The sequence below is a fragment of the Anabrus simplex genome, chromosome 6, assembly GCF_040414725.1.
Source record: "Anabrus simplex isolate iqAnaSimp1 chromosome 6, ASM4041472v1, whole genome shotgun sequence".
Taxonomy (NCBI): Eukaryota; Metazoa; Arthropoda; class Insecta; order Orthoptera; family Tettigoniidae; genus Anabrus; species Anabrus simplex.
The window spans coordinates 268,310,641-268,454,819 of NC_090270.1; the positions used below are offsets into that span (position 1 = coordinate 268,310,641).

The 144,179-nt window shown below is 38.4% G+C and overlaps 1 protein-coding gene across 1 annotated transcript; it reads right to left on the reverse strand.

The window, feature by feature from the left end:
• Positions 1 to 21,873: 21,873 nt before the first annotated feature.
• On the reverse strand, positions 21,874 to 105,574 carry LOC136876437 (trafficking protein particle complex subunit 2-like protein). The gene is made up of 5 exons (XM_067150412.2): positions 105,354 to 105,574; positions 86,760 to 86,932; positions 59,764 to 59,851; positions 59,577 to 59,656; positions 21,874 to 22,149 (listed from the first exon to the last, which is right to left on the reverse strand). The coding sequence occupies exons 1-5, from the start codon at positions 105,414 to 105,416 to the stop codon at positions 22,104 to 22,106; spliced, it is 450 nt and encodes a 149-aa protein (XP_067006513.1). The 5' UTR covers positions 105,417 to 105,574; the 3' UTR covers positions 21,874 to 22,103.
• Positions 105,575 to 144,179: the final 38,605 nt, after the last annotated feature.

Here is a 144,179-nt window from a genome sequence, read left to right on the forward strand (position 1 = left end):
GCGTTATGATAACACAAAGAACTGTCTGATTTACGATTTTAGGTTGTTTCAGGTCAAATATTAACGATTTCATCTCTCAGAAGTTCAAAAGGTCCGCGCAACTGTACTAGTTCCGTTGCTTGATTACGTGTGGTGCTGGTGTAGTCTCGCCGTCTACTCCACTCTCGGAAGAAAGAGACAGCAAATGCAGGAGTTAACGACGTAAGGCATTCAATCTTAAAATTGCATTCAGTGGCAGACGTAGTTCTGAAACCCTCCGAACGATGTCGCTGCAATTGAAACTTGGTCAGAATTTGTCACCCCATACCCGTGCTACCCTCTGCCATCTGTTAGCAACTTGGAGAAAGTCGACATGTTTACAGCGAACGGGACACACAGATTACCCCCTAGCGAGAACCCAACGTGACGAAACTGACCAATGCCACTGGGGTGACTTACCTCCAGTGCTTACGTTGTGGCTAACTAGTGAGTTAATTCATTGTGTGTTTTGCTGATTAGTGAGTTCATTCTGTGTGTGCTGTTCCTGTGCTATTCTTCGTTTTCGGTGTTTTATTATATTTTGCGCAATGTGGTATTAACGATGGATGAGTCTAAAACGGATATAATTGTAAATCAGTTTGAAAAGCCATTTACTGGCCGTTCGTTTGATGAAAAGATGCAAATAGTTAAAGCCGCGAGACCTCTACCTTCCCTCGTAAATTTCTTCTTCTTCTTCTTAATCTGCTTACCCTCCAGGGTTGGCTTTTCCCTCGGACTCAGCGAGGGATCCCTCCTCTACCGCCTCAAGGGCAGTGTCCTGGAGCTTGAGACTCTGGGTCGGGGATACAACTGGGGAGGATAACCAGTACCTCGCCCAGGCTGCCTCACCTGCTATGCTGAACAGGGGCCTTGCGGGGGATGGGAAGATTGGAAGGGATAGACAAGGAAGAGGGAAGGAAGCGGCCGTGACCTGAAGTTAGGTACCATCCCGGCATTCGCCTGGAGGAGAAGTGGGAAACCACGGAAAACCACTTCGAGGATGGCTGAGGTGGGAATCGAACCCACCTCTACTCAGTTGACCTCCTGAGGCTGAGCGGACCCCATTCCAGCCCTCGTACCACTTTTCAAATTTCGTGGCAGAGCCGGGAAGCGAACCCGGGCCTCCGGGGGTGGCAGCTAATTACATTAACTACTACACCACAGAGGCGGACCATCGTAAATTTAAAAAGAGAAAACAAGAATTGTGTACGCACGTTCAATCCAGAAACTTACAGTAAAACCGTTTGGCTCGAGTTCACCTACATGTAATTAGGGTGAGTAGAATTGAAATTTACTTAATACATTGTGTTAACTGCATGGTTACTAGTTGCATGCCTCAGTGGAGATTCCAGGATACGCCACTGTCCTCACCCCTTTCCCCCCTCAAATAAGAAGAGTATACACCAATGATTTAACTGAGCATATTCCATTGAGCTTTTACAGTAGGCTAATTATCTTTAATTATCTGACAGTGACAGTCTGTTCACTGTGTTGATCATTGTATTTTACTTAACATCCTCATATTCTGTTTACATTTAACTATTTTTTATTAAAATTTTAAGGAGATAAAAATTAATTATCTAAAATTTGAATTAACATAAGCATATATTACAGTGTTAAAACACACTACACTACCAACCACCACAGAAATACGCAACCATGATTACATTTCCATATAAAGTTGGAGTCAGGAAGGGCATCCGGTTGTAACACAGGGCCAAATCCTCATGTACGACACAGTTCGCACCAACGACCCCACAGATGTGGGAAAAGCGGTAGAAAAAGAAGAAGATATTACATTGTTAAAGAAAAGTAGTAAAAGAAAATTACCAACATATACACAAAATTATTAACATGCAGGAGATCAATGCCACTTTTCTTCCTCACAACTCTTTCTTCTTCTTCTTCTTCTTCTTCTTCTTCTTCTTTTAAGAACGTCTACTTTCTCTCTCATGTTAAACTAACAGAGGATCTTCAAAAGGCAGAAGTATTCAGTCAGCAGTATGTAAAGATTGTTGGTTACAAGGATAATGACCAGGTAGAGGAGGAGACTAAGGCCAAAGAAGTATTAAAATTTACATATGATAACAATGACATTTACAATAAGATACAAAAGTTTGAAAACTAGAAAAGCGGCTGGAATTGATCAGATTTCTGGGGATATACTAAAGACAATGGGTTGAGATATAGTACCATATCTGAAGTACTTATTTGATTATTGTTTGGTCGGAGGAGCTATACCAGATGAATAGAGAGTTCCTATAGTAAGCCCTGTGTACAAAGGAAAGGGTGATAGACATAAAGCTGAAAATTACAGGCCAGTAAGTTTGACGTGCATGTAAGCTTTGGGAAGGCATTCTTTCTGATTATATTAGACATGTTTGTGAAATTAATAACTGGTTCACCGGGCGAGTTGGCCGTGCGCGTAGAGGCGCGCTAGTGATGGGCAGTCTGAGACGAGGTCTCGGGCACTATTCTCGCGAGAAATTTCGAGAAATCTCGAGAGGCTTGTCCCCGCATTGTGCGGCGAACAGCGTGTTGTAGGCCTACAGGTACTCGGAGCTGAATGTTGTTTGTGCGGAGTATGCGAATAGCCAACCACGGGCCTTCTCAATTTCGTAAATATGTGTCAACAAGCGACTAGGGCGTTCATTTCTACCCAGGTCTATTTTGACGCAGTATAACATAATTATAAAGGATATGCATTCTGGCATTGTTTGCACTGGTAGGTACACGAATGAGGGGTTTAAGTACAGAACCTTACAGCTACTGTAGGTACACGCACCTGGATACTAGAGACGTGCATTATTCGAACTCGAGACGAGACAACGTGCGCCTTGCTGCATATGCAACCACCATTACGCATGAGTTGAATGTGTAAGCTAAAGTGCTTCAGTTTGCTCCAATTCTTTCGACATGTAGGTGTACATCGTTATCAGACCCCACATTCCACAACATATGACCACTGCTTGTGTTTACCGATATTTTGGTGACGAAGGAAATAATTCCTTACAATGTCATAGAGAATTCGCGTCATTAAAAAAATAAAAATATTCGATATATGACGGTGCAATGTGAAATTGTGTCTAGTTGTACGCGACAACTGAAGACGGTGTCCAAAACGCAACGTTAAGTCGTGGATGTCGGTTATTTTAAAGAGATGTCACATAGCACAGCCAGCTGTGCTGCCTATTCAACAGAAGTAAAAACACGTCGGCAGAAATACTTCTGGGATGATCCGGCACTTACAAACGCATAATATCAATGAAGAGGAATATGCACAGAACACCTCCGGCCCGATCTGAATCACAAGAAGCAACCCTGCCGACAACGATTGTGAGGAATCCAGGTAGGTGTACGTTCTAATAACAGTTATTACCAAATTATACAGGTTATTCAGCTAAGAAGTCCACCTGACATAACTCGTGAACAGTTTAAGATACTGGCATTCTGTCTTCACTTCCGTTGGTATTAAGGAGCTCATAGTTCAACATGCAGTGCTTTCCTAGGCTTTTGACAAAATTTATCGTCACACACGTTTCCATATGAGAACTGCTGATGATAACTATCAAGCTGGGGTTCGTATTTACTGGGACGTCGCACAGCTCGCAGCACATGAGAATCGGTCTCGAGAGCGTTACCCATCACCCCTCGAGCATTTTAGATTACACGTTCCACTCATCTTCCCCGTCTCGGGTTCGAATAATGCACGTCTCTAGTATCCAATTAAGTGTACATCCTATCTATAGTTATTCACAAATTATGGATGGTTATTCAGCTAAGATGCCCACCACAAATAAGCCGTGAACAGTTTAAGATACTGACATTCTGTTTTCACTTTCGTTAATGTTATTAAGGGGTTCATAGTTGAACAAGCAGTACTTCTCCAGGCTTTTGACAAAATGTATTGGCCCACATGTTTTCATATAGGAACGTTATTTCATACAATTACTGCCAATGATATGCTATCAAGTTTACAGTAGTCGTTACTAGTACGTCGCACAGCTGCACTGCAGGAGGATCGGCCTCGAGATTCTCGCAAGAGTCTCGAGATCTGCGACGTCAGTCTCGAGAGTCTCGAGCGAGAGCGTTGGCCATCACTAAGGCGCGCGGCTGTAAGCTTGCATCCGGGAGATAGTAGGTTCGAGTCCCACTGTCGGCAGCCCTGAAATTGGTTTTCCGTGGTTTCCCATTTTCACACCAGGCAAATGCTGGGGCTGTACCTTAATTAAGGCCACGGCCGCTTCCTTCCAACTCCTATGCCTTTCCTCTCCCATCGTCGCCATAAGACCTATCTGTGTTGGTGAGACCAAAAACCCATAGCAAAAAAAAAAAAAAAAAAAAAAAAAAAACTGGTTCGATAGAAGGCAGTTCGGTTTTAGGAAAGGTTATTCCACTGAAGCTCAACTTGTAAGATTCCAGCAAGATATAGCAGATATTTTGGATTCTGGAGGTCAAATGGACTGTATCGCGAGTGACCTGTCTAATGCATTTGATAGGGTGGGTCATGGGAGACTACTGGCAAAAATGAGTGCAATTGGACTAGACAAAAGAGTGACTGACTTGTTTGCTATATTTCTAGAAAATAGATCTCAGAGAATTAGAGTAGGTGAAGCTTTATCTGACCCTGTAATAATTAAGAGGGGAATTACTCAAGGCAGTATTATTGGACCTTTATGTTTTCTTATATATATAAATGATATGAGTAAAGGAGTGGAATCGGAGGTAAGGCTTTTTGCTGATGATGTTATTCTCTATAGAGTAATAAATAAGTTACAAGATTGTGAGCAACTGCAGCGTGACCTTGAAAATGTTGTGAAATGGACAGCAGGCAATGGTATGATGAGAAACGAGGTTAAAAGTCCTCTCAGTTTTAATTACTGCGTTGATGGGGTGAAAGTTCCTTTTGGGGATCATTGTAAGTATCTAGGTGTTAATATAAGGAATGATCTTCATTGTGGTAATCACAAATGGGATTGTACAGATCTCTGCACATGGTTATGAGGGTGTTTAGGGGTTGTAGTAAGGATGTAAAGAAGAGGGCATATAAGTCTCTGGCAAGATCCCAACTAGAGTATTGTTCCAGTGTATGGGACCCTCACCTTCCGGTATTTCAACTTTTCCGTTAAAATTCTGTGAGCAGCGCTTCGGGAAACCTCAAGAACCAAAGTGCCGAGATCATCCAGGGTGATCCGCTGATCTTCACGCATGATTTGCTCAACCTTCACGACTGTCTCGACGGAAATTGACGGTCTTCCGCTCCTTTGTTCGTCGTGAATTTCAGTCCGACCAGCTGCAAACTCTCTACACCAGTTACGAACATTTTTGACATCCATGCACTTGGTGTTAACATCCAACAGGAGCGCGATTTTCAACGGCTGCCAAGCCAAGACTGAGTGCCTCAGTGCGGTGTGCGCATGTTTATATGCGAGCGCGGGAAACAACCCTTTACTATATTGTGACCAACAGCCACTCAAACGGAGTTCTCTATTTATAAAAAAAATAGGAGACCTTATTTTTGGGATTACCCTCGTAATTTCCTTGTTGCTTCCCTGTTCCACAGTTGTGTTTTTGATGGATTAGGTTTCAGGTGATGTTTGGCTCTTCTAAGGAACTGGTGAGATGGGATTTTACCATTTCAAATCTTGTACTTGGGAAGCCAGGGCAAGGTCATCAGCATAGATGAAGCTTCTTGTATTGCAAGGGAGTGGTGGTTGGTCATTTGCGTAGATGTTGAACAGCATGCTTCCTTGTGACAGTCCATTTTTCTGGGTTCTAATTTACTATTTTGCCCTTGAAATTTATCAACAACAAAAAAAACCCCTGCAATTCTGAAACAGGTGAATAATCCCACATTACAGCGAACAAAAGCTTTCTTTTCCCTACAGCCGTCTCCGAATAACTGTAAACCCATGGTAACTGTGTAGATTACTGTACATTATTCTGTATGTTATCCGTCCAGCTTGAGAAATTCTTTGGATTACTTATGAATTCCTAAATTTTATCGACATTGTATTCTAGGAAAATTTGCTTTATTACCGAAATCCTGCCTGTAAGTTATCCAAAAGCAAATAGAAATATTAAATTACATGCAAATTTTTAACATGATTTTACATAGGAATTTCAACAGGAATATAATTCTGTTTGAATTATAAAGAGCTGAATGTATTACAATTGCACTCAGAATTTTTTTTTTCATCTCTATGCTGATGAGCTTTTTGTCACCTTTTTTAACATTTCACTCTGACTTGTATGTGGAATGTTTGTGATGACCTCTTCTTCAGTAGTCCCTACCCACAGATCTGAACCACTATTTCGTGGCATTTCCCCAACTACTTGGAAATGGTAATGGTTGATGTCACCAAAGCGACAGTTTTGTGCGAGAACAAGTCTCGGGCAGACCCTAAGGCACTAATGTGGATTACGCTCAGTTTAACAACTGGATGCCTTTCCTGATGCCAACCTTATGTAAAGGGATATATTCTCTGCTTCTTTAGTGGTTTGTAGTGTGATGTGTTGTATGTAAATGAAGATTTGTATTTGGACAATTACAAATGTCCCAACTCCTGAGCTAGAGCAACCACCGAGATGTAGTTAAAATCACCAGCCTGACTGGGAATCGACTCTGGGGCCCTCTGAACCAACGGTTTCTACAATGACCATACAACCAGGGAGGTGAATTACCCAGAGATCTGAACAAGGGACTACCATTCTTTTGGACTGAAATTTACATTCCATGAGAGCAGCATATCTTTGGAAGAAACTATTAGTACACAACCGAGCATATGTTTTTGTTTCCAAAACAATCACATACAGTCTACTAGGTTGACACAAATTATGAGTGCTGAGAAATTTGCTCACCCTTCTATGTTTGTGTGGTTTCTCTAGATATCCATCCTTCTGTCATGAAATTTCTCATATAACTTAATTTTTCTTCTTGTTCTTTCCTGTTGCTTCTCCTGTATTTACTGCAAATGTATTTTCCTTTGTTTATGTAAATATGCATTATATAGGATGCACAATTTTTAATGTGTATATTTGTGTCCTTTGTAAATATATACCTTAATTTTAGATTAATATCTATTGGACATAGCTTGGATCTTTGTAATTTGGCGTTATGCTGTTGCTGATAATAAATAAATAAATAAATAAATAAAAATAAATAAATAAATAAATAAATAAATAAATAAATAAATAAATAAATAAATAAATAAATAAATATCTCTCGGTTATAACAGGCTCTAACATCATCTCGGCATATATCAAGTATAATCTAGGCCTACTTTTCAGATATACTCTGTTATTTTGTGTTTTCTTTTTCAGGCATTTTCTAAATTTTATTTATTCATAAATTAGTTTTGACAGAATGAAGAACCTTACAGTTATATTTTTCCACTTTAATGTGCTGTAATTATGCTGAACATAATGGGAATAGACAGTTTGTATGAAAATAAAGAAGCTTCTGTGAGAACTGGAAACTCAGAGACTCGCGTTACAAGTATCAAACAGGCAGTACGGCAAGGATGCATATTATCTCTCCTGCGGTTTAATCTGTGCTTCTGAGCTGCTCTTCAAGAAACAGAAGATGGAGAAAACATTAATGGCAGGTTGATCAACAATCTGAGGTACACAGATACTGAAGGTCTTCAGCGTCTGGTGGACAGAATCACAGCAGAAGGAGAGGGACTCAGAATTAACACCGACAAAACAAAGGTGATGGGCATTACTAGAACTCATAACATGTACATACTTATGAACATTTATGCAGAACAAGTTGAACAAGTACTGTAGCAGCTGAATTGAGAACTTGGACCTAGATTTAGGGATCCATATACGAATAGAAATGGCTCATGCTAGATTTCTGAAAATGAACAATCTACTGTCCTCAGCTTGGAGACATGTTAGAACTTCATCAGATACTATGTATATTCAGTGCTTCTTTAAGTCACTGAAAGATGGACTCTGAAATGTAACACCATTAGCAGAATAAATGCCTTTGTAAGGTGGGTTTTCCAAAGGATGTCACAGATCTTGTTGACTAAGTCTCCAATGCTGCTGTACTCAGGCACATGAGAAAGGAATGAATGTTGGCATGTGCAATCAACAATAGAGAGACAACCTACCTTGGGCATATTATGAGGAATGATAAGTAAAGTTACTAAAATTGATGGACGTAAAGGTCATGATCGAAGGAAACATTCTTGGGTTAGGAACTTAAGGGACTGAACAGGACTAGATTAAAGAAGCCTCATGAGGACAGCCAAACGTGCAGACTTCACTGTGATTGTGGCCAATCTCTAGTAATGGAGAAGGCACTACAAGAAGAATTATTATGGAGAGGGTTCCTGTTGCTTTAAAAAATTCAGCACAGGAATTAATTCGATGTCATTTTGGCTGCCTGCTTGTGAATTATGATGGTTCATTTTACTCTACTAGGTGGCAGAGAAACAAATCTGTTAGGCGATCTATGACCAAGTTTCAATTAATTCTGCCCGATATTATTATTATAATTTTTTTTTTTGCTTTACGTCGCACCGACACAGATAGGTCTTATGGCGACGATGGGACAGGGAAGGGCTAGGAGTGGGAAGGATGCGGCCGTGGCCTTAATTAAGGTACAGCCCCAGCAATTCTGCCAGATAAACACCAAATGTGTCATCAGAGGCCCTTTCCATGTGGAGACATTATACGTCATGGAATGACAAATCAACTTCTCTACCTTTCAAATATTTGACTACGTCTCTTGGGTTTGAATCAGTGATGCTGGAATCTGGAGGCTGACACACTACCACTGATCCATAGAGGGAGCTGGGAGTATAGCAGAAAGGCAGGAATAAAATTACCTTGGAATATGTGACGACAATTATTTTCACTTTCGTTTCACATGGAAAGAAGTCAATGGTGACTGGAGGCCATAGTGTGTACTGTGTATAAAAGTTCACCAGAGTGTCTGCTGCCAAATAAGCCACTTGGAAACCATCCTCACAGCATCCTCATGCTTGTTCATCTTCTTAAACCGTAGTCTCCAAACGGAGGTAGACGACCCACATGGCCAGATCCGATCTTGACGTTGCAGCCATGCCATGTGGATTTATTGGAATATCTCTCAGGATCTTTAATGCAGTGGTTTCCCGTTGCCTTCTGCATCCTAATGCCATTGACCAAACTGGTTCCTCCGCCTTTGGGAACAATTTCTTGTCCCCAGGACAATAGAGTGCCCTTACCCATACCCGCTCATCCACTCTCAAAGAGACTGTTGGCACTTGGTTTAGGGGATCTCCTTATACCGGGGGATAATCGGTCCCTTCATTCGTTAGCCGCCTGCATATAAAATATAATTTTTATATGCAGTCGTTGCCCCCTCTCTATCGCGGGGAGGTGAATGTCAGGATTTCACCGTCATTGAAAAAAGGACCAAATGGCATTTCCTTGTTTCTCTGGTTCTTTAGATAGGAATCCTCATGCTAACTGTACTAATATAATTTAGGAAGACAGGAACATGAAAAGGAACACACAATAGGATAAACACAGTAACAGGTCAGTATGGGAAGAGAACAGAAAGAGAAGATAACGACAGACATGAAAACCTGTAATCATCTTTATCTTTTAGTCTCTTCCCTTTCCCCAAGTCAAGAATGAAGATCTGTTAAGATAGTTCCTTGATGAGTGTTAAGGTTCCCCCCTCCCCATGTGGGAAGGAGAAGTAAGCTTATTGGGGGCTGAGACAAAGTGAACATGTAGGAGCTGGTACTGATGTGCAGTATATGAAGATGTTGGTCCACATAGGCTATTCAAAGGCATTTGGAAAGAAAAAATTGTGCCAGATAACAGAGTGATCTCTCTCCCTCCAGTAACATACAAAGTCCTCTCTTAGGCCTTACTAGTACAGGCAAAGAATTGACTAGACATTGTGTGTGTGCAGTGGGGGGCTTCAGGAAGAGCCAATCCTGGGCTGAGCTAATCCTCAATCTCAAAACAGTACTAGCCTGCTCCAAGATTAGAAGCTGCAAGGTGATAGCCACTTTTGTTGACTTAAGGAATCCGGAATCCCTATGACTCTATGGACAGGCAAATCCTTAGTAAATTTCTCAAAGAATTAGGACTAGACAACAAAACCTGGAGATTCTTTCTACAAACTCTGACTGACATACACTCAGGGGTTAAATTCAGAGCTGAGATCTCAGAAAGCTTAGAGTTCAAAACAGGTGTCAGACTATCCCCACTCCTCTTCTGTTGCATTCTTAAAAAAATGTTGAGAGACTGGCACAAGGAATTGATCAAACTGGGTGCCCAGCGTGGCAGGTATTGCTTGTTGGTGTTTTGAGTCAGTCTATGGCCAATTCCAGCTTGTTAATTCTCACAGAGAGGGCTGCTTTCTCTGGCAATGGCCAACAGGGGATTCAAACTCGCCTGTCTTTCAAGTACAGAACTAGCAATCATAACTGGTCATGCAGCAATGCACTGAACTAACCTGTTTGAAGAATTTAATTTTATGGTCATTTCCCTTGACTTGGGGACTAGTTATTTGTGCTGTCCCCAACATCCCTGCACCTCTTTTACATCACACACACCACCATCCTCCACCACAACACTCAGACAGGTTTTACAAGGGCTGCACCAGGCTAGTAATAGACTCACAAAATTATTATTATTATTCAATCAATCAATCCATCCAATCAATCAATCAATCAATCAATCAATCAATCAATCAATCAATCAATCAATCAATCACTACTGATCTGCATTTAGGGCAGTCGCCCAAGTGGCAGATTCCCTATCTGTTGTTTTCCTAGCCTTTTCTTAAATGATTGCAAAGAAATTAGAAATTTATTGAACGTCTCCCTTGGTAAGTTATTCCAATCCCTAACTCCCCTTCCTATAAATGAATATTTGCCCCAATTTGTCGTCTTGAATTCCAACTTTATCTTCATATTGTGATCTTTCCTACTTTTAAAGACACCATCCAAGCTTATTCGTCTACTGATGTCCTCCCACGCCACCTCTCCACTGACAGCTCGGAACATACCACTTATTGCAGGTTATAAACTTCATTTTCCCGTCCGTATTGAAGATCTACTTGTGATACAATTCCTTTAGTTTTGCCAATTGCCACCTTTTCAATACAATAAAAATATATTACGAACTTACATATTTATTATGATGTTTACATGGTACATGTTTCGCTCCTTTTCGTGAGCATCATTAGCCAAACTATCATTAATCTAAGATTGTATAAGATCATAAAACAATTCTTTTGGTTCAAGATTACTCCTATAAAACTAATTGACAATCTTATAACATTTTAAAAGTCACACAACAATAAAACTATGTCTTAAGTTAACACTTTTTGTCTAAAATCTTCTTCAGTCCAAACATTTTATCGCCGAAACTCATCCGGTGAATATCTTTTAAAACTGTTTAAAAATAAGAATAAAATAAAAAACTTTGAAATCTGGCTAATTGTGTTGGTTCCCGTTGCTTAACTTGTATAATTGTCATTAAAACTTCATAACAGTATTGAATATTTTCTGCAGTTGATAACTGTCATTATGGTCGATAGCAACAAGAACAAGTTTGTCAATTCTGCAGTTGAAATCTCCTGCAATAATTACGTTTTCTTCTGTTCTCATTTGTGATATAGCCCCTGTATTCTGCTCCACTGTGTCTTCTATTGATGTGCCATATGTAATGTACATCCCCACTACTGTAATGTCCATGGATTTTACGATTGTCATGTTTTTATGATAGATAAAACATTACATTTTATTAATTTTATGATATGTATTAATTTATTGATGTCTTTCAGTTTTTAATTGTGTGCTTAATTGAACCTTTATGTAGAGGCTAAATTAATTTTATATTTCTCAATATTTATTATGATGAAAAGTTATGAAAATTATTATAGTAAATGTTAATTCTAATGCTCTTTTTCTTCACAGTAAAGTACTTATTTTAGGTTATTAACAGTTTATATAAGGTGTAATAAAGCGACGAATTTATTGCTGCAGGCCGTGTTAATACGCGACGAAAAAGGTATAAAAGTTTCTGTAGACGAAAAATGCGTGGCTCAATTTGAATAAAACTTAGTATGTAGAGCCAATACTGCACACCCTTTCAAGCTGCTATATCATTCGTTTAAAATTTCAAATAGTAAAATACGTTGCGTGTTTAGGGCGTTCTTGTGAGCAGGTGACCGGTACGTTTTATGTGACCGATAATCTCAGGATCATAAACCATTGGACCTCATTTTTTATGCAAAATCCGAACCACTGGACGCGACTTTCACCTTGAAAATCACACATGCATTAATCGGGACTCGAACCCAGTCCGACTTGATGGTTCCAAGCAGCTTGACCGCTGAGCCATCACACCCCTTCTTTATTATTACCTACTGCAATATTAAATATACATTTATCATTCAGTGATCGTATATGATGCAGAGTTTAAGATTTATTAGCCCCTCATGCCATGTCGCCATAGCACTGATTTGCGTGTGTAATCCTGCGACGCTGTCAAGTAAACACGTGACGATTGCCTTTATATTACACAGACATTTTGCACCTTACACATTTTTTTTTTTTTTTTTTTTTTTTTGCAAAATGTACCTTTGTCCTTCTTGTAAACAGCATCTTGCCATTACCAAAAGTTGCCACAATTCGCAGAATTTAGAAAAAACGTAACGGTATGTAAAGTAAAAAGTCCGTTCCATGTAAACATCGAGCGTTACGTTTAAAAATGTATAAAATCGCATACATCACGTTTTCAACAATGAAATTTGTAGAGGTTGTTAAGTATCATCTAGACACTATTATGGATAAATCTCAATTTGTTTAGATGGTAAGTTTCATATATATGTTAAAAGGTAATATACAAATGTAAACACGCGATGCCTGGAATTGGCCCAAAGCAGATGATGGAGGCTGAGATTGGAAAACAAGAGGTAGGCCCAGACTAAGGTGGATGGACTTAATCAAGAACAGCGTAAGAAAAAAGGAAACTGGATTACAACACAGTTGGGAAGCAGGAATGGTGGATGGGAAGGGAAAGATGAAAAGGTGCCATTAAAATTCTAACTCACATGAAGCTGAAAAAAAGAAACTGACGACTCGTACTCCAACTTGCCAGAATAGATATTATGGAAAAACTATAGCAAAGTATTCCCTGCAGGATGAACAGGGTCTATAAATCCTGTATATATGATGATCTGGATGGAATGCCATTACTATTTTTGATGGACATTACCTTTAAGAACCTCCTTGGGGCTGACCCCCTGCGAAATGCACATTGTGACCATAGGGCCTTAGCTGAATCTGTATGTTGGGTATTCAGCCCGAAGGCTGGTTTGATCCTCTGCAACTCCGCCAACAGCTGTCATAAATAGCCCAGGCGTCACTGAAGAGGCATACTAGGGAAATGAGGAGTGAGGTAGTTTTCCGTTGCTTTCCCCACTGAGCCAGCCGTTACTATTACATATCAGTCTGCCAAGCCCACTGAAATGCATGCACCAACCGACCCTATGAGCGATATTTTCACACCATTCACAACAGGGACTGGCTGCATAAGGAATGGTGTTACTAGCATCACTCATACCTCAGTCACTTTCATATTGTCAAAGCCAAGGATGAGACTGAGACAGGTCAATGAAAGTAACAAATTTGATATAGCCCATACCAGAGGACATAGTGCACTTTAAACACTACATCTCGCAGCTATCAACTGTGTATTTGAGTCAAATTCTTCTCTTTTACTTACTATATTTTTTGGACTATAAGACACACTTTTTTACCGGTGAAATACAGCTTAAAGTTTCTCCTATATCTTATGGTCCAGTGGTCTGTAGATTTTTATTTCTGGCTACACAAAAGTGCAATTGTTATAATACCATGGCCTTGGGCAAGCAACTTAACAGTAAATAGTGGTAGAGGTAGTGACTAGCAAAGAGAGTGGAAGAGAAAGGAATGTTCTACTCTCTCAGCTATATTGTTGCGTTGCAGGCATGAATAACGCTGCAATCCGTTTTGAAAAGTGGTGCACTGCGATCTGTTAAGAGATGTTCATATAGTATAGCCCTTATGGGTAGAGAATACTCAAAAGAACATGACCATAGGGCAGAATGAATCTCTGGACTACCATCTACAGAGAAATCATTTAAGATGTGCCGTATCAACAAATTTGATGGTACTGAAGACAGTGTGCTTTTTGTAGAATGAGAAACTGTTAACAGAAGTGATAAAATTTTGGTTGTGAAACACGTATAAATAGATTTTTTCCTTAAATTTCCGAAAAATACGGTACCTCTTCCGACAGCCCTTAGCAAAGAAAATTAAGTTTTTGAGGCTTAAGCAGTCATTAAATTTTCCTGCCTCTCATGGCCCTCCCATTTCTTTAGCCTTTACCATTATTCCATCATTCCTCAATGGATATATTAATAATATGAGTTGAAAGTCCCTTTAATTACTGTAGATTTTAAGAGATGCCAGAGTGGCAGAAACTTTGCCCTGAAAAGGTGTATTTTTCTTTTGCTATTTGTTTTACATTGCACCGACACATATAGGTCTTATGGCGACGACGGGACAGGAAAGGCCTAGGAATGGGAAGGAAGCAACCGTGGCCTTAATTAAGGTACAGCCCCAGCCTGGTGTGAAAATGGGAAACCATGGAAAACCATCTTTAGGGCTGCCGACAGTGGGGTTCAAACCCACTATCTCCCGGATGCGAACTCACAGCTGTGCACTCCTAACAGCATGGCAGGTGTATTTTTTAATATATGCTTGAGAATACAGATTGGATAACAAAAAATGTACATTTATTTACCATAAATATATACAATTTATCATTACACGACATAATATAGCTTTCATTGCTGTATATACATAACAATAATTTATTTTTCTTCCAATATCAGTTTACCCTTCAATCAGAAAAAAATGCTTTAGAACTGGTGTGTTTATGTAATAAATCAAGTGTATGATATGATTTTGAAGATCAATAAACTGATTAATGATTACTCATTGATTTCCTGTCATTTATTACTCAGCGCAAGTATCAGTGAGAAATAATTTTTGGTATGATGATGCTCTCTATGCTTTGGTAGGTCTCAGTACTGTCCCTTCTGTTGTATATTTAAAAAAATAAAACTGCCAGGTGAGGAGCTATTTTGTGTCACTCGTTATAAGAAGAACTGCAGCTGATTAAATGTTCATTTATCCATAAATGATCAAGAAAAAGCTAACAGATGGAAAACAGCAAGTGACATGATGTAAGGAGTGACGCCTGAGCACCATCAAATGTTAACTTCAGAATCTCTAAGGGTAAAAGGTTTGGCAGATGGGGTAAATGTGGTTGTTTCACTATTAAAAGCCACTGGAAGCACTCAACCTTAACATCAGATAATTAATCCCTTTCTCCCCCCCTGCCCCCACCAAATCAACTCTTTTATACTGCAGCAATATCTTGATTTCAGCAATGGATACTAACAATCTTTTTCTATCATCAGCCGTGATGGCTTCAATCAAGAATTCTTGATTCATGTGAATTTTTCTTCTTTTAATGTTTATTTTACCAACACATTATTACCTGGTAATTTACAATTCAGTTAAGTTGATGTGGATGCCAGGACATGAGGGGATGCAGGGCAATTAAAGGGCTGACAGTTTAGCCAAGAAGGGCTCTTGGAGCTTATTAATAGTACCTGAGCCTGTATTTGGTCTTTCCTCTGGACTAGTTAAGGCAAAAGTTAAAGTATGGATGAAGAGCAGTCATAAAAAGGACTAGAAATCAGTTGAAGGATACAAGGACACAAAAGCCAAATGCAAGTAGGACTAATAATCTATTTGATATGAGCAGAAGAACTCTGGAGTGTTTCAGTGCACTGATGAAAGTTGAAAATGGTGGAGGGGGAACCAAATGATCCCCCAACTGAATTATAGCTAGAGAGGAAGTGGTTTGTATGGATACTGGTTGATTTGATACAGTCCAGATAAGTACAGAAGTTTTTTCATTATGTTAATACAGGGTCTTTTTTTTTTGGCTCGTTCTGTGTGTCAGGGGAACACGCATGGAAGGCGATATCGTAGTTCCTGTACGAATACTAATCGTGTGTTTAACAAGTAATGTATACAGTAGAACAGCATGTATTCATTGTGTTGTACTCTGCAAAGCATTCTTCTTATACAGAATGCTGCTTTCGATTCATTCACAAATTTCCTGGTATCCTCCCTCCCCATATGAGTACGGTATGTAAATTAGTAAAGAAGTTCTGCACCAACGGGTCCATTCTTAACAAGAAATCACGCGGGAGATGAACTGTTTTAACAGAGGAAAAGCTTGACAAAATAGGAGCTCTCTTGGAAAGAACTCCAACAAAATCCCAGTCGCGTCTCGCCGTACAAGCTAATGTGTCATTTGCCCACAAAGCAACAAAACTGTTAAAAGCAAAATCATACAAATCCATCCCTGTCAAATATTTAAGAGGACCTAACAGTTTCGCTGGGGTTCAGTATTGTAACTGGTTGCTTCAGTCAGTTCACGATGGGTATGTTGACCCACAACTTTTATTTTACAGTGATGAAGCACGGCTACACTTAAGTGGCTATGTAAATAGTCAAAATATGGAAATTCTAAGTTCCCATGAAGGGAATTAGATTCTTTTCCACCAATAGAGCATATCAAAAATCAGATCAAAAATTAGATGGATGGCTTTTCCGGCGTTTGCTCTATTAACCAGCGTTTCGTCTTAGGTCTGACACTAGACTCTTCAGAGTGGGATGTGTCAGACCCTACCCACTGACGCTGGGGTGTATGCAGGTGAACTTATCAGAAGCTTATTTATGAAGCACAGTCTGATAACTGCATACGGGAGATAAAACTCCACAATGGAACTAATGCCCGCCTAGCAATTCCAAATGGAAATTCTAAGTTCCCATGAAGGGAATTAGATTCTTTTCCACCAATAGAGCATATCAAAAATCAGATCAAAAATTAGATGGATGGCTTTTCCGGCGTTTGCTCTATTAACCAGCGTTTCGTCTTAGGTCTGACACTAGACTCTTCAGAGTGGGATGTGTCAGACCCTACCCACTGACGCTGGGGTGTATGCAGGTGAACTTATCAGAAGCTTATTTATGAAGCACAGTCTGATAACTGCATACGGGAGATAAAACTCCACAATGGAACTAATGCCCGCCTAGCAATTCCAAATGGAAATTCTAAGTTCCCATGAAGGGAATTAGATTCTTTTCCACCAATAGAGCATATCAAAAATCAGATCAAAAATTAGATGGATGGCTTTTCCGGCGTTTGCTCTATTAACCAGCGTTTCGTCTTAGGTCTGACACTAGACTCTTCAGAGTGGGATGTGTCAGACCCTACCCACTGACGCTGGGGTGTATGCAGGTGAACTTATCAGAAGCTTATTTATGAAGCACAGTCTGATAACTGCATACGGGAGATAAAACTCCACAATGGAACTAATGCCCGCCTAGCAATTCCAAATGGAAATTCTAAGTTCCCATGAAGGGAATTAGATTCTTTTCCACCAATAGAGCATATCAAAAATCAGATCAAAAATTAGATGGATGGCTTTTCCGGCGTTTGCTCTATTAACCAGCGTTTCGTCTTAGGTCTGACACTAGACTCTTCAGAGTGGGATGTGTCAGACCCTACCCACTGACGCTGGGGTGTATGCAGGTGAACTTATCAGAAGCTTATTTATGAAGCACAGTCTGATAACTGCATACGGGAGATAAAACTCCACAATGGAACTAATGCCCGCCAAAATAATCGCTACTGGTGTGCAGAAAATCTCCACCAGCTGCATATTCGTCAACTTCATGATGTAAAGATAGGAATTTGGTGCACAATAAGTGATTGCAGAATTATAGGGCCTATATTTTTCCGTGGAACGATAAATGGTGATCGATATATAGATCTCATTCTCAGACCATTCTCCCAAGAGCTGACGGAAGAAGAAAGGAGTAATGGTTACTTTATGAAAGATAATGCGACGGCACACACTGCCAGTTGGTCTATGGAGGTAATACGGGAAGTTTTCGAAGATGGTGTGATTAATTATCCCCCTAGATCTCCTGATTTAAGTCGCTGTGATTATTACCTGTGGGAAAAGTGTACGTGAACAACCCTCACACAAGAGAAGAACTACAAGAGAACATTACACAAGTTGTTTAGAACATCACACAGGCTGAGATTCGCTGAGTGTCTGCAAACCTATATACGAGGTGTCAGGCGTGTTTGATTGCTGAGGGACATTTTGAACATAAAATGTAATGCCAGGTAGATTTTAGACTAATAGTTTCACTAGAAATGGATTTCTATAAGTGTGAATTACTATGAGTAGCGGGGAGGAAAAGCATGCATTATCCCGGGTAGCGACGGAGTGTTATCGGGTCAGCCGTGCCGTGCTCTGAGTGGTGCTGTGGAGCGAGCAAAAAAAAAAAAAAAAAAAAAGACCCTGTACTTGTAAATTCATTATGTGACAATACTTGTTCATATTATCACTTAACACTATCATTGACAAGTTTACACAATGTAAACAATACTGTACATATATACGCGTGTTTTAAGTGATTTGATTGAATCTGAGGATGTTCTTGTAGAATGAATCATGCCATTATTTGTATAATAGTGTGTATTTTTTACAGGTATATTTAGTGTTATAATTTATATTGAAATTATTGTGTATTTGACATACTGGAAAGTTTTTATGTTACATTTTACTAAGTCAACATTGAAAAGTATGGCTTCATTCTTAACAAAAAAATTTTTCTGTCTTTCTTCTCCCTATTCAACCCACTTGTTGCAGCCTTTCAATGTAGCTGTCTTCTAGTCTATGTAACAAGCTTGGAGAGTTTTCTGAAGAAGTGAAAGTTAGGAGCAGGATCCACAAAAGCATCAGTCAACAATATATGCCTATCTTACTACACCAAATGGGTGAAAAACTGCTTGAAGATGAAAAGGTTTGTGAAAAATGCCGAGTCTGGTTTTTGAAAAGCTGGCATATGTCCGCTTAATGCAAATCACATTTTGAGTATGCTAATTGATGGTAAAACTGAAATCTTGGCAGACAGTTTGACACAATTTCTACACGACATGTGTTATGGAAATTCTGATCCTGAACCTGCCAACGTCCCACAAACAAAGAAAAAACAAGGAAACTGGAAACTGCAATCTGCTCCTGGAAAAATCATAAAAACAAGCCTTTTTAAAGATTCAAACCTCAGTTTGCCAGCAGATAAATCAACAAGAAGTGTGGAACCCTCTTGGTGCAGATTCAACAGATTCAGAAGCCTAAAGATTTTGAACTGAACAGTTATGTGCTCATAAATTTTGACTTGAAAATTAAGAAGCACTTAATTGGACAGATTACAAAAGTCTGGAAAGACTTAAGGCTACATTTATGAGAGTCTCTACCAAAATAAAAGGAGATTTTGTCATTCACAGTAGTGATAAAAGTGAGTTTGATATAGAACAGGTGATCAGTCAACTTGAACATCCTAACTTGTTGCGCAAGGGTAGAGTATTTGTGAGCATTTTAGACTATCTGGACTTCCTTACATTTTCAATTAATCAATCAATACTGATCTGCATTTAGGGCAGTCGCCCAGGTGGCAGATTTCCTATCTGTTGTTTTCCTAACCTTTTCTTAAATGATTTCAATGACATTGGAAATTTACTGAACATCCCCCTTGGTAAGTTATTCCAATCCTAACTCCCGTTCCTATAAATGAATATTTGCCCGAATTTGTCCTCTTGAATTCCAACATTACCTTCATATTGTGATCTTTCCTACTTTTAAAGACGCCCTCAAACTTATTCGTCTACTAATGTCATTCCACGCCATTTCTCCGCTGACAGCTCAGAGCATACCACTTAGTCGAGCAGCTCGTCTTCTTTTACCCAGTTCTTCTTAGCCCATAATTTGCAACATTTTTGCAATGGCACTCTTTTATCAGAAATCACCCAGAACAAATCAAGCTGCCTTTCTTTGGATTTTTTCCAGTTCTTGAATCAAGTAATCCTGATGAGGGCCATACTCTAGTTGGGGTCTTACCAGAGACTTATATACCCTCTCCTTTACATCATTACTACAACCCCTAAACACCCTCATAACCATGTGCAGAGATCTGTATCCTTTATTTACAATCCAATTTATGTGATTACCCCAATGAAGATCTTTCCTTACCCCAATGAAGATACTTCAGCATGCTATGCTAATATATTTGATTACTTGGTATGTTTAATGTGTGTTTTATGCCAATTTCATTTTAAAAATAAAATGACAGCCATCTATATAAATAATTAATTAATTTGTTTCTATTGTTGCTTATCAAAAGGAGAATGGTTTCCAAACATGTCCCAATTGGGATGCCCAAAACAGAAACAAAATTGAAAACTAAAACTGTTCCTATTCACCCTGACATTTGGGATTGAAAGAAACAATCACAAGTAATTAATTGATAGACATTATAATCTATTGGGATTTTGCTGTGTCCAAGAAAACAAAGAGAAATTCTACATGTTTCACAGAGACTTTGCTCCGCATCTTTAGAAGAGAAAATATGTCTGTCCACAACAAAGGCTTCTTTAACAATAATGGTTTGAACATGAAAAATACTTGACTATTGGTCTATTGTAAATGATTCTCTTGTTTATCAACAGATGCGCACTGTGCGCTAGCCTATGAGTGAAAAGTCACAACACCAACTCAGCTCGACGCAAGATGTTTGGGTATTTAATATGCCTGTGTGTTGCAAAACAGAGCAAGGCCATGATCTCCCATCATTAATACATACATATTTATCTTTTATATGGCTTTCTACTTCCTCCAAGAGTCCTCAATGTCTTGTGTATTATTCCCTGTTCGAGGAATGTACACCTGAACAATACCTTTTGAACTATTTTCAAACTGCATTCTCATTACCATCATCTTGCCACCAACATACTTTACAGATTATTATAATCTATCAGTTTCATGCCCGTATTGATACTTGGTATTCACAATTACAAAGAATGGGTAACTCTTTTATACTGCAGCAATATCTTGATTTCAGCAATGGATACTAACAATCTGACTAGCTGAGGATGACCTCTGTGAAGGTCGAAACTGGTACTGTATAGTATAATAAAGATATAATAAAGTATTGATTAGGTGGAAGGTAGCCATTCTTTGTAATTGTGAATACTTTGTATTTCTTTTTCAGAATTATTGCAAATCCAGTTTTAGGTGGAGATCCTCTACTGTAGAATAGCCTGTATCAATGTCTAAGTATCAAGTCTCCTTAACTCTTCCTATTTGTCTCACTTATTCCCAAAATGGCAAATGTTTTTCTCCTTCATGAAATTGAAAAGTTATTCTGTCTTATCATTCAGCATCACGACATTAGCTGTTCCATGATAATGTGTGGCTTCTAGGCTGCCACATTCGGCAAAAACAAGAAAACTGCACAGTTTGAATTTGTCATGCTGTGAGCTGGATAATCTTACTTTTTGTCACTTTGTAACTTTTGTCACATTTTAGCTGGACTCCAGGAGATGCTACAGGCCTCTAGGGTGTTTTACAGCCCTAATCTGTGACCTAATGCCCTCAGATTCCCTTTGCTAGAACCATGGTCTTACCTTCTCGTAACTCTCCGATGTTGGCAGCCCTTGTTAATTACTATACATTTCAGACGAGGTTGGATCTCTAATCCATCTTCCGTGAATACTTAATGGCAGTTTTACCAATAAAGTAAAGATTAATATAGATGGTAAAAGACTAGGAACACAGGCTAAACACAAAAGAAGAAAAGGATCCCAACAGTATAATATAAGTATTAGAAAAGAACAAACAACAAGCCACCTGGTAAGTTGTTGCTTTCTATCATTGCTTTTCTATAAATTTAATGAGATATGAAATGATATTGTAAAGAGTCTTCAATACATAAACACATTCCAATTTTCTAACTCAACAGACATTCATTTGTCCAATATAACAGGTGTCTAACAGAAAGTTGCTGATCCCTGAACACTGTCAAGTCCATATGGCAAACTTGAGGATTACACTGCACAGTACATGAAGACATGATCAGTTAGACATTTCCCAGCATGATACTCTTCACCGTATTATCAAAATTCCTGAAACACATCATGAACAATTATGTATTATAACCTATTCACACTGTATAACAATTTTCACACTTTACAATCAATATTGCAATAAATGGCAGACAATGTTCTAATGCTGTCAAGACAGAAGAAAAATAGAAAGAAAGATGAACAAATTCTTTGGCATATAAATATTAGTTCTTAAATCTTCTGAATTCAGTTCAAAACCCTACGAATTCCTAAACCGTAAGTAATGGAAAGGAACACACACATGACAAATCAATACGTATAAATATAGGAACAGGAAAGGGAACACATAATAGAACAAGCAACAATGTTGCTATAAAACATAACCATTTTTCATCCAAAGGGCAACATGTCGAGGATTACAAGCATAAATTCACTAATATTGAGAATGACATGGAAATTTTAAACATGAACCCCACAGGCCCATTGCTCAATATAACGGAAGATTTCTACATCTATATGTATCAGTATGCTAATCCCAACTTCAACCTAAACGAAATCAAAGATAAAGCAAACATTCTTTGTAACACAACCTTTCCTATTCTAAAAGATACATATCTAAAAAGAATCAGCAAACATAAATCCACACACACACAAACAAACCCCCAAAAGACACACACCAATCCACCCCACCCCCTCCACAAGATGCTTCCCCCTCCCCACTACCCTTCCGTCTTAATGCTACAACAGCCACATGACGTACACGGAACGTGTGCAGCACGCTCCCGACCATGCTCAATGACATATCAAGTTCGCACGTAAGTAACATACACGATAGTTCAAAACACATTCAACAGGCACTCTCTATTAGTTTATCTAAATTCTACCTTCCTTTTCTTCTTTGATAGATCATCTGACTTCACCCGAGTGGAACACAAGTATGAAGAGGGGAGAACTCACACTTACTTTTATTGATGTCAATACTTCATATACAGCAACTTATATCTCAACAAGAAGCTTAGTAAATACAAGCTTGTTTATCAGCAGAACAATGGACTGATGATGAGCATAAGTACCTATAAAACTAGAACATAACCCCATGTACTACTGAACATAACGTTCTTCTGCATATCTGCGGCCCAACAATGCACTCTTGAATTTACCTTGTACAACCATTGGATATAATGTTGATATTACAGCACAAGATATTTAAACTTGACACAAGGATGTCAGAGACTCTTTAGACTTTAAGAACTGTACCCTGATTTTAACATTATAGCATAATATTTTAATGGAACGTGTGGCATTCAAGTGACACAAGGATGTCAAAGCCTTTTTAGACTTCAAGAACTGTACCCTGTTGTATACAGCATTATATTTTATTGGAATATGTGGCATTCATGTTTAGTCTAAGTAATGTTTTACTCTGTACAATCGTTATTGAATAAGCAGGTTCATCAGCAGCTGGCGATGACCTAATTAACAGGTCGAAACCGGTACTGTGTTTTAATGTGATTGAAATATTTTAGACACTTTATATAATAAAGTACTGATTAGGTGGAAAACTCTCATTCTTTATACTTGTATCTCATTTTATACTTGGGTAATTTGAGCGAGTAAGACAAAATATATTAAGTCATGAGTCAATATGCTGGGAGTAGAGGTCTTACGATGTGATACTGTTTTCTGTGTATTGTTAAAGATCATTAAGTCAATTAGTGTAAGTGAAGATGAGGTATGATTTGTCAGTTTTAGTGGCAGTATTGTGAAGACACATGTGTGAAAAATACTTTACAGTTGTTTTGTATCTCCAGCCTGTTCCTGTAAATTAGTATTGAAGTCTCCAAATATTAAAATATGTTCATAAGCAGGTGATAGTCTCTGTAGAATGTCATCAATGTCAGAGGTGACCTACTTGAGGTGCCCAATAAACTACTCCTATTAGGACTTTAACTGTTGTCACAGTGATCTCGGCAAAAATGAACTCGGGTCTCGGGTCAGGACCATGCGCAGAAGTGCGTATTATTTTACATTTAATATCATCTCTACAGAACAAGGCTACTCCTCCACCTCTTTTATCTATTTGGTCATGCCTGTAAATATTATAGCCCATTATGTGAACCATACTACTAGGAATAGTTGCGTGTAACCAGCTCTCACTAACATAAGCTACGTGCGCATTGCTGTTTTCAAGAAGAGCTGTTAGCTCCTCGTGAAGGGCAGGTAGCGATTGGGAATATAAATGAATGCAGTTCAATGCTTGTGAGTTGGCCTGAAATACTGTCACTAATGAGCTCTGGCAGTGGGGTGTCTCCAGTCTCAGACAGGAGTGGTTAGGGGTAGGGGGACAGTCAGGTCCACAGCTGGCAGTGGCTATAATGGTACTTATCACACAAAGCAGAATACAAAGTAGAATATATGCTTCTTACCTTCGAATCTCCTCCGATATTGCACCAGCTTTTCATGCACTCACTCACATTCACACTAAAAAATAAAACACTATAATACAAACTTAAGCTAATTGTCACTTTCTTTTGCTGTCTGCATCTAGCCGGCTGAGGAGTATGTCCAGCTCCGCGGGTGTGTTTAAATAGTGTTTCTTCCAGTCATTGTCCATTATCACTTTTCGACAATCCTGTGACCAGGCCCGTCTTCCCACCAGCTCACGCGCCTTATTGAGCATCCCTTTCTGAGTAACAGTGAACTTAATGTCAAAATATATGCTGCAAAATTGCGTGATCATGTGTGCTCAAACCTGTCACAACAGCACATAACAGAAAGGTGGTAATTAGAATGGTTGTTAAGTGTGATCAGCGGTATAATTTCCACATGTGTAGAAAGGCGACTTCAATTGATCACTGGCAGAATCAAAAATGTAAATGTAGATACTAAAGGGTCCAATGACTGTCACAGTGAGTAACTTAAATTATATCTTATGGCTGATAAAGGGTATTTAGTTTGTCAGGTCCGAATATATTCTGCTGCCGTATGCAACAGTAGACGGCACTACCTGCGACTGTCTGGCCTAGTGTCTGGCGGCCGATACCAAACCAGGCAAACTAAGGGAAAACCAATAGCTGTGAGCAGAGGAGTTTTCCCTTAGAAGGCTGGATAAGATAAGATGTTTGTGTGGGAAATAACACATAAATTCATCAGCTGCTGCCTTGCAGTGAGGCAGGGGACTGCCAAAGGCTAAGGGAGACCACACTGAAAGAAAATACTCCAGTATGTTAGGCCTAGCAAGTCAGCACAGGAGTACAATGCAGTTGCTTTCAAAACGGATATAACCCTCAGAAAGAAACATATTCTGAATGTCGACAATACTTCAAGTACTCTTGGAACTAATGATGATGTCATGTCCGATGTTCATTCAAGATGCACAAGAAAAAACGATCATAGAAACAAGCTTCAGAATGGAACCTTAAACGTTATAACTCCTAACAGGAAAATGCAGCAAAATCACGGACTTATTGAACCGTAGACATATTCAATCCTAGGGCTAAGTGAAACCAAATGGAAAGGTTGCAACACAAGAGTGTTAGAGGATGGATATAAATTATACTGGAGTGGTAATCCTGCAGTGGCAAGGAATGGAGTTTGTTTCATACTCCATAAAGATATTGATAGTATAACAGACATCTCATTCATCAATGAGAGATTAATCAAAGCTAAAATATGCCTAAATTGAGAAACCCAAACTGTGTATTCAAGTTTATGCTCCCCAGCAGGGTTTTAGCGACAGCCAAAAAGCAAACTTCCTAGAAAAACTAGAGGACATCACTGATGAAGAAAACATAACGATAATTGGGGATTTGAATGCTCAGGTAGGAACTGATATGTCAGGTTATGAAGGAATTACTGGTCCATATGGATTTGGTAATAGAAATGAGGAGGGTGAACTTCTGTTTGATCTATGTACATGAAACCAACTTCTGGTGAAGAACTCGTGGTTTCAGAAATGGGATAGCCACAAGATAACAAGATACAGCTGGGATGGTCAGTACAGATCAGTGATAGACCGAATCATCACAGATAGTCCAAGTGGAGAAAAGGTGCATGATGTAAAAGTGATACCTAGTGAGAGCTTTGATAGTGACCATAGATTCCTCATTGCAGTCCTACGAGTCACCAAACCTATTGGTAAAGTAAACAAGAAGAAAATAACCACAAATTAAAGGTTGGAAACTGAAAGATCTGGAAGTCAAACAGCAGTTTCAAGAGGAAATCAGAGCTAAAATACCAACAACAGACACAAAGAAAGGTAATGAAGAATGGAATGATTTTAAGGCAAGTCTGGTTGGTAGTGCAGATAAAATATGTGGAAGAACAAGCAGAAGAGTTAGAGAGAAAATAAAATCTTGGAATGATAAAGTGAAAGAAGCCATAATGAAAAGGAATAAAGCCAAAAAAGTTCTTGATGTGGCCGAGTCTGACAGAAGAATCAACAGCGACCGAATAGACAACAATAAATTGGAAGAGATGGCGAAAGAATATAGATACAGGAAGTTGGAAGCCAAGAGAATTGTATGGGAAGAATTTACAACTAAACTGGAAGATGACAGTAAAGGGAATATGAAAATTATATATGGAATAGTAAAAAGTAAAAGATCAGATAAAGAAGCAATTACAGTTCTGGAGACAGCAGATGGGAATATAGTTTGCAATATGAAAGATATCAGGGATACAATGGGACAGTATTTTGACAAGCTCCTAAATGGCCCTAATGAGATCTCTGTGGAAGATGTAGGACAGAAAACAATAGAGGAAGATATCCCAATTACATGGACAGAAGTAGAGCAAGCTCTCCATATGATGAGAAGTGGTAAGTCAGCAGGAGCTGATGAAGTTACAGCTGACACGATTAAAGCTGCTGGTCCACCAGGAATATGGTGGCTGTATAGAGTTTTCAGAACAATATGAAAGGATAATGAAATACCTGAAGATTGGACAAAAGGGGTGATAGTTCCTATCTTTAAGAAAGGGAGCAGAAGGAAAAGTGAAAATTACAGATGCATTACCCTCCTATCACATGGCCTTAAAATTATGGACAAGATCACTGAAGCCAGAGTAAGGGATATACTGGAGCCTATCTCAGAAGAGGAACAACATGGCTTTAGGGCTGGAAGAAGCACAACGGATCTGATATTTGCTTAGAGGATGTTGGCAGAGAAACACTGGGAAAGAGGAAAAGACCTATTTATTGTGTTTATAGACCTTGAAAAGGCATGTGGTAATGTTCCTAGATCAACTATTTGGAAAAATCTTAGAAAACTTGGTGTACCAGAGTATCTTATTAAGAAGATCCAAATGCTATATACTAACTGCTAAAGATGTGTCAGTATTGGAGATGGTCACTCTGAATGGTTCAATACAACCAAAGGAGTACAACAGAGAAGTACCTTATCACCTCTTCTATTCACAGTAGTTACGGATACCATTTTAAAGGAACTAAAAGGAAAAGGTAATAAAGATTTTCAGGCTCTGGTGTTTGCAGACGATCTGGCAATATGGGATGAAATAGAGGAGGGAGTGCAACATAATCTGAATGCATGGTGTATGAAAATCAGCAGACATAATACAGAATGAAACACAAAAATACAGGACCACCAAGTTGAAGTAATACATCAATTCAGATATTTAGGAAGTATAATGGTTAGTAATAATAGAGCTGAGATAGAAATAACAAACAGAGTAACCAAAGGCTCTAACTTTTACAGTATTGTTACCAGACACCTACTATGGGATGAGAAGGTCCCACAAAGAACAAAAATGATCCTGTACAAGTCATATTTCATTCCCATCCTTACATATTCTCTGGAAACCTGCACACTAACATCAAAGGACTGTAGTAGGATTCAAGCCTGTGAAATGAAATTTCTTAGAACTGCCCTCCAAAATACACATCACGTGAACAATGATGACATCCGATCTAACCTAGGTCTAAACGAATTTATGGAGGAAAGACTTAGGTCATCTAGACTTAAATGGTTTGGGCATGTTAAACGAATGAAGAGCACAAGGTTACCATGATTGATTATTTGGAAAAGAGAATAACAGGTAGAAGACCAGCTGGAAGAGACATGGAGAGAAGAGGTTGGAATTGGGAATTGTTCATGGACAACAAAATCTTTTTGAATAGGCAACTTTGGAAGATGCTCACTTTCAAACACCCTACCCAGCTCGCTGGAAGGGCAAACCGATGATTATGATTAAATGGTATTAATTTGTAATTCGTGTTTAAATTTAAAGACAGCCACAAAAGGCAACAACAAGCCATTTGCTAACAGTGTGCGAGTAGAATAACACTAAAACTAATTATGATTCAAATGAGAGTGTGTGTTCATGGGCAAAATGGTTTCACACAGCCAGCAGTCTGCAATGCTCGGTTACCAAAATATTTTGAATTAATTGAATTGTAGCTGTAAAGGACTAGTTTCACTGAAGATGTTTGGTTGTGGAGGATTAGTTTGGTTAAGAATTTTGAAACTGTGGAAAATTTTATAAACATTTCTTTGAGAGTAATTAATTACTTAATTTAGGTTATTTAGGTCATTGTTACGTATAGTTAGATGATGGATCCTTTTGATTTTGGTTTACTTTTAGGAATCTTTTTACTCCAGAATAATTTTTATTAAGTATTATTTGTGCTCTTTTGAGCAGGAGTCAATTCACTTCAGCTATTGCCAATTCCAGTTATGTTTGATTTTGTTTGATTTCATTTATTTCTATTAATGTCAATAAATTTATTTGGTTTAAATCAGTCTGGGCTATGTCATTGTAGATTAGCTTGACCCATCGTTCTTAATCGAGGAACATGGACGTATCACTCCTGAGGTAAGTTTCTATGTGCACAGTGAGTATATTTCTTAGGAGCTGAAGCAAGTCTTCAAGAGGATCACTGCCACACATGCCATCAAAAGGGTACAATACAATGCCATCATTCCCCTTATTAAAAACTTTTATTCTGATAAAATTGTCAATCAACACCGATAGCACATGTTCCGGTCCCCTTTACACCACACCTACTCCCTCCCCCTCTAACCTTCCTTCACACACTCCAAGCAATAGCTTGCTGCAAGCAAGAGACAATACGCAGTGCACTACCAACAAGGCTGCAGGAAGCAGGCCCACGAGGACTCGAGGGAGTGAGTCTCAAAACTAATATTCTTTTCATTCATATTCACATTTGACAAGGCATTCTCCAACACTGTATTTTCTTCTTTTTCAGACATCATACATCTACTATACTTCACACAATAGACAAAAGTTGTTATTCTAAGGTTCACATCTATATAAGCTACAGAAATGCAATCATCAAAATCAGAGATTTTCCCTCCTCATCAAAACTACTTAAAAAGCAACAACAAATAGCAGTCGGCCAACACACATTGCTTCACAACTAGAGTTAAGACAATGTGATTGTACTTCACAAGTGTTTGACTGGTGCAAACAGTTTTAATGACCCATTTTACCAGAACATTGATTCACAACAGTAGAATTAGTTTGTGAATTTTTACGACGAAAAGGGTGACATTTTAAACATAGTGAATGCTATTTTAGTTATCAGTAATATGATGGATCAGCTGACGATGATCCATACAGATTGAAACTAGTCCTGTAATATATATTTTAAACATAAATACATATATTTATCATTATATATAGTATCAAGTGGAATCAACCAACTTTTATAATTGTGAACTGTAGAGTTATCAATACAGCAAAATGAAACTAATATTATACGAGTATTTGAGCACATTCAAAGCAAAGTTGGGGTCAGAGGCCAGCGTCTGAACCGTCATGAGCCACTCAGCCCGACAATGGTAAATTGTTCCACCACCTTATGGACTCAAAAATGATGCATCATTTATGTGTCCTTATTATCTGGTGAGCGATGAAGCATTCCCATTCAAAACTAACCTCATGTGACTAGTGTTGGACAGTCTGAGACAGGGTCTTGAGATTTCTCAAGACTAGCACAAGCACAATTTCTTGCAAGAAATTTCAAGAGATCTCAAAAGTGTTGTATCCGCACTGTGTGGGGAGCAGTGTTTTGTATGCTTACAGGTAAGACAGAGCTGAATGTTCTTTGTGCTGAGTATGTGAACAGCTAACCACAGGCCTTCTCAATTCGGTAAATACGTGTCAAAAAGTGACTATTTCTTTCATTTCTACTAAGGTCTATTTTGATGCAGTATAAAAATTATAAAGGATACACATTCTGGCATTTTATGCAGCAGTAAGTAGGCTAAGTACAGGAACTGACAGCTACTGTAGGTGTACATTGTTATTACTCATTCATTACAATACAATTACATTACTAATTATTCATTACAATATTACAATATTACTGGAAGGTATCAAATAGACTTCATTATGATTAGGCAGAGATTCAGAAACCAGGTGTTGGATTGCAAAACTTTCCCAGGAGCAGACGTGGACTCTGACCACAACTTGTTGGTCATCAAATGCCATCTGAAGTTGAAGAAATTGAAGAAAGGAAAGAATGCAAAAAAATGGGATCTAGACAAGTTGAAAGAAAAGAGTGTGAGGGATTGTTTCAAGGAACATGTTGCACAAGGACTAAATGAAAAGGCTGAAGGAAACACTATAGAGGAAGAGTGGAGAGTCATGAAAAATGAAGTCCATAGGGCTGCTGAAGAAATGTTAGGAAGGAAGATCAACTAAGAATCAGTGGATATAACTCAGGAGATACTAGACCTGATTGATGAACAACGAAAATACAAGAATGCTAGAAATGAAGAGGGCAGAAAAGAATACAGGCGATTAAAGAATGAAGTGGATAGAAAGTGCAAGGTAGCTAAGGAAGAATGGCTGAAGGAGAAGTGCAAGGATGTCAAAGGCTGTATGGTCCTGGGAAAGGTAGATGCTGCATACAGGAAAATCAAGGAAACCTTTGGAGAAAGGAAATCTAGGTGTATAAATATTAAGAGCTCAGATGGAAAACCACTTCTAGGGAAAGAAGACAAAGCAGAAAGATGGCAGGAGCATATCCAACAGTTGTATCAAAGTAAAGATGTAGATAATTTAGTTCTGGAACATGAAGAGGCTGTTGATGCTGATGAAATGGGAGACCCAATTTTGAGGTCAGAGTTTGACAGAGCTGTGAGTGACCTAAATAGGAACAAGGCACCTGGAATTGATGACATTCCCTCTGAATTACTGACTGCCTTAGGAGAAACCAGCATGGCAAGGTTATTTCATTTAGTGTGCAAGACGTATGAGACAGGAGAAGTCCCATCCGATTTTCGGAAGAATGTTGTTATACCTAATCCCAAGAAAGCCAGTGCTGACAGGTGTGAAAACTACCGCACCATTAGTTTAGTATCTCATGCCGGCAAAATTTTAACACGTATTATTTACAGAAAAATGGAAAAACAAGTTGAAGCTGAGTTGGGAGAAGATCAATTTGGCTTCAGAAGAAATGTAGGAACACGTGAAGCAATCCTGACTTTACGTCTGATCTTAGAGGATCGAATCAAGAAGGACAAGCCCACGTACATGGCATTCGTAGATCTAGAAAAGGCATTCGAAAATGATGATTGGACCAAGCTATTTATGATTCTGAAGATGATAGGGATCAGATACCGAGAATGAAGAATTATCTACAATCTGTATAAAAATCAGTCTGCAGTGATAAGAATCGAGGGCTTTGAAAAAGAAGCAGCAATCCAGAAAGGAGTGAGGCAAGGCTGCAGTTTGTCTCCTCTCCTTTTCAATGTTTACATAGAACAGGCAGTAAAGGAAATCAAAGAGAAATTTGGAAAGGGAATCACAGTCCAAGGAGAGGAAATCAAAACCTTGAGATTTGTCGATGATATTGTTATTTTATCTGAGACTGCAGAAGATCTCGAGAAGTTGCTGAATGGTATGGATGAAGTCTTGGGTAAGGAGTACAAGATGAAAATAAATAAGTCCAAAACAAAAGTAATGGAGTGCAGTCGAAAGACGGAAGGTGATGTAGGAAATATTAGATTAGGAAATGTCTTAAAGGAAGTAGATGAATGTTGTTACTTGGGTAGTAAAATAACTAACGATGGCAGAAGTAAGGAGGACATAAAATGCAGACTAGCACAAGCAAGGAAGAGCTTTCTTAAGAAAAGAAATTTGCTCACTTCAAACATTGATATCGGAATTAGAAAGATGTGGAGCGTGACATTGTATGGAAGTGAAACGTGGACGATGACTAGCTCAGAAAGAAAGAGAATAGAAGCTTTTGAAATGTGGTGTTACAGAAGAATGCTGAAGGTGAGATGGATAGATCGAATCACGAATGAAGAGATACTGAATCAAATTGGTGAGAGGAGATCGATTTGGCTAAATTTGACGAGAAGAAGAGATAGAATGATAGGACACATCTTAAGACACCCAGGACTTGTTCAGTTGGTTTTTGAAGGAAGTGTAGGTGGTAAGAACGGTAGGGGTAGACCAAGGTATGAATATGACAAGCAGATTAGAGCAGATGTAGGATGCAATAGTTACGTAGAAATGAAAAGTTAGCACAGGATAGGGTGGCATGAAGCGCTGCATCAAACCAGTCTATGCACTGATGACGCAAACAACAATATTACAGAGTATATGCGCCAGAATTACTGTAAGTACTTCGGTGTAGGACTGTGCAATGTGCGAAAGATGGCGGCAAGTGAGAGTAACTGTGTGTTTTTCCTCTGTGTTCTTTTAGGAGTTTTAGTGTCAAAACAAGTAGTGTGCGCAAAAGAATATAGTGATGTTCATCTAGATGATCCAGCCAGTGATTCCATGTGTTGTGAAATGCTCGGAAGTAAGTTTGTTCAATATTAACGGCTTTGTTTTTATTCCACGTGCTACGGCGGCTGCTGGCGTACCCAAGCCTCCCTTGCCGGAAGTATACGACTCGCCGTCTCAAGACTGAATATACCTCAGGTTGGAAACTGGTTGACTGCCGTTCGCCAGTTTCATTTCCCTTCACTGCCGACTGCAAACCTCCCTTGCATTCTTGTAGCACCAGCTTCGATTCCAGCCTCCAGTAAATTATCTCGGTTTTCTACTCGGTCTACTTTAAGTTTGTTGTTGACATTCCTACTGTTAGCTGGTGATGTGGAGATAAACCCGGGACCCGCGGCGGATAGCGCGATCTCAGTTTACCATCAGAATATCTGCTCTCTTAAAAACAAAATTACTGACTGTGAGCTCTACCTACAAGAACTATCTTCTTTCGATATTGTCGCCTTCTCTGAAAGTTGGTTAACTGACTTTGTTTCAGACACGGAAATCCCTCTTTCCAAAGAGTTTTCCATTTTCAGAACGGACCGTGGATCTCGGGGCGGGGGAGTTCTCCTGCCCGTTAAATCCAAATGGCATGCTAACCAACGTACTGATTTAAGTAGTGACTGCGAAGCCATTTGGGTAGAAGTGAAATTTCAACATTCCAAATATCTATTTGCTTGTTTTTTACAGGCCACTTCGATCAACCCTCAATTATTCTGAAAATTTTCTCTCTTCTGTAATGAAAGCCATTAATCTGAATTCTAACGTAATTATATTAGGCGACTTTAACCTCTCTATTTCTTGGAATTCCCCTACTCATGGTGTCCCTTCTAATAGCCTTGACAAGTGGTATCTCGACCATTATATTACGGGCCTAGGCCTCCAACAGACGTACTTGAGAACACCTGCGGGGATAGTCTTCTTGACTACCTGCTCTGCTCCGTGGAGCCTTCCGTTATTTCTGTGGGACGAAATATTTTTAAATCGAACCACAAGTCTGTAGAGTCTGTTGCCCCTGCCCGCCCCCCGAAATGTCATCGACCCTTTACCAGGAACTGTGTACCCTTGTGGCGGAAGGTTGATTGGTAGGCTGTCAATCACACCCTCTCTCTTCTACCCTGGCACTTGCTGCAAGTGGGTGAAGTGCAAGAAGCAGTGGACCTGTTCTATGACTGGACTCGTGCTGTGATCCGTGACCTTGTTCCCACTCGTAAAACATCCGCCAGATGCCCACCTTGGAAGAAAAGTGACACCAAAATTGCAGAAATTAATAAAACGAAAGCCTGGAAAGACTGGAAAAGGTCACCTTCTGAAGCCAGCTATAAAACTTTTTCTGACCTTCGCAAACACCATAAACAGCTTCTAAAACGGGATTACCAGGACTACATAAACTCTGGCTGCCTAGAAGTGAGAAGTAATAGCAAAAGATTCTGGTCTCTGATAAACAGCAGGAAAAATACGAAGCGTGTGCCAGACACAGTGACTTGGGGTGATAATTTAGCCAGTGGTAGTAATAGACCGGAAATTTTCAACGATTACTTTGCGTCTAATTTTGTTGCACCTGTTCAGTTCCCTGATTTTCCGTCTATTGAGTCTGTTCCTTCTCATAGTCTCAGTAATCTTTCCACCTCTGAGTCAGAAGTCTATTCGTTACTTTCCTCCCTGCCAGAAAATAAACCTACTGGTCCGGATGGTCTCAGTCCTGTGTTCCTTAAGAATACCACTACGACTCTTGCCCATCCTATTGCTGTTATATTTAACCATTGCTTCTTAGCCGGCTACTTTCCTGACGACTGGAAAATCGCTAACATCACTCCGGTTTTTAAAAGTGGAAAGAGGTCTGATGTCAGAAACTATCGTCCGATTTCTATATTACCCACTCTGTCACTCATCTGTGAAAAGATTATCCACCAGCGCCTTCTTTCTTTCACACTTCCTTATATATCGTCCCAGCAGCATGGTTTTCTTCCTGGTAGCTCCTGCCTAACTAATCTGGCTGTTCTTCTCCATCGTGCAACATCTGCTCTTAACGCCGGTTCTCAACTGGACGTGTGCTACATTGATATTGCTAAGGCTTTTGATACCGTAGACCACGCACTTCTTTCCTATAAACTCTCAGAACGTTTTAATATCCATGGTCGCTTGCTAACTCTCCTGCAGAGCTTCCTCAATACCAGAACTCAGCGTGTGGTTCTTGATGGGTTCAGTTCGACTCTTGTTATGGTACATTCTGGCGTCCCACAGGGCAGTGTCCTAGGTCCGCTTCTTTTTGTCTTATTTATTGACGATCTCATTAATTCTATATCCTCCGTTTCTTGTGAAATTCTACTATTTGCAGATGACTGTAAAATATTCAAACAAATCGATTCTTTATCTGACGTAAACTCCTTACAGAGTGGGCTTAATTCACTCTCTGAATGGTGCTCCACATGGCGTCTTAAGCCTAATCCTGCCAAGTGTTCCTCTATTTCGATCACGCTTCGTAAATCCCCTATTCTCAGTAAATACTCCCTCCTCGGTAACCCGTTCCCAACTCTAACAGAACAAAATGACTTAGGTGTGATGTTTGACAGTAAATTGTTATTTGTCCCCCATATACAAAAGATAACCGTGCAAGCAATGTCACTTCTCGGTTTGTTGTATAGATTTTCTGACATCACCGATATCCGCGCCCTCCAAGCCTACTATGTATCTTGCATCCTACCGATTATTGAATTCGCGTCTCCCATTTGGTCTACCTCTTCACCCACTAATCTGAATCATACTGACCGCGTGCAGTCATTCTTCTGTGCCATTGTTAGAGCCAGAGTATCTGATTGTCGAAACTTGAGCAGTAATCAGATACTAGACAAGTTAAACCTTCACCCGTTATCTAGTCGCAGGAATGTAGCCGACCTTAGATTCCTATATAACGCTGTTAACGGTTTATTTCGTTCTCCTGAACCTGCATCCTTCTTTTCCTTACATGTTCCAACTCGCAAAACCAGGATTACTCTGCCCCTTCATATTCCGTATTCCCGCCTCTCTCTCGTTCAAAGAAGTTTATTTATCCGCATACCAACCCTCCTTACTCTTTATCTTCTGACAGGAACTTGGACGTTTTTTCTTCGTATGCCTCCTTTAATAGATTCTTCCTTAACTTAACCTAGTTCATTTTGTTCATATTCCTTTTTTCTCTTCTCATTGCTGTCCTCTCTTTTGTACATAATATAATATTTATTTATTTTTTACTGTACTATACAATTACTTGTTATATCTGTATTTATCTTACTGTGCCTAGCTATAAGTTCTTCTCTTCGTTTTACGTTCAACAATTTTTCTCGTTTCTTTAGCCTTTATTTTATGTTTTTATATGTTGTGTCTCTAATTTTGTTCGTTTTTAATTTTTTCCTCTATTTTTATCGTTAGACGTTTTTCGTCATTATTCTTCCACTTTTCTTTATGCTTGCCTTGTGCTACTCTATTGTAAATATGTATTTCATTGCGGAACTCTGTAATTCGGCTTCTCACTGTTTTGGTTTCCCAAATAAATAAATAAATAAATAAATAAATAAATAAATAAATAAATAAATAAATAAATAAATTGTACGTGACAACTTTATGACAATATCCGAAACGCAGCATAGGTTGTCAACGTAGGATTATTTTGAAGAGATGCCACATAGCATAGTCCGCTGTGTTGTTCACAGAAAAGAAGTAAAATATGTCAGTAGAAATACTTCTGGGATGATCCGACACCTAAAAACACATAATATCACTGAAGGGGAATTGTCACAGAACACCTCCAGCCTGGTCTGCATCACAAGAAACTACCCTGTCGACAACAAATGTGAAGTATCCAGGAAAGGTGTACATCCTGTCTACAGTTATTAACAAATTACACAGGGTTATTCAGCTAAGGTATCCATCTCAAATTACTCATGAACCATTTAAGATACTGATATTCTGTTTTCACTTTCATTAATGGTATTAAGAGGCTCATGGTTGAACATGCAGTACTTTTCCAAGCTTTTAGACAAAATTTAACGGCACACAGGTTTCCATATGAGAATGCTATTTCATGCAATAACCGCTATCTATCATGTCTTCCCATTAGAATGACTAATAGAATACCTAGTGTGATCACTCCGCTCTCTTAACACTGTAATTGGTGGCCCTGCCGGAGTGTGGGGCTGTAGTTGCAATGCACCGGCTGCAACAACACATGCTCCAAATTGTCAACAAAGGTAAAAGCGTGCGTGCGTAAAGTCATGGAGATAATTTTAACGCTTTTCAAGGGAATTTCCTTATTTTAATATTTTCTGAAAGTCTGTGTTAGTATCTGTCCAGTGCTTTGTGTGTGCAATCAACTAGAAAATGTCTTACTGTTTCGTTCCTGGTTGTAAATCGAGTTACGGAAGGAAGCCTGACGATAGACGATTTTTTTACACTGCCAAAAGAAAATAATGTTTGAGAAGTAGGCGAGACTTATTCTGTGGAAATTTAAGCAATTGTTGCCCAAAAGCAGAATATGTGACATGCATTTTTCTGCAAATTTAACTATACAGGCGGACTGTTTCGTTATGAATGGTGAAAATGGTGAACTTCCTCAGTATTCAATACTTTTTAAATATTAGAGACTAGCAATTACCCACGGCTTCGCTCGCGTGGATTTTGTAATTTGATCAAAGTAATCGTTCCTCTGCATTGTACTAAGACATTATCTGAAAATCATTAAAGTATAAAAACTCACCCAAAAAACTGAGTTTCATTTAACCCAGAAATTCTTTGTAAACAATGTTTGTGGTATTACCTTTTCAGGCTAAGACGACCATGCGACATAGAACTGTACGTGTGAGAAAAATCTTCTCTCAAGTCGAAAAAATAATACAGGTTTTTTTTTTATTTTTAAAGGAGTTTCCAAAAACCTATTCCCACATCTGTAACATCTTCAGTTTTTCAGATATACATAAGTATCCCCATAAAAAGAATTCAACCGTTTGATCAGTCCTTCCCCCACCCCCACCACCATCTAAGTGATTTTCCGAAAACAGAAATATGTTTCTTTATTTTTAAAGGCGATTCCAAATACCAACTTTCACGCCTTTAACATCTTCAGTTTTTAGGATATAAGTATCCTCAAAAAAAAAAAAAAAACTATTTTTCACTTATTTTCACCCCCCGTTAAGTGCCTTCTCCGAAAACAAAAAGGTACAGGTTCCTGTATTTTTAAAGGACTTTCCAAATACCAACTTTCTTGTCTCTAATATGGTAAGTTTTTGACATATTTATAATGTAGATACACCGGTTGTTATTTTAAAAATTCACCCGCTTTTCCAATTCCTTTCAGGCCCTTAACTGGAATTTTCAAAAACAAAAATATACGTGTTTTGTTACTTTTAAAGGAGATTCCAAATACCAGTTTTCATGTCTGTACGTCTGTAACACTTTCACGTTTTGAGATAAATGCACATTCATAGGAATAATTTAACTTCTTCTTCCTCACTTCTTTCCAACCCACTCCCGCCTTAAGTGGACTCTCCGAAAACAAAAAAATACGTGTTCTTTATTTTGAAAGGAAATTCAAAATACCAACTTTTACGTCTGTAACAGCTTCAGTTCTTAAGATAATATATCCTCATAAACATATTTCAACTCCTTATTTACTTATTATCAACCCCATACCCCTTACGTCGATTTTCAAAAAAATAAAAAATTTAAAAAATGCGTGTTTCTTTACTTTTAAAGGAGATTCCAAATAAAATTTTCACGTTTGTAACATCTTTAGTTTTTGAGATGTAATTATCCTCATACAAAGAATTCAACTAATTTTTCAATTCATTCACCCCCTTTAAGTGGATTTTCCAAAGACAAAAGAACTCGTGTTTCTTTACTTTGAAAGAAGATTCCAAATAAAAATGTCCATGACTATAACATCTTCAGTTTTTTATATATAAGTGAAAATGAAAACCTACAACCTGTTTTCCAGTCATTGACCATGTCAGGGATGTAATGAATGAAACATATATAGGCTGTTATTACAATGGGGTCGCCACTCCCAAGGTGATTTAATGAGTGATAAATGCTATGAAATGATAATGGAGAGTGTTGCTGGAATGAAAGATGACAGGGAAAACCGGAGTACCCGGAGAAAAACCTGTCCCGCCTCCGCTTTGTCCAGCACAAATCTCACATGGAGTCACCGGGATTTGAACCACGGTATCCAGCGGTGAGAGGCCGACGCGCTGCCGTCTGAGCCACGGAGGCTCCCTTATATATAAGTATCCTCATAAAAATAATTCATCTCCTTTTTCACCCCAGCCACCCTCCTCCAAAAAATGCATGTGCCTTTATTTTTAAAGGAGATTCCAAATACAAATTTTCACGTGTCTAACCTTGAGTTTTTGAGATATAAGTTTCTCTATAAAAAGAATGATTTTTTTCACTTTCTTTCACCCTCCACCCTTAAGTGAATTTTCCGCTCGTTTCTTTATTTACAAAGGAGCTTCCAAATGCCAATTATCACGACTGTAAAAAATTCAGTTTTGAGATATATGTATCCTCATAAAGCCAAAGGCCGTAGCCGTGTTGAAACACCGGATCCCGTGAGATCTCCAAAGTTAAGCAACATTGGGCGTGGTTAAGATTTGGATGGGTTGCCACACGCTGTTGGTGCGGGGTAAGGGAATGGAGGAGCAGAAAGGAACTGGTCACCCTACTGTATGTAAACTCCGGCTCAGGCACACCTCTGCGGAGTTTCGGACCTGCCTTCGGGCAGAATACACCCTTACCTTTCTCCTCATAAAAAGGAATTTATCTCCCTTTTCACCACCCCCGCATTGATTCGCCCCCCCCCCCAAAAAAAAGCCTGTTTATTTTTAAAGGAGATTCAAAATATTAATTGTCACGTCTGTAACATCTTTAGTTTTTGAGACATAAGAATCCTCACACAAAGAATTCAACTAATTTTTCAATTCTTTCTCCCCCACCCCCCGTTAAGGGCTTTTCTTTCCGAAAACCAAAGAATACGTGTTTCTTTATTTTTAAAGGAGATTCCGAATACCAATTTTCACATCTGCAACATGTTAAGTTTTCGAGATATACTGTAGATATGCTAATTTTAAAAATTCACCCCTTCTTTCAGTTCCCCTTAAGTGGATTTTCCGAAAAAAATTTATGATTCTTTACTTTTACAGGAAATTCCAAATACCAGTTTTCAAATCTGTATTATGTTACATGAGTGAGATAATTTGCAGACACAGTCTTTTTAAAAATTCACCCTGTTTGTCACTCCTGTTCACCCCCTATTCATCGGATTATCCAAAAACACAAAAATAAGTATTTCTTTACTTTCAAAGAAGATTCCAAACACCAATTTTCATGTCTGTAACAACTTCAGTTTTTGAGACATGTCTGGTCATAAACCGTGGTCAACCGCTTTTCCCCCCTTTTTTCATCCTCCTTAATGGGATTTTCCAAAAACAAAAAACATGCGTGTCTTTATTTTTAAGGGAGATTCCAAATTCTAATTTTCATGACTTTAAAGAGTTCCGTTTTCGAAATATTGATACACTCATTTTAAAAATTCACCCCCCTTTTTACCCCCTTAGTGAAGTCAGTCAGTCCAGGTCAGGTCAGGTCAGGTCAGGTCAGGTCAGTCAGTCAGTCAGTCAGTCAGTCAGTCAAGTCAGGTCAGGTCAGTCAGTCAGAACAAGTTATTATATATATATAGACTAGCAATTACCCGGGGCTTCGCTCGCGTGGATTTCGTAATTTGTTCAAAGTAATCGTTCCTCGGCATTGTACTAAGACATTATCTGAAATCCCTAAAGTATAAAAACTCACCTTTTGGGGCTAAGATGTCCATACGACATAGAACTGTACATGTGAGAAACAGTCTTCTCTCAAGTCAAAGAAATAAATACATGTCCCTTTATTTTGAAAGGGGATTCCAAATACCAATTTTCACGTCCGTAACACCTTCAATTTTCAAGATATAAATGTCCTCATAAAAAGTATTTAAACTATTTTTCACATATTTTCACCCCCCGTTAAGTGCCTCCTCCTAAAACAAAACGGTACATGTTCCTGTATTTTTAAAGGACTTTCGAAATATCAAGTTTCTTGTCTCTAACACGTGTTTCTCTCAAGAACTTTTAAGGAGATTCCAAATACCAGTTTTCAGCTCTGTACGTCCGTAACACCTTCAGTTTTTGAGATAAATGTGTACTTGTGAAAATAATTCAACTTCTTTTTACTACTATCCACCCCCCTCCCGCCTTATGTGGGCTTTATGAAAACAAAAAAATACATGTTTCTTTATTTTGAAAGGAAATTCAAAATACCAACTTTCACGTTTCTAAAGGCTTCAGTTTTTAAGATAAATTATCCTCATAAACATATTTCAACTCCTTATTTACTTATCTTCCACCCTATACCAATTACGTAGATTTTCCGAAAAAAATGTGTGTTTCTTTACTTTCAAAGGAGATTCCAAACACTAATTTTCATGTCTGTAACATCTTCAGTTTTGAGACATAAGTATCCTCACAAAAGAAATTCAACTCCTTTTTCACCCCCACCCTTCCTACCGGTTAAGTTGATTACCCCCTCCCCAAAAGTGCGTGTTTATTTATTTTTAAAGGAGATTCCAAATACCAATTTTTACGTTTGTAATATCATTAGATTTTTGGTGTGTGTGTGTGTGTGTGTGTGTGTATATATACATTCTCATACAAATAATTCAACTAATTTTTCAATTCTTCCCCCCCCCCCATTAAGGGTTTTCCGAAAACCGAAGATTACGTGTTTCCTTAATTTTAAAGGAGACACCAAGTACCAATTTTCATGTCTGCAACATGTTAAGTTTTTGAGATATACTGTAGATACACTAATTTTTAAATTTCACCCCCTTTTTCAGTTACCCTTAAGTGGATTTTTTCAAAAAAGATATTTATGTGTCTTTATTTTTACAGGAAATTCCAAATACCAGTTTTCAAATCTGTAATATGTTACGTATCTGAAATAATTTGCAAATAGTCTTTTTAGAAATTCACTCCGTTTGTAACTCCTGTTCACCCCCTATTCATCAGATTATCAAAAAACAGAAAAATATGTGTTTCTTTATTTTCAAAGGAGGCTTCAAATATCAATTTTCATGTCTGTAACATCTCCAGTTTTTGAGGTATAAGTCTCCTCATAAAAGGTGTTCAACCCATTTCCCCCCCCCCCCCCTTTCCAACCCCCTTAATGGGATTTTTTGAAAACAAAAAAATTCGTGTTTCTTTATTTTTAAAGGAGATTCCAAATACCAATTTTTACGTCTGTTAAACTTTTAAGTTTTTGAGATATAGATATCCTCATTTTAAACATTCACCTCCCCTTTTCACGCCCTTAGCGACGGAATATCCGAAAATCCTCCCTTAGCGAGCACCTACATGTTAATATGAATGTATCCCCAAAATTTAATTCCTGTATGTCCAGTAGTTTTGGCTCGGCGATGATGAGTCAGTCAGTCAGTCAGTCAGTCAGTCAGTCAGTCAGTCAGGACAAGTTACTTTATATATATAGATTGGGAAAGTGCTGTGCCGGACTTTAGCCCCTTTCCCGATCCTTCGATTTAAAACCGCTTAGTTTATGATGTGGCCAAGTATGTGTTAAGCAATCCTCAAAATTTATCAAGTACATAGTCCAGCTCCATGGCTAAATGGTTACCATACTGACCTATAGTCACAAGGGCCCGTGATTCGATTCCCAGCAGGGTTGGGAATTTTAACCATCATTGTTAATTTCACTGACACGAGGGCTGAGTGTATGTGTTGTCTTCATCATCATTTCATCCTCATCATGACGCGCAGGTCACCTACGGGGGTCAAATCAAAAGACCTGCACCTGGCGAGCCGAGCTTGTCCTCTGACACTCCCGGCACTAAAAGCCATACGCCATTTCATTTCATCAAGTGTATATCCTGTGTCCATTCTCTCCGTCATGCTAGTGAAAGTCATTTTTCAGTTCTTACAGAAATTAAAGATTACAGCTTTGGCAGTGACACAAGGTTTCTAACATGTCCATGTATAAGTGCGTGTGACATTCTTTTCCAAACTGAAAGGAAAATTCATGAAAACTGAGCTCCTTTAGGTCGATGTGGGGTGATATTTTTTACAAATATCTTGACTCGATTAAGGCAATTTCAGTTTTGCCATCAGGAGCTGGCTGTTGTATTGAACACAGTTAGGATATTATTCCTAAACTGGTCCACCACTACTTAAAGTGCTGATTCTTCTTTAGAGTAAATGAAATCCGCAGAGATCTTCAAGCTCAACAATCTGCTAAATCTATTCGTAAACTACCAAAAGTGGCCTCAAACTAGTTATGGTGGGTAACTTATGTCATTTGCTTTATTTCAGGAAAGTGTCAGTGTTATTCGGAATCTGGTGTATGTTTAATGTTTTATGTGTCCTGTTTAAAAAGTATTTTTCATAAAGTATGTAAAGCATAATACTGCTTTCGCTTTTTGCAATGTTCGATTTTATCTTGTGTGTTCTCTTATTAAGATCCAAAGATATTTCTTCGTGGGGACTAAGAACAGGATTTACAACTCTCTGACAGTATTATTCATAAGTCTAAGGAATTGAGTGTTGTATTTGGTTATTTACATATCAGTGTAAAACAGCTGACCGTGTAGCGTTGGTGTTAGGCTCCAGCGCTTGAACTTTATTGAGTGATCTCACTAGGTATTCTATTTGTCATGCCATTAGTATATACTTTTTTTAAATTTGAGATAATGATATTGAGATTGTGATTAGTTCAATACAACAACAAGGAAGTTTATTATTGTAACTACAGTACCTTGTATTTGTATGTTGAAGTATTCACTGTATGTATTTAATCACTGTAAATAAATGATGGCCTACTTACTAAGACATGTTGAATACTTCTCTTTTTTTTTTTTTTTGCTATTGGCTTTACGTCGCACCGACACAGATGGGTCTTATGGCTACGATGGGACAGGAAAGGGCTAGGACTGGGAAGGAAACAACCATGGCCTTAATTAAGGTACAGCCCCAGCATTTGCCTGGTGTGAAAATGGGAAATCACGGAAAACCATCTTCAGGGCTGCCGACAGGAGGGTTCGAAGCTACTCTCTCCCGAATACTGGATACTGGCTGCACTTAAGTGACTGCAGCTATCGAGCTCGGTACTTCTCAATTTCTCGCCAGATATTTTCACATACGGACCTATTAGAATAATCCTTCAATCTGTAATTATACAGCACTTAATGCTTCTCCACTTCTACTATAAAATTTATAGTAGTTGCCTCTGTTGTACTGCATATATTTTAATCACCACACCAAATTCATGTGCAATTGGTTGGGACATGTCCTATGAAATATAACTGGCAATACCTCGATGGGACATGCCCACTGACATATGGGACAGACAGTGTTCTTCGCCAATACACTTGAGAGCTTCCTCTTGATTGCATGTGCTGCATTCACTTTGGACATGTCATCCTAATCACACCCCCATGTGTCGTGTCCCTTGTTCGCTGAGTGTGTGCCGTGCCTCAGTGATTCCATTTTTGTCCTGTCTTATTTTTGTTCCTTCCTGTTCCCACTCTGACCTATCATCATGTTTATTCTAATCTATCTTTCCATCCAAGTTCCTATCTTGCTATACATACATTATAAATCATTGGTTTACTCCAATTACAATAAAAACAATAACATTATTGTTCATACATTAATTTGCCTGTTGTTTACAAAGTCGAATGCAGCAGATGCCACAATTTCTGCACAGAACAAACCCATCAACATTACAAAACAAGATAGAAAAAGCATATATCAGAGCACTCAACAATAAACCAGAATTGCCATTAGCCAATCAGACACAGGACACAAATTTGTAGACATCAACACAAGCATGGAGATTAACTACAAGACACCAGCCTTCAGAACAGGGATGAACAGACTGGATTCACAATCATGAAACTATGATGTAAAGTGACTGTTACTTAGCATGTGAGTATTCTGTTGTGTTCTAATGTATAATAAAAAGGCATAAAGTACAATAATATTATACATTTGTTTTTAAGTGATATAGGCTAAGATGTAATAGATTTGTTTATTTGATGAAATGTCAGAATAATGAAAAGAAACTATACAAAATAAATTTAAGTCATAATTATGAATCAGTGACACTGTTGAAGGAAATCAACTGAACATGAATATTTTGTTCTGTCATTCGTGTTTATCATCATCATCATAGAACCCCTCCAGCGTGCCGGGCAGCATGATGTTGATAGAGTCTTCGCAATCGTTGTCTGTCCAGAAATGTCTTCTCTCTCACCACTGATTCCCAGTTCCCTCCTCTATGTTCTATCACTTATAATTAAAATGTATTTACTGAAATATCTTTCAGCATCTATAAACTTTGTACGACTGCAAAGACATTGCACGCCTGCTTTGACAAACTCTGGGATCTGAGCTTAGCAACAAAGCACAAACTCTTTGGTTTAAGTTTCCAAACAGAAGACTAAAAGACAAACACAGTTTTCTTTGAAATAATTGTGTTTCGTATTTACATTGCATTTTAGTATAAATTGCACATTTTCAGTAAAATTTGAATCAAAGCATTTTCAAAACATAAAAAAAGGGCTTTACAGACCATGAGATTGAAAATATAACAGTGCATGCCTCAACAAGCATTTTATGGCATAAGGTTATTGTGAAAAGTCCTCTTCACCCCCAACTCAAATATGATATATCGTATACATACTGAAGTATACGGTCTCTCAAAATGAAGCAACTTGCTCACCATAAAAACTGTACTGAAGTTGTTAACATTCTTAGTAAATAATCATCCCTACATACTGGACATCGGTACTGAAGAATGCCTAATTAATCTACCTTACCGAAATATATATAAAAATAGACATGTGCGTCCGTATTATTTCACCGCAGACCACTGTTTATGTGTGGCAGTAGCCTCGAGTTTCCCATAATGCACTATGGTGGTTGCGTGTCGGTAGCTGTGGTGGTGTGGTAGATATGGGGGTTGAAGGTGGCCAACTACATATAAAAATAGACGTGTGTGTTCATAATATTTCACCTTGTAGCCACAATCCACCGTAGACCACAGGTAATTGTTTGTAGTAGTAGCCTCGAGTCTTCCAACGTATACTATTATGGTTGTGTGTTGGTAGCTGTGGTGGTGTGGGAGATGTGGGGGCTGAAAGTGGCCAACTATATACATAAATAGCCATGTGTGTTCGTACATTGCACCTTGCAGCCACAACTACCCACCGTAGACCACTGGTGTTTGTGTGCGGTAGTAGCCTCGAGTCTCCCAACGTGTACTATAGTGGTTGTGCGTATGTAGCCATTGTGGTGTGGCAGATATGGGGGTTGAAACTGGCCCGACTACATATAAAATTAGACGTGTGTGTTCATATATTTCACCTCGCAGCGACAACTACCCGTCTCAGACCACTGGTGATTGTGTGTGGTGGTAGCCTCCAGTCTCCCATCACGCACTATGGTGAGTGCGTGTCAGTGACTGTGGTGGTGTGGGGGATGTGGGGGTTGAAAGTGGCTGACTATATATAAAAACATATGCGTGTGTCTGTGTATTTTACCTTGGAGCCACAAATACCCACTGCAGACCACTGGTGTTTGTCTGTGCTAGTAGCCTTGAGTTTCCCAACATGCACTATGGTGGTTGAGTTAGCCGTGCCGTCAGGAGCGCGCAGCTGTGAGCTCGCACCCAGGAGATAGTGGGCTCGAATCCCACTGTCGGCAGCCCTGAAGATAATTTTCCGTGGTTTCCCATTTTCACACCAGACAAATGCTAGGGCTGTACCTTAATTAAGGCCACGGCCGCTTCCTTCCCATTCCCAGGCTTTTCCTGTCCCATCGTCGCCATGAGACCTATCTGTCGGTGCAATGTAAAGCAAATAGAAAAAAAGAAAAGTAATCCTAACCAGCAGAGAAAGAGGAAAATCGGTTTTCATACCAAGAATTCCATTGACTTCAAATGATTCGTCATTTTGTTTCAAATGATTGCAATTTCGAGTGAGATTAGCTTATAGTATGACTATCAATATGTCTCATCATCAAACGTTCCACAACTGTGGAGTTAATTTGAAGGATTCCTGTTTCACACATGGTCAGCTCACCGTTGTTTTCTCGCATGTCCGACAAGCAGAAAATCTGTTTGTGTGTGCGCCAGGCAACAAGACATCAAATGTAGTGTATAAGAATGTATTTTTATGAAATGACTTAGAATGTAAGATATTTACTGTATGTACCCCGAAAAAATAATAAAAACAAAAGAAGAAACAGAAAAAGAGTGGTCTTTTAATGCAAGTCTTCTGTGTTGTATAGAGAATACTGCACGGATGTACAAAAAAACCAAGCGTAGCAGGTTGTCTTCAGCTAGTAATAATAATAATAATAAAAATAAAAAACATACTCTTCGAGTGGACACTAACCATCTGAATTTTCCTCTTCTGGAAAGTATTGAAAAATCTGGCCTCAATATTACTGTTGTTTTCAACCTACACTGTTTCATTAAAAAATATGCATCATTAAAATATTCTACACATGCTAGTTGCTAATTTCCTGGTCATAGCGAGTAGCTTAATGAACTAATGTGACCTGTTCACATATTATTTTAAAGAAAACTTGTGGTTCAATTGAAACTCCTTCACTGATTCTCCAACTGGAGTAATTCCTAAACGAAGATTTATCACTGCTTGTTTAAGTATCCGCTTGCGTACACTGATGGGCTTTCGGGTGTAACAGAAGTGCAGGCTTCCTAACAAAAGAGCGAGACAAATTGTCAACAATTAATTTTATATAAGTGATAGATTGGCATTGAAGTAGCCTTTGTTAATATTGCCCCTTAAATACCGAGTTCTAGATGATACACAAAGCATGCTTTTTTAAGTAAGTACCATTTTTAAATATGGCCGTGCAAGAGCTTCGGTCGTCGTTCGGCGCATGCATGCTCAGTGTCGGCTCTAAAATATTGTTTACGTGATGTTGAGTTGTGTGGACATATATCTGCCAAAAAGCCTTTCTTAACACCGAGATGATAATCTTGGTCCACTGACCAATTGAAACGTGCTACAGACTGATGAGTCAAAATTTGGGATGTTTAGGTCAAAATGTCCACAGCTGTCCAGGATATTTGCCAGCTCATGCTCAACTCTAGCTCTCCGTAACACTTCACTATTGTTTACAAAATCCGTCCAGACTATTCCGAGCATTCTCCTATGTACCACACTTCACACGCCTCTAAATCTGTACATGGAGGAAGCTATGACAGTCCAGGTCTCTACTCCTTAAAGCAGTGTTGACCAGACGTAACATCTCAACAGCTTTTGCCTGAGTTTGAGGTTTAGATTATCACAAAAGAATGATCTCATCTTTTGGAACGATGATCTCGAAATCTTAATATGGCATCTGATCTCTTTTTCAGGGTCCAGATTGTCTGTTTTTGGAGCTCCCAAGATATGTGGGATTTATCACATGTTTTGATTATTTAATGAAATGGAGATACTTCATAGTTGCTTCTGCTAAATACCATGAACTTTGTTTTTGCAGTATTGTTGTTTAGACCCTATCTTTATCAACCGAGATGAATTCTACCGAGCAGTCCTTGAAGACCTTCAATGGTGTTGCATATAATTAGGGCACCATCTGCAGATCTACTATTGTTTATGAGGACTCCATTTACTTTCACACCTAGCTCAGTGTCATGCAAGGCTTCTTTAAAGATGTGATCTGCACAGAGGTTGAATAGGAGCTTTGAAAATATGCAACCTTGATATACTCTCTTTTGATACTTATATCTGAAGTTCTTGTTCATCCGATTTCGATTGTGAGTCGCTGGTATCAGTTAAGATTTTGCAAGATGCATATATTTTTTATGTCTGACAGTTTCTGGCAGAGACCCCTCTCAGTTTTTCATGTTTAACTCTGTTGAATGCCTTCTCTCATGCAAATACATCTTTGCCTTGTTCTCTGCATCTTTGAAGGAGAACAATGAATATGAACTATGCCTCTCAGGTACAAAAGCCATTTCTGAACCCCGTCTGGTTGTCGTCCAAGTCCATTTCGCACTCTGATCTTATGCATGCTTGTATAACATGCAGAAATATCTTCAGCATTAGACTTATAAGATGGTAATCATTATATTTCCTTGGATGTGATTTCTTTGATAAGGAAATTAATGTTGATTGTAGCCAGGCACATGGACTTTCTCCTGTACTGTATATTGTGTTAAAGAGCTTGGTGATCTTATCAATATTGTCTTCTATTATCAGTTTTAAAACTTCAGTTGGGATATGATCAGGCCCTGGTGTTTTATTATTAAGAGTTAAAGCTAGAACATGCAGCAATCCTTCATTATTTCTGGACCATCAGCAGTACTGAATTTCATACTCTTGCCTCTATCATCCCTGAACTGTTGATTTATGAATTTCTCCCAAGATTTCCTGCTCATCCAGAATGGGGATGTTCGCAATGTCAAGAAGAGTGGCTGATGTTGGATTTTTTGTATAACTGTGCTGTCTCCTTGACCTTCATGTGCAATTTGAAATTATCATGTTTTTCAATTATCTCTGTTAGTTCTTTACACATTTCTGCCATCCATTTTCCTTTAGCTATTTTGATTTTTATTGTAATTTCTCTTTGTATCTGCTGATAATCCTCTACATTCCAGATTGTTAGTAGTCTTTGATACATAAGCTTCAGTATCTCATCCATCATCCTCTTATGCATCTTCTGACATTTTCTACAAACGGCAACCAATATGTTATTCAGTACTTCCCACTGGGTTTGTGGGTTACCAACATTTGTGATCAAGTCATTCCCTGTATTACTGTTAAACTTTTCTTTAATTGCTTGTCCGTTGTAGTATCTTGTAGTTCAGTACTGGGGGCTGATGACCTTAGATGTTAGGCCCCTTTAAACAATAAGCATCATCATCATCATCATCATCATCATCATCATCATCATCATCAGTTTAGTAGTGTCCATTCTGTTTGAAACTTATTTTGGTTTAACTATTTTTAATTTCAACTGTTCATCTGCTAATACCGGGACATGATCGGAGCCAATGTCTGCACCAGGACATGTTGTCACTCTTTCGATCATGTTCATAAATCACTTTTTAATTAGGATATAATTAATCTGGTTCCTTACTGGGTCACTGGAGTTTACTTCTAAAAGGTGATATCCATGTGTATAAGCAACGTTTAGGTAATTTGTACCAAGTGTTAGTGACTGCCGGTGTGTTTTCTTGACAAAATTCAAATAGCCTACAGTATCTCTGTGCAAGTGTAGGAACTGTGGGTGTGGCCAGGCATTAAGGAGTATGAGGGAGGAGTTGGAGAGCTTGAGGGAGATAATTAGGATTCTCTCAGAGGACAATGTACAGGATACAGTAGGTGAAAAAGAGGGATGGGAAGGGGGGGAATTGTAGAAGACAGGTGGTCTAATGTTTCAAGGGGAAGGAGATTGCAGGCTAAGGGCCCCATTCAGGATCAGAATTCAGGACAGGTGTCTGTGAGAACTCGGTACGAGTCACTTCAGATAGAAAAACCAAGGGAAGATGAGGGACAGGGAACTGTTGCTGAGAAGTGAGGAAGTAGGAGAAAGGGAAGAGGTAAGAAAGGGAAAAGTGGAGTAGTGGATAGGAAAAGACAGGTGAAACAGGGTCATGGGATAGAGAAAAGGGAGGAGGAAGTAGCTTCTGCAGCTGTCAGGAAAGATAAGGCTGACGAGGAGGGGAGGGGATCAAATGAAGTGCGTAGGGTTGAGGCTCTGGTCATGAGGGATTCAATCATTAGACATGTCGGGAAAGTGTGTGGAGGAAAGGATACCAGGGTAGAGTGTTATCCAGGAATTAGGCTAATGCAGATGTTGAGAAAAGTAGAAGAGGAGGAGGAGGAAAAGGAGAAGGTGGTAGTGTTTCACGTTGGTACTAACAATGTAAGACAAGAAGGTACAAGTAACAACATAGTTGGGGATGTGTGGGACCTGGTAAATGCAGCACGAGTCAAGTTTAAGGAAGCAGAGATTGTTATCAGTAGAATACTGTGTAAGAGGGATACTGACTGGAAGGTGATTGGGGATTTAAATGAGACTATAGAGTGGGTATGTGGGAAACTGGGAGTGAGATTTCTAGATCCTAATGGGTGGGTAGGAGACAACGATCTGTGCTCAGATGGCCTTCACTTAAACTGCAGTGGTACATATAAGATAGGAAATTTGTTTAGATGGGTTATAGGGCGGTACATTCAGGGAAACGGGGTGGCCTAGGGAGCGGTGTTAAGGGAACAGGGGACTGGAAATCAAGTAGGGATGACATAAAAATGATAGTGCTCAACTGTAGAAGTACTGTAAAGAAAGGAATAGAATTAAGTAATTTAATAGATATATACTTACCAGATATTGTAATAGGAGTTGAATCATGGCTGAGAAATGATATAATGGATGCAGAAATTTTCTCACAGAAATGGAGGGTGTATCGTAGAGATAGGATAGGAATGGTAGGAGTGGGAGTATTCATTCTGGCAAAAAGAAGAATTTGTAAGCTACTAAAAAGTTCAAGATGACAAACACAAAATTCTAGGGGTAAGGCTCGTCTCCAAAGATAATAGGCAACTTGATGTCTTTGGAGTGTACAGACCAGGAAATGGTAGCGCAGACGCTGATTCAGAATTATTTGATAAGATAATCAGCTATGTGGGAAACGATAAGGAAAGGAACATGATTGTAGCGGGTGATCTCAATTTACCAAATGTAAATTGGGAAGGTAATGCAAACGACAGGAAGCATGAACAACAAATGGCAAATAAGTTAATATGGGAAGGGCAGCTGATTCAGAAAGTGATGGAACCAACTAGAGGGAAGAATATTCTGGATGTGGTGCTGGTAAAACCAGATGAGCTCTATAGAGAAACTGAAGAAATAGATGGTATTAGTGATCACGAAGCTTTTTGTGGTAGTTAAAATTAAATGTGAAAGAACAGAAGATATTAAAATCAGGACTATTAGGCAGTACCATATGGCTGATAAAACAGACATGAGGGAGTTTTTAATAAGTAACTATGATCGGTGAAAAACGGTAAATAAAAATGTAAACTGACTCTGGAATGGGTTTAAAGCAATTGTTGAGGAATGTGAAAATAGGTTTGTACCTTTAAAGGTGGTAAGGAATGGTAAAGTTCCACTATATTATAACAGAGAAGTAAAGAGACTAATTAGGAGGTGCAGGTTGGAAAGAAATAGAGTTAGAAATAGCTGTGGAAGTAAGGAGAAATTGAAGGAACTTTCTAAGAAATTGAATCTAGCAAAGAAGTCAGCTAAGGATAACATGATGGCAAGCATAACTGGCAGCCGTACAAATTTTAGAGAAAAATGGAAGAGTATGTATAAGTACTTTAAGGCAGAAACAGATTCCAAGAAGTATATTCCAGGAATCATTAATAAACAAGGGGAGTGTGTATGCGAGGATCTTCAAAAGGCAGAAGTATTCAGTCAGTAGTATGTAAAGATTGTTGGTTACAAGGATAATGTCCAGATAGAGGAGGCGACTAATACTACAGAAGTATTAAAATTTACCTGTGACAGCAATGACATTTACAATAAGATACAAAAGTTGAAAACTAGAAAAGCAGCTGGAATTGATAAGGTTTCAGTGGATATACGAAAGACAATGGGTTGGGATATAATACCATATCTGCAGTACTTATTTGATTATTGTTTGCATGAAGGAACTATACCAAATGAATGGAGAGTTGCTATAGCAGCCCCTGTGTATAAAGGAAAGGTTGATAGACATAAAACTGAAAATTACAGGCCAGTCAGTTTGACATGCATTGTATGTAAGCTTTGGGAAAGCATTCTTTTTGATTATACGTACCTGCCAACTTTACAAAACCAAAAATCATGAGATTCTGATACGAAAATCAGGAAAAATCAGGAGATACAATTGGTCGAAATTGCTTATTCTACATGTCTTGCACAATAAATACATTATCCTAGCAAGCTCAATGCATCATGTTGTCAAGTCCACATTTAAATTAACACATATTTTTGAGGAAACTGAGTGGAATCAAAATCCACAAATATTTTACTCTCATATGTATTCATATTCAGTGATACCTAAATACTCGTATACAACAACGGAAAATTTATAAGAACATGTATGGTATGGTAAACCTACCTTCCTTCCATCTTACTGATTTACAGAAACTTCTCCATCAGTAGAAAATTTCCATTGATTAAAAGAAGCAGCAGTGGCAGATTTTGCCTGTCTGAGAAAACCTTTATCAAAGGTTTGTTGAAAGCAGTTGCCCTGTAGCCTTGATTTTACTGTCAACAACCTCTCCAAGTTTTCATCACCAATAGATAACTTGAACTCTGTTCGTGTTTTAGTCACCTGACTAAATATCCTATCACCAGTGTTACTGTGAGGGATTGTTAAAATACCAAGAATAACATGAACTTGTCTATCAGTGAAGTATGTTTGAAATGATGAGAAAACTCCTCCTCACCATGCTTCAGATGCTTTATGAATTGGAAAGTGCAACTACCAATGACCAAGTCACAATCATTCTTCTGGTTTCCCCTGCTGTGGTAATTGACTTCCAAAAGAGAGAAGGACTTAACCAAGCATCAGATCTTGCAGTAAATGGATGTGAGGCACACTTGTATGTATAACATTTGATAAAAATAGGCATAAAGGCTTATTTAAATTTGATGACAGGAACATAAAAATCCTTTCTTCACGAGACAGATTGCACTTAATGAAGGAATCCTGTTTAGTTGTTTTGAATGAAGAAGTATACGGGACTGGTGATTCATTGGTTCTTTTCCTTGAAGGGGCAGCACCCTCTACTGATGTTTGTTTCATCTTTGAAATATGGTAAGTTTCGAGACTTCTAAGCTGACCTGTCTTAAATGACTTCACTTCATAATTGAGCACAATGGACAAAGGCTGCCACAATTCCAACAACCTGGATAAACATTTGCCCACAGAAAGCCACCAGGTGCACATATGCTTTTAAATTTTCCTTCACCTCACACCGACACAAATAGGTCTTATGGCGACAATGGAAAAGGAAAGGGATGGGAGTGGGAAAGAAGTAGCTATAGCTAATTAAAGGTAGAGCCATAACATTTGTCTGGTGTGAAAATGGGAAACCACGGAAACCATCTTCAGGGTGCCACCTGTGGGGTTCGAACCACTATCTCCGGAGTGCAAGCTAACAGCAGCGCGCCCCTAATTGCACGACACCAATTCACTTGGTCTGATTCCTTAGCTTTGTACATATGACGGCTTCCCCATAATCACACATTAAATTGAATAACACTTCTCATAACAATTAAGAACACTGCCACTACAACATCTATTTTTTTTTTTTTGCTATTTGTTTTACGTCACATCGACAAAGATAGGTCTTATGGCGACGATGGGATGGTGTGAAAATGGGAAACCACGGAAAACCATCTTCAGGGCTGCCGACAGTGGGGTTCGAACTCACTATCTCCCGAATAATGGATACTGGCCGCACTTAAGCGACTGCAGCTATTGAGCTCGGTACACTACAACTTCAAACAATACTGGAGTACAATGGTATACCTAGGCATATTATAACACTTATTGTCTCAAAACCTGACTATTGCTACAAGGCTAAAAATTACACATCTCTATTCCCTCACAGGAAGTATGTGAGTGAGACGATCGGTCTGTAATGAGCCTCCCGAAAATAGTATAAACTCGTGCTCCACACATTTGTATCACTCATGAACTTAGATGCCATTACTTGGCAAATGCACAGATTAATATATTGCATCACACGCCCGCGCGATTATGCGAAGCGCAACACTATTTATCTATACATATAAAATAACATGACCTGACTGACTGATTCATCATCGCCAAGCCAAAACTACTGAACATAAAAAAATGAAATTTTGTGGATACATTTATATTACATTGTAGGTGCTCAAAAGGAAGGATTTTTGGATATTCCATCACTAAGGGAGCGAAAAGGGGGGGGGGGTGAATTTAAAATCAGTACATCTATATCTCAAAAACTTAACAGTTTAAAGACGTCAACATTGGTGTTTGGAATCTCCATTAAAAACAAAGAAACATTTGTTTTTGTTTATGGAAAATCTACTTAAGAGGGGTAATAATAAGTTAAAAAGGGACTAAATCCTTTTTATGAGGATACTTATATTTCAAAAACTGAAGATGTTACCGACGTGAAATTTGGTGCATGTTATCTCCTTTAAAAATAAAGAAACATGTATGTTTTTGTTTTCTGATAATTCACACATAAAGGAGGGGGGATGAAAAGAAGTGGAAATGGGGGTGAATTTTTAAAATGAGTATATCTCAAAACTCAAGATGTAAAAATTGGTATTTGGAATCTCCTTTAAAAATACACACACATTTTTCTGTTTTCAAAGAATCCACTTAAGGGGTGGGGAGTGAAAAGGACTGAAGAAGTGGTTGAGTCTTTTAATGGGGATACTTATCTCAAAAACAGAATGTTACAGACATGAAAATTGGTATTTGGTACCTCCTTTAAAAGTAAAGTAAAGTAACACTTTTTTTTATTGTTTTTGGAAAATTCATCTCAGAGGGTGAAAAGGACTGAAAATGGGTTGAATTCTTTTTATGAGGATGCATATATCTCAAAAACTTAAAATGTTATAAATGTGATAATTAGTACTTGGAATCTCCTTTAAAAATAAGGAAATACACATTTTTTGTTTTGGAAAATCCACTTAAGTGGGGTTAAAAAAAGTGAAAATGGGGTGAACTTTTAAAAAGAGTATCTCAAAAACGAAACATGTACCGAAAATTGGTATTTGGAATCTCCTTTAGAAATAAAGAAATATGTATTTTTGTTTTCGGATAATCCACTTAAAGTGGGGAGAAAAGAAGAAGGAGAAGTTGAATTCTGATACCTATATCTCGAAAACTGAAGATGATAGACTCCTACTTGAGGGATTTTCAGATAATGTCTTAGTGCAACACCGAGGAATGATTACTGTTATCAAATTACGAAATCCACGCGATCAAAGCTGCGGGTAACAGCTAGTCAAGTAATAAATTAAAATTCGCCAGATTTGCCTCCAAATGGCTCCTAAAATCTCTAGAAAAGTTACTAGTCGCTATCTTTGAAATTCTGTCACTAAATTACTAAAAAAGGACTTCAAATCTAGCGACTAGTCTCTAGAATCGTCTAGACTGATGCGAATGAATACGAACATAGCACACAAGAACGAGAGATTGACAATCGATGTACGCGTCGCGATATACAGGTTTCAATAAACATCGCACATTTGCGCGTGCTTCTCATAGTAATAAACGTTGATATTTCATTTGAAAGCGGCTAAAGAGCGAAGGACTACCGGCCATTGGTGTACACAGCTGAAATGGTGGGATTTGAATGTTTGAAGCTCACCAAAAAATAAGCTAAAATCGGGAGAAATAATAGAATAATCAGAAGGCGGGAAAAACTGTCGAAAACTGGGAGTCTCCCACCTAAATTGGGAAAGTTAGCAGGTATGATTATATAAAACGTGTTTGCGAAATTAATAACTGGTTTGATAGAAGGCAGTTTGGGTTTAGGAAAGGTTATTCCACTGAAGTTGAACTTGTAGGATTCCAGCAAGATATAGCTGATATTGTGGATTCAGGAGGTCTATTGGATTGTATTGCGATTGACCTGTCTTAGGCATTTGATAGGGTAGATCATGGGAGACTACTGGCAAAAATGAGTGCAACTGGACTTGACAAAAGAATGACTGAATGGGTGGCTCTGTCTCTAGAAAATAGAACTCAGAGAATTATAGTAGGCAAAGCTTTATCTGTCCCTGTATTAATTAAGAGGGGAATTCCTCAAGGCAGTATTATTGGAAAGATGATGTTATTCTGTACAGAGTAATAAATAAGTTTACAAGATTGTGAGCAACTGCAAAATAACCTCGATAATGTTGTGAGATGGACAGTAGGCAATGGTATGATGAGAAACAGGATTAAAAGTCAGGTTATGAGTTTCACAAATAGGAAAAGTCCTCTCGGTTTTAATTACTGCGTTGATGGGGTGAAAGTTCCCTTTGGGGATCATTGTAAATACCTAGGTATTAATATAAGGAAAGATCTTCACTGGGGTAATCACATAAATATGATTGTAAATAAAGGGTACAAATCTATGCACATGGTTATGAGGGTATTTAGGGGTTGTAGTACGGATGTAAATGAGAGGGCATATAAGTCTCTGGTAAGACCCCAACTAGAGTATGGTTCTAATGTATGGGACCCTCACCAGGATTACTTTATTCAAGGACTGGAAAAAATCCAAAGAAAAGCAGCTCGATTTGTTCTGGGTGATTTCCGACAAAAGAGTAGCATTACAAAAATGTTGCAAAGTTTGGGCTGGGAAGACTTGGGAGAAAGGAGACAAGCTGCTTGACTAAGTGGTATGTCACAGAAATTACTTGCAAAAATAAGTGGTATGTTCCGAGCTGTCAGTGGAGAGATGGCTTGGAAGGACATCAGTGGACGAATAAGTTTGAGTGGTGTCTTTAAAAGTAGGAAAGATCACAATATGAAGATGAAGTTGGAATTCAAGAGGACAAATTTGGGCAAATATTTGTTTATAGGAAGGGGAGTTAGGGATTGGAATAACTTACCAATTTCTTTGCAATCGTTTAAGAAAAGGCTAGGAAAATGACAGATAGGGAATCTGCCACCTGGGCTACTCCCCGAAATGCAGATCAGTAGTGACTGATCTTGATTGTCAGCTACACCCAGACCATAGTTGTCTACCAAGTCAAATCTTTGCCCCTGTCCAATTCTGGCGTTACTATCACCTGAGCCGGGCTGAGTGGCTCAGACGGTTCAGGTGCTGGCCCTCTGACCCCAACTTGGCAGGTTCGATCTTGGCTCAGTCTGGTGGTATTTGAAGGTGCTCAAATACGTCAGCCTCGTGTCGGTAGAGTTACTGGCATGTAAAAGAACTCCCGCGGGACTAAATTCCGTCACCTCGACGTCTCCGAAAACCGTAAAAGTGTAGTTAGTGGGACGTAAAGCAAATAGCATTATTATTATTACCACCACCTGAAATTATCTTGATATCATTGCTGTCGTGTCTGCTATATAAACTGTTCATTATCTCACAGAGTGCCTCGACTTAGTCGTCAAAAGCTTCGTCGGCTGTAGGAGAATATATACTTGTATAATGTTGATGTTGAAAGGGTGACTTTGAATCTGTATCATCATTTGTTCTGAGATAAGTACTAAGTTCCTGACATACTTCCTGTATTCAGATAATATAAAAATTCAAACTCCATTCCAGCGGTTACGGTTTTCTGGTTCACTGCCAGAATAGTAAAGCATTCCCTGTTCAAGATGACTAATTTCCGAGTCTGGGAGAATACACATCCTAAATACAGTACTGTCCACCTGTTCAGTTTTGTATTCACAACCTGACATACTAAAATTAATGACAACAAATTTAAATAAATCAGAATCTATCATCATAGAATAACCAAGTGCACATTCTACAGACTTTACATAACATACTGTATTGGCCCGAACATAAGACGGCCTAGTGTATATGATGACAATTTTTGGAAAGTATTCACAAGAAAAGTTAGTTAATTAATGCAATTACAATATATTCAAGTTCTCTTATAACTAAGATAATGCAATAAGCCCTAACATAAATTTAAGAACAAATGTTTTATATAAAGTATAGTGGGCTTTCCTCTGTTTTGGAACGCTGATAGGCAATCAACTTTATTGACATAATCTGCCAGTAGGCATCGTGCAATAGTAGTGAGATGTAATAAATATAGTCCCAAACATAGCATCATTTGATTTCATCACTCCAGGCTTGCCTTAAATTCAGTTAGGCTATGGCTAGATGGTTATTTTTAAATCTAACAATTTTTACGGAAATGAATGTAGCACTTTATTCCAATGCAGTTAAGTTTCAGAGCATGCTGGATACAGGATATATTTTTAATGTAGTTGCCATTGCTGTAGGGCCTCTGTGTAGAGCATCGTGCATTTTTTAATATTTCAAGCATTTTGAAAATTTATGACAGAATTAAGCATAACACTGAAAGCGATTGTTTCTTTATTGGTTGTTAGACACTGTTGTAAACAGAAACGACAGAGAAGGTGGTGGATACATCCAACTGGTGATCTTTCATATTCAATGGACAAATGTTACATTTAAAAACACCCGTTTAGCCTTACCAGAACTTTTAACTCATCTGTCACCTCCAATCTACAATACCTTCAATCTAATAACTTTGTGACTAATACATTATTTGTGTACTACTGTTTTCAGTCGTAAGTGACTGCATCATTTCAGACTGTTCTGTGTTTATAGAGTCAGACCTGAATAATGACATGGTTACGTCAATGACTACACAAAACACTCGGAAAATTAAAACTTGGATACATTGTATGCGCACAGTTCTGCCGGGGTTATCACTGTAATGAAGCTTGGATTAAGCTATGTGTTTATTTTATTGTTAGAGAAGTAATTGTAACTTACATGTAACATTTATTAATCAACCCAACCTCTCTTTTTTTTATTCCTTCCAAATTAATAAACTTGAGTGGTGTTCTATTCACAAAAGAAATATTGATTAAAAAGAGAAATGCTGCTAGTGGATGAATAAATCAATACTCACTTGGAAATAATAAGATCACCAGGAATGTAAAAAGGGTTACAGACAACATCTGTATACAAGTTATGCAGACGGCGGAACATCTGAAACATTACAGTAATCCTCAGAAAAGTAATTTAGGATGCTGTACATCTGACAATATATTAACTGATAGTGTGAAAGAGAGCCATTACAACTATCCATAACGTACCGTTCTAACTTCATTATCACGGAGTAAAGTATTAGATGCCTCCACGACAATGATGAATTTAATCTTTGTGTTTGTAACATATCCAAAGCTGCAAATAAGTAAAGGATAATCATGGAATATTCCAAAACTACATGCCACCAACTAATGATCTGATATGGTAAATCAAAACCTCGGCAACGCATGCATGATTTTTAAAAATAACAAGTCGCGTCCCAATGGTACAGTTTCCAAGTAAAATTGGAGGTCTCACAACTACGGTCAACAATATTATCGGTCATGTAAAATCACTAGCTTGCTTGCTTAATATGCTAAATCATGCACACATATCCAAGGGCAAAAATAACACATCTCTAAATTACCTTCACTTATAACAAAATGGTCTGAAGGTCTTTAGTCGACTGTAAAGCAAAAATAAATGCTGTACAACCAGGCGAGATAATGCAACAGCTGGGAATCACAGCCCTTTATGTTCGACTCTGGCTTACTGATTAGATCACCAGATTTGTAAAAAGGATTACAGACGACATCTGTATACAAGTTATGCAGGCGGTGGAACATCTGAAATATTACAATAATTTATTTTTCCTATTGGCTTTACGTCGCACTGACACAGATAGATCTTGTGGCGATGATGGGACAGGAAAGGCCTAGGACTGAGAAGGAAGCGTCCGTGGCCTTAATTAAGGTACAGTCCCAGCATTTGCCTGGTGTGAAAACGGAAAATCATCTTCAGGGCTGCCGAAAGTGGGGTTCGAACGAACTATCTCCCGAATACTGGATACTGGCCACACTTAAGCGACTGCAGCTATCAAGCTCGGTATTACAATAATCCTCAGAGAAGTAATTTAGGATGCTGTCCAATGGGTCCCAGGTTTGATTCCCAGCTGGGTCAGAGATTTAACCTTCTTTGGTTATTTTATCTGGCTCAGGGAGTGGATGTTTGCGCTGTCTTTGATATCAGACTTCATCTTAGGTAGGGCACCATTCTCGCAGACCCATGGGCATCAATCATGTGAAATTAATGTCATTATGGCCCGTATTGACAATTATTATTAACAAAGATTGGAGGGTCCACATATTCAATACTGTAAATTATATGTTGTAATTATTTATTTAATCAGTATGTATTAGGGATTAGTTTCAACCCTTCCACTGGGTCATTAGCCTCAATCACAATTGGAAAATACATTATATGCAACTTACAGTCATCAATGTTGTGGCTGTTGGTGAGCAGAAATCAGTGAAGCAACAGAAGTCCTTATTATGTAATATGTAAAAAAATTTCTTGTCATCATTTTAGGTAAACAAAAACATTTAAAAAACTGAAGAATTTGTGCAAAGCAAATTATTGTAGGAAGCTTTGTTATGTAAAAATTATAACATATTTAGGCCTATGAAGAAATGGACTATGAAGATTTATGTTCAAAGAGACCTGGGTATTTACATTTCCTGATTTAAATTGTATTATTTTGTTAACTGTAGAAAGGGATGTGGAATTTTTATACATGACTTGTGAGGCAGAGTGTGCCACGTGTAAGTAGTTCTTTCCTGTCATTTTGTAATATCCGCTAATATGCAATATGCGATTCCCGAAGAATATTGTCATTGGCCAAAAGTACAAGTGTTTTTATTGGCCGGTATATTAGAATTTTTAATTGGTGAATGTGGCAAACTGGAGTGTTGCTATTGGTCATTTGTAATCACTCTATTTCTTGTTTGTGGCTCCTCGCATGTGCGAGTCACTTTATCCGCGTCTTTGAATTTGGAGCACTAGAGCGGACGGATGGGTCTTCAGCCGGCCGAGGTAAGCGCTTTGTTTTTTCCTTATGTTATTTAAATGCAGTCTTATGTTTCGGACTATTCCCACTTGATGAAAGTTCAGTAATTATGTAGAATTTTATCTCGTGTGCCGGAGTTTCCTCTAGTTTTCCACATTTTCCAAAATAGAGCATTTATATGCCTTAGCATTTATGGTAGTCGGCAACGTTGTTTTATGGGGCAGACCTTCTTTTCTAACTCTAGTTGTAATTGCAGTAACTGTAACACTTTCTTGAATTGTGTAATTAATTTTGTTTCGTTCAAGGTTGCCTCCTTTCATTCTGTAAATTCTGGATCTGTATGTCAAAGTTTGTTCATGACCGAAGAGCTTAATTGTTTCCCTTACACATCTTTTGCTTGTATCTCAAGTATCAGTTAATCCGCAGTTCATTTATTTGTTCATTAATAATTGTATATTCTTTTTCTCAATAATTATTTGTCTGTTGGGTGTATTATTGTAAGTCTTTTCTCCCCATAACGTCATACATTCCCATCGACCTCGTAGGGCCCTTGCACCTTCCACTCTCCTGTCTTAGTTGTCATTTTTAGGCCTGTAAGTGTTCCCTTGTATTTGATTTAATATTGCGTATCGAAAGATACTCGTCACATTTCCATGTTTTGATGTGAATTCACCGCCACTGCGTCATTTTTCTATCTCCTTATTCATAATATTAAGTGTTTCTATTATTTACTATTTCTGTATTCACATTTTATGCCTATTATTATTATTATTATTATTATTATTATTATTATTATTATTATTATTATTATTATTATTCTAATTATTATTTATCTGTGTATAATACGCGTGGTCTCAAACCTGCCGGTTACAAATATATCATATTGGCATGTCTTGATTCACTGATATAACATGTTGTATGATCATACATGAGTCCATTTAAACTAATGTAATTTGTTCTTGGAAAAAAGAAAAAAAACCTATGTTCTTGATATATGATTTAAATATTACACATTTAAGACAATGTACTGCTCCAGCAGCCGATGTGTTAACACAAGATACATCAGGATGTATGTGGCAGGTAGGAACCCTCTTTGGAGGCAGCTGTACCCAGTGAGTGCACCCCTGCCTATTGCGAGTCCCAGAGCACGCTGACCCGGTGTTTAATATCTGGTAAAGGTCGCAATGAAGACCTCAATGGCACGTATGGCGGAGAAGATGAACTTCGGTACGGTAGAGATGCACTTCAATACAGAACAAAAATGAAATTTTTAGCTTATAATTCTTATATTAGCAGTATACGAGTATTCATCCAATCACTTTAGCCATGCGCTTTGGTGTGCCGAGTTAGCTAACTCGCAATGTCCCACGAGAACCAACCGCAGTCATGAATGGTAATGCCGCTAACATACCAAGAGTTCACTAAAATGTTCATTGGACTGAAACCCAGAAAAGGACTTGGACCACACAACATCCCTTTGGAGTTAATTCACGGTGGAGGCTTACCTGTGAAGACGGGAATTTTTTGCTGCTGGAAAACCCATGAAGTACCTGGTGACCTCAAAAATGCTGCTATCTTTAAAAGGGTGGTCGCAGAATAGTAATTATTGTGGTTTATCCCTGCTATCCATAGAAGGTAAACTTCTTGCAAGAATTCTGCTCAGCTACCTCCAAGTCATCTCCGAGAGGATTCTTCCCGACTCGACGTGGTCTGCGAGCCTGAAGAGAAATAACTTCTGCATGGCAACTCCAGGAAAAATGTAGATAGCAACAGAATGCTTTGTTTTTAGTATTTTACTATCTGGTAAAGATTTTAGATTCCATCCAAAGGTCTGCCATGTGGACGATGTTGGGATGCTTTGGCTGCCCTGACTTCTTTATACCCTGGTCCAGTGCTCTATGATGGTATGTCTGGACAGGTTCTCCATCACTCTGCAATCACTCACATATCGACTGAAGCATAACTGCTTGGGGTCTGGGAGATTGTGGGTTTGAATCCTACTGTCAGGGAACCCATTAATGGTTTTCTGTGGTTTCCATTTTCACACCATGCCTTTGCTTCCCTTGTCAATAGGGCAAACCGATTCCTTCCGAATCCTTGTACCCGTACCTACTTCTCTTAGCTGATATCTGATGCTTAATCCAATAAATTTTACATAAACATGAGCATATTTGCATTTCTAAACTGACAACATTTCGTCATTGCCAGGACAAAACCTCCTATGTGAAATATTTTAGCTTAGAACTTTGGCCGGTAAGGTTCTGTCATCTAAAGTGCAATATTGTGTGAATATTGTCAAGGCATTCTCGCTCTTCATAATGTATGTGCTGCGGGTCAGTATATCTCCAAAAATATTATCACCTATAGGAGGTTTTTTCCCCGGCAACGACGATTTATTGATAACAGGCTATAGCAAAATTACTAATGAGCATTTGGCAAGTAGTAAATAGGAATACGAAATAGTTTACAGGAATACACGTTAATGAAAAACATTGATTTACATGCCTCAGACTGAAGGACTAGTGTTATTATCTTCCAAGTTTGTGAAGAAAATTGCTCATTTTTTATAACTAAACTCTCCAATACCTGGTATAATAGCAAAGAAATATCTCAAGTATTTCACCCATACCCTTCTGTAGAAAAACAAGTGCAGTAGACAAATCATGGCACAGACTATTGGCTACAATGAGTACTATCAAGCAATGCAAGCTTCTAGTACCGCTCTGGCCATCTAGCCAAAACCATAATGAACTTTTGGTGTGGGGCCACGGCGGTACTTTGGGGTGCTGGGAATGTTTATGGTATTTAGTATGTATATTGAACACTTAAGTGAAATATCACTTTGGGACATTTCTTGCTATGCACTCTGGCAGTCAACGTGTTAAAATTTAGACTTGATCAATTGACAAATTTTTGAGAAACAATTTCTTAAATTTGATGCATGGTTGAAACATGTTTAAAAACAGACACTTTTTGTGTTCCACCTGCGATTAAAAAAAATTAAAATATAAACTAAAATTTCAAAAACCACATGACCTAACACGACATGAAACAAGGAAAATGATGGTGTGGGTGTATTTTCTGAAGATCTATTTATTATTTCATAAACCACCTCCAAACTCGAGTACACATAATATTTTGGTTGATAGCAGTCTAATACATTTATTTTGACAGTGTAGTTTCTGCATGAATGTTTCTTAGCCCATGGTTGCTTAAAAATTGATGTTTGCATTACAACAATGTGTTTTCATTTTGAAGTGTTACGTAAAGTATTTGAGTGTCAGAGTGCCAGTTTCAATTTATTCACAATTTCCAGCAATTATTTTCCAAATAGGAATACTGTACCATTGGGTCCATTCTTTAAAATATATATATATATATATATATATATATATATATATATATATATATTGCACCCTTGAAAATTGGTTATTGGTTTGTATGGAAAGAATATTTTATTACTGGGGTGGAACAATGCATAAAATTATCATCCAGGAAGGAGATTTCAACTCTGCACTGTCTGCTAGCCCGCAGTGAAACAGGTTTTCCCCCTGCCGTGTAAGCGAGTCTGGATTTTTTTTTTTTTTTTTGTGCCTTGTTGAAGACGCCAGATGAGTAGCACGTGGACATGAACTCTACCAGACCAAAAGCGATTAATACTTTGAGATTTTGACGTCATGATATTTAACCAATTGGATCGCAAGGTTAGCCCGATCGCTAAATCTCAGCCAATAAAATTCAATTAACAAACACACCTACGTCTTGAAGAAATAAATACTGCGCCATTTCACTGTTCTATAGTTGCTGTATTAGGAACAAAAATGGCGCTCCGGCTATTAACGGATCAGAATAAAAGCAATTAACAGCGGTACGAACTGAAGAGATAATAAATTCAACCGGCAATCACGGAAAGAACCACTTATAGAAGGCGGTGCGAAAGAATGACGAGAGCGGATTATTTAAATCGATTATTGAAAAAAAGTCTTCCATTAGAAAAAATCTCAATTGAGCACTGCATCGAAGAAAGACGGAATCCCGTAAAGAAACCCACTACTAATCGGAGTTTTTAATCAACTGTTGGAGATAAGATCAAATCTACGATAACCCGCAAAACATCAGCTGTGATTGACATATACGTGAGATTAAAGACCAGCTGATAAGAAACGTCAAGTTGGAGCTGTACTACGTCACGGTTGGGCTCGGAACATTTTATTTGCCCGATACTGCACAACGTCAAGAGAGCTGAATTAAACGGAAAATAGAGTGCAATTCTAAAAGCACGTAAATTTCACAACGTTTCGGCGAGCAAGGCAGTTTGAAATAAGACAATATTTAGAGTCTTGTAGGCAAATTAGACGGACCAGAAAACAAATATATTTTTCGCATTAGCATTACTAAGTAGATTACAGCATGTACAAATCAACTAATGCCTTGTATTGTTCTGTCCTTGACGCAATGAAGACCACCATGATGTTCTAAGAAGCTGAGGCAAAGACTACTCTGGCTATGGTGACGCTTGACGAGATGGATGATCCAGGAGGACAGTAGTCAGCTGTGATGACGAGATGAACCCTATTACTTAAGCCGAACCATGGAGCGAGGCCTACCATCCCATGACGATCAACAGCGAGATGGAAGTCAAAATCCAATAAGCAAAGATAAGTCCCCATTTGAGTCGTGTCGTAAGTAGAAAACCTTATTCTTTTAGTTAATATATAATGTGCATTATGACATTGTGTGTGCGTAGTTAATATACGAGTGTGCTCACAAGGAGATAGGTATTCATCTGAAAATACCGTAAATTCCAGACATAGGCGTTAAAATACCAGTGAATGCCGTTCGTAAGTTTGTCAATATGATAGTGGAGAAGTGATTGATATTTTTCATAATTCGTTGTCAGTGAAGTGTTAGAGTATTAAGAGGAAGTTAATATTTATATGCGTGATGGCTTTAACAAATAACAAGCGTAAAGATCGTATTTAGGGAGTGTTACAATGAAATATAGTGGCACAATTTTAAGGTTACGATGTGCTGTTCTTTGATACTATGACAGTAATGATAATGATTTATATATGTGTAGGTTAAGGCACATATGTTGCGTATTTTGATGAAACGAGTGCTTCGATTATAAATGCTACGCGATAATGGTAGTGTTAAATGGTGAATGTAATTAGCATATGAGTTGCTAGTATATTTTGATGGTGATAATTATTGTTATTTAGGAAGTTGGTCATAGTATTTCTTCGAGAGATGGAAGTATGTGTAGGTTGCACATGCTAAGGTATAGGGATTGAAACGTACTGTTTCTGATTGCTATTTTATTCCCTAATATATATATGATACAGATTAGGATACGATCTTAATGCCATCACTATAGAATTAATTGAGTAAGTAGGATCATCAGAAGAGCCGAGAGACCACTTACGTCAATATTTAGGCCTTCACTGATATATCAACGATTATTTTCATGTATTCTCACTTACGGCAATTCAACTTATGATTTTATGGGAGCAGTATAAGACATCACTGGTAACTTAGTCTTTCATATGTGGATTTTAGATGAAGATAGAGTCTTCCTATGTGTCAATTTTTCCACCCATGGTATTATTCGTTGGAATATTAATTGAATACACTTGGTAATGTTATGTTAAGTCATAAACGCACTTTAACTGAATTTTAACCATGAATTAAAATAATAATTGAATGATTTAGCCATATAAGCCTTACGATGGAATTAATTTGAGAATGCTTACGACTTAAAGTGGACTTAGATTTGCTTATATGGAGGCCAACTAGCACGAAATATGAAACGTTTAAAGAATTTGGAACCTCAAATAGAGAAAATCCCAAAATCTTCTCACACGATTTTTTCTACTGTGCGTGGACATTGATATGAAGTGTTTCAACCGAGTGATATGCATTTCTGCAATTGCATGTGAATTTAGGTTCAGACGATTGAATTTTGGTAATTTTTGAGAAGCAACTTAACTTAATATTGAAAGATTCCAGATCTTAATTAATTAATTAATTGATTAATTATTAGCCATTTTCTTTGCGTTTTTCACATTTTCAATTGAAACCCAATTTGAACATTGTATATAGTAGGGATATAGCTTATTTTACTTAAACCTTTTGGATGCATCCAATCATTACAATCATTATAATAATTGTAATTATTACAATTATCCAACTTTTACAATTATGTTGAGTGATTTTACTTGGTTATATAATTTATTTATTTTTCTTTTCATTTGAATCCCTTGGATACTACTTAATTATAATACAATTCTTTGACAGGCCAGGACTAGGATACAGATGAATGAGGCCTAATTTCATTTATTTATTAGAGGTTTTCCTAAACCTATTTCCTTCAAGGCAACATCATTACATTATTTAGATGCTGATTGCGTAGGAAACCAGCCATAATGCATAAATAATTTTTTTCAAGATAATCTACGTTTATTTCAACTCATACTTAGACAAACTTATGAATAAAAGCTGAGTAGTGGAAACATTAAATTCTTTCAATGTCTACTTAGAATAAGTATTAGATATAAGCTTGTAATGACTAATTTGATTGCGAGTATGATGATGACATGTATGGAGTTCTTGACAAGCCATGATAATCTGATTTTTACGATAAATTCCGGTATCATACATGTACGGTAACCGACTAATAGCGTGTTGAAGACGTTCATCTACGTAGGTTGGGATTTACCGTAGGCCATCGGTGTTCTTTCTCACGCGGAACTCACAACCCAGGAATATCTGGCAGATGAAATTATTATTAAGAGCTAGTCTGGAAACTCGTGTATCCCACCTGGACGCGGGTTGGTGCATGTAGTTAATTGGCGCCACAACAGTAGGGCAATTCAAGAGAAAGACACCGTGGGAGTAATGTGTGGCAAATAGAGAAAGACACCGTGGAGTAAAGCGTCGCCAAAGACATGTAGTAATTGATGCCGCAAGAGTGGAGCAATTCAAGAGAAAAACACCGTGGGAGAGAGACGTTGGTCATCAGACCATGTACATGTGATGCTACGTCATATTCAGAATGAAGAGAAAGGTATTAAGGTCAAGAAATGGAGGTATCGTGCAAAACTTAGTTATATCTGGTAAAAGAAGTTGTCGTTTGACCAGATAAATTTTTATATTGGGATCGAAGAAAGCACAGGAGGACAGTGGACTGTGAAGTCGAGTAGATGCCCAATAATAATAATCAGAGATAAAAAAGAAAAGAAACGGATGGATGAGATGAAGAAAATATTTCAGGACGGCTGGAAATAGTCGAATTTCTGTCTAGAGGAAGCTGAAGTAGAATATGAAGACTTTATAATTGTAAATATAAACATTGTAAGTGAATTTAAGAAATGTTGCTAAAATGTTAGCTACAATTTATTATGAAATAACTTAGATATAGGAAGTAGATGGTAAGAAATTGAGTTATTTGAACCTTTTTAATTATTTATGCCAGAATTAAGATTTGGAATCTTAGTCATTAGGGTAAATGTTTCATATTTCATGGAGTAATTGGGTCATCCTCGTAAGCAAAGCCTAGTCAGAGTAGTTAAGCCTATATTTAAGCATTGTATCAATACAGTTGAGTGAGTAAGAATAAGAATATTTGTGAATATTGAACTATAGAGAAGTTAGGGCAGAATTAGAGTATTATCTGAAATAATAGAGAACTCGGAAATAATACGTAAAAGTAAAGATGTCAACGTTAAGCCAATTAAAAGCACAATTTGAAGAGTACCAGAAGGTACAGGAGGAGAAGCAAGAAGAGAAGGAAAGAAAGCAGAAAGAAGAACAACAGGGAATGTTCGAAATCTTAAAAGGAATGATGGAAAAGCAACAGCAAATGATGGAAGAAAACCGAAAGCGCGATAAGGAAGAACAGGAAGAAAAGGAGAAGAGGCAGGAAGAGAAGGAGAGGAAACAGAAGGAAGAACAGGAAGAGAAGGAGAGGAAACAGAAGGAAGAACAGGAAGAGAAGGAGAGGAAACAGAAGGAAGAACAGGAAGAGAAGGAGAGGAAACAGAAGGAAGAACAGGAAGAGAAACATAAGCAGATGATGGAGGAGATGAAGCAGATGAAGGAGGAGATGAAGAAAAGTCATCGAGAGCAAGAAGAAAGACACAAAATAATAATGACGGAGATGAAAGAAGAGATCTTGAAAATAGGATCAGAAATGGGCAAGATCAAGAACCACATGGAGGAATGGAAGGCAGAAATTAGCGGAAATATGGAAGAGAAAAACCAGAAAATACAAGAAGAAATAAACGACATCAAGAAAGAGATGATAGGGAGCAATAGCTATCTACAATCTCTAAAGGAGAATGAGATAAAGAACCTGACAGACAATATGGAGAGATTACATATAGATTCCCAAGAGAAATGGAAACAATGCGAGGAGAAGATTGGGGAGTTAAGCGGCGAAATACAGACAACGAATGCTGATTTGGAAAAGAAATACGAACAAGCTGCAGATCAGATCGGAAATAAAATAACGGAAATAAGAGACGAGATCGAGCACAACAAAGAAGAATTAAATCTGAGGATGAGTAAATCTGAGGAAGGACTTCGGCAGATACAAGCTCAAATACGAGAGATCCGGGATGAAGAACATGGAAGGACCGTTACGATATCCAACGACGAGTGTCGTAAGAACGTGGAATTTCAGATAAATGAGAGAGAAGCTACAAGTATACCGGTTACACGTTCGAATCACAGTATTGTGGAAAGGAGTACAGAGAATGGAAGCAGTGGGAGTCCCACTATAATAAACGTAATAAAGACATTCGACGATAGGCCTAAACACTTTAATAACACCACGAGTATGTCACCGAAACGTTTTCTTCGGGAAATGGATGATTATTTTAGAGAGCATGGTATCCCGGAGGAGAAGAAACTGAAAATAGTAGAAAAACACTTGGATGCAAATCCTAGTTTGTGGTTCCAAGCATTCAAATATACTTTTCACGAGTACAGCGATTTTAAAACAGCATTCTTGCAGCGCTTCTGGAATCCAGACATTCAGCATAACCTACGTTTAGAACTCTATTCCCGTAAATATGCTTCAAATGGTCAAACAGGGTTCAGCGATTTCTTTGCCCACCAATTTTACCGTTTTCAGGACCTGGATTCACCACCCAGCGAACTCGAAGCAATTAAGACTATACAACGTCAATTTCCATTAGACGTTCAACGGTTATTAGCTACTGCTAACCCGGTAACCGCTGTACAAATGGAGACAACGCTAAGGCAGATTGACATGACTACGGTACCACACCCTCACAGGATAGCTAGGAACGGTTACAGTGAAGAAACTGTTAACATACTTACGCAAGATGATACGAGCAGAAATACTCTGGAAGAACGTAGAAATATAAATAGAAAAAGGCAATGGGGTAATCCAGAAAATGGAAGAAAGGAGGAAGAAAAATGTCATTGCAGGAGAGGAGTCTATGGTCAAGGGACATATATGGGAAATAGAAGGTATAAGCCCAATATGCGACTGAGGAACCAGTATCGAGAAGGCAGAGGAAGAAACAATTTCAGAGAGAGACCCCGATATGAAAGAAGGAATGTTAGGGATAGCCAAGAAAAGGAAAGTTACAACCAAAGATACATTCAGGAACTGAATGAGGCCCGAAATGATAAAATTAAATGGGAAAAGGCTATCAAAGATCAAGACGTAAATACTGACGTGGAAGGAGCCGAGAGTCTTGAATTACAAAGATTCAAGAAGCGAAGACAGGAAGAACAGGCGCTAAATCCCAACACAAAGGAATTTGAGTATAGGGGAGAGAGCGAAAGGCCAACAAGCAAAAAAAAAACGCTGATTTCAAATTAGAAGGCGAAATTGAAAATGTAGAAAACGCAGGGAATTTCAAAATTAACAGTTATTTTATAACGCAAGTAGATTCGTGGGAGATTGATTCTGAAGAATTGGTTAAGGACTTAACACAGCATCATATGAAGAAAAGATATAATTTACCCATTATAGTAGCAAGAGTAGGAGAGCTTAAAGTACATTGCCTTGTGGATTCTGGAGCCAGTATTAGTGTGTTATCCAAAGAGCTTTTCCAAGATATGAATAAAAGAATGAAACTACTAACAATACCAGTCTCAAAAATTAAGATACGGGGTATTGTACCTGACAAGACAGTGGAGTGTAATGTACAAACATATCTGGAGATTAATATAGGAAACAGAAATTTTGAACACCCATTCGTAGTCATGAACCGAATCAAATATAACATCATACTAGGAATAGATTTTATGACAGTCACAGGAATGACCATTGACATGGAGAAACAAGAGATAAGATTTCCTATTTGCGATGAGAATACCGAAGAAAAACAGGAAAGAATTAAGATCAATGAGGACGATGGTGTAGTTAATAATGTGAAAGTCGAGGAAGAAGGAGAGGACTCACACTCAGAAAGGGATTCGAAATTGCAGATAGAAGGGAATGAAATGTCAATGTCATGTGAGAATATACTAGAAAGTATTGAGAAGGTCATGATTACAGTGGAGGAAGAAAACATACCAAACATCTTAGAGGCAGTTGCAAATGCCAAAATTTCACCTGTTGAAAAATCCAAACTTCACGGAATCTTGCAGGAATATTCAGACCTATTCAGGAACAAGCCAGGACAGATTCCCAATTTTAGGTATAAGTTGTTGGTGAATGATTGGACACCTTTTAAAGGGAAATTATATGGGGTACCAGAGAAATATTTCTCAGAAGTAAAAGAAATTATAAAAGGCATGGAGGATGATGGAATTATCATGAAAACATCTAGTCCATATTTGAACCCGTTAGTAATAGTTGTGAAAAGCAACGGGAAACTGAGAATTTGCCTAGACACGCGATCCTTAAATACCTGATTAATTCCTGAATATAATACTGTACCGAAGATTAAGGATATTGTACAAAAATTCCGAGACATGAGGTATTTTTCGACGATGGATTTCACATCTTCCTATCATCATATTGTCCTTGAAGAAAAGTCTCGACTGCTAACGGGATTCATGTTTGACAGTCAGACTTATGTCTACTGTCGGTTGCCTTTCGGACTGAAGAACAGTTGTGCCGTTTTGGTGAGAGCCCTGGATAGGAATTTAACTCCAGAGGTGAAGGAATTTCTAACTTGTTATGTAGACGACCTCATCTTGGCAACCAAGACATTCGATGATCATTGTGATAAGCTGGAGAAGTTATTTCAGAATCTAAGGACAGCTGGATTCAAAATCAACATAGCCAAGTCCAAGTTTTGTCAGGAAGAAGTATTATTTGTTGGTCACATGATAGATGGCACAGGGGTACGACCAAACCCAGTAAAAATCCAGGCGATATGCGACTTTCCTCGACCAAAACGCATTAAACATGTACGACAATTCCTCGGAATGGCTCAGTTCTCTTCTAACCACTGTAAAGGCTACACTCAAACTGCAGCACCCCTACAGGATCTGTTGAAGACAAATAACAGATGGAAGTGGGATGAAAAAGCAGAAAGGGCATTCCAAGAATTGAAAACTTTGCTGACCAGAAGTATAAAGCTAGGCTATCCTAATTTCGAAAAGGAATTTATTATCCAGTCAGATGCCTTGAATGTCGGTATAGGCGCGTGTTTATACCAAGAGGAAGAAGGGACACCTCCTAAAAGAATATATTTAGCCTTCACCAGTCGAAAGTTGAGGAGTCATGAAATTCATTACACTACTACAGAACAAGAGCTACTGGCGATAGTCTATGCTTTACAGCAGTGGAAAAAGACCATCTAAGGATATCCGATAACTGTCAGATCGGATCACAAAGCGTTAACTTTCGGACTTAAAGCAGCAATGACGAACGAAAGGATAACAAGATGGATGTTGTTCACTCAACAATTCCAGATAAAGATAGAATACTGTAGTGGAAAGGAAAATATCCTAGCCGATGCTCTAAGTCGAAATCCCGTGGACAACATGGAGGAAGTCCATAAAATAGAGCTAATTCCAGAAGATGAGGATATTCTAGAAAAATTACGGAATATTGTACAGTTGCAACGTCAGGATGAGAAGTTGAAGAATATCATAGACAAGTTAGAAAGTAGAGATTGTGATTCTGAGGCAAGGTCGAAAATATCAAGAGTATACAGCATCAAACGGGGTATGCTCATGGCTAAGACAGGCAAAGATCAAGAAAGAGTACGCATCGTATTACCTTCAGTATTATATAGAGAAGTGATCTGGCACGTACATCGAATCACAGGACATGGCGGTATGGAGAAAGTGACTCAAGTTATCCTAGAAAAGTTCACTTGGAAAGGAAACAGAAGGACTATAAGGAATATAGTACGAACATGTGATATCTGCCGGAAAGTTAAACAAGGTAATTGTCTAATAAGGCATGAACCAAGGGCCATACTACCGCACAAAGCCAGAGAGCTATATGCCATCGATATATTTGGTAAGCTTCCTACGGCTAAGAAAGGAAATAAATTCATCGTGGTAGTTATGGACGTCTTCTCAAAGTATGTATCACTACAACCAATACAGCGTGCTAATTCGAAACAAGTAATACGACGTCTAGTTAAACATATATTGCCTAACATGGGAAAACCCGAGAGATTGTTGTCCGACAGAGGAACTCAGTTTACATCACTTCAATTTAAAGAGGCTATGGAAGAGATGGGAATTAAACATGTTCTATGTTCAATAAGACACCCAGCGTCCAACCCAGTCGAAAGAAATATGAAAGAAATAGCTAAATTTGCCGGATATACTGTTCCAAGCAACACTGGAAGTGGATAGATGTGCTTGAGAAAATTGAAGAAAGTATTAATAACACTGTCCACGAATCCAGCGGCCAAATTCCAAAAGTTATTCACTACAATATTAGACCTGAGAGACCATGGGACAAAATAATTCAGCTACCGACCGAACCAAGCTTAGACCAAGATAAGCTGAACCAACTAGTTCGAGAGAGGCTGTATAAACAATCCCAGAGGAGACTGAGGAGGATACAACACAAGAAATTCCATCCTGAATTGAAGAAGGGCGACCTTATATTAGTAAAGAAGCCAGCAATCTCCAATGTATCCACTAAAGTATTTGCAAAGTTCGTACATTTATTCGATGGACCATTTGTTATACATCGATCATTTGGGAACAACGCGTACGAAGTTCACGATCTGAATGGTAGAAGTAAAGGAATACACAACGCGACAAATATTAAGTTATACTTCAAGGAACAAAGGGATTAGAATCTATCAAACATCACAGTTAAACAAGGAATGGGAACTGGAATGGCCTATGACTTGAACAAACCGATTAATCTGTAAAAACTTACAGTGATGCTCTCACAATTCTAACTAAGAACAGTGAAAAGTCCCATTATGATATTAGAAAAATATAAGATAAATATATAGCAAGCCATATATTTAAATCAACGTGGGAGGAGTAAATGTGCCATTTCACTGTTCTATAGTTGCTGTATTAGGAACAAAAATGGCGCTCCGGCTATTAACGGATCAGAATAAAAGCAATTAACAGCGGTACGAACTGAAGAGATAATAAATTCAACCGGCAATCACGGAAAGAACCACTTATAGAAGGCGGTGCGAAAGAATGACGAGAGCGGATTATTTAAATCGATTATTGAAAAAAAAGTCTTCCATTAGAAAAAATCTCAATTGAGCACTGCATCGAAGAAAGACGGAATCCCGTAAAGAAACCCACTACTAATCGGAGTTTTTAATCAACTGTTGGAGATAAGATCAAATCTACGATAACCCGCAAAACATCAGCTGTGATTGACATATACGTGAGATTAAAGACCAGCTGATAAGAAACGTCAAGTTGGAGCTGTACTACGTCACGGTTGGGCTCGGAACATTTTATTTGCCCGATACTGCACAACGTCAAGAGAGCTGAATTAAACGGAAAATAGAGTGCAATTCTAAAAGCACGTAAATTTCACAACGTTTCGGCGAGCAAGGCAGTTTGAAATAAGACAATATTTAGAGTCTTGTAGGCAAATTAGACGGACCAGAAAACAAATATATTTTTCGCATTAGCATTACTAAGTAGATTACAGCATGTACAAATCAACTAATGCCTTGTATTGTTCTGTCCTTGACGCAATGAAGACCACCATGATGTTCTAAGAAGCTGAGGCAAAGACTACTCTGGCTATGGTGACGCTTGACGAGATGGATGATCCAGGAGGACAGTAGTCAGCTGTGATGACGAGATGAACCCTATTACTTAAGCCGAACCATGGAGCGAGGCCTACCATCCCATGACGATCAACAGCGAGATGGAAGTCAAAATCCAATAAGCAAAGATAAGTCCCCATTTGAGTCGTGTCGTAAGTAGAAAACCTTATTCTTTTAGTTAATATATAATGTGCATTATGACATTGTGTGTGCGTAGTTAATATACGAGTGTGCTCACAAGGAGATAGGTATTCATCTGAAAATACCGTAAATTCCAGACATAGGCGTTAAAATACCAGTGAATGCCGTTCGTAAGTTTGTCAATATGATAGTGGAGAAGTGATTGATATTTTTCATAATTCGTTGTCAGTGAAGTGTTAGAGCATTAAGAGGAAGTTAATATTTATATGCGTGATGGCTTTAACAAATAACAAGCGTAAAGATCGTATTTAGGGAGTGTTACAATGAAATTTAGTGGCACAATTTTAAGGTTACGATGTGCTGTTCTTTGATACTATGACAGTAATGATAATGATTTATATATGTGTAGGTTAAGGCACATATGTTGCGTATTTTGATGAAACGAGTGCTTCGATTATAAATGCTACGCGATAATGGTAGTGTTAAATGGTGAATGTAATTAGCATATGAGTTGCTAGTATATTTTGATGGTGATAATTATTGTTATTTAGGAAGTTGGTCATAGTATTTCTTCGAGAGATGGAAGTATGTGTAGGTTGCACATGCTAAGGTATAGGGATTGAAACGTACTGTTTCTGATTGCTATTTTATTCCCTAATATATATATGATACAGATTAGGATACGATCTTAATGCCATCACTATAGAATTAATTGAGTAAGTAGGATCATCAGAAGAGCCGAGAGACCACTTACGTCAATATTTAGGCCTTCACTGATATATCAACGATTATTTTCATGTATTCTCACTTACGGCAATTCAACTTATGATTTTATGGGAGCAGTATAAGACATCACTGGTAACTTAGTCTTTCATATGTGGATTTTAGATGAAGATAGAGTCTTCCTATGTGTCAATTTTTCCACCCATGGTATTATTCGTTGGAATATTAATTGAATACACTTGGTAATGTTATGTTAAGTCATAAACGCACTTTAACTGAATTTTAACCATGAATTAAAATAATAATTGAATGATTTAGCCATATAAGCCTTACGATGGAATTAATTTGAGAATGCTTACGACTTAAAGTGGACTTAGATTTGCTTATATGGAGGCCAACTAGCACGAAATATGAAACGTTTAAAGAATTTGGAACCTCAAATAGAGAAAATCCCAAAATCTTCTCACACGATTTTTTCTACTGTGCGTGGACATTGATATGAAGTGTTTCAACCGAGTGATATGCATTTCTGCAATTGCATGTGAATTTAGGTTCAGACGATTGAATTTTGGTAATTTTTGAGAAGCAACTTAACTTAACATTGAAAGATTCCAGATCTTAATTAATTAATTAATTGATTAATTATTAGCCATTTTCTTTGCGTTTTTCACATTTTCAATTGAAACCCAATTTGAACATTGTATATAGTAGGGATATAGCTTATTTTACTTAAACCTTTTGGATGCATCCAATCATTACAATCATTATAATAATTGTAATTATTACAATTATCCAACTTTTACAATTATGTTGAGTGATTTTACTTGGTTATATAATTTATTTATTTTTCTTTTCATTTGAATCCCTTGGATACTACTTAATTATAATACAATTCTTTGACAGGCCAGGACTAGGATACAGATGAATGAGGCCTAATTTCATTTATTTATTAGAGGTTTTCCTAAACCTATTTCCTTCAAGGCAACATCATTACATTATTTTGATGCTGATTGCGTAGGAAACCAGCCATAATGCATAAATGATTTTTTTCAAGATAATCTACGTTTATTTCAACTCATACTTAGACAAACTTATGAATAAAAGCTGAGTAGTGGAAACATTAAATTCTTTCAATGTCTACTTAGAATAAGTATTAGATATAAGCTTGTAATGACTAATTTGATTGCGAGTATGATGATGACATGTATGGAGTTCTTGACAAGCCATGATAATCTGATTTTTACGATAAATTCCGGTATCATACATGTACGGTAACCGACTAATAGCGTGTTGAAGACGTTCATCTACGTAGGTTGGGATTTACCGTACGCCATCGGTGTTCTTTCTCACGCGGAACTCACAACCCAGGAATATTTGGCAGATGAAATTATTATTAAGAGCTAGTCTGGAAACTCGTGTATCCCACCTGGACGCGGGTTGGTGCAATACCCATGTATCTGGGGGAATCTTCCTCATTTGCTCTGTTGCTCTTTTGTGTCTTCAGTTGTCTACGTGAGTAATTGCTTCGCACAAGTACAAGTAATCGTGTTGTAAGAGCACATGTGTTATTGGAGACGGCATATACGACATCGAACATTACAAGCATTCATTTGATGAAAGACGATATTTTTTTTCTGCTTCTGAGGAAATTTTAAGAAACGGAAATATTGGAAACGCAGCAGTTCAGATTTCCTTAATTTTATAAATCTGAGGAAAATTTAAAGTACGTAAAAACTGTGCCAGCTTGGAGAATCGAGTGTGTGTTGGGAACTATTTCTAAAACAAACCTTTTAGTTTCAGCTTTCACCAGAAGACGGAAGATCACTAGCAGTCCTGAATTATTTTGGAAGAATGGAACTTCAGCATTACGACGGAGTTTGTAATTGTCCTAAGTCCTCGCCTGCTGCAGCCATGTGTAACTAAAATTTGAGGCATAATTTAGCCCAGGGGAGAATAATATCGGAGATGGAGTTTGGTTAAATATTCACTGATCATCAACCGAGTCCAGAAGCCAAGTCTATTACAGCTAAGATTTTAAATTATACTTTTCTCTATTTTCTGTTGTAATAATTATGTAGACGTAGTCTTTGCTTGAATATTTGAGATCATTTCTAATACTCTTTGTAGTTAGGAATTTCACTCTTCTTTCACTGGTGTTGGTAGATTTGATGTGTGTGAGAGTGTATTTGGGACCTATAATTTGTTCTATTTGAGTGAGTGCTTTGTGACATGTTCTCACTGTCCCATGATAAGTCGAGGAAAGTGTTAAAAATATTTGACCCACGCGATAACATTTATTCATTTATAAAATAATGATGGAATAATTTTTGAATAATTTGGGACAGAATATCGACGTGTTCTGTGAATTTAGGATTTTTCCTTGATGTTTTGTGGTTTATCATAGATTCGAGATAGGATAGAGTCATCTATGATTTCATTAAACCATAGCCTACGATGACGCGACCGCGCGCGTATAATAATAATAATAATAATAATAATAATAATAATAATTGACATTATTACGGTCTAATAGAATGTTTAAAGGTCATGAGTGTAATTATTACTGTGCTTATAAATGATTCATGTGTGCTATATTGAAGTAGATGTTGGCCTGGAATATTGGTCGTGGCTTGAATGTCCACAAATTTTGCTTTTACTGTTATTAATATATAAGTAATAATAATAACAACGTAAACGTTTCCACCTTTTCAATACTAAAATATATTCACAAAATTATAAAATTTTGTGAATAAATTATAAAATTTTGTGAATATATTTTAGTATTGAAAAGGTGGAAACGTTTACGTTGTTATTATTATTACTTATATATTATTCTCAGTTCAATACGGACCATAAACATGAAATTCATAACCATTAATTTACTGTTATTGGTATTTTTGAGACTTGTAAATGGATCTTAAGATAGGATTTTATTTATGTGTCCATTACGTGAGTCAGTTAATTTTAATTTCGTGTGGCTATGTCTAGCCGAGTGCAGCCCTTGTAAGGCAGACCCTCCGATGAGGGTGGGCGGCATCTGCCATGTGTAGGTAACTGCGTGTTATTGTGGTAGAGGATAGTGTTATGTGTGGTGTGTGAGTTGCAGGAATGTTGGGGACAGCACAAACACCCAGTCCCCGGGCCATTGGAATTAACCAATTAAGGTTAAAATCCCCGACCCGGCCGGGAATCGAACCCGGAACCCTCTGAACCGAAGGCCAGTACGCTGACCATTCAGCCAACGAGTCGGACACGTGAGTCAGTTAAGGAAGAGAGTGTGTCTTTGAACATAATTTCTTCTTATGCAGCACATATTGATCGATAATTTGAGATAATAGGAGATTAAAAATAACGTAGTCGTGACTCATAGACCGTATGCGCGAATGCTTATTTATCTATGACTGTAGGCAATTCTATGGAATTTTTAGTGATGATTTCTATTGTAAAATTATCCTGGAACATCGTTGTGGAATCTATTTCATTGAAAAAGTGATAATCCTGTTACAATCACATGTCAGACGATCGTAATGGTAGCCCTTGTCTGATATTGTCATCGGGAGGAACTCTCATATTTCCAATAAAATTTAAAATTAAAAATCAAGAGATAGGGTTCGATAAATCTATTTGATAATATTACCATGGACCAAAGCTTGAATGTGAGATGGATGAATGACTGATTTTTTTTGTAAATGTGATTTTCATGGTTATATTTTGTCATGATATGTGTACGCTGTGCGCGTAAAGTTTTCGATTTTTTTGTTGTTTTGTGGCGAGCATATTTGGCTCAATTATAAATCTTTAAACAATTTTATGATGGAATAAGATAGATTAGGATCTTTGCTTTGAGGGAAAATACTTAAGCAAGGATCGCGTCAATGAACTAAGCTCACAAAATGTAAAATGTTTAACTCTATAATGCGAGAATTTTAAGTCTTTATTGTGAGTTGTGCACAACACTAGGTCAATTGACACAAAGGTAAAAATCTAATGAGTTGAATATTGGACTTCAAAATAATTTAATTAAATAATTTGAAGCTTAAGTAATTAATTAGGATAATATTTAAGTAATAGAAATAATTTATTTAATTTTTCGTGTGAGGTAAAAATTTGACTCATTGCAAAATAAATCGCAGAGTATTGTTAATTTAAATAATAATTTGAAAAATCAGATTTTTGATATTTTGAGATAGGATTTTCTCAGATAATATGTTAATTAATTTCCTAATACGATTTATTAAGACTCAGTTTCGTATCTTTGCAGAACGCAATTTAATGAAGAACTGTGGGTGAATTCCAGCAGGGAAGAGCTAAATATTTTTATTTCAAGATTTTGAAAATATTAATGGAATTTGGAAAGTGCTAATATTTTATTTAATAAATGTTAAAACCCATTTCTTTTTAGTGTTTTCATTTGTCGTCAGTCCTTAGGTTGTCCCTGTCCTCTATAATTTAGCGTTGCCTGTAAGCGAACGTTTCCGCCTCTGGGACTTTTGCTTACCGGCTGGGCTGCCTGGCAAAACGGGGGCAATATATAGGAGATTAACTGCATTAGCGGAGGAAAAGCTTCATGAAATGCGAACTCTCTTGGTAAGAAGCCCCATAAAATGTCTCTTACATTTCACGGTACAGACTACTGTGTTCATTTTTTTCTGTCCAAAAAGCAACTAAACTGTTACAAGTGAAACTATAAACTCCAATATGTCCAAAATTTTAGGAAAACTGTAAATGGCTACTATATATGAACCTTGTTCACAACGAGTAGAAGAGCTGGATGTTTTCAAGAATTGTGTGTGAACTGGCCTGCTAGATTCCCCAATTTAAATCCCTACAATAATTATCTGTGGAGGACAATGAAGGGAAGTGCTCACCAACGACCCTCACACAAGAGAAGAACTACAGAACCTTCTGCAAGCCATATTGAACATCTCACAGGATTACATTTGCAAAGAGTCTGCAAGCCTCTTTAGGAGGTGCCACACATATCTGAGAGCTGTTTCCGCCTTTTAGTTAAATCAGAAATAGCCTTCAATAGCTGTTATTTGGCAGCGAGTACAGCAGGACAGTGATAATCTAGCACATGTCAGAAATAGATTTTTTTTCTTATTTTGAGGGATTTAATGCTTGGCACGTTTGGCAGAACAGTCGGATGCGTTCAGGAGAAATCTGAACCGGTCGGCTTTTTATCAGTTACTATTGTCTGCCTCTCTGTACTTTCGCTGAGATCAGCCAGTCACCATCTTGGCTCTGTGATAATATCACTATGATTCTTTGTCCGCATAGACCTACAGTTACAGTTCTTGCGTTTGCATCAGTGTGGGGTGATTTTTCTTTACAGTTATTTAATAAATTCATTGTACTGTATCAAAGTTTAGCTATGTGTATGGCTGTCAAATAGACTACAGCACAGTAAAAAGTTTGTAAGTACAGTGAATATCCTTTCTAAACCGAACATTCATGTGCCGGGTTTTCGTAAGCCTTAAATATCTTTGTGAAATTTGCAGAGAGGAGTCATACGACTTTGCTGAAGTTATGAATCTCCACATTATACAACATATTTTTTTATCAAAAAAAGAGCTCAATTCAAGGAACAATTATGCATTCCTACAATGCTTCGGAGGGCTCAGAAGAAAATTCAAGTTATCACATCAGTAAACAAAATTAAAATAAGTCAAAAAATTGTATTGAAGAGGTGGATTTAACTCACTTATTTTAATTTGGTTTAATCAAAGTTCAATACCGACCCATAAAATGAAATTCATTTCTCTAGATATCACATCAGTGGTAGATACCAGTCAGACATGCTCCACACTCTTGACATCATCAGACACCTACGCTAGACCTACAGACAGTGATTCAGATTGAAGTGTACCAAATTCTTTGTACTGAACAATTTTCATTTGATTAAAATTAATTAGGTCTTGGTTTTTCAAAGCCAATTATTTCATAATAGTCCTAAAAATTATTTATATTGAATTTTCGTAAAACTCTGTGCCTTGAAATAACTTAACTGTGCAGTAGAGTATTTGATTTTTAATTGTTTTGTTTTTACAGTACTATCATAATCATTTCTTTGCTCCAGCAAGCAGGGGCCGGGTGCAGTTGTGTACAAGCCTCCTCCAGTTTGTCCTGTTCATCCACAGATGCTGCTCATATATGCAAAGCCAGTTCACATCTCTAATTTCAAGGTCCTTCAATATCTGTTTTTCCCAAACATCACAAGGTCTTCTTCTTGGTCTCTTCCTAGAAACATTTGGTCAAAGTATGTTCGAGGAGTCCTGTGAGTGTTCATCCTTTTCATGTGACCATACCATTGCAGTCTCTTCACTTCTAGAGTCTCCAGCAACCTTCTTTCCAATCAAAGCTGTTGTAGGATATCCACATTCCTTATTTTATCCATTTTTGTTTTTTTGTAGACAAGAACGGAGGAACTTCATTTCTGTTGCCTGAAGACGACTCTTCGTTGGTCCAGTAAGTGTTGCTGCTTCCAGGCCATATGTCAACATAGGTACTAGATATATTTTGTACAAGCTCATCTTGGAAACTAACGGAAATGTTTTATCCAAAAGTACTTGACGTACGTGACCGAATTTGGAAGCTTTCTGTATTCTGTTACTAATCCTTTGATGTATGGTATTGTCTGATGACAGAACACTACCTAAATACTGGAACTTGTCAACAATATCCATCACCTCATCTCCAATTCTTATATGAACAGTTGGAGAGTTTCTACTCATCATCAAGCCAACTGTCTTAGTTTTGCTGATTTTGAGACCTATGGTTGTAAAAGCTTCATGCCAGAGATCTAGTCTAGTTTGTACTTCCGCTTCTGTCGCACCCCATACAATTACACCATCAGAAAAAACCAGGGCATTAGTTGTTGGCTCCTTTCTTTTACCCGCTTTTAAAACTTCATCCATCATGATTATGAAGAGAAGTGGTGAAAGACAACTTCCTTGCTGGACTCCACTCTTTGTTTAGAACCAACCTGAACTTCCATCCTGGACCTGGACACAACACTTGGTTTCATCATATAATAGTTTTACTCGTGCTATGACGTCATCGGGCACTTTTTTATGACTCAAACATTCCCATTTATGCCTGCGTGGTACATGGTCATATGCTTTCTCGATGTCCAGAAAAACAGTTATAAGTGTTTTAGCTTTCTCCCAATACTTCTCATAGAGCATTCTGGTGGCAAAAATAAGGTCTATAGTTGATCTATGAGGTCTAAATCGATGTTGTTGTTCCTCAAGTGTAGGTTCAACATATTTTCTAATCCTACTCTCAAGGATGGATTCGTAGATTTTGAGGCCATGTGATAGAGTTATACCTCTGTAGTTGGTACATTTCTTTCTGTCACCTTTTTTTTCAACAATGGGATGATGACTCCTTGCTTCCAATCATTGGGTATTACATATTACTATTACATTACTATAGGCTACATATTTAATTGTTTAATACTGTAATATCTTCTGTTGTGTTTAATAGATAGCAATTATTTGTTTTTGTATGATAAAACTATAGTTTTCATCCGTATCCGCTTGTTTAAATAACGTTTTTAAAAATGTCCTTGATAATCCGGCATTGGCAGATCCCCAAGCATGCCAGATTATCACAGTCCTACTGTAGTAATACCAATATAAATGGTCTGTTATTGGACATTATCAATTTTCCAGCTAACTCATTCCTGGTTGCCAGCGTTTTGCACCCATGTGCTAGGTTGGGCTCATCAGTTGGTACCTAGTACACCTACCAAGACGCATGGCTAGTGCATCCCATGGAGGCCACTGCGTAGGCTACTTGGAGCCACCGGCAGTGCCAATGCACTATGAGAGACTGTCTCATTACCGAAAACTGATGCCTGCTCGGCCATCATCTGATTTTTGGTAATGAGACACAGTCTCTCATAGTGCATTGGCACTGCTGGTGGCTCCAAGTAGCCTACACAGTGGCCTCCACGGTATGTACTAGTCATGCATCTTGGTAGGTGTGCTAGGTACCAACTGATGAGCCCAACCTAGCACACGGGAGCAAAACGCTGGCAACCAGGAATGAGTTAGCTGGAAAATGTATAATGTCCAATAACGGACCATTTATACTGGTATTATAAATTTACTAATTCGGGACAAATATTTCAGATTCCCCATGGGAATCAACATCTGTATCGTCCTACTGTAGCATGTATCGTAATAGACAGTAGACAAGTGTTGATGTAGGAACTTGTCATGGCTCGAGTGGTGCTGCTATACAGTTATTCAAGATCCTTTTACCACCTGTATTCATCTTTTTCTCTCTTTCTTATTCCTGTGTTTATTAGGTTTTCTTCCAATCCCACACAACCCACTTAAAGGCTGAACGTCTGTCAGATGGTCGTGCAGTGAGTGTTGACACCTGCTCTCTTGATGAAGCTGGGAAGCAGAAATGAGCTTGTTGGGGGCTGAGAGAAAATATATATAAGAATTGAGATTGATGAGGAGAAAGCCTATCTCTTCCTACATCAACACTTGTCTACTGTCTATTACGATACATGCTACAGTAGGACGATACAGATGTCGATTCCCATGGGGAATATACAGGGATTATCTTTGTTCTTATGTTTGTCCCCGTCCCCTTTTCTATTGCTCCCTCCTTCAATGCTGACCTGTTATTGTATTTATCCTCTAGTGTGTTCCAATTCATATTTTGTATACATGGCTTCAAAATAAAGACCCGGAATATTCATATCTTTAAATAAAAGCAGATGTATGTGATGAGCAGATATTATGCTCATAGGTTATAAACTTCGTGGTTCTGATCCGTATTGAATTGTAGGTACAATATAATTATTAAATTAATGTAGTAATGGTCCACCTTTAAGATAAGGTACTCAGAAGACGTCAATGCCCTGAAATACAATAAATTTTCAGCTGTAGGACAGCATATGCATGACTATAAACACAAATTCACAGACATAAAACAAGATATGGAAATTCTCAAAATCATCAATAAAGGACCCTACCTTAACATTACTGAAAGCTGCTTCATACATTTAGATCAATATTTTGACCCAAATCATAATCTTAATGAAATTTCAGAAAAACCAAATATCCTTTTTGACCTTCTAATTCCCATTTTCAGCAATGTCAAACCAACAAGTCATAATTCAGTTTTTCATAATATTCACAGCACCTTTCCTCAACAGCCATCCTTTTTTCCACATCCTTCAGCCCCACCTTAATCCCCCCTCCCCACCCTCTTACCCAACCCACTCTCCTTCAGGACCTTCCCCTCCCCTCTCCTTCCTTTTTCATTTGAATCTCACAACAGTTAGTCTGAAGCACACTCAACAATAGACCACACACCTCATGCTGTATTGAGAGGTAAGTCTCAAATAACCTATGCCATCTAACTAACACATTTTCTCATTCAATTCATTAATTTAATCTAATTTATCAGGTTAACTTCATGGGCACCACAATGAATTGCAAAAAAAGAAAAAAAAAAAAATTACCAGACACAATGTATCTGTGTTAACCACATCTTCATGCGCTGTCCTGACAATGTCCAACAACATTTCAGCAAGATTTAACAAGCACCATGAGAGCATCTCATTTATTACTTTGATTGAGGATGAAACAACATCTAACAGTTCCCTGTCAGCTAGTGGTTATTTACAGCGGTGTCCAATGGATTACATACAGCTAACACCACACAAATAGATTTGATGACAAACTACAGGATCAACATTTACCAGTTCCCATTTACTATTGAAATATTAATGATCAGCCATATTAGAACTAACAGTTCTGTGTATATAAATTAATACTTGAAATTATTCTCAATGATGAACATACTCAAGATGTTAGAACCTAGTTCATTTTCAAATTTATTCATAATTCCATCCCAGTTTTTAATGTCACTTTGTATATATTTGTTTTAATTTGTTTTATGTCAATTGTGTGCATGTACATTTGTTTAGTTATTAGGTGTTTGACATTAAGACTGAAGATGGCCAGCCCCGGCTGAAACTAGTCCCTAATTAATGTAATTTAGAATATTACATATTATAGTATTGAAAGGTGGACCATTACCACATTAATTTAACAATTATATTGTAGATATTATGCTGTCAATTTGTAATGCTACTTAATTTAAATAAGGATACATTTTGTGATCTTCAGTAGAGTACAGCAGTCCAAGGTAAAGCTCCCTTACGTCACCACTGTTCTTTCCAATAGATGACAGTTTTTCTTCCACAACATCTAAGGAAGTGTGTACTTTATAGTGGAACTGCAACTCCAATTCAGGATTCAGGCAAGATATGTACTTTGGAGCATTCTGGAAAATACAATAAATTGTTAGATCACAACATTGAACTAAAAGTAAGAAAAGTAATATACCTTTCGTACCACTCATTCCAGATTGAAAAACTCAAGCAAACTTGCAATTTAACATTACTGTTGATTTCAAAAAGAAAGTTCCCAAAAGGAATCATAATTTAATTTCACCAAATGTGAATACTGGAAGTGTTCAATCTCTTTATGCCTTTTCAGTATGAAATTATTAGCATTTTGTCTCAATGGTACATTAACTGCCACACCTTGTTTCCTCATCAGGTCCCCACTGGTTGATGGTTTAACCTAACTTATTACTTCTCACCAATAGTCCCTTGTGGTAAAATAGAAACAAGACTTAGAAAGGAGTACTATACCACACTCTATGATAAATCTGCAAGATGAGGTGGATAAAGAAGACCTTGCTTTGCTAGTTGGTTTACGTCGCACCGACACAGATAGGTCTTATGGCGACGATGGGATAAGGAAGGGCTAGGAGTGGGAAGGAAGCGGCCGTGGCCTTAATTAAGGTACAGCCCCAGCATTTGCCTGGTGTGAAAATGGGAAACCACGGAAAACCATTTTCAGGGCTGTCGAGACCTTGCTTTAAGTCAATATTTTGATATGTAATATTATATATAAATATATAAAATAACAGTTTTGCCGCTGTACATCGTTCAGAATTTTAAAATAATTGTATTTCTGTATCGGCCGTGTCCACAGTAACAAGGAAATGCACTTTTAATTTTCCATAATTTCTGTCTGTATGTGCATCACGAGGAAACGGCTGAAGAGAATTTAATGAAAATTGGTATGTAAAGTCGGGGAATAAGTTGCTACAATCTAGGTCATAAATAATTTTATTCATGCTGAGTGAAATGATAGCTTAGGGGAAGGCCTAAAATTTAATTCTACATTGACTTCAGTTGGGAAAATAAAGACAGTCTTTCTGAGAATTCCGTAGCAAAGCACGGGTACATCCGTCTACACACTGCTTGTTCTGCACGTAGATCAGTTTTTCCAGTAGCTTATAGGTTGAGCTTAATAGTACTTTGGGTCTATAGCTAAAAGGAGCATTGGGTGATTTTCCAGGTTTCAAGAAAGCTATCATTTTTCATCTCTTGAACTCTGGTGGCAATTGTCCTGTGCACTGGATGGATGAAAAAACCATCAGCAAACAATTTCCTGGCATTTTTAATCATAGACACAAGTAAGTGCCTTCCATTTAAGAAATAGGGAAGCTCATTGTGAGTTACGTCTAGAATGGTCAGGTATCCAATTGCAGCACTGTCACACTCCAAAATACCTGGGAGTGACCCTTGATAGAGCTATCACGTTCAAAACCCATTGTAAGATACTAAGATGAAAATCTCCATATAAAACAACTTACTCACAAATGGGCAGGGCCACAGTGAGGCTCTCATCCTCAAACTATCCAAACTTCAGCAATGGCACTGTGTTTTCCTGCACAGAGTGCATAAGTGTCTTTTTTCTTTTTTGTTGCTATTGGCTTTACGTCGCACCGACACAGATAGGTCTTATGGCGACGATGGGACAGGAAAGAGCTAGGACTGAGAAAGAAGTGGCTGTAGCCTTGATTAAGCATTTGCCTGGGAAAATAGGAAATCACAGAAAATCAATTCAGGGGTGCCGACAGTGGGGTTCGAACCCACTATCTACCGAATACTGGATACTGTAACATATGAGTAACAACACAGTAAAGGTTTCCACCTATTCAATACAAAATATATTCACAATATTTTAAAATTACATGGTACTAGTTTCGACCCATCTAGGGGTCATCATCAGCCACATCAAAGCAAAGATCACTCTTGACGAAATCCTAAGAACATGTTAATTTTAACAGTAAGATTATTATGGAATAACAAGTGAATGTGGTAAATGAAAAGAGATGTTAGTATGGGACAAGGTTAATAGAGAACAGTAAGGTTAGTCATTCCGCGTTACGGGCTGCCATTGGCTGTCGCTGTGACGTCACCATGGAACATCGCTGGTAGCCGCTGACGGCAGACTGTATTAGCGCGCGGGTAATGTTTCACATTTTAATAATATACCGAAGTGATATTTTAGAATTTTTGAACGTCATACAATGTATTCTATAGAAACATACATTCTGTACAAGATAAAGTACGTATAACACCGTAGCGCTACAAAATAAGAGGTATTTAGAAGTGCGCGATATGTTAGGTTTAAATCAACAGATTCGAGACAAATAAGGCTATTTTTATTTACTGTTATTCACTCTTACCTCAGTGAAGATGATGTTGACGAAATGCATGGAATCTGCACCTCACTCTGACTGACAGATGGGTTTTGTTTTATATCACAACACTGTTAATTTGTTCAACACTTCACGGTGAAAACTTACAGGATACATTGCGATATGTAATAACTTCAAGTCTTGGAACACTAGCACCAAATAAACGGGTTGTCTTTCTTTCCGTTAACATAAGTCTAGAAGAGTATCACAGTCTAGTATATTCACTATCTATCCGATTTTCATCAAAAGGGCTACAGTTCGAATCGTAGTCAATGAAAGCGAGACAGGGTATGAAATAAGTTCTTTTCCGAGTTCTGCGCATAAGGCAAAGGTCCCGTGGCTTTGCACACGAAGTTTAAAACAACAAATACAACGGTAACGAACATTTCTTGACATTTACTTTGTTGATAAATGCCACATTCTCGTTTTTCGCTTACGGGCAGCCTCTTTGCCGACTGAGTGGCTCAGACGGTTGAGGCGCTGGCCTTCTGACCCCAACTTGGCAGGTTCGATCCTGGCTCAGTCCGGTGGTATTTGAAGGTGTTCAAATACGTCAGCCTCGTGTCGGCATATTTACTGGCACGTAAAAGAACTCCTGCGGGACAAAATTCCGGCACCTCGGCGTCTCCGAAAACCATAAAAGTAGTTAGTGGGACGTAAAGCAAATAACATTAATTAATTAATTATTACGGGAAGCCTCTATTGTTTTATTTCTGTTTTGCAGCCAACCAACGCAAACGGAGTAAGGTTCGGATCTTAGCACATAATTTCAAGACTTGTGGATGAACCAGTGGCGAATATAGAATATATTTTGGGGGGGGGGGCAAGATTGATGTAAGGTTAGATTAAGTAATTTTAAGAGGTCAGACGATTTCAAACACTTTAGAAAGGAAAACGGAAACATTGATTTGGGCTGATACATACATACATACATACATACATACATACATACATACATACATACATACATACATACATACATACATACAGTACAGTAATGGTTACAAAAGGAAGTCCAGGTTTCTTGGTACACTTGCAAACTTATCAAGAACTTCTTCATCACTAACTATAATGTCTCTGTGGATAGAGAGTAAAGCAAGCCCGTTAAGCCTACTTTCAGATGTGCTGTTCCTTAAGTAAGTCTTCAGTCTCCTTAAGCTAGAGAAAGTTCTTTCTACGGTTGCGATAGAAACAGGAAGAACGGGGAGTAATTTGAGAAGGGTATAAATGTTGGGGAAGAAAGTCTTGTCACATTTTTCTAGAGAACTTACAGCCATTTTGGGAAGATTTGAAGGATTTTCCTGACTCCACTTTTCTTTCCACCACATAAACTCACTTTGCACAATCTCTTTTTGTGACAGATTTCCTTCGTAGAAACTAAAAGCAGCCTCCAATGAACCGAAATCTGTTACGATACACAATTGTGGAAGGATGTTTTGTAAGGATGCAACTATTTCCTTGTGAGATTCAAAGCATTCTTTTAGTGAGTTACAAAAATCGTCCAGGTATATAAACTGCTAACTATTGGCTCGGAATCTCAACAACGATCGAAAATTCCCATCATTTTGGTCCGGTTCTTCAAGGCTTATACATTTTTTCCGGGGGGGCCCAGGCCCCCTGGGCCCCCCCCCCCTTATATACGCCCCTGGGATGAACGTCAGGAAAACGGCTTTTCAACTTCACAAACATATTGTTCACAACTTCTGGTTCCCTGTTCAAATATGTTCGTCCGAGAACTTCAGCAAATATCAGTTCGAATTTAGTGATAATTTCCATAAAACTATCGGAAGGGACGAGCAAACCTCCCCGAAACAGCACGTGTACCCACCCCAGACTTGGGTCATCAGGTGGTATCAACAAATCTCCTGTAGGCATGCCCAGGGACTTGTCAAATTTTCGGCAGCGATATGCGATGAACCCTGCAACGTATTTGAATCCCTCCAGACTACAGTCAGCATTTTCCTGTACGGATAGATCATCACTATCAACAGCTGGCAATTCAATGTCATTCATATCCTTGTCACCCTCAGTCATCGCCAGAGCTTGTCATATCCGGGAGGATGTTGCCAAACATAGCCGATGTAACAAATTCTCCTCCTTCGGCAGGAGCTACAGGTGACTCATTGGAATGAGGAATATCGCTGGAATTGGCTCCTAACAACAACAGTCTGATGCTATTTTTCACATCAGGTGGAGATGGATGATCGTAAAAATGCCCAAGACCTCTTAGGCGCGAAAAGAAATTTTCCAGGCAATCTTGATTCAAACTTGCCGTGAGAATGTATTTAATAATAAATAATGTTATTTCTTTTACGTCCCACTAACTACTCTTTTACGGTTTTCGGAGACGCCGAGGTGCCGGAATTTAGTCCCGCAGGAGTTCTTTTACGTGCCAGTAAATCTACCGACACGAGGCTGACGTATTTGAGCACCTTCAAATACCACCGGACTGAGCCAGGATCGAACCTGCCAAGTTGGGGGAGAATGTATTTAACGCCGAAAGATTCCATGTATTTGAACAGCACAAACGAAAAAAGAAACTAGGTCCTCTGACACTCTTTTAAACACCCCACGCACTTTAAAGGTAAACAAATACATCCGATACATGTGATAACTGAAGAATTTGCCTCGGTCTACCCTGGTCCCGCGTGGTTAGCTGTTCCACCGTGACGTCATGCGCTAAGCGAGGAAAATGCAACACCTTCTGCGCACGGCTGAGTGCACCCCCCTGAGTATGGGACAGGTGAGTAATAGCTAACAAATATACAAGAAATATACATAAGAGGTTTGGAACAAAGTATAAAAGGGGACTTAGTGTTGTAAAAATTATATAATCATGGAAAACAGTAAGTCCTTATAATGAAGAATGCAATGTGAAATGACACACATAAAATTATATATGGCTTAGGAAGAGTTGAGGTGGTTTAGGAGGGGAAGAGGGCTTAAGGTGGGGTTGAAGGGTGCGGGAGAAAGGGTAATTGTCTCGGAAAAGTACCTTTGATATCTACAAGTTAACCAATATCTTTAAGAAACAAGGCGTTAAAATAGCCTTCAACCAACTATAAGAACATGAACGTTTTACACAATACTTCACACATCAACAGGACCAGCAGTTTTTTAAAATCAGGAGTTTATAAGATCAAATGTAACACCTGTGGAAAAACCTACATCGGGCAAACCGGTAGAAACTTCAATATCAGATACCACGAGCACACTAACGCAATAAAATACAACAAGTTTTCAGCCATCGGCCAACACATGCAAGATTATAACCATAATTTCACCAATATCGAACAAGACATGGACATCCTCGAATTAGCAAACAAGGGCCCCTTACTCGACATAATGGAAAATTACTACATACACCTAGACCAATACTTTAACGCCAGTCACAATCTCAATGAAATCTCAGAGAAATCCAACATACTCTTCGATCTATTTATCACTTTCCTCAGAAACAATAATGCAGCCAACCAAAACTCAATCCTAAATTTAATCAAAGGTACTTTTCCGAGACAATTATCCTTTCTCCTGCACACTTCAACCCCACCTTAAGCCCTCTTCCCCTCCTAAACCACCTCAACTCTTCCTAAGCCATATATAATTTTATATGTGTCATTTCACATTGCATTCTTCATTATAAGGACTTACTGTTTTCCATGATTATATAATTTTTACAACACTAAGCCCCCTTTTATACTTTGTTCCAAACCTCTTATGTATATTCCTTGTATATTTATTAGCTATTACTCACCTGTCCCATACTAACATCCCTTTTCATTTACCACATTCACTTGTTATTCCATAATAATCTTACTGTTAAAATTAACATGTTCTTAGGATTTCGTCAAGAGTGATCTTTGCTTTGATGTGGCTGATGATGACCCCTAGATGGGTCGAAACTAGTACCATGTAATTTTAAAATATTGTGAATATATTTTGTATTGAATAGGTGGAAACCTTTACTGTGTTGTTACTCATATGTTATTCTCAGTTCAATACGGACCAACAACATGAAATTTATAACCCTTAATTACTGGATACTGGCCGCACTTAAGCAACTGCAGCTATCAAGCTCGGGTGCATAAGTGTCAACCATTAACCTGGCAATATAAACATTCACCCATCTTGCTTACATATGGGTCCTCAAAGAATCTGAAACATTTGTAGATCTGCTCTCGATCATCAATAGATTGATGAGGTTCTCCCAACAGGACCTCCTCCCCTACTTTAAAATCATCCCCTTCCCACTGCTGTTTTTCCCCCTCTATCTCCCCCACCTTAAATGCATTGGTGTTTGTCAACTGGATGATCACCTTCAGAGGTACCGTCTCTGCAGAAGGCAAACCTACCATGGTTGCCAACCTTACACAAAAGCTCTCTCTTCCCATTCTTTCACACACAACGTCCACAGACTTTCATTCGGAACACACATTTCACATTCAAAACATCCCTCCTCTTCTGAAAACATACCACAATCGCACATCTTGCACCAATACTCTTCCACACATTGAAATCATTCATACTAATTTCAGCATCAGATATTCCACTCAACATACGTTTGAATAGACTTCCTGTTCTGTCATACACATTGCCACTCTCACTTTCTTTGAACTTTCTCCAAATACCAAAAAGCTCTCCAACACAATTACTCCTCATAAAATCTTCAAACCCTGAATCCCCATAATATTCACAACCACTCTTATGATTCTCACTGTGCACAAAATGTGACCCAACATCCCCTTCACAAAGACATTCACCCACAGCATCGACAGTTATCATCCACTCATCCTTGTCCGACATACCAGCTTCAATCACCTCAATCTCATTCACACAACTCTTCTCACATTTTCCTTCACTCAAACTCTCTTTCTTCTTGAAATCATTACTATCATTGACCTCGAGATTCCCACCATTACTACTAAATCCCCCCCACACTTACTACACCTTCCATATCTTTCATCGTAGTTTCCACTCGCACATCATTCATGCCATCAACACTGTTGCTCTCGACCCTCTTAAAGGAAGTTTTATTAATCGCAAAGTCATCACTACTCTGACACATTATCGATGTAATATTAAACTCCTCACCAACATCTACAACATGATATGTCTTCCTCAAAGGCTCCTCCTCCACCAAATAATCTTCATCACCTTCACAAAAAACTTCCTTTTCAATTTCTTCAACTTCTCAAAGAGCATCAATTACCACAGTGTTATCACCATCAATTTTAGCACATAGTAGGTCCTCCGACAAATCCTATTTCACTTCTTCACACCCTTTTCCCCGAAAATCTCTCAGAATATCAACTTCCCTCCCTACATTATCAATTGCTTTCTCCACACTACTACCCCAATCATTAGCTGCCATGCAATGCTTATCAATTAAATTACTCACCTCCTCCCCTTCATTACTAATTTTATTACTTAATTCCTTCCCCTGATTACTAATTTGACTACTCAAATTATTCCCTTGATCAATCAATTTGGCCAACTGCTCCAATACCAACTTCATGAGATTATTACCGCCCATATTACATTGGTTATGCTCACTACTTCCCCCCCCCCCCCCCAATTATAATTCCATACACTTTTTTTGTAGACATATTCCCTCTGAAAACTATTCAAAGTCTTGTGTGCTTGTGTCAGAGCTGCTCTCTTGATCATTACCAGACATACTTCCTTTATGCACTGTTCTCCTTCTCAAATTTATAACATTACTATTACACTCTCTAGTATACATATTCTACTGATCAATATACTCGAAACAGGAAAACACTTACAAATTATTCCTAACGCAAGCACACTGGCAATTGTAACATTTTGGCAGAATTGAAAATATTATATGGATAAATTGTCAGTAGGATAGAATATAAATAACGAAACCGGACTCCACCTGCGAAAGATTTCAGGAATAATTAATTCTGTAGAGCATGAAGGAACTCTCTCTCCCATCACGCTTATGCAGCTCCAAACTTGCTTTATAACCTTACCTGTTACTGTTCACCCCTGAAATTAAATTTGGGTAGCATGCCAGGTTTTCCCTTACTCCACTGATAGCAGATTTAACACAAGTTTTATTACATGTAGTTACTCCCGCACACCAAGGAGAAAACCGCCACGGAGACAGCCTCGCCGCTAGCTGCGCCCAGTCAAGAAGACCACTGCAGCCACCGGTCATCATGGTGGCCACAGAGCAATTTGTCTTAACAGCTTGGTGTCCTGTGATCGTGCCTTGCCCGTGGCGTAATCCACGTACAAAAACTAGCCTGACACGACACGGGCAACAAACTGAACTACCCAGCCCGGTCCGCAAATGCGTTTGACCGCTCCAGTATTTCATCCCTACCCCTCCCAGCTTACAAACAACTAATCCTGGGCAAGAAAAATCCCGCCATGCCCAACAAGCCAAGATCGAGGAACAAGTTTGGTGGACCGCGTAGCCGGGCAACTGTTCCAGTCCCTCCCAGAAACAACACCGCCCGCTCCCAGTCAACCCCAGATCGTAGCTCCTCATCGCAGCCTTCTTATCGATCCCCGTCCCCAGCTTTATCGCCCATAGCAAAGCTCCTGCCTAGCTATGACCCATCATTTGATGATGACGATTGTTTCAAAGGCTCTTTCTTCTTTCATAGTAGCCGCTCCCCAAACCTTCACCCCCCTGAAATCAACGTAATCGTCATCCCCCTTTATTGTGTAGGGTCTGTGCCCCGAAATAGGGCTATAATCCTCAGCGCCATCAAGCACCTCATGGACACCCACATAGCTGATATAGAAGAAACAGATAGTGAAATCCTAATAATTACCCCCTTCCAGGAATATTTCACAGTTATCTTAGACCTGCTTCTTCTACTTAAAGATGTCCCTAAACCCCTGGTCTTGCACCCACTAGACCCCCACCCTGATCGCCAACCTTAAGAAAAAGAAGAAGAGGAAAATCCCGTAGCCGAAGAAGAAGAAGACCACAAAGACGCAGCAGAACAAGAAGAAACGCTGGAGGAGGGAGATATTTACTGCGAATGAAGCACGCAAACCACCCTACCATCGGAATTAGCAGAAGCGAGCTCTGAAACCTCACTTCTCCTGCCTTTACCCATCCGCCTAGAACCGCAACCCAACAGCAAACCTAAGAAAACCAAACCCAAAGAAACTCAAACAGATCCTAAAATCATCCAACCTTCAGCCACTGAGTCCAGTCAAGCTGACCACTGACAATCTGAAACGCCGCCGCAAACCCTACCATTGGCACAATTGCCCATCTCTACTACCTGCCAATCAACAACTATCCATAAACAAACCCGCTCAAACCCCAATAAGCCACGGCCGCAATCCTCTCTAATTTTTCAGTGTTTCAAATGCCTGCAACTAAACCACGCAGCTGCAAACTGTCCAAACGAAACTTGCTGCAACAGGTGTGGTGACAACCACCACCACACCGTCTGCCCAGTCCTTCGCAAAGAGGCAAAGTGTGCCAACTGCAAAGGCAATCACGCCGCTTCCTACCCAGGCTGCCCATTTTTAAAAAGACGATCAAGGCTCGCTACATTGCAAATAAACACCTGCACCACCCCCAACCACCCAACCATCAACCACCGTTGTTATTAAACCTCAAAATTAATCCTCCTCCTGTGTACAACCCACACAACCAAATACAAACCATCACCTCCATAGATCTTCTGAAAAATCTCCTCCTAAACATCTTAACCAGTTAAAGTAAATTCACCAACTGCAGCTTAAACCACATCCCAATGCTCAATGCAAGAATAACAATGTAGCATGCCCACAAACTCCTCTACACCTCTACCGCCTCCAACAATGCAAACACTACTACCCCTCGTCCGTCAAACTAAATATCGCCACCACCACATCTCAAACTATCCCAGTCGAACTTGCACCTACCTTACCGAAATGTTGGAAGCTAGAGCTAAAATTACAATGCTACAAGCTAGCATGGTGGAAATTACAAAGAAGAAAAAGAAGATACATCAAGCTGGAAAAAGCAAACCACCAACCCGTAGGCTTGGGGCAAAGGACCTAAGGTAAGGTCAGCGGCTCCACAACTGATTCAAATGGAACCTCGCGGCCCCCTCCGAGGTACCGCTCGGTGTCGCTACCGCGAGTCTCTCTATGGTATGTACTAGCCAGTGTCTTGTTAGATGTGCTAGGTGCCAACTGATGAACCCAACCTAGCACACGAGGGCGAGGCGCTGGCAACCAGGAATGAGTTAGCTGGGAAATTTATAATGTCCAATAACGGACCATTTATATTGGTATTATAAATTTACTCATTCGGGACAAATATTTCAGATTCCCTATGGGAATCAACATCTATATCATCTGATGGCCAAGCAGGCATCATTTTTGGTGAAGAGACAAAGTGGCTCCAAGTAAGCCTACGCAGTGGCCTCCACAGTATGCACTAGCCAGTATCTTGGTAGGTGTGCTAAGTACCAACTCATGAGCCCAACCTAGCACACGAGGGCGAGGCTTAATGACATTTCCGAAAAATCGAACATTCTTTTTGACCTGCTCATTCAGCTTTTCAGACAATCAAAATCAAATATTAAAGGTCTGATTTTTCATTCTATTTATAGTACTTTTCTTAAACAATCTTCCATATTCCCACATCCCTCAGCCCCACCTTAATATCCCTCCCCCTCCCCCCTTTTCTCCTTCCGTTCTTTCTCCATTCACGTCCTCAAGATTTCCTTTGAACCTCACCTACCCCCATTTCTCTCTTCAGCTTATTACAACATGCATTAATTCCCTTATGACATATTTAAATATTTTCTAATAATAATAATAATAATAATAATAATAATAATATTTGTTTTATGTCCCACTAACTACTCTTTTACAGTTTTCGGAGACGCCGAGGTGCCGGAATTTAGTCCTGCAGGAGTTCTTTTATGTGGCAGTAAATCTACCGAAACGAGGCTGACGTATTTGAGCACCTTCAAATACCACCGGACTGAGCCAGGATCGAACCTGCCAAGTTGGGGCCAGAAGGCCAGCGCCTTAACCGTCTGAGCCACTCAGCCCAGCTAAATATTTTCTTCCACCTGACCAAATTTCTTTCTTTCTTTCTTTCTTTCTTTCTTTCTTTGCTGTCATTTATTCAGAGTCAAATGTATGGTCCGCAATGAACTGCGAATTTCTATCCATCTTTATTTAACTCCATATACGTTAATCCTCCTCGCGTAACATCCATCGTCCTTCAAGATTCTAGAAACAGAAGAACTTTCTTCTAGCATCTTACTTCGCATCGACATTTATTTCAAGTTTATAAACATCTTGAGAAAACAATGTTACGGTACTATAATTTCAACTGATCTCTGAATGAACAACAGCATCGCTTGAAAACCAACCTTTTTCGATTTCCATGACCAACAACTTAAGGATTACTTTTATACGGCGCACTGGACCTTGTTATGGATCTCTATTTTTTAACATAATGTAGCGCATCTCTGGATTCTAAAGCCTCCACCCGCAACAATTACCTTCCTTCAAGTTCCAAAAAACTGAAGAGCCTTTCCAGCATCCATGTGTTTTTACATCTATGAATATCTCATAAAACAACGTAACTTCATCTCAGTTGTTCTTCGAATATACAGCCGCAAATTTAAGAAGCCAGCATATGTTGAATTCCTTGACCCACAACTAAAAAATTTCCATCCCTATCAACTTATTAATGCTATACGGCGCACTGGTCTTTAATCGTAAATAAACAACGTGACTTCGGCTCAGTGGTTCTTCAATTGGATACCTACATCTTAAAGGAGCCAGCATATTCTAATCTCCTTATCCAGCAACTCAAGGATTCCTATCTATAACATCTTTTTAATGTGCACTGGACTTTTTATGAATCTCTTTCAGATAGTTATTTTTTAACATAGTGCTGCACAATATCTCACTTGGTATGTACTTTTACGAAACCTTACGTGTCTTTACATTGTTTAATTTCTTCAGTATTTGTGTTTTAATTTTGCTTTAGGCTGACGATGACCTAGTACTAGATCGAAACTAGTCCCTAATCATTTATGTAATTTAAACTCTTTACATTTTGTATTGAAAAGGTAGACCCAAATAGTACATTAATTTACTCTATTGGGATGGGAAAGGCCTAGGAATGGCAAGGAAGCGGCCGTGGCCTTAATTAAGGTACAGCCCCAGCATTTGCCTGGCGTGAAAATGGAAAACCACGGAAAACCATCTTCAGGGCTGCCGACAGTGGGGTTCGAAACCACTATCTCCCGATTACTGGATATTGGCCGCACTTAAGCGACTGCAGCTATCAAGCTCGGTAACCACGAATGAGCTAGCTGGAAAATTTATAATGTCCAACAACGGACCATTTATATTGGTAGTATAAATTTACTCATTTGGGACAAATATTTCAGATTCCCTATGGGAATCATCATCTATATCATAAGTGATATGTTCCGAGCTGTCAGCAGATAGATGGCGTAGAATGACATTAGTAGACGAATAAGTTTGAGTGGCGTCTTTAAAAGTAGGAAAGATCACAATATGAAGATAAAGTTGGAATTAAAGAGGACAAATTAGGACAAATATTCATTTATAGGAAGGGGAGTTAGGGATTGGAATAACTTTCCAATTTCTTTGAAATCATTTAAGAAAAGGCTAAGAAAACAACAGATAGGGAATCTGCCACCTGAGCGACTGCCCTAAATGCAGATCAGTATTGATTGATTGATGATCACATGACACTTGTTGTTTAAAGGATCCTAACATCTTGGTCATCGGCCCCTAATGGTACGAAATGAGACGAAATGGAATGACAAATTAAAAGTCCAAAATCCTCCACTGACCAGAATTCAAAACCTTAAGATGAAGAATGAATGGATGGATATGTATTTAAAACAATCAGGGGATATGACACGCTATGTCTCGCATTCACAGACACTAACATGAAATAATAGTATTACTGACCAAGGGACTGCGTCTGTAGCATAATACTGAATCGATGATGCTTTTAGTCCAAAGGGGTCCAAAATCCAAGTCATCGGCCCCTCATAAGGGTACTTATTGCTAGGAAAGTAGAACCACGGTATTTGTCATGCTGTGGTACTAATCAAAAGTAGCGTAGACTCACTGTATTCCACACATGGCTATGTGAATGATGTTGATCTACGAAATATCACTGTAATATTTGTCACCAATGGAAGATAATAATTGCTTTTACTCAAATAAAGTCTCAAATCTGTGGTTGATTAAGAAATAATCCGAAATATTTTATTTTAGAGAATACATACTTTACTGCCTTACAAGTACTATTTCTGCTATGTCGCAGCGCTTCCGTGTTTTGTTTGTCTGACACTGTAGTGTGTGAAGTTCTTTGGTGTCCTTTTATTGATTTTTCTCATTCGGTGTAACTTGAAGGGCTGTCACTTAATGTGCCCTAACTTATGTATTGGTCCAGGGAGCATGCTATTTTTCTTTCCTCAAAATACCCGCGCTGGACAAATAGGGGGGGGGGGGGGAGAGAGAGAGAGAGAGAGAATTCACAGACATAGCACTCCCATTCATCGGTGCCAGCCCTGGACCTAAAGAAAGAAACAAAAGACAGTGCGAGCAGCGGAATGCGAGACATATGGACAAAGATAATGAGAATTCACAGACATAGCACTCCCATTCATCGGCCAGCCCTGGACCTCAAGAAAGAAACAAAAGACGGCGTGAGCAGCGGAATGCAACAAAATGGAGTCCCTTTTACAGCCCGTAAGTAAGTATACATATTTCTCGCTAGTAACGACGGTATTTCTTAATCAACCTCCGATATGAGACTTTATTTGAGTAAAATCAATTATTGTCTTCCATTTGTGACAAATATTACAGTGATATTTCGTGGATCAACATCATTCACATAACCCCACACATTATGGTACTACTCACAGGTAATGAAATTCCCACATGTAATACAGACCTATGGGGTTTCGCACATTGAGGCGCCATTTACAGGCAACGCAAACCTATGGTGTTCATCACATAAGTGTACTAACCACAGGGACTCACGCTATCCCTAGGTATTCCTCATATAGTGGGTACTAATCATAGACAAGCCAGAACCATGGTGTCGCTCATCCCAAGGTATCGCTCATATAGTGCTACCAATCACAGGTACTGTAAAAGCCGGCAACATACTCTTTTGCTACTAATCACAAACCTATTTGGTACCTAACATAGTGATACTATGCACAAGTAAAAGCGACCCATGGTGTTCCCCGCGTGGTGGTACTAATCACAAGTAGTTTCATGGTTCTAATACAATCATCCCTTGGTCGCCCCTTTTAGTCACCTCTTACGACAGGCAGGGTTTCCCATTTTCACACTAGGCAAATACTGGGGCTGTACCTTAATTAAAGCCATGGCCACTTCCTTCCCACTCCTAGTCCATTCCTATCCCATTGTCACCATACGACCTGTGTCGGTGCGAAGTCTCACTCATTATGCTAACATCCTAGGAGAACACACATCCTAAATACTTGAAATTATCTACCTGTTCCAGCTTTGTATCCCCAATCTGATATTCAATTCTCTTGGATTTCTTACCTAACGACATCAATTTTATACCATACGCATTGCACCAATTTTCAAGTCCCAAGATATTAGACTGCACGCTTTCAGCACAATATGCCATTAAGACCAAGTCACCAGCATAGGCCAGACTGCTTAGGCCTACTACATTTTCACGTAACTGAATCCCTCCCTACCACTTAATACCGTCCAGCAGATGATCCATGTAAACTATGAACAACATTGGTGAAAGATTTCAGCCTTGTCTAACCCCTGTAATACCTTAAAGAAAGAACTCATTCTACTATCAATTCTCACTGGCTCAATTGTCAACATAAATATTTTAAGTGATTTTAATAATCCACCCTTAATCCCATAGTCTCCCAGAACAGCTAAAATTGTTTCCCTCGGTACTCTGTCATATGCCTTCTCTAGATCTATGAAACATAACTGTCTATTCCTCTCGCAGCATTTTTCAATTACCTGGTGCATACTGAAAATCTGATCCTGACAGCCCCTCTGTGGTCTGAAACTACACTGGTTTTCATCCAACTTCCTCTCAACCACTGACTGCTCCTTCCTTTCCAAGATGCCATTGAAGTTGCATGGTATACTGATCAATGAAATACTTTGATAGTCGTTGCAAAACTTCCTGTTCCTTTGCTTATAGATAGGTGCAATTACTGCCTTTGTTCAATTTGAAAGTATCTTACTATTACACTCCATGTTAATCTTATTACTTAAAAGTAGTTAGTGGGACATGAAAATAACATTAATCTTATTACTCTATGAAGCCATTTCATCCCTGCCTTCCCACTATACTTCAGCATTTCAGATCTAATTTCATCTATTCATTCCTGCTGTTTCATGACAATGGAGTTTATTTACCATCCTCTCCACTTCCTTCAGTGTAATTTCACCAAAATCACTGTCCTCCTCCCCATGAGCTTGGTTGTTCACGTCACCAGGAAGATTTCCTTTTACATTGAAAAGATTTTTGTTCTTTAATTTTACAATCTGCTTCACGTCGCACCAACATAGATAGGTCATATAGCGACGATGGAATAGGAAAGGGCTAAGAGTGGAAAGGAAGCGAGCATGGCCTTGATTAAGGTACAGCCCCAGCATTTGCCTGGTGCGAAAATAGGAAACCACGGAGGACCACATTCAGGGCTGCCGACAGTGGGGTTCGAACCCACTATGTCCTGAATGCACGCCGATAGCTACGTGACCCCAAAATATTCTTTCCAACTCTTCAGTGATTCCCTGAATCTATTATTATTATTAATAAGAAAATCGCACAAACGTGCAGAGAGTTAAGGTTCATTGTTCTTTGCTATATTCCATTAGTGATTTAGTGCGCTTGTGGCACTCACTGAAGTGGTAGCGCTTACAGGCCTTCCTGCAGAGGTTGCATATACACTCTGCTGAGGGTTCGTGGAAACTGTTTCTTGTGCGTAGCTTGTGGTGGAAACTGTTCACCGCGAGCCTAGTTATGGCGCTTTGTAAATTCTTGTTTGGTCCCGTCCAGTTCCGATCTAGCATCGCATCTGTTGCGTAGAATTTGGGCCAGATTCTGCTCTCTTGTTTTGTCTGTCCCGAAGTAGGTCCGACTTGTTTCGTCGCTGGCAGCCTTTGTCTGAACCTCAAGTCTTCTATGAGGAAGCACGTTTTTACAAGTTCGTAGGCCAATGAACGAACGAACCAACCAACCAACCAACAAGACAAAAACACACTAAAACTACTCCTATGGAACGTAGAAGACCTAAAGAATCTAAAAGCAGCAACCCCTACCTATTTTTGGAACAACTCTGACGCAGTAATAGCCACTGAAACTTTCCTCTCAGAGCCCCTCGACGAACCCCTCTTCTACGGTAGGCCTACACATGCACTGGCAAAAACAAAAAAAAGCGGTAGACCAGAAGGAGGCGTAACCGTCATGTATAACAACACCACAGGAAAACTCAAAGCAAAACACACAGAAGAAAACACAGTCATCTTAAAAGCTGACAGACTAAGTATCATAGGTCTCTACACAAGTCCAGCGCAAACAGTCGACGATACAGCAGAACAAATAATTAATGCAATCTCAATGACAAGGGAAGAAGAAAATGTGATTCTGGGACGAGACCTAAACTGCAGACTGGACAAGCCTGACCAAAAAACAGCTCTGGTTTTGGAATTACTAGAGGAAAAAGGGTTCACACTGGTCAATAAAAAGGAAGCAAAGACATACCTTGGGCCTAACTGTTCCAGTACAATAGACCTGGTCTTCTACAGTCGAAAACATATTAAAATAAAATCACAAGAAATGCTGGAACGATCAACAGTCGCCCCACTGACAAAACACCTACCAGTATGCACCACATTTGCCATATCAGGAGCGTCCAGATTGCCGAAAACCTCCCATACACAGAAAAGATCAAGGAAACTGAACAATGACGCATTAGAAAAGAGAAAGGAACTCCTAGGAAATGTTCCAAGCCTAATAGAAGAAGGACTGCTCCAATCTGGACTAGACTCCGTTCTGTTGTATATACATAGTGCACAGTTGCTGAAGAAAACAAGAACAGCACAGCCCTGGTTTGACGCAGAATGCTACTGCACCAGAAAAGAAGCCCTACACCTCCTCCACAAAGCGAAGCACACAAATACACCAGACAACCTGAAAGCATATGCACAAAAGAGGAAAGAATACAAGAAGCTAAACCTGCTCAAAATAGCAAATCACACGGAAGCAGATGCACAAAGACAAGCAGAAGAATCCCTAAAGGACCCCTTTATAGCGATCAAGAAGAAAAGCAGAGCAGGAGTGGCAGGAATCCCGATGAATCTATTATGAGTTCATCTGATTTACCCAAAACACTATTAATTTCCTTTTTTCCTATCATCCTAAGATTCTTTATTACTGTCCAGTAAGGTTTCCCCTGCTGTATGACCTAGCCTTTCCGGGTTATTACCAAAGTCTTTCCACAAATTCTTCTCGGATTCAAGAACTATTTTTTGTTTTGTTCTGTTTCTTCGATCTACATATTATTCCCAGTCTGCATCAGTTCTTGTTTGGAGCCATTATTTTCTGATACACCTTTTTTTTTAATGCTTACAAGCTGTTCTCACTTTATCATTCCTTCACGATGTTCGCTTTTTCGTATCTTTACACAAAATTGTTCCTAGGCATTCCATTGCTTTTCTCTACTACAGCATCCCTGCATACCATCCATTCTTTCTATTCGCCGAACTTGTTTATTGTCTACTGTCAGGAACTTTTTACCAATTATATCTAATTTAGTCGTCCTGAAGATTTTCTACCCTTATTCTTCTGCAGACAATTTCTCTTTCTTTATCCTAGGCCTAGATCACGGTCGAATCACCACAGTTTAAATGAAAATAGTTATAATGTAACGAATTTAGTCTCACATTGATGGTAAAGTAAAATGAGGTTAAGTAGGGCCTATCCTAAATTAATTTCAAGTTCAATGAAGGATGTGGAGGTTAGGACTCCCTTCTTAGTTGACTTCTTCATTTGATACAGAGATATCGATAAATTACCGTACCTAAAATATATTATAATCTTAATCTGGATGCAGAATTACATCGAGAAACGTACCTCTTTTCCAATTACAGCGACACAAACGGCCTGAATATCTTTGCTCGGTTTATACGAGGACATAGCTAATACTTTCCCCACATCCGACTCACAGACACAGACCTGTGTGGATTGGATACCGGAGAAGAACTGGTACAAATCAAGTACAAATATTCCAAACAATCTAATGTCTTGTTTGTTTACATCCGAGATCACTGCAAGATCACGAAGTTTGCAAGACTGGCAATGTTTTAAACAGCTATTTGAGAGCGAAATTACAAAGCACAAAGTACACTAGACATTCCAATCGTTTATAAATTTTTCATCTTTTGGTGTTGGTATAATAAAACTAATTGAGAAAATGAATCACCATAAGATGGCGTGCCAATATATTAAAGGTATTTACTAGTTAAGTGAAAATACTTTTATTTCATGTGAAAACTTCAACAAATTAATTGTTAGTCATAAGTGCTAATCGATCATCTTTACAGTTGATAAGCTTTGGCTCCCAGGTTGGCGACTGATCTTGCTTATATTTGACATCAGTTTGACATTAGTGACTCTTGTGAAGATCATTTGAGGATTATCGACGTTCATTTCATATTAATTAGGTCTGTTTTCTCTCGCTGCTTTAATTGTTAGAGATTTAATTACTGTAATTGGCCATCACATAAATTCCACCCTGTTTCTCCGGTTTTCGTAAGTTTTTATCATTATTTTGTATCCTAAGTTTAGTTTATAAGTTGCATTTGTTATGCAGTAAGTTCGTGTCATTAACATTGGAATAATTTACAAATCACCCTGAAATACCTATAATTTATTAAGACTAGTGGTGCAGGTTTCAGTGATTTAATCAATTCAAAACTGCATTGTAAAATGAATACTGTGAAAGGAATGCATTTATTATAGGTTGTCTGCCATTATGGCAGGTAATGCTGCCTTTATAGAACTTCGACAGAAATCTCTGCTCCGGTTCTTCAACCACACCGAGAGGAAAGTGGACCTCGTTTGGATAAATCATGAAGGACACCACGTGAAGTCCAAAACACTGTCACCTGGAGATTTTCTGGATGCTGATACCTACATTACTCACCCTTGGCTCTTTATTGATGCTGAAACTCAGGATAGGCTAGTCGTAAAGTCAGAAGAAGTATACATGCCTGAACCATGGTATTTGAAATACCGTGCTATGACACCAGAGCAGCGAAGGAATAAGCGCGTTGAGCGAACCCACGTGTACATAACTATTCCTGTATTTACTCTCAAACAGAGATCTTTGCAGGTGGTTAGGAACCATTTGTCTCATCCAAATGATGCATATAAGTTAGAACTGCCTGTTTCACTTCAAAAGGAACTCTATAGGATGGTTAGAGAGAGCAACCAATGTAAGGTTGGACCTGCTCCTGCCTGATGTTACTCTGTGATGGTTATTATAACCGTTGTTCCATAGAATTCATTATTGTTCTATAGAAATGCCGGCTGTAGTAACTATCACCTTTATATTCAGATTCCACATTTGAAATATAAGCAGGGTTGTAATGGCAACACCAGATCTGTCATTACTAAAATGCAAGTGTATTTTTGTATGTTTATTTTGTGATAGAGATTCATGAAGCTTAGTACAGGCAGAAAGCTCCTTTTGGATAATTTGATATTGCTTTACAATGTTGAAAAGCAACAACATGAGAAACAGAAAATAAATTTTTGGTAAATTGAATATTACATTATGAATGCTATGAGTAGCCTATATTATATTTGCAGAAGAGGAGTGAACTTTTAATGAAATATCTCATTTTCTCTTATTATACATCTTGATCCAAGTTTCGTATGTCTCGTTAATAAATTGACCTGATAATTGCTACCAGTTAGATTTTCTTTTGGAGGAAATGCATCAGAGTCATTTACAATATTATACAAAGAGACTGAATTTTGGATGTCCGTGCATTCCATTCTTCCAACTAAAATTGGAATCTTTGAGCTTACAGATATTCTACACGTGATATAATTTGAGGATAAAGTTTTAAAATAATATTCTGCCATTATGCAGAATATTTGCCTGAGAACCAACCCCTGCACCTTCTGGCATTTTAGTGAAAATAACAAACTAGCAAATCTTTAGTTAAGATCTAGATTGTACTATTCTTATAAGGTTTACTCCTTGGCATACTTGTGCATTTGCAACTCATTCTGTAGCCTATGGCTAACACATATACATATATTTTACATGAGAATCACAACTTTCTTTTTCAGCTCTCCTGATAAAGTGACAATTTGCAGTTTTGTTAGTTTGCCAGAAGGGGGATGATAATGTTAAACTATTTAGCTAAATATCACAAAACATTATTACATAAAACAGAGGATAATGTTATATTTTTGGGAAAACTATTTGCAACCTTCAAGTTATCATTCTTCATAATGGAAGGCAGTTGAGTAATATTGAAGATTAATCACAGATTTTGAATCAATTTTTAATTTACAAGCTCAGAACTTGAACATTTTATGCAGGAAAGGTGATATACTTGATACAAGTTATAAACTATTTTAAAATGATACATTACTTTCAGGAACAACAAAATTCTGAAGGCATCTATATATTGAAAGAGTTTACTAAAAACAGCTTTGGCAAATCCGTCCATCTGTTCTACTGGACCGATTTGCTTCATTTCTGTTTTAGTATGTCCGGAATTACCTTTCAATGAATCATGAGGCATTGATAGGTCACTAAGTTTAGATAACTTTGAGTAATCATAAAATCAAATCATTAAATGATCACTTCAGTAATTGCAGACAAAGGCTTACCCTAACCCGCAATACATTCTGTACTTATCAGGTTGCTAAGCGACTAACATGTTCATTAATGTTCTGATATATGTAATTTTCATCATTAGTAATGTCCTTGCATGCAGTAAATGTTTGATTACCACCTGTAAAGCAGAGAGTATACACTTCCACTGATGATAGAATAATAGTATTCTCTGCTAGATACTCTTTGATTCTCTGACCTTCCCCAGCTTCTAAATTTACTCAGGAGATCGCAGAACATTCCTAATAACTTACATTCTGCTAAGAGAAAGCAGTCCACATACATAGCATTCTGTATGACCATTAATAAAGTGCAGGGATCTAAAATTAAACTTCATATAGATTGCCTGGCTTTTGCAGATTTTTCAATCCTTACAACATCCGTTAAAGCAGCTGAACAGCAGATTGAGGAACTTTATCATCATGCAGGCAAAATAGGTCTCGAAAGTCTCAATTAAAATAACAAAATATATGGCCAATATTAAGGACAGTCCATTTAAGATAAAAACAACACAGGGCTATGTTCAAAAGGTTGAAGCTTTCAAACATTTAGAAGAGAGGCTAGATATGAAAAACAAGAAAAAATAGGGTGTAGGGGCAAAATTAATGAAAATGAAGGCAGCCTACATGAAGACTCTTTAGATATAGGCTACAGTAAGAGAGCATTGTCACGGAGAGCTAAGATCTGACACTACGTTTTATATGCATCAGAAACACAGAGCTTGAGAAATAAAACCTCAGAACGAGAACTGGAGAAACTAGAATGAAGGGTAGGGAGAAAGATCTACGGACCCATTCAAAAGAAAGGAATGAAAAAAAATGAAGTGCATGACAAGGTGGGCAAAGTAATGGACGTCATCAGGAAAAGGAGGTAGACTTTCTTCGGTCATGTGTTCCGTATGTCTGACAGTAGAGTGATGAAACAGATCCTTACACAAGTTTGAAATCTCAAAGGTTAATCCAGTTGGCTCCAAGGAATGGCTGATGATTTGAGGCTGAGCAGGATAACAGAACAAAATGTCCTAGATAGACGCACCTTTAAACAAAAAATCCAGAATTGGAGGGTACATGAATACGAGGTCAAACCAGCGAAATGACTTCCCTGCTCAGAGGACAGAAGAAACGCTCACATTAAGAGAATGAAGGACATGTGGGCAAGGATACGTAAACATGGTTGGAAACCTAAATAAAAGTAGTCCAATGAGGTCGTAACAATGTTTAAAAAAAGCACAGGGACAAACTCATGAAAAAGTGGGTATTATACTTACCCGAACTATTCAGCCAGGGTCAATTGTAGTTGCAACTATCTTGGGCAAGATCATTTGAAAATGCTAAAATGCAGATATGGCTGAATGGTCGAAGTGCAGAGAATATTGTATGGAAAGAAGTGTTATAAAACTACATTATCGGTATTAAATGTTCATAAAACTATTGAAAATGGCAGGCAAAATAATATGACTGTGACAGGCATATCAAGACGAGTTATCTGACAAGGAATGCTGTGGAGCAGGACAGGTTCACTAGTTTTGTTTGAATTCACATTTATCAAATTCCTCTTGAGTTTGTATGCACCAAAGGTTTGTGTACGGAAGGAGTAACTTGAATTATTAGGCTACTGTATAACGTATGTGAAAGAATAGGCCTGCCCTTCACTGACAGATTATATTCAAATGGAACATCTGCCCAGGATGGCAGAGATTTAAAATTCCATCTCATTGCATTTAAGTTATATTTCTGAAATAATCTATCGAGAGAAATTCTTTGCTGGGCTGAGTTGCTCAGACAGTTGAGGCACTGGCCTTCTGACTCTAACTTGTCAGGTTCGATCCTGGCTCAGTCCAGTGGTGCTCAAATACGTCAGCCCCATGTTGGGAAATTTACTGGCACATAAAAGAACTCCTTCGGGACTACATTCCGGCTCCTCGGCGTCTCCAAAAATCGTAAAAGTAGTTAGAGGGACGTAAAGCCAATAACATTATTATTATTATTATTATTATTATTATTATTATTATTATTATTATTATTATTATTATAATAGAAATTCTTCAAATTTTAGGCACGGTAACTCACGGTATAAGATGCAATTATCAGGGTTGGATTAATGTAAGATTATACTATCTTCACAAGTTAGAACTAGGGCGGTATCTGATCGCCTTCGAACCTCTAACTTTCGTTCTTGATTAATGAAAACATACATGCTTTCGCTTCGGTCCGCCTTGCGACGATCCAAGAATTTCACCTCTAACGTCGCAGTAAGAATGCCCCCACCTGTCCCTATTAATCGTTACCTCTGGTTCCGAAAACCAACAAAATAGAACCAAGGTCCTATTCCATTATCCCATGCACACAGTATTCAGGCGCAGCCGGCCTACTTTAAGCACTCTAATTTGTTCAAAGTAAACGTGCCGGTCCACCTCGACACTCATTGAAGAGCACCGCTGTTGGACTCAATGCTGAGCATCGTGACCGTATGAACTAAGAGTCACCATCCCAAAATGTTACCAGCTTGTCTTAAACCCTGCTAAAGAGGTAAACCGATTATCTTTTCAACTTGGCCTTTTCACCTGCTTGCTGTTCTCCCCCTCGGCCTTTTCACCTGCTTGCTGTTCTCCCCCTCGGTCTCGTACCCTCAACCTTCCTTTCCATAATTAATTTTTGTAGGTTTTCTCCATCTCTCCTCACAATATGTTCAAAGAACTGGAGGATTTTTTGGGTTGACACAGGAAGAAAGGTTCTTGGAGGTGTTAAGTTCTTTGATAATGGATGCCTTAGTTCTTTATTTTAAAGCCCATTTTATGCGTAGCAATCTGTGCCAGCACCAAAGCTCAAATGCATCAATACCCAGCTTGTCTCTGACCCAGAGGGTCCATGTTTTGCAGCTGTAAAAGAAGACTGAAAACAAATGCATTTCAACAAGGTGGATCTTTGTACTCTGTGTGATCGCCCTTGGTGAGCTTTTTCATAGCCACACATCCTAGTATGATCTGTCTTCTTATCTCATCTTCAGAACTTCCCATGTCTCAGCAAGTTGACCCAAGATAGGCAAAAGAATGCACCACCTCCAAGTTCCTTAATCAATCTGTGAGTAGGACCTATGCTTCCCGACCAATCATTATAAGCTTGGACTTGCTGAGATTGATGTCTAATTCGTATGATAGACTAATATCTTGTACGTTAGTCAGTAGGTCAGCAAGTTCATCTTCGCTGCTGGCTACAAGCACAGTGTCATCGGCAAATTGGAGATTGTTAATAGTTCTTCCACCAGTTGATATGCCTCTAGTCCATCCATGAAGAGCTTTCCTAATGACATATTCCACATAGATGTTTAAGGGATTGGACATAACCTTTTCTAACATCTTTAGACACACTGAAGAATTCAGAGGTGCCGGCACTTAACTTCCCAGCTGCTATGTGATTGTTATACAGATTGTAGAGCTCTGATTAGTGCTGTCAAGTGTAGTGGGACACCAAACTCTATAAGCACCTGTCAATCAATCAATCAATCAATCAATACTGATCTGCATTTAGGGCAGTCGCCCAGGTGGCAGATTCCCTATCTGTTGCTTTTCTAGCCTTTTCCTAAATGATTTCAAAGAAATTGGAAATTTATTGAACGTCTCCCTTGGTAAGTTATTCCAATCCCTAACTCCCCTTCCTATAAATGAATATTTGCCCCTGTTTGTCCTCTTGAATTCCAACTTTATCTTCATATTGTGATCTTTCCTACTTTTATAAACGCCATTCAAACTTATTCGTCTACTAATGTCATTCCACGCCAACTCTCCGCTGACAGCTCGGAACATACCACTTAGTCGAGCAGCTCTTCTTCTTTCTCTCAATTCTTCCCAACCCAAACATTGCAACATTTTTGTAACGCTACTCTTTTGTCGGAAATCACCCAGAACAAATCGAGCTGCTTTTCTTTGGATTTTTTCCAGTTCTTGAATCAGGTAATCCTGGTTAGGGTCCCATACACTGGAACCATACTCTAGTTGGGGTCTTACCAGAGACTTATATGCCCTCTCCTTTACATCCTTACTTCAACCCCTAAACACCCTCATAACCATGTGCAGAGATCTGTACCCTTTATTTACAATCCCATTTATGTGATTACCCCAAAAAGATCTTTCCTTATAATAACACCTAGATACTTACAATGATCCCCAAAAGGAACTTTCATCCCATCAATGCAGTAATTAAAACTGAGAGGACTTTTCCTATTTGTGAAACTCACAACCTGACTTTTAACCCCGTTTATCATCATACCATTGCCTACTGTCCATCTCACAACATTTTCAAGGTCACGCTGCAGTTGCTCACAATCTTGTAACTTATTTATCACTCTATAGAGAATAACATCATCCGCAAAAAGCCTTACCTCCGATTCCACTCCTTTACTCATATCATTTATATATATAAGAAAACATAAAGGTCCGATAATACTGCCTTGAAGAATTCCCCTCTTAATTATTACAGGGTCAGATAAAGCTTCACCTACCCTAATCCTCTGAGATCTATTTTCTAGAAATATAGCAACCCATTCAGTCACTCTTTTGTCTAGTCCAGTTGCACTCATTTTTGCCAGTCTCCCATGATCCACCCTATCAAATGCTTTAGACAGGTCAATCGCGATTAGTCAAGGAAGTGGATGAAAATGGCACCTCAGAACTAGCACTATTTCTCAGTTATCAGTCTTGTGTTAATCTGTTCTAGAGTTCTGTTTCCTTCAACAAAATCTGCTTGTTCTACAGATACGAGGGTAATCCCAAAAATAAGGTCTCCTATTTTTTTATAAGTATGGAACTCTGTTCGTGTGGCTGTTGGTTACAATATTGTGAAGAGTTTGCCGCGCTCTCATATAAACATGCGCACGCTGCACGGAGGCACTCAGTCTTGGCTGGGCAGCTGTTGAGAATGGAGCTCCCATTGGATGTTATCGCCAAGTGCAAAGCGTGTGCAGTTATTCGGTTTTTGAACGCAAGGGGTACTGAACCGATAGAAATCCATTGCAAATTGACGGAAGTGTATGGTGAATTGTGCATGGATGTCAAAAATGTTTGTAAGTGGTGTAGAGAGTTTTCAGCCGGTCGTGCTGAAATTCGCGACAAACAAAGGAGCGGGATACCGTCATTTTCCATCGAGACAGGCGTGAAGGTTGAGCAAATCATGCATGAAGATCGGCGGATCACCCTGGATAATTTCTGCACTTTGGTTCCTGAGGTTTCCCGAAGCACCGCTCCCAGAATTTTAATGGAAAAGTTTAAATACCGGAAGGTGTGCGCAAGATGGGTGCCAAGCATGCTGACTGAAGACCACATGCGGCAACAAGTTGATTCTTCCTGCACATTTCTTCAACGCTTTGCAGCCGAACAGGACAACTTTTTGGACTCAGTTGTCATGGTTGATGAAACCTGGGTGTTCCACTTTACACCTGAGACCAAGCAACAAGCACACCGGTGGCGGCATCCCTCTTCGCCAAAGCCGCGGAAATTCAAGCAAACACAGTCTGCTGGTAAAGTCATTGGGATCAAAAAGGGGTATTGTTGTCGACTTTATGCCCACTGGGACCACAATTAACTCTGACAGGTACTGTGTGACCCTGAAAAAACTCAAGACAGGAAATTCATAACCAGAGAAGAGGAATGTTGAGCAAGGGCGTAAACATTCTCCATGATAACGCTCGCCTACACGTCGTCCGGCAAACCATTGCTCTCCTGCAACCGTTTCCATGGAACATCACCACCCACCCACCCACCCTATAGTCCCGACTTGGTGCCCAGTGACTATCACTTGTTCCCTAAGTTGAAAGTACATATGGCTGGAAAGCGATTCAGCGCCGGCGACTAGGTGAAAGATGAGGTTCACAACTTCCTCCACAGCATGGCGGCGATCTGGTATGAGAAGGGCATACAAAAACTGTCACAGCGTCTACAAAAATGCATCGAGCAAAATGGTGGTTACTGTATATAGTAAAATAGCTAAATGTCAAGCTGTAAAATGATGTAAACCATTGTAGAAAGAAACAGCTTTATGTATTTATAAAAAAAATAGGAGACCTTATTTTTGGGATTACCTTCGTATGTGAGGGAGGATGTATGGCTTCAAACGCTGGTTCAAGATGTACAGGAAAATTTTGCTTACGTGGGATATGAGTGCAATAGTTCGGTAGTTAGAGCAGATCCTGTTAGACCCTTTTTTTTTTTTTTTTACAAGGGGATGAAGAGAGACTTGGGCCAATCTTCTGGCCACTCCCCAGTTTCCCCACACACTTTTACACAATGAATGCAGTACATTAATGCCTTCCTGATGCATATCTTTGATCATCTCCCCAGATATTCCGCTACAACGAGAGACTTGTAGTTCTTCAGATGTTGAATTGCATTCTCTATTCTGCTGCATAAGATTAGAGGTTCCAATGTAAGTTTCTCAACTGCTAGATGACCTGCACCATTGTTATCCCCAGAATACAACTCTTCACAGTACTGTGTCCACCTTGCAACAGAATCTTCCTGGTCTCCAATAGAGTTGCCATTCTCGTCGTCTACCACCCACGTACGAAGTTTAAATTCGCAGGTGATGCAGTGGAGATTACACTATATCCGAATTATTTGTTTTAGGGTGGTACACATTAAAACAGTCTCAAAATTAAGTCACAGCAGCCATGGAAAAATGGCCTGAATCCTTATTGATACCACATGAATGTTCTTGAGCTATATAACAATTAATAGCCCCAAGAAGTTCTATATAAATGACGTGTGGTTTTTAAGCTAGTTTAAGGAGTTGCACAGATCAGTTGATGCTTTCTGGCAAAAACTTGGGAGATCCTGCACAAATTCTGTAAATTGTTCAGTGTTATCTGCATATTTGATATTGTTAATGCCCTCTCCATTGATGCAGATGCATCCTTCCATATGGTCTGCAAGAATATATTAAACAACATAGGAGATAGGCCACAAGGAGGCATGGTTAATGTTGTGTCTTAGCTCCTTGGTTTTCAACTTGGATGTCTGAGGTTGAAATTCCAGTTGAACAGAGCTTGGAATTATTAACTGATAAATCAGTTGGTGCAGGAAAGGCATCCAGACGTAAATGCCTAGCCAAAAACCAAAGTGGGCTCAGAAATACCTGAGATGGATAGGACACAACCTTGACATTTACAATCCGATTCCCATTTCTTTGGACAGATTGTCAACGGAAACTATAGCCTTCTGTTTCAAGTAACAATTAACTATAACACGGGTATCCCTGCTATCAAGGCTAACCTGCAGAAATGGAGAGCCACAGTACATATCCGATCTCGTCAAGATGTCTCTTTCCTACCTGCTCAGTCTGTGTCTTGCTTTTTTTCTTTCTATTTTTTTCTTTCTTTTTTTTTCTTTCTTTCAGAACTCACTTTACTCACTTGTGTTCAGTTTGCTTTCATTTCTCTTGGTGATATCTTACCCACAAAATGCCTCCCCTTCAATCTGCAGCCCTGTATCTGTAATAGTCTTCCAATTTGCATTTCCCTTTGCTGCAAGAGCATTATCAAGAATTTTCTTTTTTTCTGACATTGACATTTCTGGCTTATTTTTACCTTGTCGAGCCCATAAGGGAGAGATGTAAAAAGTAACTTCCTCCTCCCTTTGAACTGCTGCTTTCCAGATGAATACTATGCAACGTCTGGTCAGAGGGATCCGTGCCTAGTTCTTAAACATTGTAGTCTAGGTCAGAATCTAGTTTAAATTTGTTCACATGTCTAGTACAAATGAATATTTCTGTCATAGATGTCTTGTGGCCAGTAGATAACATCAGTACATCTCTAGTGTCTTACCACTTCATGTAAAGCTGATGGTATCTTCTCATACATATCATTTCACAGCTCTTTATTTTTTTCTTTACCACAAATGTTTTGCAACTCGCTCTCTTATTTGACATGCAAGTGCCCAGTGCTGTTACTGATCGATCATCAGTCTCTGCTGACCTGCTTTTAGCACTATTGCCCAGGAGGCAGATTCCCTTCTTTTGAAAAAGGTAATCAGATATTTGAGAACAGTGTGGCCTTTATTGAAATAATTAAACACAAGTCTACCCAGAAGAGGCAGGTCACCATTTTATTCAGCACCCTAACCATGTACTCTTCTAAATACAACCGATAATCAAGTTTTGCATCGTATTCACTGAATATTTTCTTGCCATATTTTTCAAGTTTGTTCTTCGTATACTCTTGAAAATTAATTCTCCCCCTGGGGTCACACATACCTTCATCCATTTTCAAATGTATTAGTTGTAAAATGAAGACTGACATGCTTTTACAGCAGTGGCCAGCACTATCCATGATCTCAAATACATCGTATTTCCGAACAGCTGCACTCTCTGCTCAGCAATTTCTGCATACTGACTGTGACGTGGAGAGCAAGGGCTGACGAGCTTCAGCTGAACAGTGGTGGCTCTTACAGAACGCACCCAAGTCTTTTGAGATAGTATGGTGGCAGTATAAATTATTCTCAACTGATAAGAAATCCATCACAATGACATAACTTGTACTAGTCTCCTAACTTTCATCTGTTCAGTCTGACCTACCTTGACCAGCGCTTGTTCTCTTTTGACCCTGATGGTATATTGTACCCTATAGGGCACATTAATACTGCAGGATGATACCTACCTGCTCTTCTATTCTTGCATACGGGCACCAGCTCAGCTACAATCGGCAGAAAAGGGTCGATAATATTGGGTTCTTATGACGAGAGGATCATGGGGAACTCAATACTACATTAAACTACCAAATGAGGAACACTTTCGCTATGATCAGAATTTTGAGCATAAGTTTGTATTCATAACACAAGTTAATTACAAGGATTGCACCTGTAGTGCCAAAATATGTGCGCCGAAGGCTCACCTCTACAGATTAAAAAGACAACAAGCAAATACAGTCTGGATGATGACGTTATGCTGAGATTTGTCGATCTGTGAACCAAAGAAAGAAAACTGGATGTGTTCTTGGAAACTACATCCCTATGTCTGTGACATAAAATGATATAATGGTAGAATTAAGGATACCTGCAGAGATTACCGCTATGATGAAAGTTTCCTCCCATACAGGGATATTTACATACACAAAAATTAGCAGCACAATAGGTAAATAAAAATAAACTAAGATAACCTACTCTAGCGCCCTCAACATTATATATGTACACGGATGTGAACCCACGTCCACTAGGCAGAAACATGTGCCAACAGAGCAGTCATACCATTGGCATAGTGCCAAGATCACATTAGTAGACTACACAACCCTAATAATACGAATCAAACAAGAAAGGAATACAGGTAAAATGGATAAAATTAAATGACGCATAGTTTTGCAAAGGACTCCCTGCCAAAGGAGAATGACCGACCTCCAGAGCACTTTGAAAATGGCCGAGCACACCCCAATACAGAGCAGGCGAACGTTGACCTGAAGTCAGGTCTGGAGCCCCCTTCCACACACAAAAAATACGTAAACGAGCTCCCGCTAGACGTCTTACCCTACATTCTTTCACAAAGGGACTTTCAAGCTTCTACACATACCATCCAATGGCATAAAATAAGTGAGGAAAACACATCTCACATCGCTCCTGACTTCAATTAACCACCCACTCGGGTCGCAGTCGAATCACATGAAGTGTTCTACAATTCAATCATATCAAACCATCACCGCCAATATGCGGCGTGCCAACAGTAACCTCAGGAGTCAGTGGTTCAAACCCACATTTGGCAGAGTAGCACAGAGTCGAATAGCATTAAAACCTGCGCCTCCGCTATAGTATACGCCCGTCTAACACACATAAGTAGAGCCCCTTAACTAAATAAATGTCATCAGCCTGCATACCTTACACAACGCAGGTATATCTGCCCTTCCTCTGGAATATAATGGGACTTACATATATTGCCAAATCCTACAAGTAAAATGTATTTCACGATCGACCCCAAAGGAAAATTATCCAGTCTATAGTGCGCAAACCAATATGTATCACAAGGCACACTACGTCTTGCCGCGATAACAAATATTACCTCATTGTCCGCTTTATATAAAGATACAAGAAAACAAATCTACTACTCTTACCCGTAGATATCAAACAATCTTAATATGCAGCCTGATGGGCCACCATCAAATCCTATATGAATATTTACACGTTTAATTCTACTATCTCTGCGTGATACCTTAACTCTACCATGCATCTAATAATTCATTGGTCCACTTATCTTAAATAATCTCCTCGTCTCTCCCTCCGGGTACGGCTAGCATGATTTAGCACATCATGATAGGTGTCTCATCCAGGTTCGATTCTTGTAGTCCATTCTTCATGCCCCGCTGGTCCATAGTGCCGCCTTCTTCTTGAGGGATGCCTCGTTCAAGGTGACGTCTTCGAAGCCACGTTCTGAAGTTCTAGCCTCTCACTCCCCTCAGAATATCTCGACTTCTTACTATAATGAGAGATTCACTTTACCCACTACACCACATTCTGGACATTTACTTATGTTGAGCTAGCACACAGCGCTAACACTTTGCAATGCACACTCCTCGTCCTCCCTTCACATATAGCTGCACACTCGCTAGTTTGTGTACTGTACCACAAGCTATTTTCTGCTCTAGGAACTATCCACTCAGTTATTGTTTTACGCCCGCTTAATTTGGATTCAACATTCTGTCAGAGAATAAATATAGACCTCCTCAGTCTATTGTCTACACTTCCTCGGCACCTCGGGAGCTTCGCCCCTACCGCTATTTAGTCGAGTCTGCAAGTACAGCTTTCTATGGTTACTGATAGCATTAAGCACACGCGATCTCATTGATATGTATCTGAATATCGCGCCCCTTACAGATCCACACCTGTCTCCGTAAGTCTCCTATCCACTGGATCAAAGTTATCGCACTGTAACAATTAATCGCACTGTAATAATTACACACTGTCTTTGTTCTGAACAAAGGGTTTCTGGAGCAATCTAGGCAGACGCGTGCCGGCAGCAATATGATAGTCAACTGGCTGATCTCCCCCCATATCACTCAGCTTTTATATGAGGCCGCACACCAAAGGACGCCTGGGGAAGTCCCGAGAAACAACTTGAGTCTGGAATGTGGCCACTACAGAGTTTCCCACGGTGGTTCTGCTTGGAACATATTTATTGATCTAATCCTATGTTAATAACCTTAGAGGTATCTCCCGCTTCGTAAAATTCTAGTAACCATTTCCATCTTTTTATTTTTTTGAAAAACCTTCAATTACGGGACTTACGGCTCAATTTCCATAATGTGGTGGGCCTGTCTGCTCCCGCTAAAATCTCTGTTAAGATGGCAGGTCTCTCCCTCCGACAAAATCCCATCTCTCTTTCTCTCTTCCTCACATATTCTTTCTTCGTCACACCTGACGCCGCCTTGCCTCGGGAAATCACCTTCTCGATTCCCGCGCTCTGTATAGCATCACGCCCTCACAAACTGCGCCCTACTGCACAATTATTACTGCGTTAAATATCCATGCTTGCGGTCAGATATAATGGTACAATATGGTTTGTGAGACCTAGGGAGTATTTCATTTTTATGCCGTTTCTAGCACTTTCCTTTCTTTTGCCGATATCTTCCATCTTCCTTTTTCTCTTGCGATTAATCTTAAGAGAGATTGACTGCCCAGTTGTACTTCCTTTTGAAACAATATTAACCACCACCACCAACAGTGGTAAATCAGTGCAACACAATTTATCTGTCAGTTGCTGCACTAGCATTTGCTGATCTTCTCCACCATATTTGTCACATGCATTGGTGTAGTATGCAGAATAATGATGTATAGAACTTTTTTACTTGCCAAAGTACCTTGCCACAAATCAAACACTTCACCATTCCCTCATACTCCATGAATAAGAGAAAGTTTTTCCCTCAAAGATATTAGTCATAAGCTTAGATGGTCTTTCATTACCACATTGTTGTATATTTATACTTCAGTATATTGTTAGGGCTCAGTTTAACTAATTTACTTGTACTGCTGCAATCACAACCATTGCGTCTGTGTGTGTTTTCAGTTATATGACTCTACTATGTGCTCTGCCATGCATTTTCTGGGGAGGAGCATAAGGCTGAAACCAGGTTTTGCCATCTGGTTCTGTATTGAGCTATTCGGTTTAAGTCTCCAGCCATAACCCGTCTGTAGATTCTCCTCTTCCACCTATCTTTTCCATGTCCTCTTAGGTCTTTGTCTTCTCCTCTGTCCTTGCGGATTCCATTTTAAGGCTTATTTGACGATATTGTCATCAGATCTTCGCAATGTTTGTCCAGTCCACTGCCATTTCCTTTTCTTGATTTGCTGGTCAATTTGTGATCGATGTGATCTTTCCTGAGTTCCTCATTGGACACTATGCCTGGCCAGTGTAAGCTTAGTATAGTTGTAAGATATTTGTTAACGAATGTCTGGATCTTTCTTCTCAGATGCTTCTAAGTTTCACATACAAGAAAACAGACTTTACATTGCTATTAATGATCTGCAGTTTGGTTCTAATACAGAGTTCTTTTGATCTTCATATGAAACAAAGTGTCATAAAGACACTGTACAGACAAGACAGCCTTGGCTTTGTTTATACGGCTGGCGACATCCTCTCTGTACCTCCATTAGCTGTTATGATGCTTCCCAGATAGAAACTATCAACCCTCTCTAGGGTCTATTCATCAACCTGCAATGGTGCGATGTTGTGGTTCCCCAAGTGCATATTCTTTATGTTCTTAGTGTTTATCTTAAGCTCAACTTTCTGTTTCTCAGCCTTTAAGTCTTAAAATTTAATTTCCATATTCTTGCAGCTGTGAGTCACAAGCATATCATCAGTGAAATCAAAGTCCTTGAGACTTTGTGCATGATTCCATTGTATACCCGACTGATGGTTCATTGCACTAGTCATAAGTGTCTAGAACCATAAGGAATAAGATGAGTGAGACCAGGCATCCTTGTTTCATACCACTGTTCACTTCAGTTGGTTGTCAGGTAACCTTGGTGTTTAATCTGGCATGTGTCATCATACATTCTCTGAATCAAACTGATAAATTTCTTGGGTAATGTCAGGTCTTAAAAATTCTTCGCATCTTAGACCTAGTGGTGTTGTCAAAAACCTTCTCAGAATCGATGAACAACATGTAGAAGGATGACTTGTATTCTGTTGATTGTTCTGCGGTTATTTGTAGTGTGTTGATCTGGTTAGCGAGCGGTCCTCTCAGAAGCTTGCCAGTTCTTTCCACAGTTTTCTTTCCACTCAAGCTTTAATCCGATCCAGGAAGAATTTTGCTAGGCACTGAAAGCAGTGTAACGCCATGTCATTGGTCACAAACCGCTCACCTCTCTTTGGGAGCTTTATTAACCTGAATCCGCCCAGCGTGCCATATATGGCACGGCAAACTACACAGTCTTCTTGGACTCTTATTATTGTAACCGCGCGCACTGTATCCAACGCTAAAAGTTACAATTTTATTCTCAAAAAATTCAATCTTGGGCGGATCCAGGTTAACAGGACCTCATTCCATTCTTTAGGAAGCTTCTCTTTTTCCCAAATGGCTGTGAGCAGTGGTAGCAGCATATCTGCATTTGTACTGAGGTCTATTTTAAGAACTTCAGGGATTACATTGTGTAGTCCTGCAGCTTTGCCATTTTTCAGGTGTTGGATGGGTTTGATTACCTCTTGCTTGGTTGGTGAGCCTGTACAGATCTCTCGATCCTCTGACATCTCCTCTTCCTTGACCTCCTTGATCAGAGGTGCTCACGCTGGGTATTCTGTCCTGCGGGCGCACAGCACTGTAACTGTACGGGCTGGTAGGCAATGAACGTACGCTATTCAACAACAGCGACATTGTGGCTATGTCACAGGCCGTGAAGGTTGGGCGAAGTTCTCCCATCACTCTTGATCACTGCGGCAATAGCAGAGTTTGAAATGGAGACAGAAAATAATAAAAGAAAGAGGGCATAAATCCACATCATTTTCAATGTACGTTGTAAGAAATAAGTTATTTATGTTCATAGCAGTTTATAATACCAGTTTAGTTGGCCCGTTATTGGACATTATAAATTTTCCAGCCAACTCATTCCTGGTTGCCAACCTTTCGCCCCAGTGTGCCAAGTTGGGCTTATCAGTTGGTAAATGGCACACCCACCAAGACGCATGGCTAGTGCATACCGTGGAGGCCACTGCGTAGGCTACTTGGAGCCACCGGCAGTGCCAATGAACTATGAGAGACTTTGTCTCATTTTCAAAAATTGATGCCTGCCTGGCCATCAGATGATAAAGATGTTGATTCCCATAAGGAACCTGAAATATTTGTTCCAAATGAGTAAATTTATAAATAAATTTGTAATAATTTTTTTATTTATAAATTTATTTATTAATTTATTATACTTGTTTTATTTATAAATTTACTCATTCGGAACAAATATTTCAGGTTTCCCATGGGAATCAACATCTGTATCATTGCAGTTCATGTATTTTGACTGGATACAATAAAGAGTTAGGCCTACAACCTCAAATACTTTTATAATGTGTGTATTGAACTATTATTTCCACTATTACATTCTAAGAGGTGCTTTAGAAACAGTTCTAATATAATACGCAGTTAAGGTGGATAAGCTGTGGTTTGTGGTTGTGTTGGTTTAGATTATCTGATAAACTAACCAACAATCCAATCATGCTTACCGGGAATAAAATTAGTGAGGTTATTTATTTGAAGGCATGCTGTACATCTATCTGGTAGATATTGTAATTTACACTGTTGTACTTTAATCTTGGATGGTAAATATGCACAATTTGTGCGCTATAATAATAATAATAATAATAATAATAATAATAATAATAATAATAATAATAATAAATTGTAGTTTGTATGCTTAAACCCTGTACCTTTGTAGATTGTAGCACAAAAAATATAATGTGTTAGTTTTCTTTGAGTGAATAAATATAAGAAAATAAAACAGACTGTTTATATTAAGTGCAGTATAAATCAAACCGGAATGTCTTGAAAAAGTCAAGGTTTTTTAAAAAAAATAATGTACCCCAGTGAACACTTTGCTGAGTAGTGGAGGAGAGCTTTGTAATCACAGTCAAACGTCAATGCTCCCTGGCTTCCCTGCATAGTGTGTCCGCTCTCTGGCTTCACTTTTACGTAAGTTGCCCGTATTTATGTCACGCCTGCCTAGCCGCACTGGGCTAGCCTCAACAGGCACCCAGCTGAGCACTTCTATCATTGATCTTGTTCAAGACATTAGCAGAGTGTCCACTCTATCTTTTTAACCACTTCTTTTGAGAAGAAACAAGATTGCCATCCTTGTTCTTAATTCGTTTACTTGCCAGTACACTTTATATTAATCAATCTGATATATTCACTAAAAACATCACGTACATGTCTCAAGAAAAAGAAACATTCTCTTTTTCAGTGATGGTATAAACTTATTTCATCTGTCAAAGTCTAAGTTCAAAACAGAGCTTTTATATAATGATTTATAACTTCAGTGAATAAAACAATTTAACAGTTTTCATTTGTTTAGTCTGATTTGTCTCATAGTAGTGTAAAAGGTTCTGGGATCCCGTACCTCTGCTGCAAGCTCAGCTTCTGTTGCTAGATTGTTCACAAAGATCTTTTATCTCTGCGGAAACTAGGTTCTACTGTTTGATTGATTTCATTGTAGTCTTATGTGTCCTCTCTTTAGCCCCTTATGTTCATGTTGCATTTTTCTCAGCTTTGGCAACTTTCCTCTCTTGGATTAAGTTCTAAATATCTTGTTATAACCTTTCTCTTCAATCCCAAGTATTGCCTTACATATTGTATTGAAGTTTAGCTTAGCCTTTTCCAACAGTTGGTTGCCATCCTCAGTTTGTCTAGGTTTGGCAAGCTCCTCGAAATGGTCCTGCAGTTTTATGGAAAAATCTTCTTTAATTGCAGTTTATTTCAGCCATTTTGGTATTGTGCTTCACCCTCCTACATGTATCAGGTTTCGTAACTGTTGCTGTTTTAATGTGTACTATCACTGTAACAAGATGGTGGTCATTACTGACATCTGCTCCTCTTCTGTTTCTCACGTCAAGCAAAGAACTCTGCCATTCCATTTTTTATAGCAACGTGATCCATCTAGTTTTCAGTCTTATGAATAGGGAACACCCTGTTCACATTATGGCATTCTCTGTGATAAAGTACCTTACCTCCTATAATGAACCCAAACATGTCACACAAATCAATATATCGCTCTCCATTTTCTTTTCATGCCCCTGTACTATGTCTTCCAATGATATGTTCCAGGCCTGGATTTTTGGCTTTAATCTTTGTATTCAGGTCTCTCATTACTATCAAGATGTCCCCTTTCCATGTATTGCACAAAATGTCATGTAGTTGACCATAAAAACTGCCTTTCTCTTCTTCTGCAGCCATCTCAGTGGGCGCATAGCATTGCCCTAAAGTGACAGGATGCCATTCGAGCAATGATAATCCATTCTGATACAGGATGCCATTCTAACAATCTCTTCTTTGCCATGTTACTCAAAAGCAAGGATACTCACTCACTGTGGTTATCATTATCTCAACCAGAATATAATAAGGTGTTTCCATCTCTGGTCTTTAAGTTCTCTAAAGCCAGTCCATCTCATCTCATTGAGACCTAAAATTGCCAGGCGATATTGTGTCATTTCTCTAGCCATTTCTTCAAGTCTCCCAATCTGCCACATAATCTAAATGTTCCAAAACTCAATTCAAGTGTCTTTTTTTCCAAAGCGAATGTCATAACTTTAGAACCTATCTACCGAGCTTGATAGCTGCAGTCGCTTAAGTGCAGCCAGTATCCAGTATTCGGGAGATAGTAGGTTCGAACCCCACTGTCGGCAGCCCTGAAAATGGTTTTCCATGGTTTCCCATTTTCACACCAGGCAAATGCTGGGGCTGTACCTTAATTAAGGCCACGGCCGCTTCCTTCCCACTCCTAGCCCTTTCCTGCCCCATCGTCGCCGTAAGACCTATCTGTGTCGGTGCAACGTAAAACAACTAGCAAAAAAAAAAAAAAACCTATCTGGCTATTTGTTGCTTTTTGTTTTTGTTTTGATAAGGCTCTCTCTCTTAGCCTTTAGGGATTGCTCCCTCACCCATAAGGAGAGCAGGGGTGCCTCTTCCATCAACTCCGTCATATCAAGATCCACTCTTTCTGCCTTCACCAAGGTTGAGGACTTCACTACAGCCCCGTTGCTGTCACTTTTCAGGATTCCTATAGGCTCTTCTCAGCTACCGTAGTGGTCCAAGGGAATGCAAAGTAGCTGCTGCACTCCACTTCCCTAGGCACTTCCCTACTTCATGCCATTGCCTGTCTCCTGCGATGTGGACGAGAGGTTGGACTTATGGGAGACACATGCTATTGGGTTATAAGGTATTGGTTCTTTTCATCTTGCTGATTGTGAAACCTGCAAATGTGTTTCATGCTTGATTTGTTTCATGACACCATCTGTCATGGGTGGAGAAATAATCTAAAACACCTTAGTTCTCATTTACTAATGCTGAAAGGCCACTGTATTCTTTGAAAACAGGCAGATCTGATGACAAACCAAATCTTTGTCTTTTTTGGGGGAGCATTATATATTATTTCCTTGTTGTGCATTGCAAGTAATGGTTGTATAAGTAGCAAGAACACGTTCCAGCTCTAATTCTTCATCTTCTGGATTGACCTTGTCCATATTATTTGTAAAATATTTCCGTATAATCTGTAGTATAATGCTGACATATAGAGTGCTCTCATTTTATAAGGAAACTTCTCCATCATTCATCTGCCTGCTGACTTCTGCTCCTTTGACAAAACATCCCAGCAGTTTATTACTTCTGAGAATTGTACTGGATTGTGTGTGCGACTGTTGCTTGTGTATTGAGTAATTGATTGGAAAATGAAGTATTTGGTTAAGCAGAAAATGTATTTGGTGGAATGTTACTTGTAAAAGATAGCTATTGAAAATGCATTCAAAGATTTGATCATAAATATCCTGACTAGCATTCCTGAAAAAGTGGCCTACAACAGGTTCAATTTGAGATGTACAGAGGAAGCAGAAAAGACATGCTTTAACGAAACATAATCTTGGGGATGTTTGAGGGTGATTGGAAGCAAGTTCCAGAAAATCACTTAATTGTCTAGCACAGAAAATTAACATATCCTACAAGGTAACCAGACTGCTAATATTTCGACCATATAAAATAAGGTTTAAGCAGGAACTTCACCATGACAGATTTTACTTCAAGAATAAGGATCTGTTATTGGTTTAGTGAAAGTTTAACATTTAATGTGATCAACCCTGCTAATACACCACCTATATGAGAAGCAGAAGAATAAGCAATCGAAGCCTTCAAATCCATTGGAAAGTGGAAATTTGGATTCACAGCTAATGTTTATGTCTGACGATGTAAGCAATTGTTAATTACTGAGAACTTGTATATTGTACAGGAAGTGACATTGTAGCCCATTAAAGTACGGGTATGATGTGCTGTAAGCATGCAGCAGATAATTGAGCCTATATTTTTCAATGACTGCATGAATTCAGATACATAGGTGAGAACAATTTTATGTCCATTTAGTGAACTAACACAGGAAGAAAAGTATTATGGATATTTTCACCAGGATGGTGCCCCAGCCCATACCGCTTTTAATTTGATAGTCACTTAAGTCCAGTTTTTAATGATCAGATAATTAGTGTAGGTTATAGCCCCTTAGATCAGCTGAGGTAACTTACTGTGTGTTCATTATCTTTAGGGAGCCCTAAAGGGCAAAGTTTACATTTTGGGAGCCCTGTACTATAGAGAGCAGAAGGCCGAAATAACACGCACAATACAGTATATTACCAAAGCAGAATTCCAGAAAGTGGCAAATAATTTGTTGAAATGATGTGAGGCATGTCTTACTGTGGAGGTGCGGAGGTGGCAAATAATTTGTTTAAACGATGTGAGGCATGTCTTATTTTCAACAGTGTCTAAAATAAATGGTAATAATAATAATAATAATAATAATAATAATCGTATGGCCTCAGCTACCGTGTGCAGACATTTCGATTTGACGCCATCTGGCTGTCTGCTCGTCAATTTCGACGTTCCGTTTTACTCTAGGTCCGCTAGAAGGCAGACAGAGTAAACCGGATCTCTCTTGGGTGTCTATGGCTGAGATTTAATTAATTTTGTCGGGTAAATACCAAATGTATCACCAGAGATCTTTTACATGCCGACATCGTATGACATGGAGTGTCGAATGGACTTTTTTCCACCCTTCAAAAATCCGACTACCTCTGCCGGGTTTGAACCCGCTATTTTGGGATCCGGAGGCCGACACACTACCACGGATCCACAGAGGCAGTAATAAACCTATATACCTGTACAGAATTTTTAATAATAATATTTAAATTCATGGGTTTACTTTATTCTGGAGTTGCTCATTACCTTGATTTGGCAGTAGTATCAGAACACGCTCCCTGCTACAAGCACGACGCACGGTCGGAGGAACAGAAGTTGACTGGCTGTTGAATGACATGGAAGTTTCCTCATGAAATGAGAGTACTGTATAATATGAATATTGAAATATAAATATCAAATAAATTGTGTATCGCTACAAACATGACATTGAGGTTAAGTCTAACTTACCATCACAATGAGATTCATTACCGTTTAACAGGTTTCTCAATGCTTCTTTGGATCCATAATCATCTTAAACCTTTTCCATGATAGTAATAATGTCCCTTGCATTCAAATTATCTCCAATTTTATGCAAAACTTGACCAGAATACACACAAAATTTCAATAGTTCTCACGTAATCCACTACAAGGTGGTTTCATTTTGTCAGACAGTATGAAAATTGTGTGTTAGATAGCAGCAAGTGATGGAATTCTAAAAGACAATTGTTCAGAGACATTCTCGAGAGCAATAAAGTCTGAGAAAGGCTCAGGTTTCTAAAGAAAAGAACCATAGAATGCAGATCGAGTCTGACTTGGGCATTGGCCGCATGCCCAACATACCTGCCCTGAGCCTAACTGGAGGATAGATGTGGAAGTGTGAACTTCATCTTTCCAACCACCAAACGAGTTGGCTACATGGTTTGAATTACACAGCTGTGAGCTTGCATTCAGAAGGTGGTGAGTTCAAACCCCACCATCCACAGCCCTGAAGATGGTTTCCCTTAGTTCCATATTTGCACACCAGGCAAATTCTGAGGGCTGTACCTTAATTATGCCATGACCATTACCATCCCAGTTCTTGTGCTTTCCCACCCTTGCACCACCGTAAACCTTCAATGTGGTAGTGCAATGATGTTAAACCACTAGCAAAAGAAAAGGGGAAAAAAAGGAGAAAAACAGAACAAATCTTTCCTACCACCATGTTGTGATCTGATGAGACGTCTGCTCCAGGGTGTATGACTGACTGGAAGCTGTGAATGAACCCTTTGTTGATCAAAATGCATTAATTCTGGTTGATGATTATAATCCCCATTAATTTATTTATTTATTTATTCATTCATTCATTCGCATGTAGAGGGATCGTGGTGGTAACTTGAAAGTGTTGAGGACTGTTAGATTCTCTTCTTTGCAGAATTCAGCAAGGTGGCTTCCTCTTTCATTCTGCTGATCCAACCTGTGGTCCCCATCATTACTTTCCCCATGATTATCCAACACAGGGAGGTGAACTCTTCAGTCTAGGGCTGTTGGTCTCTCTCAGGTGATCAAGTTAATGTGTTTACCACTGTGTGATGCTCAGCAAGAGATACCTTTGTAAAGATTCTTTATTGAAAGCCACTCTTCATCTTGACTGGACCTCATACATTCCTGCAGTGTTCACACAAGTAACAGGCTGTATCTCTGGCTGTCCACTTCAGTTGTTTTTGTTTTTTTTCCTTTCAAAATTGGAATCAGAACAAAGAACATATAATTTACTCTTGAATTATATATTAAAAACGCCTTTTTGATTGAACTCATTGGCAAAGTAATCATTTTGAAAATAGGTAAGAAAATCAAATACTTGTACACAGGATCAACTGAAAAATATAGGAAGTTATAAACAAGCATATATAAACATGATATCAAGTATATTGCCTCTCTCGTATATTATGGTTGATGTATTTATAAGATGTATTGTTTGATAAATGTTTGTGTTGCTTTAGATTGACTGTTGTATTGTTCTCTGTATCATAAGATGTTAGTATATAATATGTGTAAATACCAAGAAATGTTTGGAAAAATATTATTCGAAACTTACTGTATAGAAACTGTACTCAACCTTAACTTATATATATCGCACAATTTTAGAATATTTTTATTACTTTCTCTTAGTTGTGTTTAAATAAACTGTGATGCTCAGCCAATGTTTAGAAAACACTAGAGAGAAGATTAACGGTTAATCAAGTATGATTGCATATGAATGGTGAAGTATTTTGTGTTTTAACTGCAGGTATTGTGATTGAGAGAGGAGAATCAAGTTGATAACTGCCCCAATTAGGGGTTCATAATGGATTTTCCTCTAATTTTGATTGAAATGGATTTTTAATTATGTATATTTTATTCGGTTTCTTCTTATCGGATAGGGTAATGGATCATTGTCATCCATTTATGTCTGTTCTTCCACCACTACTCTCTGAATACTCTCAGCACTCAACAACTCTTATCTCTATACCTTTCTTCACTTCCTGTATCAGTCTTCTTCTTGGCCAGCCTCTTAATCTCCTTCCATTCACTATCTGTCCTGGAATTCTTCTTCTATCCTTCTTACATGGCCATACCATTTCAGCCTTTTTCTGTTCTATCCTGTAGTTTCTCGATTCCCAGCCTATCTTTATCTCTCTGTTCTATATGATCGTTCGGTGCACTTATTTAGTCTTTTGTTATTATAAGTTTGCCACTTACATAGGCACTTTAGAGCTAATACCTGCTATGAATACAAAATTCATTGTCTTGTCGGCATTGTACTTTAATTTAAAGAGTATAAATGGTAGTTAACAATATTTAACAGTGATTCCTATTTTTGAAGAAACTATCCTCCCCTCCATGGTATTCTCAGAACTTCAATACTTTGCAACAACTCCATGAACTCGCAAGTATTTGTGCCTCATTTCCCAAACATAAGTTCAACGACTTCCAACTAACTTTTTTTGACACCCGGGTCTTTGTAGTATGACTGATATATTGTTTGTTCCTCTTCACACCATGCTACTTATGCTCATTAACTTTGAAAGGGATAGTGGGATTTCATATTGTTTTAGGATGTTACTTATTTGTATCGTTTTTTTTTTTTTTTTTTTTTTTTTTACGTCGCACCGACACAGATAGGTCTTACGGCGGCGATGGGACAGGAAAGGGCTAGGAGTGGGAAGGAAGCGGCCGTGGCCTTAATTAAGGTACAGCCCCAGCATTTGCCTGGTGTGAAAATGGGAAACCACGGAAAACCATTTTCAGGGCTGCCGACAGTGGGGTTCGAACCTACTATCTCCCGAATACTGGATACTGGCCGCACTTAAGCGACTGCAGCTATCGAGCTCGGTTATTTGTATCCTATGTGTCGTTAATTATTTGCAAATGCATAGTTTTGTAATGTAATGCCTGTTCACAATTTTAATTGATTTATTTTTACACTCACATTCTTAGAGCTTCTGTGGCTCAGGCGGCAGCGCACTGGCCTCTCACTGCTGGGTTCCGTGGTTCAAATCACGGTTACTCCATGTGAGATTTGTGCTGGACAAAGTGGAGGCGGGGCAGGTTTTTGTATGGGTACTCCGGTTTTCCCTGTTATATGTCATTCCAGCAACACTCTCCAATATCATTTCATTTCATCTGTCATTCATTAATCATTACCCCAGAGGAGTGAGACAGGCTTCGGCAGCTGGCACAATTCCTATCCTCGCCGCTAGATGGGGGCTTCATTCATTCCATTCCTGACCCGGTTGAATGACTGGAAACAGGCTGTGGATTTTCATTTTCACACACATTGTTAAAAATTCACAGATATACAAAACATGGAATCTTTTATCTTTGTCTGCATAGTCTCTCTTATTTTTCAAAGTTCTACATTATTCCCCTGCCAGTAACTAAGTTATGCTATCAAGATTAAGGGCTTAACACAACAAAATAACACCTTGTAAACATAACATAATCCAAATAGAAAAAGAAAACCCACAGAAAATAAAAATAATTCTGACTGAGAATTACTACTACAAATAATGCACACTGTGTATATCTGGCAGAGAATTTTATTATTCTTCCTCTCCGAGAGGTTTTCACTTGTTTAATCCATTCAGTCTTATTCTTCTGTCTTCTATCAGTGCCTTGCAGATCAAGACCAGGAATGTGTTATCTAATGAATTTTTAAAAGGTTCACTGTCTACAAGGAGATCACTTGTGATATTAATATGCTTTCCCATTACATCAATGGTAAAATATTTTTCTTGCCTTTTCAGAACTTCAGGACTCTGAGGAATATTTTGTTCACCTCTTGAAACTGATGATTGCTCAACAAACTTGCATGTTAGCAGGGGTGAATGCTGGTCGTGAAAGTCAGGCTTGCTCTTCCATTCGTGAAAGTTGGTGGGGTGGGACATGCATATTTCTGAATGAATAAAATTTATAAACCCAATAATCGCTAAATCACATGAACATTTTAAACATCGGTTACATGAACATGCATTCAAACTGGTTATGTCACACCTACAAGAATGGCCTAAAGAATAACAATCAGACACATTTTATAATTATTAAGAAATCATGACAAGCCAGTGAACGTCAAACTATGTACACAGAAAAATTGCTACTATTTATTAAATCTTCCTACTTGAAAACAAACTCTACTCTGCGGCTTCTCTTTACAAAACCATCAATAACTTCATCATAGAAAGAGGACTGTAATCTAATTTTTGCAAGCAATCCTTTTTCAATCGACAACATAGCTAATGATGATATCCTCTCCTGGCATTGAGTCGATCTGCAATATGTATTAATGCATCTCAGTGTTGAAAAAGAACGTTCTGCAGAGGATGTAGTAGCAGGAATTGTTGCTACAAGTTTGATGAGCTTGAAAATTTCTGGCATACCCATGTACAATTTATTAGTATGCATAAACTGCATTAAGTCTGAAACACTTTTCTCTTTAAAATCACAAGATGAATACATCACACTTAATTCTGTTTTTAAGCGAACAATGTCGAAAAATGACCCATAGGTCTTTTCTAGGGCAGTAACATCACTGTCTGGAAACCTATTTCTGAGCTTCTCAAACAAATCACAATCCAACAGCAAGAAGAACACAAATTTCTTTATGTATTTAAAACGCTCTCCTATTTGGACAAGTGCATTGTCAATAATTTCATTGAATAGACGTTTGTATTTTGATTTTTCTGGTTCATCACTAATTCTTCGATTTTTAGAGCACAGCTGTCCTCCATAAACATCAATTTCAGTATCAACATGTCCGTACAAACTATCAAAATCTTCATTTCTCATAGACTGGATATTTAAAAAGAGCTCCTCAACCTTCTTGCCACAGTACTGAATATTCAGACTTTTTGTTTGTAAAATACTGAATACAGTATCGGAGAATGAAAAAATCTTGGAGAACACTGCCAGCAGAAATCTAGTGTTGAACTTAAGTAAGAAGAACAAAAATCCTTGTGCTTTCAATGTAGTGTCTTCATCCCAGTCGTCTGAAGTATCCTGTACATGTTGAAAGAATTTCACCAGCGTATCATAATATTCCTTCACAGTATTAATAAGACGTGAAGCAAAATTCCATGTCGTTGGTGCTACTGTTGGCGACTTCTTCTGAACAAAATCTCGAAGAGCAGCTGTTCTCTTTGTAGACTTTGAAAGAAAAAGCAGCAAGTCCTGACATTGTTTGGAAGAAAATTGTACATTCTTTGATTTTTGAAGCAGACTGCTGTAGTGTGAAAATTCAATAGGTGGCTATAACAATGCACAAATGTCGCATATGGATACTGGTCTTGAAGTAGTTTATTAAGCCCATTCACATGACCGGCTAAGACAGCAGCACCGTCATATGTTTGAGCCACAGTATTTTCCTCACAACTGAACTCTTTTAAAATAGCACGAACATGATTTAAGAGGGCTCCAGCAGTGCGATCTTTACTAACGTCAGCAAAACCAAGAAACCTCTCTTGAATTTCACCACTTTCATCTACAAAATGGAGGAAAGTAGAGAGTTGTGACTTATTAATAATATCAGATGTTTCGTTCAACATTATTACCACAAAAGTTGCTTGTTTAAGCTTCTCCTTTATTCTTCTCACAATTACTGAACTTATTTCTGCTATTAAATCATTTTGGATTGCAGACGACGTCCCTCTAAAAATGGTGGAGTCTTTCAGATGAGCTGCCAGAAGAGGATCATATTCACTTATAATTTGTAGAAGTTCGATGTAATTCCCCCTGTTTACGGAAGTTGCAGGCTCGTCATGTCCGCGAAATGGTAGTTCCTGTTTTGCTAAAAAAAAAACACTGCATCGATCACTCGTTTAAGTATGTCACGATTTTTCTTTACCTTTTCATTATGAAGTTGGTCACTGATACGTTTCTGTTCATCCAGCTGGTGGTCGATCCTTGTACGCCCAAAGCCCAAAGAAACACTTCATATGGTTTGCAGATTTCTCATGCCTTGTAATGGACAGTGTCAAGGTGTTCAAATTGTCAAAGCCACTTTTACACTATACACCGTTATCAGCAGAAAATAGTAAACACGGCCAGCAAAATAGTCTATTCAGTTTCTTGGACCCTGTCAACCAGTGCGTAATATTATATTGAGATACAGAGAACGAACGTACATATTCTCTATTTTTCTCCCTGTGCTATGTCTTTAAATCTGGCAGCGCCTGCCATTCTTAATAATGTCTGTTTTGTCTTGGATAGTCCTCCGAGAAAATGGATTTGTTAACAAGCTGTCAATAATGCACAGTTCGGAACCCATTGCAGTACGTCAAATCATTCAGAATAGACGGTCAGGAACTTACAGTAAACTACTCACTGACACAACACACTAGATCTGTAGCTCTCAGACCAGAGCTTCCAACTACATATTATAAACGTGACAGCTTGCAACCGGCCTTGGAGAGAAGAAACCTGCGCGCGCATACATTTCTCGCTGTGTCGACAGCACCGCTGAAGCTCCTAAGACACGAGCAAGCCTCGCAGGACTCGCCAAGATATATGCAACATGCGATGTGCATAATGCATGGTATTTTTTTAACTCGCCTGCTTTAGAAAAATATTGCGCTTGCACAGCAAGCGTAGCATGCTCGGAGAAATCGCCCCTGCATGTTAGTCTGATTGTTATTATGTATACCATCTCTGCAGCTGAATACCTTGAGCCTTCTTGAGGAGCTGCTCACAGACCAAATGGAACTGTTGGCAGAATTTCTGTCCATCTGGAGTTGAATACCCACCCAGAACAAGGTTGTAACACACAAAAGTGAAATTTTACAGGAATGAGAAAAAGCAGATATTCTCCATAATTTTTTATTATAAACCCAAAATGTCCATGAAACATGTGCATTGAATATTCATTCCATTCAAGTTACTTTAGCAGAACTTTATACAATGAAGGTGCAATGGAAATAGAGAAAATGGGGAAATATTCTGTCAGAACACAGAATAAGGTTGTAACCCTACTCAGACATACAAGGTTGTAACCAACAATGATACAAAGATGACAGTATTTGATATTCTCAGTACACACGAGAGCCAATTATAAATTAATGTCATGATCAATAGTTCCATAATGACTCGTGTTCTACTCAGTCCACCTTTAGTTCTTCATAAAACTGAATTCCTATGGAATATACCGGCACATATCTTGTAAATCTTTCAACTTTTCTGCTCGTATTGGTAACTGTTGAGAATAAAGAAGAGGGATTGAATTCAGCGCTACACTATAGGGCCTACAATATGTATTGCGAACACCTCTACATTTCTTCATGATTGAATACTGGTACCAAGGCTGCAATACATTGTGGCCGAGTCTCTCACAAACTGTTCCAGGATCGTCTGCTGATATCTGAATCCAATGTGCAGTTGTTATTTTAACGTCAGAATCTCTCCGAAGAGAATTTTCTAGATCTTTCAGGTCTTTGAAGTCCTCAGGCTGCATGTCATATACCAGAAAAGGTTGTGTTTGTCTTGCTGAAGCTATAACTGCAGTCCAGTATTTGGGAACATAAACAGTGAAATTCCTTTTTTGACGCTCAGTCAGAGCAAAGTCCTGGTCACATGAAAGAAAACTATGACCCGACACTAGGGACTTCTGATTCACTGTTTTAAACAATCGGAGTGTAATGAAATACTGACAAAGTGACAGCATATGGCAGTTATTATTTTGGCCAACACGTCTGTCAGACCAAAGTACAAGAGTCCTTTCTTCTCCTGGGGCTAAGGGCTGATAGTTTGAGGTGATATACTTTAATATACATGAATCAATTTCGGCTGAACCTCGTTTGGCCACACTTTCATGCCCAAAACACATTGTTGCTTCATTTGTTCCAGCATTGAGAATGGCTTGATTATAACATGCATACTGTCTTTGGTAGAAAACAGATGAGTGGGATAATACAGGACAGAAAAGCACTTGCTGTAGATCAGTAAACAAGACGACATACACAGAATTTTGTTTGGCTTTTTCTTCATCTGCAGTCGTTGCTTTGTATGCTATCTCAGCGTTCGCATGATGTAACTTACTTTGAATGTCAATAGGTTTCCGCTGTTCATCCGTCTGTGCTGATATAATTTCAACGTACAACCTATCACAGTACGCGCAAGTATCAGCTCTGGGAAGACCAAACCATAGTTTGAAGTCTGAGTGGAAAATATCTCTATACGTGTGTGTTCATTGCAGTGGTAAGTTATTCAGGATGTTTTTCTCTAAACAGTGTATACATGATATTCAAATTCAAATCATTAGACAAGCTACCTTTTGCAGATCTGTGGTGACTGTAATGACTTTCCTGGTTCGGTAATGATCGAATGTGCTCCCGAATAGCTTCCTATAGTTCGTCTGAAGTGGCATTCGGCCGATTGTTGTGTTTCCCTCTCTTGTCACTTAACAAATCCCCACGTTTTAGTTTCTCTTGCAATATCTGTATTCTACAAGGAGTAATTTTATACACATGACAGAGCATTTTTTGACACACACGGTAAGTTTCACCAGCAGGTATGGAAAGAAAGTACGAAAAACTGCAATGCCTTCGCGAAACTGCTTCTTCAACTTTTCTTCTTTTAACATTCTGACGTTTAATGCAGCTTTGTCCTAACAATGCTGTCTGCTGGTCATAATTCAAAGAGTAGAAGTCACCAAACAATGCACGTGTCGCTTCTACTGTGATCTTCTTGCATTCATAAGAGCATCTGCAGGAACATCCTGGAAATAAAATTATAGTAAGACTAAATCAGATAACCATCACATTTACAAGCATGGATTTAATAATAATTTTTCCCTGCAGACACATTTTGTTACACTATGATATAATGTTTATAAAATATTTCAGAAATAGAGTAGAACTCTATTCCGCTATATAACATCTTGCTAAAAACAAAACCTTGGTTTTATTATTATTATTATTATTATTATTATTATTATTATTATTATTATTATTATTATTATTATTATTATTATTATTATTAATGGTTATTTCATTCAAACATCATGTACAAATGTACTGTACTAACTAGCTGCAGTACCAGATATATAAATATGCAATACATATTATGTCAAGACATAACACAAGGACGGTTAGGTTACAACCTTGTTCTACGTACCTCATCTGGTGAAGTTTTCGCAACTATCTGCATTCTCTTTTTGGATATATATTGCTTTCCAGCATCTCTGAGCCTTTTACGTTTGACATCACGCCAGTTATTCATGTTTCGTTTCCTTTTTTGGTCCTATTCATATGGTTTTGAGCACTGCCGGTAAGAGATACCGGTGATACATCTGCCATCTTCTTTCCGGATACAACCTTGTTCTGCGCAGCGCTAACTTTGGGCCAGCTTATCACCACCACTATCTGTTGTCATTCCAATAAGTCTGCCATGTCTTCTGGGTGGGTATTCAATTGTTGTTTTAGGAGTTTGATATTACTGCTCAATTTTCTTGTTTGACTGTGGGTGATAACGTGTGGTAGGTTATGTTGAACATTTGCTCCACGAAGTATAGCTTGACTTCTGAATAACTTAGATTCAAATTTTTTCCCTTGGTCTGTTAAGATAGAAGATGGTGTACCAAATCTAGCTGTCCAAAGGGTCAAAGAAGTTTCTTGCTATTGTAAAGCAGTGATATTAGTTATAGTTATGAGTTCTATCCAATCACTAAAATGATTGATGCATGTGAGGCAATAAATATTTCCCTCTAATGGTGACACAACCGAAACTCTGACATCTGGTTGCTGGAACTCTGCAAACTTGGACTTCATGTATTTTGTCATCTTATATTGTGGATAGTTTTTGCAAGCTTGAGTCCATTCCCATACATTATTCTTGATTCCTGGGTGTGTAAACTTCACTGTAGTTTCTTAACACTTAAATGCACCATGTAATGTAGTGCATTCTACTAGAGTGTGAGAAACCTGGTGTGGAGGAAGTTCCAATGAAGTGTAAACAGATGATGTACAAGATGCACTATTGCCCAATACTGACGTATGCAGTGGAGACCTGGATATTGACAAAAAGCTTGATAGGAAAGGCAAGAAATGACAAAGTAAAGACAAGGATGTCGGGAAGGAAATCATAGTGGAAAAGCTTTACAATGGAATGGAGAAAAATAAGTTCAAATGATATGGGCATGTTAAGAAGATAGAAGAAGGAAAGATACTGAAGCAGACAATGGAGATCAACATGAAAGGAGGACAAGAGAGACAGACTAAGGTGGTTGAAAATTATAGAGAACCTGGATTGGAACATAGTTAATGAAGAACATTGGTAGATAGAGGAATGTGGAAAGGTGCCATAAAAATCCCACCCTGGCAGGAGCTGGACAAGCAAAATTGAAATTGGGAAAAGGCCAGGAAGAGGATGATAATATGCCATATTGTGAATCTGCTTAAAAACCTTAACATAGGACTGTTTAAATATAAAAGGTTGAATGTTGTTGGTGAAAACAGTGCACCATAATTTTCTTACTCCTATTGGCCACTACTCAAATGTGGGAACTCCTCATTGGCAATTTCCTCAAAGTATTGCTGCCATTGTTCTGTTACATTCTTTCTGTTGGTGATAAGTTTGCATTCTTTTTCACTGATTCCATAAAATATATGTCAACTATCTATCTCTGCTACTTAGCAAGTCAGTAGGTTTCTCACCTGGCAGTTGGTGTGTCAAGTTTATCATAGACTTCACTGAAGTGGGTTGATTTTATTGCTGCATCTGCCTTCTTTGCTGCACTCCTGGCATTATGATAAGCATTCTAATTTTCAGCTGTCTTAGAAGCAAGAAACTTTTGATATAGTTGCTTTTTAATCTGTACAATCTTCCTCACTTCTTCTATCCATGGCCAATTGTATATCATGTGGCTCTTGTAATGCCTAACTTTTTATGAGAGGCTGTGAAGACACATTCCTTCAGAGCACTTTACATATTTCTGTATTAAAAATACACCTGTATATTCACTGTACGCATGTGAAATCAGTCTCTTCTATTTCTACTCATAATTTGCTTCTTGAAATAGAATTGTAATTGTACATTCCAGTAATGGATATACCTCTGACCCTGGTGAATAAGCTGATAAGTCACATTAGCAAAATTGAGATATCTACACCAATTTATTCTCCTATACAACCTCCACATCCGTGCATAAACAGATAAGCGCGGATCCTTCTCCCTGTCGCATACAGAGAATGTGTGTAAGCTCATATCTGCATTTTGAGATATCTGATTGTGTTTAACCAAATAAGTTCATTTTATGACATCAGCTTATTCACCAGGAGCAGAGATACATCGCATGGAAGAAGAAATGGGAAAAAAATTAACTGATGATTAAAGATACCTTATTCAGTTCTACTCCAGTAGACTCAGTGGCTTCATTGCTGGGTAAGGTACACACCTGTCCAGTATTTCCAAAGACATCAAGCTTATATCACAAAATCTATCACTGCTGGGAATGTTCTTAAAACTAAACACAGGTATTCCTTCAAGTGCCCCTGTAGAGTATCTCTTCAGCAAATGCAGAGGTATACTCTGGTTTACAGATTTTAAGAATTTAAAACCAGTTATTTTGTAAATGGAATATTATTTGAAATGCTAGAAGTCACTAACTAAAATAATTATTTTGAGAGTTCCAAGATATCAAACTTCAGTTTCACTTACTGTAGTTGCATATCTTTTTCTCTCCAACATTTGGCATCATTCCAGCCCCATGCAAAAAAATAAAGTCAGTGATTTCCTTAATAATTAATGGCATATGGCCTCTGAAGACACTTGGTGCAGGTCTCTTGAGTTGACGCCCTGTAGGCGACCTGCACATTTGTGAGGTTGGGGCTCTATTCAAGTTTAGTTCTAATGACGAAGACTGCACAAACACGCAGTCCCCGAGCCAGGGGAATTAACCAATGAAAACTAAAATTCCCGACCTGGCCAGGAATCGAACCCGGTTCCCTTGGACCAAAGGCCAGCATGCTAACTGGCTACTGTGAAGTAATTATAGCTGTAGTTTTACTTATTGCTTATTGAAAAGTAATTTGCAATTGAATAAAATATTTCTCAGAAAACTTAATTCATTCCAATTACTTTTTCTTATACTTTTCCTATCACCGACTATACAGTTGTGAAAGCTGGACTGTCTTTACAGATGACAAAGACCTCAACTAGAGTATGGTTCCAGTGTATGGGACCATCACCAGGATTACCTGATTCAAGAATTGGAAAAAATCCAAAGAAAAGCAGCTCGATTTGTTCTGGGTGATTTCCGACAAAAGAGTAGCGTTACAAAAATGTTGCAAAGTTTGGGTTGGGAAGAATTGAGAGAAAGAAGAAGAGCTGCTCGATTAAGTGGGAAGTTCCGAGCTGTCAGCGGAGAGATGGCGTGGAATGACATTAGTAGACGAATAAGTTTGAGTGGCGTTTATAAAAGTAGGAAAGATCACAATATGAAGATAAAGTTGGAATTCAAGAGGACAAACTGGGGCAAATATTCATTTATAGGAAGGGGAGTTAGGGATTGGAATAACTTACCAAGGGAGACGTTCAATAAATTTCCAATTTCTTTGAAATAATTTAGGAAAAGGCTAGGAAAACAACAGATAGGGAATCTGCCACCTGGGCGACTGCCCTAAATGCAGATCAGTATTGATTGATTGATTGATTTTTTATAGGCAGTGGAAATGTGATTGTGGATAGACACCTGGAAACTAGCGGGATAGAAAGAAAAACATACATACATATTTCATTATAAACCATTTTGCCTATCAGCATTCAGTCTGCAAGCTTCTGTGTTTTTACTAAGCTCCACCACAATCCTCTATTTTTAACTAGCTCTCTGGCCTTGTTTAGTTCCATACCTCTTATCTTTAAATGGTTAGAAACTGAGTCTAACCATTGTCATCTTTGTCTCCATCTACTTCTCTTACCCTCCATGACCGAGTCCATTATTCTCCTAGGTAACGCATCTTCCTCCATTTGCCTCATGACTCCACCCCCGAAGCCAGTTTATGTGTTCAGCTTCATCAATAGAGTTCATTCCTAACTTAGCCTTTTTTCCTTTTTCACTTTACTTTTCACCTTTGTAAAGTGAAAACTGTCAATATGGAATGATTCTAATATCTTGTAACTTAGCCTTTATCTACCCATTCCGGGTACCTTCTTGCCATTGTTCGTACCTGTTTGTACCAGCAATCATTCTTGCTACTTTCGTGTTTGTTACTTCTAACTTATGACTAAAATGTCGTGATTCGACCCAACTTTCACTTAAAGTAGAACAATAAAACTTTGATTTCCACCTATTCAATACTTTAAAAGCAATTATAAAATTAGGATCTCATCCTTATTTTATTGCTAAATTATTAAAAACATAGGACATGTTTTGTTCAATTATTGAACCTCTTCAGCTATACACATTTTTAACAAGGTTAAAATCTGTAACATTATTCTAATAATTTGCAACTTATTGTTTAACTGCTAACAGACTTAATCATAATAACTATTAAAATTCTTTTGAATATAAAACATTATCTATTACGTCGTCTTATTAAAATAATATCACTATTTGTAGTGTTCGAAAGTTTAAAAACTTTGTTCTAAATTTGAAATACAATGTCACAAGTTAGTCAGATATAAGTACATTTATAATCTGTTGAAGTTGTTGAATATCCTAAAATTATTTGTTGGATACACATTAAAATCTTTTGTTGTCTTGTGCTCTTCTCCTATTTAAACTCCATGGAAATTTCCAATAACGTATTATGGTTTACTGTGAAGGAGATTTCTCTACTATCCTCTGGTTTGTTCTTGTTATTACTTAAGCTAACTTGGTCTGTTGATTATATTATGAACTTCAGCATTTGCATGACAGACATAAACTTTCCTGTCTGTTACTTTTAATTCTCTCACTAAGTAACATACTGCTATATAAAATATTTTTTTGTTATGTTTGTAATCCTTTGTGGCAACCATTTTCATTCCATTGCAAAATGGTAATAAATTCTGGGATGTCATGTAATCACAGATTTCAGCTGTGAAGACCATGGAGGGAAGAGGGACTGAAGATAGTTTAATGAATGTAATATAGAGCTCAATTTTAAGTGAAGGATGAGGATTAACATCTCCATCCTCTCCTGGCAGAAAGGAAAGATCATACTTTTCTTATTAGCATAGCAGATATGATCTAGAAGTACCGGTATCAGACTTTTGTGCTAATCTGGAAAAGTTTTATTTTATGTTGTGTAATTTATTTAGGTTATTTTCTAGTCCTCTGCTCACGGTGTTCAGAACACTGCCTTGCAATTCATATTTATTATTAAACTTATTAGTTTTTCAGCTTCAATATTTAAAAAAAAAAAACATGTATCTTTATGAGATAGACAATGTGTTATAACTACAAATGTAAGCTACTATCAAGTCATCACAAAGTAATCTCGAGGGAGACATAGGGGATGTATATCTTACCATGAAACTTCCAGTGAGTGAATATCAAAGCAATGTAGATGTTACATGTTTTGTTGTTATAAATCTGTATTGGTTATTGTTGTACCATGTTGATAGAGATGTTTGAAAATTGTGTTTGATGAATATTTCTTGTATTAAAAAAGAAAAATGTGGTGTTTTTATTTCTGTCAACTGACAAATTCTACAGAGTTGATATGTGTAATGAAAATTCTGATTGAATAACAATATTAATAATAATAATAATAATAATAATAATTTCTTAGATGTAAATCAGTCATAATATATTTGAAGTGATGCAAATTGTTTGCACTGAACATGTTTTGGTAGAAACAAACTTATATTGTTTCAAAGACAATATCAAGCAAGCGCAGAGAAATCAGCTTAACTGTAACTTATTCTGTCCTATTTAAAGTATTTGTGCTAGGAAAAGAAATTTTCAATTATTTAGTGATTCAAATAAGGTTCAAAGAGTTTGTTTGACAAAAGAACCAAATTGTAGCTCTGACACAAATAATGAGCTGGGTGCCAAATTGAAATTTTTAGGAAGGAAAAAACATTAAATGGAGTGTGCAAATAATTAAATAATTAAAAAATCTTAAATATATAATAGGTGTAATTTTATACATCTAACAAAAGAATTTAAAATTTCAGATCATTACTATAGCATTCATATCATGCAGGGTTCACAAATAATGAACTAAATTTATGTAGAGCACAATATAAATCATTATATAATTAACACATAGAATCTTTTTTTAAATTTAAAAAGAAATAATTCAGTTCATTTTAAACAGTAGGCCTAGGTTTAATATTTTTCAGGAAGTGCTTAATCTTGTAAGTCTTTAGATAACATCCTGTTTTTAACATTCAGAGCATCTCTTTCCTGGCTCACATTTTCTTTTAAAAATTTCCTCTGCCATTTAATTTAAAAGGAAAGCCAAGAAATCTAATTCTTTCACAGCTGCTCAAATAAAAACATTTTGCTCTTTTTCTGTCTTCTGTGTCATATCCACTTGGTGAATGTTGGCAAATATTGTTTTATCAACTGCTGTTCATTACAGTTTGAAGGTAGATTTTTCCATACCATTCCTCGCATTCTTTAGCTGTGATACTCTTCTACTAGGACCTCTCTTGCCTTGCAAGAGAATGTATTTCTCTGGGTGTTACATGACATGGACAAAACGTTCAAGAATAGAATCATTTTTATTGTCATTAAACAACATACATTTGTAACTGACAGTTGTTCAAGTAGTAAAAAACTGAATCCTTTTTTATATGAAAACAAATTCACTTCTTACTAAATATCAATGCTGAAAGCTGTGACAGCTGTTTATAATTGTGGTGAAGTGCAGTGCAAGGAACTCTTCAAAGGTACAAGAGTAGACACAGTACTGTTTGTTGATTGTAGTTTGAGGAAAATATGTGAGAGGAGTCCAAGAATGGCTTGAAGCAGTAAATGAGAAAGGAAGATTGCAGAATTGGAAAGTGTGTGGAGAAAAGTAAGACAGTTGTGATGGCAGGAGGGGAGGGGGCAGAGTAATTGGAGATAGAGATATTCAGATGTGGAGAGCTTGCACTTCTTGATGTTTCTGACAATTTCTTTTGGGTTTTCCCTCAAGCCCTCCAGCACCTCCACATTTCTCAGTTTATCAGTTCAACTTTTGCTCAGTATGCAGCTATAAACTCACATTTCAAATCCTTCAACCTTTTTTTAAATGTCTGTCCGTGAAGGACCAGCTTTGTTGCATAAAGGTTGGAGATGATAAAGCATCTGACAAGCCTGATTTTCTGTTTTTTACAAAGAACATTTCTCATCCTAAGTGCAGCTTCAGCTTTCTCTATCACTCTTTTTTTTATTTCTATGGTCATGCACCCAGGTCTTCCGGATGTAAAAGTCAAGTTTATTTACTATCTTCAACAGAGTTGCATTTGTT

What these genes read in the sequence shown, in the direction of transcription:
- LOC136876437 (XM_067150412.2), bottom strand. Translation starts at nt 105,416, where the DNA reads ATGTCCTCGTATAAACCGAGCAAAGATATTCAGGCCGTTTGTGTCGCT. An exon ending in GTGATAATGAAGTTAGAACG is followed by an intron (nt 59,657 to 59,763) that starts GTACGTTATGGA and finishes GTAATGTTTCAG; the next exon opens with ATGTTCCGCCGTCTGCATAA. An exon ending in GGTGATCTTATTATTTCCAA is followed by an intron (nt 22,150 to 59,576) that starts GTGAGTATTGAT and finishes GATGTGTTTCAG; the next exon opens with GAATTTTGATAATACGGTGA.